Source organism: Saccopteryx bilineata, chromosome 5 (genome assembly GCF_036850765.1).
Source record: "Saccopteryx bilineata isolate mSacBil1 chromosome 5, mSacBil1_pri_phased_curated, whole genome shotgun sequence".
NCBI lineage: Eukaryota > Metazoa > Chordata > Mammalia > Chiroptera > Emballonuridae > Saccopteryx > Saccopteryx bilineata.
The window spans coordinates 212,146,047-212,290,225 of NC_089494.1; the positions used below are offsets into that span (position 1 = coordinate 212,146,047).

The 144,179-nt window shown below is 39.6% G+C and overlaps 2 protein-coding genes, 1 non-coding gene and 1 pseudogene across 4 annotated transcripts; all 4 read right to left on the minus strand.

The window, feature by feature from the left end:
* Positions 1-439: 439 nt before the first annotated feature.
* DCK (deoxycytidine kinase) lies at positions 440-29,324 on the minus strand. 2 transcript variants are annotated; one of them, XM_066232517.1, is made up of 7 exons: positions 28,961-29,324; positions 23,038-23,153; positions 7,540-7,649; positions 6,421-6,568; positions 4,531-4,646; positions 3,949-4,039; positions 440-995 (listed from the first exon to the last, which is right to left on the minus strand). In XM_066232517.1, the coding sequence occupies exons 1-7, from the start codon at positions 29,049-29,051 to the stop codon at positions 969-971; spliced, it is 699 nt and encodes a 232-aa protein (XP_066088614.1). In that variant the 5' UTR covers positions 29,052-29,324; the 3' UTR covers positions 440-968. The 2 variants fall into 2 exon arrangements, with proteins under 2 accessions (XP_066088614.1, XP_066088613.1); XM_066232516.1 differs by having other exon boundaries at positions 7,540-7,733.
* LOC136338048 (pro-neuregulin-4, membrane-bound isoform pseudogene) lies at positions 18,761-19,342 on the minus strand (annotated as a pseudogene).
* Positions 29,325-46,427: 17,103 nt separating the features above from the next.
* Positions 46,428-103,107, minus strand: MOB1B (MOB kinase activator 1B). The gene is made up of 6 exons (XM_066233926.1): positions 102,764-103,107; positions 65,639-65,805; positions 61,408-61,501; positions 59,446-59,579; positions 56,720-56,883; positions 46,428-52,147 (listed from the first exon to the last, which is right to left on the minus strand). The coding sequence occupies exons 1-6, from the start codon at positions 102,775-102,777 to the stop codon at positions 52,070-52,072; spliced, it is 651 nt and encodes a 216-aa protein (XP_066090023.1). The 5' UTR covers positions 102,778-103,107; the 3' UTR covers positions 46,428-52,069.
* Positions 103,108-108,346: 5,239 nt separating this feature from the next.
* On the minus strand, positions 108,347-108,422 carry TRNAT-CGU (transfer RNA threonine (anticodon CGU)). The gene has a single exon. It is a non-coding gene; the product is annotated as a tRNA-Thr (tRNA).
* Between the last annotated feature and the right edge of the window lie 35,757 nt (positions 108,423-144,179).

Below are 144,179 nucleotides of genomic sequence, written 5' to 3' on the forward strand. Positions count from 1 at the left end.
CTTCTTACAAAGTATAAAGGTAATAAAAGATTACTCATTCCCAGTGAAGAGTCAATAAAGAATAAAATGAAAAAACTTATCCCTCAATATGTTCACTAATGTTTTACCTATAAAAATGAGTAGAAGTGTAGGGAAAACTATACTTCTACCTCAAATAATTGTAAAAACTCCATGTTTTAACTATAATAGTAATATTCCATTCTAAAAGAATCGTCTGAAGGAAAGAAAGCAGGTAGCTATCAATATTTTAAGCTCCACAAAATTAAATCATTTACTCATGCAGTCTAACTTACTCCTCTATGTATATGTTATAAACACACAAATAAATATCAATAAATTGATTAAAAACTAAACCTGATCTTATCTTCCACATAAACTGAGGTGAAAGGGTAGGTACTGGATCAAAAGTACTTAAAATAAAACTCTCTTTTTCCAGAGGTTCCTTAAATTTCACTTTCAACTTTTTGCACTAATTTACACAGGACACATTATCATTTTCTATGTAACATAGTTTCCAGCTAAGAAATCCAGTTAAAACGAGTGAGATGGGAAGCTCCAGGAAAAAACCCAAACCGCTGAGGAAGATAACAGAAAAGACAAAGCAGGGTTTAGCCACTATAGTGGCTCCAGGCTTCTTGACAGGAGAGAATTGTTTGATTTTTTTAAACAAAAAAACCCCCAAAAACAAAAAAACAAAAAACAAAGAGAAAAGAAAAGAAACTGGTCTTAAACTTTTACACAGGATTCATTTAAAAATAATTCTTTAGGGCACCTGAAACCTGTATAATTATGTTAACTAGTGTCACCCCAATAAAATCAATTAAAAAATAAAATAAAAATATTTTTCTTGTAACAGAAATGGTTACAAACTTCGGTTTTCTAAACAGACTGGTATGAACATGAAGCTACGAAGATACATCAAGCTGGAGTAGCTGGAATCATGTCACTGCCTGTAGTCTTCAGAAAGATCACAAGGTGCTCAAAAATTCTTTGACCTGAAGGGAGGAAAAATATATTAATATAATTATGTGACTAATTTGAGATATCAAATATTCATCTTCATTTAAAAGTATATAACAATTGAAGAGCCCAACTGTATTAGTAACTATTACAAAGCCATAGCATTTACTTTCAAAAGATATATTAATACTTTACTAGTAAAAGATGAATGACCTAAACTGTAATTACAGAAGTTATTAAATTTAGCCTAAGACTGATATAGTTCTATAACAGCCATAATCTCAAATTTTACCTTGAATTTTATTATCTTTTTATAATACCATAGACCACTGACATGTAGCTTTAACACCAATAACATTAATAATTGCAATGGTTTAAACAAATCTGAACGTTTGGAGACCTAACAGAGCTGTAATTTTTCTTCCTTTTTATTTTTTTGCAATATACTCCACCCCCAGTTAGTTTTCTATAATTTTTCTGAAACACAAATTTGAATCTTGTATATACTCTGTAATGTTAATGTATGAGGAAAGGTCATATAAGCAGTGTCTAAATCTAGCTAAATAACCAGCCTGACCAGGCGGTGGTGCAGTGGACAGAGCGTCAGACTGGGATGTGGAGGACCCAGGTTCAAGACCCCGAGGTTGCCAGCTTGAGCACGGGCTCATCTGGTTTGAGCAAAGCTTACCAGCTTGGACCCAAGGTCGCTGGCTTGAGCAAGGGGTTACTCAGTCTGCTGAAGGCCCACAGTCAAGGCACATATGAGAAAGCAATCAATGAACAACTAAGGTGTTGCAACGAAAAACTGATGATTGATGCTTCTCATCTCTCTCCCTTCCTGTCTGTCCCTATCTATCCCTCTCTCTCTCTGTCTCTGTAAAGAAATAAAAAATAAAAATAAATAACCAACATCACAGCATCAGATTCTGTTCTGTACATATTCTAGACTACACAGTAATTCTCTGGAACAGACAATGATAACTTCTGCGTAAAAATACCTAAAAAAGAAAGCCTAATGCTAAAATTATTAATGAAAATAAAAATAAATAATACAAAATGACGATTCTCTTTTTTTCTTTTTTAAGTAAGAGGAGAGGGGATAGAGAGACAGACTCCCACATGCACCCTGACCAAGATCCACCTGGCAACCCCCATCTGAAGTCGATGCTTGAATCAACTGAGCTATACTCAGCACCCGGGGCCAATGCTCAAACCAATCAAGCCACTGGCTTCAAGAAGGGAAGAAAAAAAGAAGGGGGAGAGGATAGGGGAGGAAAGTAGATGGTCACTTCTCATGCGTGCCCTGACGGATGGAACCCAGGAAGTCGCTCTATTCACTGAACCAACTTGCCAGGGCCAAGATGATGATTCTTTAGTCAAAACATAGAAATGTTAAGAAAAAAAATTTTTTAATGCTTTTACAAATTCATTCAGTTAAAATGATGGTTGGGCAATGGCCAGGTAACTCAGCTTTTTAGAGCATCATCCTGATACACAGGTTTGCAGGTTTGATCCCCCACAGTCAAGGCACATACGAGAATCAACCAATAAATGCATAAATAAGTGGGACAAATTGATGTTTCTCTCCCTGTCCCCCTTTCCTTTCCTCTGTCTCTCTCCCTTCCTCTCTCTCTATAATAAAAAAATTAATCAATCAATATAAAATGATGGTCAGCTGTTAATACTGCAATGGTTGACTTAATTTATTCTAATAATATCATTTAACTGAATTCTATCCTACATCTTAAACATCATTTATAATAAGGAAAAGGAAACATGACCTGTTTAGTGCTTTACACTATGAGAAAAACAATAATATGCGATAGTTATCTATAAATGTTGAGATTTTCAAAATTCCTGAGATATATCCCTTATGAATGTCAAGTAACTATTATAGTAAATAGCAGAATCTTGTGACAGGAGAAAGAAAAAATCAAATTTATCTCAAAACTAAACCAACAAGAAAAGTGTGGCTTCTTTAGATCTTATATCACTAAGTTAATTAACATGAATAAGGAGATATCTGCTATATAATTCCATTGTTCTCTCTCAAGCATTCATCAATAGGTTCTCTCCCCGTCTCTTTTACCAATACAGACACCACTCACTTAACAGAATATACCAAATATCTGGGGGACAGATTAGCTCTGATTAAGACAATGACTTTTTCTTTTTTTGCAGTAAATATCTGTTTAATTTATAAACATCAGTAGTGTAATTGATATTAGTCTGGAGAAAAACAAAGCACACTAAATTATACATGTACACCTAATTTCTTTGTAAAAATTATTTTTGGAAAAGAATATCTGCATCTTTTCAGGGTGACCTGGGATTCTGAGGGAAGAGCACAGTCCACTAAAAACATGGTCAATTCCACATTGACATTCAGCAGCAAACATGCTACCATGGGAACATCAGGGTAATAAGCTTTATTATTTGGGGGGGGGGGGGAATTACAGTTCTTGACATTACAGCCTTCTCCCCCCCCCAAAAAAAAGGTCCAAAAAGGTCAAGAAAATATTAATTTGTAAAAGATCTACTTTCTAGTGTTCATTGATACATACCATTTCTGTTCTGTGAGGACAATGACTCAATGACTAGACAATGACAATTCATCATTGTCAAGGTCCCAAATTTCAAAACTAAACATGTAGTTTATTATTAATATGTCTAAAGATAGGGAAGAGGGAAAGAAGGAGGAAAAGCAGAAAAGCAGGTGAGCAAAAACTTTTGTGATTATTCCCATATCACAGATAAAGGAACAAAAGGATTAAGAAACTCCTCATTTTAGGTAAGGCCACAAAGCTAGAATTTCAAGTTAGGATTAGAATCTAAACATTCTAAATCCCTCTATAGCTCTTAACTGTCCCTTAATGTAACTGTCCCCTTTATGCAATCTTTTGTTAGAAACCTGTTTTCTCACAAGTTAGAACACTTTTCTAGACAAGACAAAATAAATGTCAGTTGATAGTCTTTGTATAAATCTACCTTTTCAACCAGACTATCATGTTTGTCTTTAAAGTCTTCATTAACATCCAATGTTAAGATAGGCACTTCTTGTAGATAATCAAAGTTGGTTCTGTTTAAAGAGAGATGAACAAAATAATTAGAAAAAGCAATAAATAAGAGAAACACTAAAAACTCATTATTTTATCACTGAAAAATCAAAATGTCAGCCATTTTATATTAAAGCTATTCCGCAAGTATGTACTTCATCTGACAGCCCCTTCTTTCTCACCTAGATTTATTTACTTAACACATCTAAAAATCTCTGGTTAAAATATATTTAGGTACTCTCTAAAAGATATATGTTTCCTACTTTATCACTTAATGTGAAATTCTATATATTATGCTGTCAATACCACGAGGGGAGATCAGCTAAAAAACTATCAAAAAAATGAATCTCATTAAAATAAAAAGAATCAAAAATCCACACCTAATTCTGAGAGAGCTTACAGTACTAATAAGTAAAATGGCTGAAAGTTCAAAATTGCACATATTGTACATTTTTAATTAAAACTTAATAAAGGTATTAAAAATTAGTAGTAAATAAGAATAAGAAAGTCTTACTTCAGTGTTCGATGCAGGAGCCAGCTTTCATGCTTGAAGTGAAGCTTCTCTAAATATTCAAGAGGAATACCTTGTTCTTCATTTCTTCCCCGTAAATATATTCTACTCAAGCATTTCTAAAAGCAAATAGTAAGAAAAGAGGGGGGACAATTTTTCTTGTCTGATGCCATTAAAATTTTCTTCTCTAGTGTCTGATTGGCATGCTAACCAAAATCTCTACTCTTTCTCAAAGTTGAAATAGTTCCTTTTCCTTCCCTGTACTTTTCAACCATTTGGTGGCTCTGAAGCAAGTAGTATTTTTTGTGTGTGTAACTGAGACAAAGAGACAGAGAGAGGAACAGATAGGGTCAGACGGACAGGAAGGCAGACTGATGAGAAGCATCAGCTCTTTGCTGCAGCACCCTAGTTGTTCACTGATTGGTTTTTCATATGTGCCTTGACTGGGGTGCTATAGCAGAGCAAATGACCCCTTGCTCAAGCCAGTGACCTTGGGCTCAAGCTGGTGAGCCTGCACTCAAGCCAGATGAGCCCGCGTTCAAGCCAGCGACCTCGGGGATTTCAAGCCCAGGTCCTCTGCATCCCAGTCTGACTCTTTGTCCACTACTGTGCCACCTCCTTGTCCGGCTGAACCAAGTAGTACTTTTAAAGATAAGTCTATAAACTTTTGGCATCCATATTTGAAATATACTGTCTAAAATAAGTTTGGTAAAAAAAGTGAAGCATAAAACAGTGCTTCTAAATCTATTATAACAAATAAATCTATTATAAATTCTCTTTTTAAATATTTAAATTATCCTCTAATCAAAAGATACCACAAACAATATTAATAAAATAGCTTTTTATTAGACTTTAAGATATTGACTATGAATGTTTCTAACAATGAAATCATTAGTATTCTTTATGTTCTTTTTTCCTATACTTGCTTGCATTTACTATTTTTGTAATTAAAAGCAAGAATATTCTTTTCAAAAACAAAAGTAAATTTCAAAATTATTACTGTTTTAAATCCTGGTTTACTTGATATTATAAGAACAAAAAATCATCACTTGGAATTAGAAACCTAGTGTCTTCAAAAATTCAGCTTCAATATAACTCAGGCTATAGAGCAGGCCTTCAGGCTAGAAGTTGTACATTTACATTCATCAGAGCCTTTGATGGGAAGAAGTGGAAATAAAAAAACAGCAAAAAATGAGAAATGTAAGTACCAAAACCAAAGATTTCTTAATAAATGTAAACTCCCATTTAGGTTAGTTTTATGAAAGGCATCCACATGGGTCTTCCTGGATTCATCACATAATTTCCTATGTTGACAATAGCTATGTTACAACCTATCATGAAAGGCACACTTTCAAGTAAGCTCCCTTAATTTAAAATGGCAAGGGTCCGTTAAGTCTCTTCTCAGCTTGAGCTGCTACTACCCACCCATTGCAGCCAAAACCACGAAAGATTTCCTTCATCAATTTTGCCATTCATTCAGCAAACATTTACCAAGCTCCTACTATGTACTGAAGCCTTACTCTGGGCAATGGAAATTCAACAGTAATTAAAATACCCAAAGTTCCACCTCATGAAGCCTATATTCTAGGACTTACTTGAGCAAGTTTCTTTATCTTGCTGTGTTAAGAGACCTTGCAAAAGTTAAATAATAAAGAACAGAACTGAAGAACAGAGAAGGACCTAAAAGAGCAACTCGCCACATGTGGGCTTCTAGTTTGCTGAGAAAATATAATACTTCTATCTACACAGTTCTGAGTTTCTAACTCAGAGGTAGGGAGCTAGAGGGTGGGGAGTAAAATGCAACTAAATTGCCTTCACTGCATAACACTGAAAGGATTTTTAAATATTACTTTAAATTTTCAAAGGAACAAACAAATATTTATTGATTCTCACCTCTGGAGTGGCTCGAAGATAAATGATCCCATCCAGTTCAAGACTTTGGCCAAACTGTTTATTCAACCAGTCATGCCAGTCTTGATAAATCGTCCACTCTGTTTCATTCATACAGTCAGATTCATACAAATTAGATGCAAAAATATACCTGAAAGAGAGTCTACATCAATACATAAATTCTTTCCAAAAAACAGAGAAAAATAGAAAAGAAAAAAATTGATTTACGGATATGGAATACTCTTTTAAAACCTGTGGAAGATAATGCCTTGAACAGCTGAAAAAAACAGAGTGTCTCCAACTATAGGAAATTATGTTCTTGGCCAGTGGTTCTCAAAAATGTGTTGTGAGGATCCCTGGTAGGCCCCAATAAACTTCCAGGGATTCTGTGAGAGGCCAGATTACTTTATATACTATAGTTCAACCAAAAAAATATTTACAATATATTTAATATAGCAGCATAAATGAGAACCCAGTTGTCTTCTATTAAATTAGATATTAAAGAGATTCACAAAAACATAAACTACTGCTCTTCTCACTATTTTTTTTGTTTTGAAAAATACAATTTTTACTATTATATTATTTTTATATGTAATAGATTTATTACTAATTTGAAATAAAATGCTTTCTCAAGCTTAATTTCTAATAATATAAATATGAGTAGGACAAAGTGTTTTGGAAACTCAATAATTATTAAGAATGGAAAGGTAACCTGAGAACCAAAGTTTAGGACTCTCTGTTCTGAGCTAACTCTAGAGGTTAAAGGAGTCCTTTCATAAGCAGGGTTATTCCAAGGCCCTCTGAAAGATTTTTGATATCCTTGTTCAGATTTAACTAGAGCAGATGAGAATTTTAAGAGGAGTGGAAGAAAAAAAATTTCTCTTCAAATTTGAGTAAGATGGCCACCATATTCCCTACAGTTTCCATGGAATCTAGAAATTACAAATGCTACAACTCCCCTAATGCCATTAGTACCAAACTGTTGAAAGTATTAAATGTCATTTTCCATTCTCAAATCTTCAGCTCAGCCTCTCTTATTACTCTGATTCCCAGGAAATGGAAAAAAAAAGAATTCTAGTTCTAAGTCAAGGTTCCAAATAAGTACAAGTCATTTATATATACCTGTCACTATACACAGATCGTTCAAAAAATAATACAGGTTTCTCCACATCTTTGAGCTTGCCATTGAGAGAGGCAAGCTGAGCTCGTATTCGACTGAGGCAGGCATATGACTGGAATGTAAAAGACCATCGTTCAGGTTTCTCATACATCATCTTAAGAACATTCCCACCACTTTCCTGAGATGTTGTCAGTTCCTATTTTGAATATGAAAAAAGAAACAAAAAGCAAAGCTAATGATTAATAGGCCTATTTTAATTTTTTAAAAGCTCAAAAAAAGAAGTTGAATAAATAAATGCATCATGATTAGCAAAACCAAAATGATTAAGTCCGCTTCTTCCTTCTCTTTTCCACTGTATTTTTCAGTGGAAGAATTTGAAAAGCGAGTTTAACTACCAATTCCTCAGACCTTTTACACAAAAAGTCACGAACAGCCTACAAGCAGAAGTTATTTGTTTGGCCCAAAGGGAACTCTAGAAACTTAAATTAGTTGTCAATATCTAAAAGCTAGATTTTACATAATATATCTGGATGTATATCTTTTTCTTAAAAGTGGAAAACCAAGTAATACTGTGTCTGTACTTCCTCTTGGTAAAAACCAGCTGGAGCAAAGTCACACACACTCCACTAGGTGGGACACATGCTCTCCAGTTTATAAACCCAACCATTCTCTGGTGTGACTCACAAAGTCACACACGCTCCACTAGGTGGGACACATGCTCTCCAGTTTATAAACCCAACCACTCTCTGTTGTGACTCACAAAAGGCCCAATTTCTTTGTTTGGATATCTAGCCCCGTTCAGTGTTTGAATCTGTGACCCCAGTCTTCTAAAGAAACAGAATAGATCCTCACCCAAATTTGACTCAATAATCATGTTAAAACCAGTATTTTCAATGTTATTAGAAAAAAAGTAAATGTAAAATAAAAAATCTAGTAAAATCTCTGTACTCATATCTGAACTGGAAATAGCATCAAGAACTCATGAATTATTAGTGTACCAAAAGGCCTGTAGAAACAAACATAAATGCCACCCAGATTATACTTCCTAAATACCACTTTCTACTGAATTAGGGTCACCATATCTGATTTCAAGTCTAGAAGAAAATGTACAAAATGAGCTTCACTCATTGTACAAGATGAGCTTCACACGTCTTGTTTCAGGAAACAAAGAAACTATCAAAGACTACTGAGGTTGTGCCAAGAGCAAAGAAGCTAACAGGAAGGAGTTTCCACTGGCCAAAAATTAGGGCACAAAAGGAATAATAAATGGAAGGCAAAAATCTGTAAGTTCTTAACACTGAAGAAAACCAGAAAGCAAAACCAAACTTTCCAGTCTCATCCCTGGAAGTTGCTAAGGCACCCATTAATTATTCTGGAAATTTGTAAATAAAGGGAAAAAAATTAAACATTTTACTTTGGCTATTTCTGTACAAATTCTATTTCAGGTTATTGAAGTAATGAATAAGGAAAATGTCTGCTTTACTAAAAAATCCCAAGTAATACATTCAGAAGGCTCAAAAATTAGAATATCATGTTTTGCACCATCTAATGATATCTTGGACTGGGGCAATAATTACCAATAGATGCTAAAACTATTTAAAGAAAAGCAGACATTGTAAGGAATTTTATAATATATAAATTAGGCTGACAAAATCTGAATGGACCAGTGAATTTCAATATCACAAAAGACATCCTCCTGATGTAATGTGGATAAAAATACACATCACCATCTACGAAGACTTGCCAAATATGAATTGAGGATAACTATAATCAAGTCTATAAAGCTGTAACTAGAAATTCAAGCTATACAGAGAATTGAGAAATACGTTAAATTATACCACAGAGACCATGCTCAGCCAAAACCAGAATGAGGAAAATTATGTAGACAAGTGAACCAGTTTCTTCAACTAAAATTGCAAAGAAAAAATAGAAGAGGAACCAATAAGTTAAAATTTAAGATATATTATACAAATACAACATATGAAGCTTTTTTGACTCTTCTTACCAAAAAATATTTTTAAAAAAGTTTATGAGACAACAGGGAACTACTAACACAGACTGCACACAACACAAAAGAATTAATAATCTTTTAGATGCTATTTTAAAACAGAATCTTTATTTCTAGGGCTCTTTTTATTAAGCCCTTAATTTTTACAGATAAAGTAATTTATTTTCTAAAACAGAGGTTCTCAAAGTATAGTAGGGGAACCCCTCGAGAATCTTTGAGAGCCTAACAGGAAGTCCACAAGAAAAAACAAACCAATTTTTCTTTTTTTTCCTAAGTGAGAAGCAGGGAGGCAGACAGACAGCATCCCGCATGCTCCTGACCAGGATCTACCTGGCATGCCCACCAGGGGGCGATGCTCTGCCCATCTGGCACGTTGCTCTGTTGTTGTGGGAGCCATTCTAGCACCTGAGGCAGAGGCCATGGAGCCATCCTCAGTGCCCAGGCCAACTTTGCTCCAACGGAGCCTTGGCTGCAGAGGGGGAAAGAGATAAAAGAGCAAGGAGAGGGGGAAGGGTAGAGAAGCAGATGGGCGCTTCTCCAGTGTGCCCTGACCGGGAATTGAACTCGGGACTTCCACACGCCAGACCGACGCTCTACAGCTGAGCCGACCGGCCAGGGCCTCAAAACAAAACTGTTTTTATAGCCCTGGCTGGTTGGCTCCACAATAGAGCATCCACCCTATGTGTGAATGTCCTGGGTTAGATTCCCAGTCAGGGCACTCAGGAAAAGGAACCATCTGCTTCTTCACCCCTCCCCCTTTCCCTTCTCTCTCTCTCTCTTCTGCTCCCACAGCCATGGCTCAGTTGGAATAAGTTGGCCCCTGGCACTGAGGATGGCTCCATGGCCTCGCCTCAGGCGCTAAAATAGCTTGTTTGCTGAGCAACGGAACAATATTCCCAAATGGGCAGAGCATCGCCTAGTAAATGGCTTGCCAGATGGATCCTTGTCAGGGGACATGCAGAAGTTTGTCTCTCTAATGGCTGCTTCTCACTTAAGGAAAAAAGAGTCATATGATTTCACACGTAAGTGGAATATAAAAATGAGACTAATGGACATGGATAAAAGTAAAGTGATTACCAGGGGGATGAGTTGGGGGAGAGAAGTAAAGAAGGACAAATATATAGTGATGGAAAATGATTTGACTTTGGGTTATGGGCACATAACAATCAACAGTTCAAATGCTATAGAAATGCTTCCCTAAAACATATTCTTATGGATCAATTTCATGCCAGATATGTAGGTAGTATCTATTTGCTAATCTCTCTTTAGCCACAGCCTTCACTAATTTTTTTTTTAAGTGAGAGTGGTGGAGAAGCAGATGGTTGCTTCTCCTCTGTGCCCTGACCAGGACTCGGACCCAGCACTTGCACACGCTGCACCAACACTCTACCGCTGAGCCAACTGGCCAGCCCAGGGCCTCACTAACATTTTATATACCTAATTTTTTGTTAGATTTTTATATAATCTGATCAAAGTAGTTTGTGCTGAGGGATATGTGACTTAATACATGGATTTTTTTTTTAAACCGTAGTATTCTAAATGAATTTCTAATTTGTAAAATATACAAAAATAATTTTGAGTATCCAGGCTTTCCAAATCAAAATAAGGGGGCAAAGATACAGAAGCCACTGAAATTTCTTTCTTTGCATGTCATTGTTGTCTTTATTTTAAAATAAAATTGGTTGCACTGTGATATACTATATTAGAATACATTTAATATTAGAGTCGTCAGATTAAGAAAGAAAAAACAAAATCTAGGACCCAGTTAAATTTGAATTTCAGATAAAAAATAATAACTTTAGTATATCTTCCAAATATCATGTGTTTTAACTGGCAACCTTACTTAATATAGAACATCTTACTTTATAAGTCTTTCCAATAGAATGTACTTTCCTTTCCCTTTAATTTTCACACAAGCTTGCTTTATCCTATTATCATTCCCATTTTACTGATAAGGAAAACAAATTTTAGAAAAATTAAGGTGCTTGCTAACTAATTGCATGGCTAACATATAGTAGAAGTAGAGCTTAAAAATACTCAGATTGTATAGAAAAATTTTATTGCTATAGCACATGATGTAACTGAAATTTCACCTACTTCCTTATTAGGTATATGCTTTCCTTCTTTTTCTTTTTAAAGTGAAATATAGAGAGAGACACAGAAAGGGAGAGAGATGAGAAGCATCAACTCATAGTTGCAGTACTTTAGTTGTTCATTGATTGCTTCTAATTCCATGCCCTAGCTAGGGGGCTCCAGCTGAGTCAGTGACCCCTTGCTCAAGCGAGCAGCGAGCAACCACTGGATTATGTCAACAATCGCACAATCAAGCCAGATGATCCCACGCTCAAACTGGGAACTTCGAGCTTTGAACCTTGGGACCTCAATATCCCAGCTCAATGCACTATCCTCTGCACCACTGGCACATATGCTCTCCTTTTTAAACAAAATCCCATTTTAGGAAGAAGAACAAAACCATTTCCCATTTTATCAATACAGAGGACATATCCCCCATGTACCTTTAATAGGTCAGTCACTCTCACTTCCTAATACTCTCTCTCTAAATTCCAAAGACCCAACAGTAATTCCTAAAAGGATTTACACATATCCAATCAAACCTATAAAACTAATGCCTCCATTTACAGGAACACATACCCCATTATTCATAGTTCAGCTTCAACTGCTTTAGCAAAAAGCTCTTTTTTACTCACAGCCCAAAGAAGCAGAAGGTAAAACATCCTAAGAGGTAAGTCCTCCCTTTGTGGTCTAGGAATGATCATTTCCTGGTCTGTCAGAAAACCAAGACCAAGCTCTGCCCTAACAGCTGGCTATTTTGAACTCTATGGTTTTTAGAAGAAAAACAGTTTACCCACCACCTGCATTGTAAGATCAAATATTTGTCTATAATCTTAAAAGAAATAGAGAGCTCTCTTCACAGGTCTCTATGGTGAATAAGGAATGCTTCATCAGCCTTTTCTGTAATGTCAAGCTATATAAAGTTTCCATATAAAGTTATGTAAAGTCCTTGATTTTGTATAGTAACTTTCAAGGAATAAAATATGATGTCTTAATTCTTATTCTCAATCCTAGTCCAAATAAATACCCCTGAATGTCTCCTGGAAATCCATGCTCAAAGTATGTGGTTTTCCTCTGCAAAAAAATCCAGAAGTGTAAATATTACAACTGACCTCAAAGTTTCAGTTAAGAACTAAAAACCACACAAACATATGGCACTTTGAGGCAGAATTTAAATTACATACCACACACCACATAATTAACTGAATCTTCCTTCCAAATTTGAAAAAAAAAAAAAGTATAAAACGGCAAGAGTAATATTAGCATAATCCGCAATAAGTATGTTTAGAAAACACTCTGAACAGCTGAACTGAAATAAGGGTGTAGCTGCCTTCCCAGACTGCCTCAAGAATAATTGACTTGTATGAGCAATTCCATTACAGCCTTTGTCAATTTAATTCAAGTTGACTTTTCTCTCATTCACCATTCTCCGGGGAGAAAATGTTTCATACAAGTGAATTATCCCAGCTAAATGAAAGTTGTTAACTCAACCAAAACTTTATGTAGTTATTTTCATAGGGAGAGGGCACTAGGAATTTGTTTTTCTACCCTAGTAAACATATGAAAATTACTCTTAGTAACAGAGACAACTTAAGAACACTGAATGTTGGGTGTATAAAAGAAATGAGCAATAGAGCACAAGCTTCCATTCTACACACAAAGGTATCAAGCACAAATCATTTAAGTTGCTATTTGATCTTATACTAAATGAGTCCAAACTGGTATTCCTTTTTACTTCTTGTCTGCTTTTTTCAGTGTTTTTATTTTTTTATTTCCTCCTTTGATGTCAGGTTGTCAACATAGTTGCCTCTTTAAAGGCCCTGCCTTGACGGCCCCTTAATCAGAAAATAAGGGGTTTTGTTTGTTTGATGTTGAAAAACACCGGGTTAGAGCATCATCCGGAAACACCAAAGTTGTGGGTTTAATTCCCAGTCAGGGCACATACAGGAAGTGACCAATGAATGCACAACTAGATGGAACAACAAATGAACGGTTCCTTTCTCTCTCCCTCCCTTCCCCTCTCTGTCTCTCTAAAATCAAGAGAAAAAGAAAAAGATACACTTCAATTTTAGTGGTAATTATAATACTTACCGTTTATTGTGTGTTTTACCCCAGGAGCTGTAAGAAAAGTTTTACATCTATTATCTCAACCCTGTGAAACAGTCATTACTGACCCTAAGAAAAAATGGGGCTCAAAAAGAGAGGAAGGGAGAAGGGAGAGGGAGGGAGACACAGAGAGAGAAGCATCAACTTGCCACTTCCACTTAGTTATTCCATTTAGTTGTGCACTCAATGATTGCTTCGCATATGTGTCCAAGGATCAGACCTGCGAAAATGGCATGCTGGGATGATGTTCTATCCACTGAACCACCTAGCCAGGGCCTGATACTTTCAATAAAGTCTATCAGAAGTAAACTTGGTTCATTTGAAAAATACTTGTGATCAATTTGTATTCACTGTGAATACTGAGATAAAATAGGCTTTAAATGGGTTTCTTTATGTAGCTAGTGAAGAGAAGTTCAAAACTTTTTCTGAAGAAACTTGAGGACAGCATACTAAGTGATATAAGCCAGGCACAAAAGGATAAATATGTACGATTCCACATCAATGAGATATCTAACATAGTCAGACTCATAGACATAGAAAGCAGAATGGTGTGTTATAAAGGGCTGGGAGGAAGGGCAAAGAGCCCTTATTGTTTAATAAGCAGTTTCAGTTCTATAAGCTGAAAAAGTTCCAGACATGTTTCACAACATTGTTAAGTATACTCAACACTACTGAACCACACACATAACAATGGTTAAGATGATAAAATTTATGGTTTTTTGCCATAATAAAAAAATTGTGCAAAAAAAGATCATACATTTTTTATTTTCTTTAAAACAAAACTTATTTTTCAGTGACAGTACACCCAGTATTATTTTGTATTGGTTTCAGGTGTACAGCATAGTAGTTAAAACAAGCACATACTTTACAAAGTGGTCCCCCAATATTCAAGTACCCACCTGGGCACCATACATAGTTATTACAATATTATTAACTATATTCCCTATGTTGTACTTTATATACCTGGAACTATTTTGTGACTACCATCTGTAGTTACTAATTCCTTCACTTTCTTCACCTAGTCCCGCAACTCCCCTCCCAGACACCCATCCGTCTGTTCTCTGTATCTATAATATTGTTTATTTTGCTCTTTAGATTTCACATATAAGTAAAATCATATGGTACCTGTCTTTCTCTAACTTATTTCAGACTTAGGATAATCCCCTGCAGGTCCATTCATGCTGTTGCAAATGATAAGGTTTCACTTTTTTTGTTTTTTTAACGGCCAAGTAATAATCCATTGTGTATACATACCACAGCTTTTTATTCACTTGTCTACTGATGGGCACTTAGGTTGCTTCCATTTCTTGGCTATTATAAATAATGCTGTAATGAACATAGTGTGCATATATTCTTTTAAATTAGTGTTTTGGGTTTCTTTGGATATATATGCAGAAGTGGAATTGCTGGGTCATAAGGCAGTTCCATTTTTTAAATTTTTTTGAGGAGACTCCACACTGTTGCCCATAGTGGTTACACCAATTTCCATTCCCATCAACAGTGCACAAAGATTCCCTTTTCTCCACATCCTTGCCAGCACTTGTTGTTTATTGATTTACTGATGACGGCCATTCTGACAAGTGTAAGGTGACAGCTCATTGTGGATTTAATTTGCCTTTCTCTGATTAGTGACGTTGAGCATCTTTTCATATATCTACTGGCCATCTGTATGTCCTCTTTGGAGAAGTGTCTCATACATCTCCTTTAATTTGGATTTCCCAATAAATGTAATCTCTCTTGCCCAAACATACAGGGTGGTAGAATTATGGATAATATTTATTGTTTCTGTAATTCATATGTGTCATTCTGTAATTTACTTCATGATAATACACAGTACTTTACAAAAAACACAGTTTATTGCCAATATAAGTGAAAACCAAAAATATCAAGTAAAAATAAAAAAGTATCTATATTTTAACTCTCCTCTAACAGTTGTATACATTGCAAAAGAACTGAATTAAGTTCAATCAAAAAGACTCAGAGTCCACCAAACAAGATAATAAAATAGCCAACAAAAGTTACCAAATGATTTCAGAAGTGAAAGTACTTTATCAAGCGCTCTTAATTAATTTCCAAAAATGGCTTATCCAAAAATATGCTGATTTTTCACAGGTGAGTATTATTTTATCTCTTCTTTCTCTCAGTTACTAATTTTTCAGTGGCTTCTTAGTGGTAAGAAGTGTTGGATGAAAGTAATCTAGTACTTCATGATTAATAACAAAGATCTCCATTCAGCTCAATGAGAAAACAGGACAGAGCAGGGATATCTCCCTACAGTTAGTATATCTCAAAAATAAGCCAAAAAGAAGCAGTCAAATCAAAGCATTGGGTCTAAAAAATAACCTAAATCACCAATTCAAGCACAATGGTATTTGAAAGAAACCTTCAATATAAAAATTGATAATTATATAGGTGGTATATTTTAAAGACAATCTTTTTTTTTTTTTTTTACAGAGGCAGAGATAGACAGGGACAGACAGACAGGAACCGAGAGAGATTAGAAGCATCAATCATTAGTTTTTCGTTGTGCGTTGTGACTTCTTAGTTGTTCATTGATTGCTTTCTCATATGTGCCTTGACCGCGGGCTTTCAGCAGACCGAGTAATCCCTTGCTGGAGCCAGCAACCTTGGGTCCAAGCTGGTGAGCTTTTTGCTCAAGCCAGATGAGCCCGCGCTCAAGCTGGCGACCTCGGGGTCTCGAACCTGGGTCCTTCTGCATCCCAGTCCAATGCTCTATCCACTGCGCCACCACCTGGTCAGGCTAAAGCCAATCTTATCATGGGATGAGAAGGGGAAGGAGGGGAAATACATCATTTTATGGACTTAGCCTTATTATTTTGCTAGTATCTGTGGCAGCTTACCAATAGTATAGCAACATGACAGCCACTAGGTGGCAGGTTAAAAAAAAAAGCTTAAAAAAAAAAGGCAAGCTAAGCATGCAAATCCAAATTTAGTTATTGATAGGGGAATATAGCCAAAGAACCAACAGCCCAACTCTTTCAATTCTACACCAATTGACAAGAAGTGTGATTATATGAAGAACATCCAAAGTATGACTGGCCTGGCAAGGGCTGGGTCTGAAGACAGTCTGCTTTTCATTACCGAGGACATTCTAAGAAAGCTGCTTTGGACAGTGGTGATCCACACTATAACCCCAAGGATTACATCAGGGATGGGTCTAAAGAAGGAATCTAGGATGAAAAAGAAAATCCCGTTTTTTGAGTTTAGTGGAGGGCCAGAAAAGAAAAAAGGTATCCAGATACAGAAAACCCACCTGCCCACCACCACCTTCATACTCCACAATCCTGAACCCCAAAATACTATCCTCATGAGGCAGGAAAGTTAAAATAGAGACTGAAGTCCTCAAACTTTACGTCTCCCCTTCCCCATGTTGGCTGTAACATCATAGATATGACCTTCACTGACCACCTGCTCCCCTCCCCAATCTCCTGTAACTGGGAGAACAAAAAGAAATCACTACCTTGCCTAACCAAAGGTGGCAGAGTGAATAGAGTAGACCTAGGACGCTGAGGACCGGATTCAAAACCTTGAGGTCGCTGGCTTGAGCGCAAGCTCACCAGCTTTTTTAGTATGAGGTTGCCAGCTTGAGCCCAAAGGTCGCTGGCTTGAAGCCCAAGGTCACTGGTTTGAGCAAGAGGTCACTGGCTCAACTGGAGCCCCCAGTCAAGGCACATATGAGAAACAATCAATGAATGACTAATGTGCCACAACTAAGAGTTGGTGTTTCTCATCTCTCTCCCTGTCTCTCTTGCTAAAAAATAAAAAAAATCACTACCTGAAGAGGAGAGACAGGATGAGCCACGTCAGCAGTTACCCCACTAGCCTCAAAAGCAGAGGACCACCTTACCCCCTCCTTGCCCATGTTTAATAAAACCTTCCACCCAGACTCCATCAGGACATCTCATTCTCCAAGGTTGCCCACTCTCATGTCTCAAGTGTGCACTATTGCTTTAATAAATTTCCTGTTTTGATAAATCCTTCTGTCATGCTCTTGAATCCTTTCTTGTCCCATGACAAGAACCTGGATCAGGCTGAGGCCTCCCTTGGCCTCCCTGGGTGCCACCCAGCATCACTTACAGTCTGAAACTCCATCTGGAAGTACAGAGGACTAACAACATAGTCGCCCTCAATAGACACAAAAAATAAAGCTATCCTCAGAGAATGTGCACCAAAACCCAAAGAAGGTAATCAAATTGGAACAGCATGGAGACATGATTGGATTACAGTGAACTATTAAAAATATGTTAATAATAATAGGAGCATCTCCATGGTAGCTTTAAAGGTCAGTCTGGAATTTTGACTCTACTACACATGAAGAATATACCCCAGCCCATAAAGATGAGCATCAGACCCATGAAGCCAAAAGATTCTCAAAACGAAGGCAGATGCATCAGTGTGTCACTCTGATGACATTAATCATTAAGATAATATAACTAATTCCCTGGTCTCTGATTCTAAACTTAACAGTCAACCTTCTTATTATAAATGGTCTTCCCATGTATATTAAAGCAATGTTTGCAACCTCTCCTTTCCAATATTAACTAAAGGATTTGATATATTCCCAACACTAACAGTGATTTACCAGGGCATTCATTTTTAACCAGGAGGCATCCACATATTTAAATTCCCAAGGAACTGTTTATTTTTAAAAGTACCCCAAATCCTTGAGATTCTTAAGAGTTCCTTTTTTTATTAGTTGGGAATTATGGGCCTACACAGAGAATTGATTGACCTAATTCAGTGAATCTGATCATTACCTTTCTCTCTGTAAATCAAAATTTGGGCATTTTGGGGGTTTTTTGTTTGTTTGTTTGACTTGTGCAGTGATTATTTACTTATTTATTAACTATTCGGTGAGAGTGGAGGAGGCATAGAGACAGACTTCCACATGTGCCCTGACCGGGATCCACCAGCAAGCTCACTAGGGGGCAATACTCTGCCCGTCTGGGGCGTTGCTCCATTGCTCAGCAACCAAGCTCTTCTTAGTGCCCCAGGCAGAGGCCATGGAGCCATCCTTAGCGCCCAGGGCCAACTTGCTCCAGTCGAGCCATGGCGTGGTGGGCACTGGGATGGCTTGTCTCTACAAGGTTGACATCATATTCAACTGAATTGGCCCTCTGAAGGTGGCCCTTCCTGCAAAGGAAGTAGAGGGATCCAACGATAAGTGTTCCTAAAAGAACAGCCAGTGCCACAAAAGCTGCAAACAGGTCAGTTTTAGTTTGGATGCCGGAACTTGGGAGAAAAACCTCTTCACAACGAGCTCCTATATAGTTCTCAATGCATCTACAAAACGGGCTAGGCATTGTAGGTATCACATAACAAATCCCCCCGTTCAGGCAAAAGGATTTGTGACTGGGGCCACAGGGCTCTTCGTGATCTGTTGACATCATTAACTTTTAAATAGTTTCATTCTTGGTCAAAAGGTTAGGGCTGAAAAACAGCACCTCAAAAGGCATTTTGGTGTGGGATATCATGTTAATTGCAGACACATCAGAAGCAGGTATATCCACGTCACGAAGCCGTTGCTACAGGGGACCCACGGCCGCCTAGTCCCCGCCAGGTCCGGGAGGCTGTGGTTTTCTGGACAGCGCCTCAGCCGCACGGCAGGCGGTGGGCCGGGGCGCGCGCTCGCGCGCGCACGGACTCAGAGGCGCCGAGGGCAAGGGGGAGGGAAGTGCGGGGGCGCGCGGGGTAGGAGCACTGGCGCTACCGAGCAGGCGCGGGCCCGGCCGCATTTTGGTTTTTATATATCAATTTCTGGGTTCTTGGTTAATGTAAGGTATTCTGAGAGACAGAAACATTTAATGTGCCCACCAATCAGTCATATGTATTTAATATGAGTTAGAAGCTTATGATACTAAAACTAGAATGGACCTTAAGTGGAGATGACCTAATCCAATCTCCTCTAACACTGCCCCAGTGAAGGAATCTCCTATTTCTGACATTGGTTTAATTTGGCTACTTTCTACCTAACACCTGAGAATAACTGCACGAAGGTAATCCCAGAAATGGGGGAAAATAGGTATTTTTAGAAAACAAGTCTCATTTGTGAAGGTAAGCAAACTTAAGTAGGGTGCTTTAAGAAAAGAGGCCATGAGACATACTTTGGGAGGTAAAAATGCCAGGTGGGCCTGACCTGTGGTGGCACAGTGGATAAAGCATCGACCTGGAATGCTGAGGTTGCCGGTTCAAAACCCTGGGCCTGCCTGGTCAAGGCATATATGGAGGTTGATGCTTCCTGCTCCTCCTCCCCCTTTCTTTCTCTCTCTCTTCTCTAAAATGAATAAAAAAAAAAAAAAAGCCAGGTGGGAGAAGACACAAGACCCAAAGGAAAAATGGCAAAGGACCTGAACAGAGATATCACAAAAGAAACTAAAACAAAAGACAAATAAATTAATTAAAGGAGCAGAATCTCATTAGCAATCAGGGAAATACCAATTAAAAACATAAAAGATATTAAACATTCGACATAATGACAAAAATTAGGAAGCTGAACAAATACTAAATATTGGCAAAGATATGGAGTAATAACAGCTTGAGTACACTGGGGAATGTAAACTGGTAAAAATACTTTGGGAAACATGTATCATACATGTAACCCACCACCCAATAATTTTACTTTATTCCTAGAGAAAATCTTGCGTGCATGCACCAGGATTCTTGTTAACAGCAGAGCTGTTTTCACAGCAACTAAGCTAGAAACCATGGCCCTGGCCGGTTGGCTCAGTGGTAGAGTGTCGGTCTGGCGTGCAGGTGTCCCGGGTTCGATTCCCGGCCAGGGCACACAGGAGAAGCACCTATCTGCTTCTCCACCCCTCCCCCTCTCTTTCCTCTCTGTCTCTCTCTTCCCCTCCCACAGCCAAGGCTCCATTGGAGCAAAGGGGCGCTGAAGATGGCTCTGTGGCCTCTGCCTCAGGTGCTAGAGTGGCTCTGGTTGCAACAGAGCGATGTCCCAGATGGGCAAAGCATTGCCCCCTGGCGGGCATGCTGGGTAGATCCCAGTCGGGCGCATGTGGAAGTCTGTCTGACTGCCTCCCCATTTCCAACTTCAGAAAAATACAAAAAAAAAACACTAAAAAAAAACCCAAAACTTTTTATTTTTACTGTTGACCCAGACATATTTTGTGGCAAGAATAACAAGCCAAGGACCCTTCAGCAAACGTATTAGTTAGCCAGGTTGAATGCTCCTAAACATGCATTTCCTTTGAAAATCTTAATGAGAAGTGATGTGGTAGAACTTGTCATACTGCCATAATTCTGAATTCATTCCACAGTAGTGGGAGGTAGATTTAGTTCTCGTGTTGCCCAGTTTCACGGGGTTCTTACATACAAAAGTCAGAAAGCAGAAAAACAGCATCCTGATTACATTCCAGAGTCAACTGACCTCTCTGGAACTGAAACCACACAAAGGCTGATCACAGGTATAGAATGGACAGACAGTGACATATAAATACAAAGAAACACTATATGGCAATCAAAATGAACAAGCTATAGGGGCATGTAACAATATGAACAATTTTTATAAACTTATCAAGCAGAAAGATATGAGAGGAAAAAGGATGTAAACAGTTTATTTCACTTATATTACATTTAAAAACAGACATTAAGCTATAGTTCTTACAGACATGTTAATGTATGGTCAAATTGTTTTTAAAAAGCCGGAAAATTATTACCACAGAGTTATTTTATGAGTGATTATCGCAGCAGAGGCATTGGGCCTAGGGCAAAGAAATATTGTAACCTGAGAAGGACTTCTAGAATGATAGCGATGTTCTTTCTTGGCCTGGATGATAGTTATAAAGATGTCACCCTTACAATTATTCCTCAAACCTTATTTTTCTATATGCTTTTCTATAGTTACATTATATGCCAATAAAAAGTGTTGAGAGAAGCAAATAAACAAATTTACCCATTTTAAAATTCTACTTTTGGCTAACTGTACCCTTCCCCAACAGAAATATCAATTTCTTAAAATAAATTCCAGCCTGACCAGGCGGTGGAGCAGTGAATAGAATGTCAACTTGCGATGCTGAGGACCCAGGTTCAAAACCACAAGGTCGCCAGCTTGAGCGTGAGCTCTTCTGGCTTGAGCTTGGACTCACCAGCTTGAGCTGTGAGCTTGGAGTCATCAGCTTGAGTGTGGGATCACAGACATGACCCCATGGTCATTGGCTTGAGCCCAAGGTCACTGGCATGAGCAAGGGGTCACTGGCTCAACTGAAGCTCCCAGTTAGGGCACAAATGAGAAAGCACTCAAAGGCATGGCAACTATGAGTTGATGCTTCTCTCTCTCCCTTTCTGTCTGTCTGTCCCTCTCTCTTGCTCTCACTAAAAAAATTAAAAGAAGAAAGAAAGTCCGTATGGAAAAGAAGTCCCTTCAAACTTTAGTCCCAATTATTCCAAGGACTTGGTTGTACTGAGAGGGACCCCAAACCTAAAGTTAACTATGCTTGGCAAATAAGTGTGTGAGAAAATATTTTTGGTTATTCAAACCATATATCCTCAAAGTTTACAGATTATCTTGCTAATGTTCCTCCTTGCATGTATAATTTACATTTTAAGTACTCTATTATTTCCAGATTCCTCACACCAACAGCTAAACTCTAAAACACAGACTTTTCAATCCTGTCTCCCTCAGCTCTAACAAAGTTTCTAGCACACATTTCTATTTGGAGGTTTCTACTATATAGTAATGCTGCTTTCAATCTTAATTCTTATTTCTCCAGGAATGAAAATCTTAGCAATTAGACATCTCCTTCATACACGTATAAAAAATAAATCTGCTATAAAAAATGAAATTCAACTGTTATTCCTTCTTCCTCGTTTGCAACACAGGACAAAAATGATGAGTGATGTCAAACCTGTGTCCAGGATGAAATCTGGCAAAAATGACAGTACTGTACAAAGACAATTGGTTCTAAGACAAAAGGCTTGAAAGATAAACTAATAAAATTCAATTACTGAATAAATGGGTTTTGTTTTAAGTAAAATGTAAAAAGCCACTCAAGAAATTTAACATGCAATTCCATTTTTAAAATGTTTAATTAATTTTTGAAAACTTTAAACATTTTACTTAATTACAATAAAGTACATGCAACTTAGGTGCACATAGTCGGTGTTTATGTAGATAAACATCCCTGTAACTACTGCCCAGATGAACATAAAGATTTAAAGCCAGATTTGAAAGTTTTATTGGAAAAAGAAAAAACAAGCAAACACCCATGAGATTAAATACTTTTGTTCCTCTAAGCCAAAAGTTTTTATTTTATTTAGTTAAATTTTATTTCCATACCTGAAATTCATCCTGAGTACTATGAACATTGCACCATCTGGCAACAGGTTCAGGAACCACTTCCCAGTCTTCACAGACTTGTTTAAGGATATTCACAAACGTTGACTTCCCTGCAGCTATTGTGAAAGAAAAAGTAAAACTGAAGAAGAAAACTTACCAGAAGAAAAAAAAGGCACAATAGTCATCAGCTTTTCAAAATTTATAGTCATGCACAGCATAAACATTTTGGTCTGTGGTGAACCACATATACTAAGGTGGTTTTATAACGAACGTCGTCCTGGAATGCTGAGGCTGCTGGTTCGAGGCCCCAGGCTTGTCGGGTCAGGGCATATATGGGAGAGTTGATGCTTCCCACGCCCCTCACCCCTGCCCTCTCTCTAAAAAAAAATCAATAAATGAAATATATAGAAAGACTACAATGGAGATGGAATATTATTACTATCACCTGGTCATGTAGTTGTCCAGCTGTCTTATCACAATACATTACTCACGTTTGTGGTGATGTTGGTGTAAAACAAAAACTGTTGTGCTGCCAGTGGTATAAAAGTGTAGCACACACAATTATGTACAATGTACAATACTGAATAGTGATAATAAACAACTATTTATTGGTTTACATATTTATTATATATAATTTTTATTGTTAGAGTTTGCTCTTTCTGTTTACTAAAAAAAAAAGTTCACTGTAAAACAGTAAGTCATGTTACTCTGGGAGCAGCCTCACATGTCCTGTGGTTACCATGTCTTTTGATTGCATTGTTTTCTCTTCCGCTTGATTTAATCTTCTGTTGTTTTGCATAGTTAACGGGCTGTATAGGCTGGAGCCTAGGAGCACTAGACTTAACACTATACCGTCTAGCCCAGGTGAGTAGTAGGCTGCACCATCTAGACCTGTGTAACTGCACTCTGTGATACTCTCACCAAGACAAACCTACCTAAAGACACATTTCTCAAAATGCACCTCCATCGTTAAGCAGTGCATGACTGTAAGAGCAAACAATACATAGGCAAAACAAAAACACTTCATTCCCTAAACTTTCTTTTTTGATTTTTAAAAAAGTTTTATTGACTTTACCGGGGTGACATTTGTTAATTTATATAGGTTTCAGGTGTACAATTCTATAATACGTATATCATCTGTACATTGTTCAGACACCCCAAGTCAAGTCTACTTTCATCACCATTTATCATAAATTTAACCTCTTCTTTCCCTCATTGTAGACTTTTTTTTGAGGAAAACTAAAAGGGTCCCTGTCCTCTTGTATTAAACACATTTGTCAATTGTTTTTAGTTTACCAAAAATATGAAAGAAAAGAATTAAAAACCTGGTGAACCTATCTGGGCAGTGGCGCAGTGGATTTTTAGAGAGAGGGCAGGGGTGAGGGGCGTGGGAAGCATCAACTCTCCCATATATGCCCTGACCCGACAAGCCTGGGGCCTCGAACCAGCAGCATCAGACTGGGACTCGGAGGACCCAGGTTCGAAACTCTAAAGTCACCGGCTTGAGTGTGGGCTCCTCTGGCTTGAGTGAGGGTTCACCAGCTTGAGCACAGGGTCACTGGCTTGAAACCCAGGTTGCTGGCTTGAGCCCAAGGTTGCTGGCTTGAGCAAGGGGTCACTTGCTCTGCTGTAACCCCCCCACCCCTGTCAAGGCATGTATGAGAATGCAATCAGTGAACAACTAAGGTGCCGCAACAAATAATTGATGCTTCTCATCTCTCTCCCTTCCTGTTGGAGTCACTCTCCTTAACCAAACAATGAGCAATAACTTTGTGGGAAGTGATTAAGGCTATTTATTCTCCCACTTTATTAGGTATGTGATTTTGGATAAGTCACTGAATCTCTGAGCCAGTTTCCCTGTTAAACAGTGGAGATAATAATACATAATACCCTCTTCATGGAAATTGCTGTGATAAGCAAGTAAACGATCACTACAGTGACAGTCATTCTAGGCTCTCAATTTCCAAAATTTCCCTCTCTATTGGCTCCCTTCTCTCAGTTTGCAAACAAGCTCAGGTCTTTCCTATCTAAAACTAATTCAGTAACAACCAAATAAACTATAAAATCAATATAAAGATGCACCCACTGCCTATAGTTCTAGAATGGAAAATGGTATTATATGACAGTAATTATCATATGGCACTACAGTTACCATAAATTATAAAAATTCTTGCAAAGTATGGTAATTCCTACAAACAATAACCATGTTTTCTCTGCTTCACTTTCAAAGTTCTGTGCAGTATGTACTCTGCCCAATCCTTAAAATATCATCTGATCATTCACTACTTTCTGAGATATTGGAGGGGGAAAGAAAGGGATATTCAGGTGTAATCAGAACATGTAATATTCATTTTCAAAATTACCCCGGAATAAATTCCACTTAATAGTAGGAAAAGTCCTGATCCAGAATTTAACAAGGTATAGCAGTGCTACTAGTGATCACCACACCCGTCCTATCTGAAGTCACCAAATGTGGTTATATTAGACATCTTTAGTCAGCACACTGTGTTTCCCTCTCTCTCTCTCTCTCTCTCTCTCTCTCTATATATATATATATATATATATATACATGTACACATACACAAACAAATATAAAAAGCAATTTCAGTATGCTTTTTTAAAAAAAGCCTCCTCTTCCTTATAAACTGGATCCAAAAAGGGCAAAAAGAACTTACCTTTGACTTACATAACCATATTCAAATACAGGACATTAAATAGGGCAATAGGAAAAAGAAAAAACTGGAAAAACTTTAAAAGATCACACAGAAAAAAAGAAAAAGGAGGGTCAATAAAAAGGTAATACATGGGAGGAAAACTTTCAAGGATAAATTAGATGACTATTAGATCTAATCATGGGAAAACCACTGGTGACCACAAATTTTGTGTGGAGAGGGTAAGCATAGGCACTGTAAGGCATTTAAAAGAATACGTGGAAACACATAAAATGATCACCAGACATTCACTGAGCTAGAGGAAGATGAAAAGGAAAGCATGTTCAGAAAAAACACCAAAGAATACATCTAAAAAAATGAGGCATAAATCAGGTAGAGTCTGAAAGCACTTAGTCTAGAGTTCAGTTTTCTTCCAACACTGCCTACAAACAAAGTTTATGTGGTTATAATTTGAAAGTTTAAGAGCAATAAAAGTTACATTTAATCCAAACATTAATTATTTGTAGTTCCCAACTGTACTAATATACCGTTCATTAACTTTGGTGTGGGGGAGAAGCTAGAAAATAAGCTAATTAATAAATTAATATTCTATGAATGCAAAGAAGAACAAGAACCAAGAACGTTAGCCCTGGCCAGTTGGCTCAGCGGTAGAGCGTCAGCCCAGCATGTGGATGTACTGGGTACAATTCCTGGCCAGGGCACACAGGAGAAACGCCCATCTGTTACTTTACCCTTCCTTCTCCTTTCTCTCTAACCCTCTCTTCCCCTCCCGCATCCAAGACTCCACTGGAGCAAAGTTGGCCCAGGCCCTGAGGATGGCTCCATGGCCTCGGCCTCAGGCATGAGAATGGCTCAGGTTGCAATAACACCCCAGACAGGGCAGAGCATTGCCCCCTAGTGGGCAGGCCGATGGATCCCAGTGGGGCACATGAGGGAGCCTGTTACTCTGCCTCCCCGTTTCCAACTTCAGAAGAAAAAAAAAAGAGAGAGAGAACAACGATGTTAATACTTTATAAATTCATAAGACCAAACATTTACTAATGCCAAGCAGACATTATGATGCCAAAATTCATTCTGTACAGACTATTAAGATAAGAAATAGGTAAGACCTCCATAAATCTAACATAAGGGAGCATTTTAGAAACAGAGAACGTAAGATGGGTGTATGAGTATAAAACTAAAATGCTCAGTTAAATTCCAAATTCTACAAAGAAGAATCACAAAATAAATGGTTTTCTACACACAGATTAGCAATGTGTACATTTATAGCATATTTGCATCTGATAAATTGGAGGGGAAATGAATAACAGTGCAAAAGCAGTAACAAACAGCAACCAGCAAAGCTTCAGTGTCAGAAAAGACAGTAAGTGGGGAGGAACATAGCCGATCTAAACAGCAATTGTAGTCTTACAGAAAGAAACATAGGCTCAGTGTCACCAGATATTCAGATTTTTCAAAAAAAGTTAAGATCTAGAATTTACAGGATATAAAATTTAAGGCTAGCAAGTAATCGAAATTTAATCGAAATTTTTTCAAATTAGTGCAGGCCAATATTGCACAAGTGCTGCAGACCATCAGTTTGCAAATATTTCCAAGTGTAGGTAAAGGGGAAGTCACAGAAGAATTTTAAGGGGGTAACACAATTACAGTAGTTCCCCCTTATCCGCAGGGGATATTTCCAAGACCCTGAGTGGATTCCTGAAGCCTGTGGCATCCTATATATACAGCTGATCCATGAACAACACAGGGGTTAAGGGTGCTCGGCCACCTCCTCAGTCAAAAATCTGCATAAAACTTTTGACTCTCCAAAAACTTAAGTTGCACCTCCTCAGTCAAAAATCTGCATAAAACTTTTGACTCTCCAAAAACTTAAGTTGTCCCTTGGTATCCAGAGGGATCAGTTCCAGGATCCCAAGGATACTATAATCTATAGAAACTCTAGTCCTCTATATAAGATGGTGTATAGATCAATGTATAGTATAGCCTTCAGCATCCACAATCAACAAACCACATATGTAAAACAGTACAGATATTTACTGGGGAGGAGGGGAAATCCATATATAAGTGGAACTGCACAATTCAAATGCACGTTGTTCAAGGAGCCACCTGTATATGGGTCTTTTCTTCTGATGCCTTAATACTGGAGCAATGAAACAAGATGTCCTCATTGAGGGTATGCTCAGGTTTTTTCTATTCCTTGGTATACTGCTAAAGCAGCTCCATATCTTGCTTTTTAAAAGTCCAAGTGCTTTGAATGTGGTATGAATTAAAAAACATTTGCTGTATGCATGAATGGCTAGTACCTAATGTGGAGACAAAAATAATTCTTTCAAAAACAGGAAACATCAGGCAGATATCTTGTGTTAGGAAATGTATAAGAATAGGAAGTTTAGATGCATCTTGCAAAATGCATTAATGGTGTTATCTGTATCCATTTAGAGAAAAACCAGAAACAGTGATGGTTATGTAACCCTGCCTTTACTTGATGTAGGGCAGGCAGTGAGGAAACCTCTTTCCTTGTACTCAAGAGTTTATAGCACTATTATTCATAATCTCTAAAAATAAAAATTAAAAAAAACATCAAATGTCCACAACGAGGAAAGAGATAAACTGGATAGCATGCAAAGGAATACTACTCAGCAATAAAGAACTACCAAAACAAGCCAGGTGAATGAATCTAAAAGCATTATGCTAAATTAAAGACGCAAGACACAAAAGGCTACACACTGTTTCCGTTTCTATGACATTCTGGAAAAGGCAAAACTTACAGGGATAAACATCATCAGATCAGTGGTTGCCCAAGGATAGGAAGAGAGAGAGGGGTTGACTACAAAGGAGCTCAAGGTAACTTTTGAGGTGATGGAAATGTTCTTAATCTTGCTCCTGGTGGAAGTAAAATGGCATCATGTTTGGCAAGCCTCCTAGAAGAGGACACCTAAGAAGGGGTCATTTAACGTATGTGAATGACACCCCCAAGAACTGACATTCCTCTTCCCCCTAAAAAGACCCAACAAAGAGGATGAAACTGGCCCCCAGCGCCCCTCCCTGGCACGCGGGTTTCGGCGCAGCCTGGCGCCCGGGAGGCCGCCGCCACCCGGGGACAGGGAGGCTGGGGAGGCCGAGGAGGCCGAGCAGAGGCTGCGGGCGGCGCCGCGACCGCACAGCCAGACCCGGGGCACGTCCTCGGGGAGGAGCAGCCCAGATGCAGCACAGGGCGCTCCGCCCCGCCGCGACTCCCGCGGGCTCCTTACCGATGTTCCCCTCGATGGAAATCTTCTTGATGCGGGTTCCCTCAGAGCTGGTGGCGGGTGACGGGAAGCTCCTCTTGGGTGGGGTGGCCATTCCCCGTGTGATGTCGTCCCCGAGCGCGTCGCGCAAAGACGGCTGGACAGTGGCCACAGGTGCTCGCGCCGCCGCCGCCGCGCAGACTGGACTCGGGCTCGGCGGAGGCTCTCCCGCCGGCGGGTGTCCGGTTTGATTTTGGCGCGCGGAGGCGGGCCCGCAGCCGAGCCACCCGCCCAGCGGGGAAGCCACGCCCCTCCCTGCCGCCGTCCGCGATACCCCCTCGGGCCCCTTGGCTTTCGCCCCGCCAAGGCAGGGGCCGCTGCGTGCGCGCTCCGCACGTCGGGTCACGCGGAAGCAGCGGCGGGGCCGCGCGCGCGATGACATGCCTCTTCCGGGGCCGCTAGGGGCGGGCAAGGTGGTTCCCGGGTGGCGTGGGAACCCCCGGCAGACGCCCTAGGTCGGAGGGCGCCTGAGGGCAGAGGGTGTCGCCCGCTGTCGTCACCTGCAGTGGGCTGGGTTTTGGAGAACTCGCCTGTCCGGTGGCGCTTGTGGAGATAAACAGACCGCCTGGACAGAATTGGTTAGACTTGAGACTTTGAGCTTGTCCGGGGAGAAGCAAGTGTAATAGAAACATCAGATTACCCTGTTCTCTGCCTGGTGGCCAACACTGTTTCAAGCTCTCTCCGTGAATTAACTAGCAATCCAGTGCTAAAATCTCACAGTTAGTCCCATTTATCAGTGAGGGAAACAGGCACTGAGAGGCTGTTGTTCAAAGTCTGTAAAGGAACTGCGGTAGGAATTTAGGTAGTAAGATGCCGCTCCACAGAAAGCCTTTCCTGATGTCTCATACCCCTCTTCATTGGATTTGTTTACCGGGTTATGCTGAAGGGGAGCAAAGTGTATGCCAACACAAAATATACACTTTGTATATTGATGATTTTGAAATTAAAGGTATTTGGAAGACGACTATTGCAAGGACACTGTCCCGCCTTTGTCCTTCACTGAAAGGAGATAAATTTCCCACGTGAAATGTACCCTCCCTGCACCAGGAGGGTAGAAGGCATTCTTATAACCAGAGATAGAAAATTTAGGGCAAAGCAGGCTGCATAAACAAACTTTGTTATTTCTTCATCAATTTACTATCCAAAGCCCAAATTCTTTGCCTTGTCAATTCTTCACAAATGTATTCATCTAAAAGATATGAGAGCTTCCTGCACTGTTCACATCGAGTCTCATATTTTAATGGGGCTCCTGTACAAATGAAGTAAAATAGTTTTTCTCTTGTTAATGTCTTATGTCAATTTTATTAGACCAGCCAAAGAACCTAGAAGGGAATAAGGAAAAAATTTCTATCCCTACAATGCTATGTGGAAGTTAACATACTGAGTGTATTTTTGTTCAGCATGACTATAACTTATTTAACTTTGCATGCCCTATACCTAGTACATAGTCAACAAATATATGTTGAATTTGTTAAACAGAGTACTTATGTGCCATTTACTCTGCTAGAACGCTCAGCTAGCTGGGTACAAATACAGTGTAAAGATGCCCAGAGGAGCTCATTTATTTATTTATTTTTTTTTTAGGTTTTTTTATGTAGTTTTTTTTTTTTTAATCATTAAAAATTTAATAAATTTTTTATTAATGGTAATGGGATGACATTAATAAATCAGGGTACATATATTCAAAGAAAACATGTCTAGGTTATTTTGTCATCAAATTATGTTGCAAACCCCTCGCCCAAAGTCAGATTGTCCTCCGTCACCCTCTATCTAGTTCTCTGTGCCCCTCCCCCTCCCCCTAACTCTCTCCCTCCCTCCCTCCCATGTCCTCCCTCCCCCCCCACCCTTGGTAACCACCACACTCTTGTCCATGTCTCTTAGTCTCATTTTTATGTTCCACCAATGTATGAAATCATGTAGTTCTTGTTTTTTTCTGATTTGCTTATTTCACTCCTTATAATGTTATCAAGATCCCACCATTTTGCTGTAAATGATCTGATGTCATCATTTCTTATGGCTGAGTAGTATTCCATAGTGTATATGTGCCACACCTTCTTTATCCAGTCTTCTATTGAAGGGCTTTTTGGTTGTTTCCATGTCTTGGCCACTGTGAACAGTGCTGCAATGAACATGGGGCTACATGTGTCTTCACGTATCAATGTTTCTGAGGTTTTGGTATATACCCAGTAGAGGGATTGCTGGGTCATAAGGTAGTTCTATTTGCAGTTTTTGGAGGAACCACCAAACTTTCCTCCATAATGGTTGTACTACTTTGCAGTCCCACCAACAGTGAATGAGGGTTCCTTTTTCTCCACAGCCTCTCCAACAGTTGCTATTACCCGTCTTGTTGATAATAGCTAATCTAACAGGAGTGAGGTGGTATCTCATTGTAGTTTTGATTTGCATTTCTCTAATAACTAATGAAGCTGAGCATCTTTTCATATATCTGTTGGCCATTTGTATCTCTTCCTGGGAGAAGTGTCTGTTCATGTCCTCTTCCCATTTTTTTATTGGATTGCTTGTTTGTTTGTTGTTGAGTTTTATGAGTTCTTTGTAAATTTTGGATATTAGGCCCTTATCTGAGCTGTCGTTTGAAAATATCAGTTCCCATATAGTTGGCTGTCTGTTTATTTTGATATCAGTTTCTCTTGCTGAGCAAAAACTTTTAATTCTGATGTAGTCCCATTCATTTATCTTTGCCTTCACTTCTCTTGCCATTGGAGTCAAGTTCATAAAATGTTCTTTAAAACCCAGGTCCATGATTTTAGTACCTATGTCTTCTTCTATGTACTTTATTGTTTCAGGTCTTATATTCAGGTCTTTGATCCATTTTGAATTAATTTTAGTACACGGGGACAGGCTGTAGTCGAGTTTCATTCTTTTGCATGTGGCTTTCCAGTTTTCCCAACACCATTTGTTGAAGAGGCTTTCTTTTCTCCATTGTGTGTTGTTGGCCCCTTTATCAAAGATTATTTGACCATATATATGTGGTTTTATTTCTGGGCTTTCTATTCTGTTCCATTGGTCTGAGTGTCTATTTTTTTGCCAATACCATGCTGTTTTGATTATTGTGGCCCTATAATGTAGTTTAAAGTCAGGTATTGTAATGCCCCCAGCTTCATTCTTTTTCCTTAGGATTGTTTTGGCTATTCGGGGTTTTTTATAGTTCCATATAAATCTGATGATTTTTTGTTCCATTTCTTTAAGAAATCTCATAGGGATTTTGATGGGAATTGCATTAAATTTGTATATTGTTTTGGGTAATATGGCCATTTTGATTATATTTATTCTTCCTATCCAAGAACAAGGAATATTTTTCCATCTCATTGTATCTTTTTCGATTTCCCTTAACAATGCTTTGTAATTTTCATTATATAGGTCCTTTACGTTCTTTGTTATGTTTATTCCTAGGTATTTTATTTTTTTTGTTGCAATCGTGAAGGGGATTATTTTTTTGAGTTCGTTTTCTAATATTTCATTGTTGGCATATAGAAAGGCTATGGACTTTTGTATGTTAATTTTGTATCCTGCGACCTTACTGTATTGGTTTATTGTTTCTAATAATCTTTTTGTGGAGTCCTTCGGGTTTTCGATGTATAGGATCATATCATCAGCAAAAAGTGATAGCTTTACTTCTTCTTTTCCGATATGGATGCCTTTTATTTCTTTGTCTTGTCTGATTGCTCTGGCCAGAACTTCTAGCACCACGTTGAATAAGAGTGGAGAGAGTGGACAACCCTGTCTTGTTCCTGATTTAAGGTAGAAAGTCTTCAGTTTTATGCCGTTTAATAGGATGTTGGCTGATGGTTTATCATATATGGCCTTTATCATGTTGAGATATTTTCCTTCTATACCCATTTTGTTGAGAGTCTTAAACATAAATTTGTGTTGTATTTTATCAAAAGCCTTTTCTGCATCTATTGATAAGATCATGTGGTTTTTGTTCTTTGTTTTGTTGATATGGTGTATTACGTTAACCGTTTTACGTATGTTGAACCATCCTTGAGATTCTGGGATGAATCCCACTTGATCATGATGTATTATTTTTTTAATATGCTGTTGTATTCGGTTTGCCAGTATTTTGTTTAGTATTTTAGCATCTGTATTCATTAGAGATATTGGTCTGTAGTTTTCTTTCTTTGTGCCATCCTTGCCTGGTTTTGGTATGAGGGTTATGTTGGCCTCATAAAATGTGTTTGGAAGTATTGCTTCTTCTTCAATTTTTTGGAAGACTTTGAGTAGAATAGGAACCAAGTCTTCTTTGAATGTTTGATAGAATTCACTAGTATAACCATCTGGGCCTGGACTTTTATTTTTGGGGAGATTTTTAATAGTTTTTTCTATTTCCTCCCTGCTGATTGGTCTGTTTAGGCTTTCTGCTTCTTCATGACTCAGTCTAGGAAGGTTGTATTGTTCTAGGAATTTATCCATTTCTTCTAGGTTGTTGTATTTGGTGGCATATAATTTTTCATAGTATTCTACAATAATTCTTTGTATTTCTATGATGTCTGTGGTGATCTCTCCTCTTTCATTTTGGATTTTATTTATTTGAGTCCTGTGTCTTTTTTCCTTGGTGAGTCTTGCCAAGGGTTTGTCAATTTTGTTGATCTTTTCAAAGAACCAGCTCCTTGTTTTATTGATTTTTTTCTATAGTTTTTCTGTTCTCTATTTCATTTATTTCTGCTCTGATTTTTATTATCTCCTTTCTTCGGCTGGTTTTGGGTTGTCTTTGTTCTTCTTTTTCTAGTTCCTTAAGGTGTGAAGTTAAGTGGTTTACTTCGGCTCTCTCTTGTTTGTTCATATAGGCCTGAAGTGATATGAACTTTCCTCTTATTACTGCTTTTGCTGCATCCCAGAGATTCTGATATGTCATATTTTCATTTTCATTTGTCTGTATATATCTTTTGATTTCTGCGCTTATTTCTTCTTTGACCCATTCATTTTTTAGAAGTATGTTGTTTAGTTTCCACATTTTTGTGGGTTTTTCCCCCTCTTTTTTGCAGTTGAATTCTAGTTTCAAGGCTTTATGATCAGAAAATATGCTTGGTACAATTTCAATTTTTCTAAATTTGCTGATATTGTCTTTGTGGCCCAACATATGGTCAATTCTTGAGAATGTTCCATGTACACTAGAGAAAAATGTATACTCTGTCGCTTTGGGATGAAGTGTCCTGTAGATGTCTATCATATCCAGGTGTTCTAGTATTTCGTTTAAGGCCACTATATCTTTATTGATTCTCTGTTTGGATGACCGATCTAGAGCCGTCAGCGGTGTATTGAGGTCTCCAAGTATGATTGTATTTTTGTTAGTTTTTGTTTTAAGGTCAATAAGTAGCTGTCTTATATATTTTGGTGCTCCTTGGTTTGGTGCATATATATTAAGGATTGTTATGTCTTCTTGATTCAACTTCCCCTTAATCATTATGAAATGACCATTTTTGTCTCTGAGTACTTTTTCTGTCTTGTAGTCAGCATTATTACATATGAGTATTGCTACACCTGCTTTTTTTTGGGTGTTGTTTGCTTGGAGTATTGTTTTCCAGCCTTTCACTTTGAATTTGTTTTTATCCTTGTTGCTTAGATGTGTTTCTTGTAGGCAGCATATAGTTGGATTTTCTTTTTTAATCCATTCTGCTACTCTGTGTCTTTTTATTGGTAAGTTTAATCCATTTACATTTAGTGTAATTATTGACACTTGTGGGTTCCCTACTGCCATTTTATAAATTGCTTTCTGTTAGTTTTGTATATAGTTTGATTTTTCTCTTTTGTTTTTCTATCATTTGTTTTTGTTTGTTTGTGTTCCATACTTCTTTCCTCTGTTGCTACCTTTTTTAAGTCAAGTGTTTTTGTGGTGGTTTTTTTAAGGGTGGTTACCATTAAGTAATGAAAAGGGTACCTACCATATTCATTGTAGTACCCTATCTTATAAGTATTTCTGCACTTCATCATCCTTTGCTACTGTTAATCTCCATCCTCTCCCCCCTTTTTTTCCTTTGTTGTCACAGTTTAAGTTTGGTTTTATTGTGTTCTTGGTGGAGCTGTTACTTGTGGTGTTGTTTTCTTTTGTTCTTTGAATCTGGTTGGAAAACCCCCCTTAGTATTTCCTGGAGTGGGGGCTTTCTGTTGATAAATTCTCTCATCTTTTCTGTATTTGTGAATGTTTTTATATCTCCTTCATACTTGAAGGATAGCTTTGATGGGTATAGTATTCTTGGCTGAAAGTTCCTCTCTTTCAGGGCTTTAAATATTGGGGTCCACTCTCTTCTAGCTTGTAGAGTTTCTGCTGAGAAATCTGATGATAATCTAATAGGCCTTCCTTTATATGTTGTACTCTTCTTTTCCCTGGCTGCCTTGAGAATTTTTTCTTTGTCATTGGTTTGTGTCATCTTTATTATGATGTGCCTTGGAGTGGGTTTGTTGGGGTTAAGAAAACTCAGTGTTCTGTTTGCTTCTTGAATTTGAGACTTTAGTTCTTTCCACAGGCTTGGGAAGTTCTTGTCTATTATTTGTTTGAGTATATTCTCCATTCCATTTTCTTTCTCTTCTCCCTCTGATATACCTATTATTCTTATGTTATTCTTTCTGATGGAGTCAGACAATTCCTGTAGGGCTTTCTCATTTTTTATTATTTTTGAGTCTCTTTCTTCTTCTCTCTGTTGTGCCTCAAGTTGTTTGTCTTCTATTTCACTAATCCTATCTTCAATCTGGGCTGTTCTGTTAGCTAAGCTTGCTACCTCGTTTTTCAGCTCGTGAATTGAGTTTTTCATTTCTGTTTGATTTGTTTTTATAGTTTCAATTTCCTTGGTAATATATTCTTTGTGTTCATTGAGTTGTTTTCTGATCTCCCTATATTGCCTTTCTGTGTTTTCTTGTATATCTCTGAGTATTTTTAAGATTTCTATTTTAAATTCTCTGTCATTTAGCTCCAAGGCTTCCAATATGTTAAGTCTTTTCTCCATAGATTTTTCCACATCTATTTGTGTTACCTCTCTTTCTTTTGTATCCATAATATTCGATTTCCTCTTTCTTATTGGCATCTGAGGGTGGTCTTATTGATAGCACTAATTAGAATTAATAAAGAGTAAAAAGAAAAAAAAAAAAAGGGTAAAACACCCCACAAAAAAAAACAGTAATAATTTATTATTTCCCCCTTTTTTTCTCTCTTCTCTTTCCCTCCTCTCCCCTCCTCAGGGAAATATCGTGCCTATAATGGAGGGCCTGATTTGGGGTGAAGAGTTCAAGGGGCAAAAAAAGGGAGTAGGGACCTACTAAATGCAAAAAAAAAAAAAAAAAGGAAGAAAATCTTAGACAAGCATAAGATGATTTGCTTGTAAGTGATGGTCAACTAAGAGATATAATGAGAGGGATAAGAGGGAATCAGAAAAAAGAACCAAAAAAGAATAATAAAGAAGAAAAAATAAAAATAATAAGTAAAAATCTGTTGTATTAAGTGGAGCGAAGACTAAATACAATGGAGACCTTGAGTTGGGAGGACCCAAAATGCCACAAAAATAAACAAACAAGAGAAAAAAAAATAAAAACAAAAGCAAAAAAGAGAAATAAAGCCAAAAAAAAGCCTTGAGTCCCAAATTAACTAATTTGTTCGTGATTGAGGATTATATGGGAGGAAAGTAAAATGAGAAAAGAAAAAACGAATAGAAAGGAAAAAATAAGAAAAAGAGAAAAACGAAGGAAGAAATAAAATAGGAGGAGAAAAAAACAAAATAAAGCAAGACAAAAAAAAAAACAAAAGAGGAGAGAGTGAGAGTTAAGTGTTTTGTAGTATAACCTTAAAGGAGGGTGAGGATGAAGAAGAAAAATAAAATGCAACACTCATGGGTAGTGTAGTTCAAGAAAGGGGAAGCATAAGATGGGCAGAGAATAGAAGGACCGAGGTGGACGAAATAAAGGCAAAAAGATAGAAGAAACAAACAACAACAACAACAACAAAAAAAAATTAGTGGATCAAGTTGTAAAGTCTGTGGGTTTTTCTTGATTTTGAGAGGTTAACTTCTTCCTTTTTCTTTTCTCTCCCTCTTCCTAGTCGGTGACTCTGTACCCCAGGCTCTGCCCCTGTGTCACTCTTAGGTAGGGATTTGCAGTTGATGGGATTCTATGGCAATGTCATATAATTGGCTTTAGTCTTGCTGGAAGTAAAGGCTTGTTGGCGTTTGCAGGGTCCAACGATGAGAGAGTTTGCTTTCCTGGATTCTCTCTCCTAGTCCCCCCTTTCTGAATTAGCAGCCTGGTGATCCAGCTATAAGGCTGCAACTGCTTCTGCCTGGGGAGTAAGAGGCTCAAAGAGCTGGGAAATCCCCACTCTATCCCCACTCAGTGCAAGGCTTTGGGAAAGGCTCTGAGAGTCAGGGCCTCCAGTGTAATCAGGCGGGGGTGGGAGTCAATTGTTGTCAAGGTGACTGTTCAGCGCCTATCATTTAGTTGGACCTCTCAACCCAGGCTTTCCACACTTTGTAACCTGTTTTTGCAGGGAAGAAGAGGCACTAGTCTCTGCTTACGACTAGTGTAGTATAGACCTTATTATCTGCCAAGTCCTTCTTGTTAGCGTTTATCCCTGAATATGGAGGCTCTATCAATCAGAAGTTGCCCCCGCCCCTTTAGCGAGAGGCACTAAAAAATATCACGCCTCTTGTCTTGGATCGCTGAACTGAGAGAGATCTTATCAATTAGAACCGAGGGTGCGCAGATTTTATGGGTTAAGCTAATTTCAGTGATTGGGTCGCAGCTGTGTTTCCGAAGGTATTTTAGGCTGCCTGCGAGCGCCCCTCCCCCAACGCTTGATTGTTAGCTTGAATGGCTGGGTGAGGTGCCCCGCCCACGGAGAGAATCTCCCAAGCCTCTCCCGCTCGCCCCGCCGCTGGCGGCTGGACCGCACCAGGCGCAGGATAATGGAGCCCCCTAGGTGTGCGGGCCAGTAGGGCGCCCTGGGCGCGTGGAATGCCCAAGGCGCGTGCGCGAATGGGGCGCTCAGGGCACTGGTGGCCGGCGACCCCCACTCGCAGTGTGCGGGCCGCTGGGAACGTCAGCGGTGCTCAACCGGACCGGGCGCGCACATGGCGGCTCGTGGCGGCCGCTCGCAGTGGCGGTTCGCGGGGGCTCGCGGCAGCTCGCGGTGGCAGTTGGCGGGGGTTCGCGGCGGCTCGCGGGGGGCTCGCGGCGGCTCGCGTTCAGCCGCTCGCGGCGGCTTGCGGTTCCCAAGTATATGGGCTGACTCACCGCGGGCGCACTCCCTGGCGGCTTGAATGAGCGTCGCTGCGGTAGCTTCCTCCACACCCTCGTCTCTCAGATTCAAGTGATAACAGTCCTTTCGCTTTCAGTTTGTGTGCAACTACGGAATGCTCCGAGGATAAATTTTTCTGTTTCTAGTTGATAAATTTGTTGTGATTTAGGGGAGAGCTGTCGGACGCACTTCTCACGGCGCCATTTCCGTGACGTCACTCCGAGGAGCTCATTTATAATCATGGCAAAATAACTAGGAAACCAGACACTACTCAGTCTAGAAGTTCCTGAGTTCAAACTATTCACAGAAACCAAAGGTCCTGTTATTCTTTTATACTTTGCAACTATCATCACATCTTAAATGCACCTACAGATGTTCAGAAGGTAGGAAAATGGTGAACTATTCTCAGAAATTAAGGGCAGAAATCAAAATATGATTCCATAGGGGACTCTAGAATAAAAAACAGCAAAAAATTTCTAGTTTCCCTGTTATTTTGTTATACTATTATTTTATATTACTTTTGTTTATCCCCATAGTGATTAGCAGCAAGATAGTTGAAATGAAAAAGGCCTGAATGCTTATCATCAAGGATGGCAAGGAAGCTGGGGACGCTACTAGGTGTTCTATTCCACACCTAAGGTTAGGGGGAAACCTAGGAAATGATAAGGGTACTGGCAGCTACTGAGTAAGGAGTAAGGCAGCGTGAATCTCTTGAGACCTTCAAACAGGAGGAAAGTACGATCCCATGCAGATTTGTTAAATATGTTTGGGGTTGAGGAATAGAAACCCCCAAATGTGATTTCCACACAACACAAAAAAACCCCACACATACATACATACACAAAAGAAGTGTAGTAACAGTTTAAGAGTTGAAAAATTAAAGACTGCTTTCAAATCCCAGCTCTGCCAGTTTCTGTTTGTGAGAATTTAAGCTCTTCCAAGCTTAAGAGTATATACCTCAAAAAAGGGAAGAAAGAAAGGAAGGGAGGGAGGGAAAGAAGGAAAGAGGGAGGGAGGAAGGAAAAGGAGAAAGGAGAAAGGAGGGAGGGAGGGAGGGAGGGAGGGAAAAAAAGGGTGTGGGGGGGACTCACAGAAAACCTAGCTCTCTTGGCACCAAGTGCAGCATAATTTTCCATTTTCCTACAAAACTTGTGGATAACACAAGGAAGAGACCAGAGAAGAGCACTCTTAAAAGTGTGTTCATGATTATTGTCCACAATCCGTTATCTGAAGCAATGTAGCCAGATGTTTTAAAATTCAAAGATTTTTGGACTTTAGAAAATATAGTTATCTACTATACATGTCACCTTCCCTAACCCTCACACAAAGGTGTTAAATACACTAATATTTGGCAGTGAACTTGAGGTTTCACAATAATTGAAATACAGATCATTAACCTCAGATTAGGTTAAGTTTGTACTGAATCAAAATACTGTACTTTTCTCATCTTTTCAGACTTTGGAATTACAGATAAAAGACAAGGGATTGGAGCATCCAGGCTGTCCCCTGAGCATGCTACTATCTTAACATTTCCTTGACAGAAATTTTACTAGTCCTTCAATTTCAGAATTCCTTTTCTCCTGTGGTAATGCTGGTGAATGAGACAGGGTCCTGACTAATGACATAGATATTTATTAAGAAAACTCGAAGCCAGCTGAAGGAATGAGAACAAAGGCATCCTGAACATTGATAGGTAGTGATTACACAGCCCATGAATTCATGTATACCAACCTAACTATGTAAAATGATGTTTATCATCTGACCTGTGGTGGCGCAGTGGATAAAAAGCATCGACCTGGAACGCTGAGGTCGCCAGTTCGAAACCCTGCACTTGCCTGGTCAAGGCACATATGGGAGTTGATGCTTCCTGCTCCTCCCCCCTTCTCTCTCTCTCTCTCTCTCTCTCCCCTCTCTAAAATGAATAAAAAGAAAAAAATTTTAAAAATAAAATAAAATGATGTTTATCAACTTAATACACTTGGTTATAAGTTTCTCCTTGCAATCTTCATTATGGCCTAGAAAACAGAAGGATGTAGAAGCCATCATAAAAGCAAGAGTGAACAGCCAGGGTACTTCCAGGAAATCTGAAGTGTGATGGCAAAATTACATACTAGAAGGGCAAAGAAGGCCTATATAGCTCATTAGAAAAGGAAGTTAGATCATCAAAAAATGTGACATTGTGATCAATGTCACCCTCTTAAATTTAATTTTCTAAATAATAAAAATGTGACACTGTATTCATTATGTTGCTTAAAACAAGAGAGTATAAAACATCTATTAAACATGGTTCAGTCTTGTTTTTTTTATAATAATTTTATTTTTTTTAATGGGGCGACATCAATAAATCAGGATACATATATTCAAAGATAACATGTCCAGGTTATCTTGTCTTTCAATTATGTTGCATACCCATCACCCAAAGTCAGATTGTCCTCTGTCACCTTCTATCTAGTTTTCTTTGTGCCCCTCCCCCTCCCCCTTTCCCTCTCCCTCTCCCCCCTCCCCCCGTAACCACCACACTCTTATCAATGTCTCTTAGTCTCACTTTTTTTTTTTTTAATTTTATTTATTCATTTTTAGAGAAGGGAGAGAGAGAGACAGAGAGAGAGAAGGGGGGAGAGGCTGGAAGCATCAACTCCCATATGTGCTTTGACCAGGCAAGCCCAGGGTTTCGAACCGGCGACCTCAGCATTTCCAGGTTGATGCTTTATCCACTGCGCCACCACAGGTCAGGCTCTTAGTCTCACTTTTATGTCCCACCTACGTATGGAATAATGCAGTTCCTGTTTTTTTCTGATTTACTTATTTCACTTCGTATAATATTATCAAGATCCCACCATTTTGCTGTAAATAATCCGATGTCATCATTTCTTATGGCTGAGTAGTATTCCATAGTATATATGTGCTACATCTTCTTTATCCAGTCATTGATTGACGGGCTTTTTGGTTGTTTCCATGTCCTGGCCACTGTGAACAATGCTGCAATGAACATGGGGCTGCATGTGTCTTTACGTATCAATGTTTCTGAGTTTTGGGGGTATATACCCAGTAGAGGGATTGCTGGGTCATAAGGTAGTTCTATTTTCAGTTTTTTAAGGAACCACCATACTTTCTTCCATAATGGTTGTACTACTTTACATTCCCACCAACAGTGGATGAGGGTTCCTTTTTCTCCACAGCCTCTCCAACATTTGCTATTACCTGTCTTGTTAAGAATAGCTAATCTAACAGGTGTGAGGTGGTATCTCATTGCAGTTTTGATTTGCATTTCTCTAATAACTAATGAAGATGAGCATCTTTTCATATATCTCTTGGCCATTTGTACTTCCTCCTGGGAGAAGTGTCTGTTCATGTCCTCTTTCCATTTTTGTATTGGATTGTTTGTTGTTGAGTTTTATGAGTTCTTTGTATATTTTGGATATTAGGCCCTTATCTGAGCTGTTGTTTGAAAATATTTCCCATTTAGTTGGCTTTCTGTTTATTTTGTTATCAGTTTCTCTTGCTGAGCAAAAACTTCTTAGTCTGATGTAGTCCCATTCATTAATTTTTGCCTTCACTTCTCTTGCCTGTGGAGTCAAATTCATAAAATGCTCTTTAAAACCCAGGTCCATGAGTTGAGTACCTATGTCTTCTTCTATGTACTTAATTGTTTCAGGCCTTATGTTTAGATCTTTGATCCATTTTGAGTTAATTTTTGTACAGGGGGAGAGACTGTAGTCCAGTTTCATTCTTTTGCATGTGGCTTTCCAGTTTTCCCAGCACCATTTATTGAAGAGGCTTTCTTTTCTCCATTGTGTGTTGTTGGCCCCTTTATCAAAAATTATTTGACCGTATATATGTGGTTTTATTTCTGGACTTCCTGTTCTGTTCCATTGGTCTGAGTGTCTACTTTTCTGCCAATACCATGCTGTTTTGATTGTCGTGGCCCTATAATAGAGTTTGAAGTCAGGTATTGTAATGCCCCCAGCTTCATTCTTTTTCTTTAGGATTGCTTTGGCTATTCGGGGTTTTTCTATAGTTCCATATAAATCTGATGATTTTTTGCTCTATTTCTTTAAAAAATGTCATTGGAAGTTTGATGGGAATTGCATTTAATTTGTATATTGCTTTGGGTAATATGGCCATCTTGATTATATTTATTCTTCCTAACCAAGAACAAGGAATATTCTTCCATCTCATTATATCTTTTTCGATTTCTCTTAACAGTGGTTTATAGTTTTCATTATATAAGTCCTTTACATTCTTTGTTATGTTTATTCCTAAGTATTTTATTTTTTTGTTGCAATTGTGAAGGGGATTATTCTTTTGAGTTCGTTCTCAGTTGTTTCATTGTTGGCATATAGAAAGGCTATTGACTTCTGTATAAACATGGTTCAGTCTTAAAGATTTAGAAACTGTTATCAAAATGCATCATTCCAGACAATATTATATAATTATTTAAATTACTGAGACAAATAAAATTATCAAAATAGTTAATTTTCTTAAGTATTTTTTTATTAAAACATGGAAGACAGGCAGTCAGACAGACTCCTGCATGCGCCTGACTGGGATCCACCTGGCATGCCTACCGGGGGAAATGCTCTGCCCATCTGGGATGTTGCTCTGTTGCAACCGGAGCGATTCTAGCGACTGGGGCGGGGGCCATGGGGCCATCCTTAGTGCCCAGGGTGGATTTGCTCCGGTGGAGCCTTGGCTGCGGGCGGGAGGAGGGGGGCCGGGAGGAAGGAGAGGGGAGGGAGTGGAGAGGTAGATGGGCGCTTCTCCTGTGTGCTCTGGCCGGGAATCGAACCCAGGAATCCTGCACACCAGGCCAATGACTCCGACGGGTCTACCATATCATGCTTTTTACTTTAAAAAAAAAAAAATTTACATTTCTTTTGAATGCTGATGAACAGGAGACACCAAATCTTTTTCGCCTGCAAACTACTACCTTCTTTATTAGATCTAGCTAATAACACTGTTCTGTCTTTTTTCCAAATAGCTCCAGATATATGGAAAAGATTTATATAGGCGGATGGGGATCCTCAAACCCCTCAGCGAGATCTTCTGAGAATGGCTCTTAAGGTACCTAGAGGCAGAAAAAGCCCAATAGAGATCAGGGGGAACTACCAGCTTTTAGGATACACCCTTAAAGGCTCCAACACCCCAAAGGGGTCTCATAGGATGCCATCTGGGTCCTGCTTCAATAGTGGAAAGGAAGGTCATTGAGCTAAAGCCTGCCAGGCTTACACGCCTCTGCTGTGAGGAAACAGGGACACTGGAAGGTGGGCTTCCCCCTCGCTCCTCTAAGGGAGGGTTCAGTCTCTTCCAGCCCTGCTCCAGCCACCTATGACCTAACTTTGCCCAGAAAGCTGGGGTTTGCCACTGAAGGCTGAAGGTGCCCAGGGCCGTCAGCCCCATCTACAACACTGTGGACAAGCCTAGGGTATTTCTTCCAAGAAGCAGGTAAACTGATCTCATTTGCACAAGGGCCACTTAACTATGTCTTGCCTGAATAGTCAGGTTTTTTATTCTTCCCTCAAAGATCTCTGTTGTGGGTGTTGATAGTCCTATTTTCTGCTGCTTTGCTTAATATATAGTGTTTCCTTTATCCCTCCTACCTCAATGCCCCACTCATATTTCAGGCTGGGACCTACTCTTAATTTAGAGCTCTCTTTCCTCCTTTTGCCAACTTATATTATGAATTTACCTTTGCCACCCAGCTTAGTGTATCCCAAGGTTCTCTTTACCAGGCCACAGCCACAGAGCTCCAGGGAAAAGCAACCTGGTCTCAACTCTCCAGGCAGAGGAGAACAGGAGCTCCATATCCACGCATGCTGCAAATGGCTTTTTCCAGTCTACCTGAATCATTACCAGCTAGAAGCAGCGGTCATTGGGACTTGGACATGAGCTGCAAAGTATAGAATGGTGACAACAATTCCAGTGCCATGCGGACTTTTCCTGTGGGGAACTTTCCTGGACTCCTGCTCCCTGTGACAGCTCCTAACAGACTGAACTGTGGTTGGGTTGCATTTTTCAGGGATTTGGCATGGTGATGGAGTCAACTTGGACTTGGGGAACATGTTAAGGACACTACTCATTTATGGATTCTTGCTGTATTCGCCAAGAGTTTGCTTAAAGGCTCTTAATCACTGTAAAAAAAAATAGAGGACTGGATGAAGAAGATGGGGCACATATACACCATGGTATATTCAGCTAGGAGAAATGGTGACATCGGATCACTTATAGCGGAATGGTGGAGTCTTGGTAGCATTGTGCGGGGTGAAATAATCGAATCAGAAAAAAACAGGAACTGCAGGATTCCATACATTGGTGGGACATAAAAGCGAGACTAAGAGGCATGAACAGGAGTGTGGTGGCTATGGGGGGTGGGGGGAGGGAAGGAGGGAGAGGGGGAGGGGGAGGGGTACAGAGAGAACTGGATGGAGGGTGGCGGAGGACGATCTCTCTTCGGGTGATGGGTATGCAACATAACTAAATGACAAGATAACCTGGAAATGTTTTCTTTGAATGTATGTACCCTGATTTATTGATGTCACCCCATTAAAATAAAAATTTATTTATAAAAAAAACAAAACAAAACATGGAAGACAGTCCACATCAGTATGGATTAATATTTCTACTTCGTCTTTTGCACAAATACCAATTAGTGACATTGGGCAACTATGGCTACTACCATCAAAATATTTTCAACCTGACGGCCCAAGCACAAATGCCTCTAAAATAATGATACTCTGAAATTACTCTAAAATACACACTTCTTGCCTGACTAGGCGATGGCACAGTGGATATTGCATCGAACTGGGATGCAGAGGACCAGGTTTGAGACCCTGAGGTCGCCAGCTTGAGCACAGGCTCATCTGGTTTGAGCAAAGCTCACCAGCTTGGACCCAAGGTCGCTGACTCTAGCAAGGGGTTACTCGGTCTGCTGAGGCCCACGGTCAAGGCACATATGAGAATGCAATCAATGAGCAACTAAGGTGTCACAACATGCAATGAAAAACTAATAATTGATGCTTCTCATCTCTCTGTTTCTGTCTGTCCCTGTCTATCCCTCTCTTTGACTCTTTTTCTGACTGTTAAAAAAAAAAAAAGTTTAAAATACACAATTCTTTTTGGAAATGGGTAAAATTAAATTCTTCTAATACTATTCATTTTAAAATGGTCTATAATGAAGACAAAATTTGATAAAATCTTAGTTTGATAGAAAGGTCAAAAATAATTAAATATTTTGCTAACTGTTCTCATAGTAATAGTACAAAATAGTACAGGAGTCCTACCTTATCCTCAGGGAGTATGTTCCAAAACCCCCAGTCGATGCCTGAAACCTTGCATTATACCTAACCCTATATATGCTATATTTTTTCCTATGCGTACACGTTATAGCTTCTCTGGTATTTCTGAACAGCCAGCATCACTACTTTCACACTTTGGGACCATTATTAAGTAAAATAAGGGTTAGCTGAACACAAGTACTGCCATACCTCCACAGTTGATTAAATAACTGACATATTTATTGACTAACAGGTGGGAAGCATATACAGCATGGATACATTGGACAAAGGAATGATTCACGTCCTGGGCAGCAGGGGGCAGGATGAAGCAGATGGCACAAGATTTCATCATGCTACACAGAATGGTGTGCAATTTAAAACTTATGAATTGTGTATCTCTGGAATTGTGTATCTCTGAATAATATTTTCAGACACAGTTGACCATGGATAGCTGGGGATAAAAGAGGACTACTGTATATTTAAAGAAAACAAACAAAAGTATAGGCTTCAAAGTCAAAGCAAATTTGAGTTTTTAAACCCTACTCCTAATCAGTGACTTATACAATTTCTGAGCTTTCGTTTTCTAGTATGTATGATTAAGATACTATCTTCCAGGGTTGTAAATACATAACAAATTTTAAATGTTCAACATCTTCCAAATATCTTCAATATTTCTCTAAAAATGTGTTCAGTGTGAAAATATCTATAGCAAAAATAAACAGTAATATAAAGTCAAGATTCATGGCCAAACATAACTATTTATTTATTTTTGTAATAAACATTCAATTTCTTCCTTTAAAAAACCTAGAATTTAAATACTTCTTCTCATCCCATCACATACAAGTCTGTATACATTATTTACATCTCTCAATTAAAACACAGATTTGCTGACATTCAGTATCCTCTTTTAAAATAAAAATGATGAAGCAACTAAACTTTGATCAGTAACTACAATTTGAGTCATCTTGGCACAGTTTACAGTATAGTGCCTGTGTTACATTCCATATTTTAGACCATTTTCCCCTTTCCAGCTTCTTTGCTGGAGAGAGAAACTGTCTATCCCTAATAGCAGCACCCCTGTCTTGACACATTCTCTGCAATACTTGTACAATGTGAATGCTGCCCCTATGCTTCCATTATATGGCACTGGCTGTATTTTTCTGCTTTTGTCCCCACAAATGACTTTTAAGGGTTTCCATGTGTACTGTATTCTCTCTCAACCTAGATTTCATGACACTGTTTCTAAATCATTTTAAGTAATAATGCATAATAGAAGTTCAACTAGAACAAAACTTAAGTGTTCCCCTACAAGATTAGTGCCCTTTAGCACTCTACTTATGCATGTACAAAAATAACAAATACATTTTAGTGGCTTTAAAAAACTATTTCCCCTAAAAATAGTTATCTCAGCAGAACAGTTTAAGGAGAAGAGTGTTCTTACAATGAAAATGTACTAATTTATTTTACAACCTTCAGATTGAGTATTACAGAAACAAAGTAAAAAGAAAAACATGTGCAAACAAGTAACACCCACAGATAAAAATATATAAAAGAGAAGTTAAATATTCACAAAATGTTTAATTTATATCGCTAATGATCTCAGCTTCAGTGACATATTTAAAGAAAGCTGTCAACCAAAAACAAAACAAACAAAAAACCAAAAATGCCTATGTATGTAGTATCTTTCAACACTTCAGCTGAAAGCTATGTATTGACAGCAAGTACTTCAAAAGCACTAACAACGAGTACCTGCACAAACTATCCGTTTTGTTTTCGAAGTTTGGGTGTTTGGGCGGGTGAGAGGTATGGATGGTCAATAACAGTAAGGAAGTAATTTACCTCCAAAGAGAAGGGGATGCTGGGTAAACCATACAGCTGAAAAAACGCCAGTGATTTCACTACCTATCTTTGAGAACTATAATCCAGAATTACCTGTTGTATAATACTATATGTAGAAAAAGAAATCTGCATCACACTAGCAAAACTGAGAGTACTCAGTATTTTAATTTGTATCTTTTGTCAAAATTTATGTATCGGTTCAGCTACAAGTAGCAGACATGGAGCAGTTTTATACCTTCAAAATGAGTTGGCTCATTAGGAAAGCCATAAAAATTCAAATTGTCTGCAGTCAGAATTGTTATTGTGTCTCAAAATTAAACTTTTCCATTAAATCTTGAGATACCTTTACCATTAAATATTTATCTCATGTACCATTAAACTGACAGCTGAACAACAGGAATTCTGATGGTGAATCTTTATGACAAAATTCTTAATATTTAAATTATTTTAGGCATGGTCCTTAAAATATAGATCTAGAATAGCATTTCTAAGAATTGATATATTCTTTAATATCCCAGATAAATTTCAAAATAAGTAAAGTTTTCCTCTTGTTATGCAGACACATTTTTGAATTACAAATAGACTTCTGGTCCCCTATTTTTAAAAAAGACATGCACAATTTTTAAAGTTATAAGTGATATATGAAACGGTTACACAATTTTAAATATATTATCTGTGGTATGTAGGTTTAAAACTTTGCCTAATTTGTATATAAAATTTATCCCAATTTCTCTGTAAAATAATCTCGTCTTTAAATTCAAATTGTTCAATGAGTGAAAAAAAAATTTTTTAAGGGATGGAGGTAAAGGCTGTTGTTTTCTTAAGCTACTTCTCTCTTAAATATTGGATCCATTTTTTTTTCCTTACTGTCCCTTCAATCAAAACCATCTTACAGTAGTCAAGATTGAATTCAAGACTTATCAGGGAAAGAAATAAAGAATAGAAAACAAAATAAAGACTTTGATTTTTTTTATTATTATATATAACTGTAAGATAAACTAAATTTTAAAAAAGCTGTACATCCAAATGATACTGTCTACTTCAAAGCAGTGACAACAGGAAACTATTATTTTATTGAATGATGCTACGTATGCTCAAAACATCCTCTTCTGCAAATTCAGAACCTATGGCACATTCTTTTGAACTTCCTTAATGGTTTAGTCCTAAAAAAACAGCATAGCAGAGTTGGTTTGGTGAATGAGATAGGTCATATTAAGTTGCCAAATACACTTTTTGGTGTGCAACTAAAATGATAAAATAGATTTTCTTGCATAGTCATAAACTGATTCTTAAAGGCATCTCTGAAAGATTTCAAAAACTTTTACCTTTGCAGCATAGCTGGAATACATAGTGCTCCCAAAGGAACCACCCTGAAGATCAACTCTCATTTGGATGTTTAAGTTATAACATATTTATTTTAAAAGAAAGTCCTACAACTCAGTAATTGCATCTCACATATTTTACCATTTCAGTGGTTATCAAAACCTCTCTCAGAGAGGGTATTGACAAAGGTATAAAAGAAATCTGTCATTTGCTATTTTCCCATGAGCGAGGAAAATGCTAAATACATAAAATGGAGTCTGGTGATTACATGTAAAATATAAATATCCACATCATCTGTTCTTCCTGAATATAAGCGATTGTAGTCTTTATCTTTCCTGACAAAATAGGCAGTAACTCAGTCTGAGATATATTACACACTAAACATGTCTTCTCCTACCAAATACATTTTATTCTGACCTTTTAGAATTTACAAATGACAAAGGTAAAAAGCGATAGCAATCTGAAATCTTTCAACTGAAGGTAAACTGACCTCCAAAACTTCTACCACCTAACTAACACATGCTTACTGTTTTAGTGCAGTTTAATGCAATGGGTTTTATGGGACACAATAATCAAGTCCGCAAATGAAAGCCAGAAGCACCATCTACTGCTAACTAGAAAGATTTTCACCCTTTCTAATATATATTATCTCCAACACCATTACTCCATCATTTAAAATAATTCCTAAAACTTGCTTCACATCATTTAACCAAGCATTGTGAAAATAACACTGTAACTTACTACATTATATTTTATGCCTTTATCAGCAGATGAGAACAACAATTTCTGTTTTGCATCTCTGTCTAAAGAACAAGGATGAAAATCTTTATCTTGGTTATTTATAAATGTAATAAAGTGAGCTGGAAAGAATCCAACAGACATTCATAAGCAAGATCTGCAGCAAAGCCAAGATTTGAACCTTATTTATAAAGGGCATCTCACTAATGCTCATGGGAACCAACCAAATAAAGGCAATTTTTAATCAAATCACGTATTTCCACATGCTCTGGTGAATGTTTCCCTACCTGTAGCTATGTTACACACCATGTACAATGCTGGCCTCTCCCTGGGAGGACTTCTCTACTTTGTTACCACCTACAGACCTATATGACTCTCTATTTCCCAGTAACTCTATTTTAAGGAATACTCAGAAGCAGGCACCTGAGATTCTGGCACAGTGACTGACAACTAACTGCTATATACATACAGTGGGAAAGTAGGTCCTACTACTAAATATTAATTTATAAACATTTCCCATTTTTTACAGTATACTACTGTATAAGGCTTAAAAAGAGCAAGAATAATTTTTCACTATTCTCTCTACACTTGGCTATTGCAACCCCTTTGTTACTAGGTTGCTACGAAGTCAAGTGCAGTACGGAAGACTAGAGTGACCATGTGCTTCATTTTCCTAAATAGATAGGGCCCTCAAATCACTTGATGCTGAATTTTATTTCTGAATCAACACAAAATGGCTGATATTACATATTTGGATACCAAAAGATTTAAGGAAATCAGTTCTTGCTGCAGTTTATAACTAAGCATTACCAATGAATGTCTAATATATACTGCTCACAAAAATTAGGGGATATTTTATAGCTTCATATTCATTTTGAAATATCCCCTAATTTTTGTGAGCAGTATATTTGTCTCTGACAGGCTCTCCTGGGACTTCTACTGTGTGTACTTGGAGAATGATTGCTCTAAATAAAATGGAGGTAAAGGCAGTTCCTAGTGATCATAATTGTCATGGCATTAAACTGTATCACTGCTCTACTTGTTAATAGCAAAAACAAATAGTTATTTTTAGAGTCTTTTCTAAGCATTTTTAGTCTATACAATTTCAGAGCAAGATTTCTATTCTACAAGGAAAAGGGTAACTGAAGAAAGAGTATATATTTCTAACTGCAGAAACAGATTTACCATAAATGACAAAATTAAATTCTGAAAAGTATATCTCAAGAATAAAACTGAAGTGAAAAAGTTAATATTTATTTTAAAAACTTATTTTCAGAACTTATTATGAAAGTAATTCACTAGAAAGTCATAAAAATTAAAATGTAAAAGTTAGTAACTACTGAATTAGCACTTTCATTATTTGATATAACCCCAAAGAAAAATATTTCACAGTGGAAAATCAGAAGTCAGAATGCTTCAAATTGGGCCTATAATAAGCAAAGAATGTACTGTATCATTTAAAAATGACAGGCAAACACCAGCTCCATTCACTGAATGAAAATGCTGGAAAGTGGTCAATTTCCCTAAACAGTCTTTGAATTCCTTATTTAACATCTATACCTAAAATTAATAACTTATTTTTAACTTCCTAAAGAAGTTGATTCCTAAAAAGAAGTCTCTAAGACTCTGCTTATAAGAAATTGATTAAAATCATGCCATTCTATTCAAGGGTTTTAAGACAGGACCTTCTTGACCTTTACTCCTCATACTTAATTTCATCCCTAACTCCCTATACAAACTAACCCCTCACCACAAAACACACGCTCCTATTACCACTTCTTCAAAGTAGAAGGGGACTCTGCTGACTTATGGCTCGTTTGGCAATTGCTAAAAAACCTCTCAGTTCAGCATCACTTCTGAAGATGGCAAACCTGTCTATAACCTGAATATTCATACCTACAGTGCAGTCAGCATGTAGAAAAAAGCCTAAATGCAAGAGGTACTGCATTTCAACATCCTCAAGTTTCAGTATCACAAATATCAAGAGATGGAAAAAGATCTGGTTGTAGAACTTTAAGCATTTGTTGAACAGAATTACCATCAATATAAAAAATAATTAGGAAATACTAATTTTCTATGTTCTACATGCACACCTTTACAAATTGTTTCTTCAATGTAGTAAAAGCTGGATATCATCAATTTAGGTGAACTATGGCTTTTATCATAGATATCTTAAAACATGCATCAGTAAGTGCCCTGGGTAATCATCCTAATATTGTTTCAAGCTCTGTTTGGTTCTGTGTCTGTGCTTTGCACCTAAGAAGTGAGCCTGCCAAGGCACTTAAAAACATAAGTCTTCTGGGGACTTCAAAAATTGGCCACAATTTACACAACACAGAACCCCATCCATCAGCAGTCCAATCAATAAGCACTTTCTTTCAATACACAATATTATCAAAAATTCTACAAGTAACCAAAAACAAGTTAAAAAAATACCATATACCACTAAGACAAAAGTTATGCCTATCAAATGTATAGAGAATGGTTCTTGGCTTCCTCTAGCAATAGAATATGGTTTCATTTATTCAGAATAAAGGAAAAAGAACCCAAATGAGCCCCTCAAACCAAAGACAAAAACAACTGAGATAAAAATAAAATACAATATCAAAATACACTCCACAAAACTTCACTTCAGGAACAATTGACACAGTTCTGCATCCTTTATCTGTCCTTTGAGGTGAGTTTTTCAATCAGTTCTTGGAGTGGTGCAAGTTCTCTTCTATCAACCAGGTTGAATTCCTATGCATGGTAAAAAAATGCAGAATAGCAAAACTTATTATTTACATCTCACTCCAAAGCAGATTTCCATTAATACTTACTTGTTGAAAATTAGCTTTTTTTGTTTTGTTTTGTTTTTTTGTTTGTATTTTTCTGAAATTGGAAACGGGGAGGCAGACTCCCGCATGCACCTGACCAGGATCCACCCGGCACGCCCACCAGGGGGCAATGCTCTGCCCATCTGGGGCGTCACTCTGTTGCAACCAGAGCCATTCTAGCGCCTGAGGCAGAGGCCACAGAGCCATCCTCAGTGCCTGGGCCAACTTTTTTGCTCCAATGGAGCCTTGGCTGTGGGAGGGAAAGAGAGAGACAGAGAGGAAGGAGAGGGGGTGGGGTGGAAAAGCAGATGGGCGCTTCTCCTGTGTGCCCTGGCCGGGAATCGAACACAGGACTCCTGTATGCCAGGCCGACGCTCTACCACTGAGCCAACCAGCCAGGGCCTGAAAATTAGCTTCTAAAGTAAATAAAAGTCACCTGGCCTGTGGTGATGCTGTGTATAAAGCACCAACCTGGAATGCTGAGGTCACAAACGGAAAACCCTGGGCTTGCTAGGTCAAGGCACGCATAACAAACAATCAATAAACAACGAAAGTGAAATGACTATGAGTTGATACTTCTCACTCCACCCCCCATAACATCAATAAATAAAATCCTTTTGAAAAATTAATTAGCCTGACCGGTGTGGCACAGTGGATAGAGCATCGTCCTGGGAAACTGAGATCCCAGGTTAGAAACCCTGAGGTCACCAGCTTGAGTGCAGGCTCACAGGCTTGAGTCCAAAGGTCACACTGGCTTGAAGCCCAAGGTCTCTGTCTTAAGCAAGGGGTCACTGGCTCAGGTGGAGCTTCCCCCTTCCCTGGTCGAGGCACGTATGAGAAGCATCAATGAACAACTAAAGTGCTACAACTATGAGTTGTTGCTTCGCCTTCCTCTCCCTTCCTCCCTCTCTCCCTCTCTCCCTCCCTCCCTCCTTCCCTCTCTCTCTCTCTCTCTCTCTGTGTGTCTCTCTCTCTCGGGAAAAAAAAATGTTTCAAAAATTAATTGAAGAAAAAGTAAAATGAAAACCAAGTCAATTTTATTTTATTTTTATTTTTTTTATTTATTCATTTTAGAGAGGAAAGAAAGAGAGAAAGGGGGGAGGAGCAGGAAGCATCAACTCCCATATGTGCCTTGACCAGACAAGTGCAGGTTTTGAACCGGCAACCTCAGCGTTCCAGGTCAACGCTTTATCCACTGCGCCACCACAGGTCAGGCAAAACCAAGTCAATTTTAAAAAGTTTCTATTCTCTAGCTGTCTTAGGCAAGTCACTTACCACTTCTGATATTGTTCTGATATATGAGGCATATTTCAGAATAAAAGGATTAGTTTATGGTATAAACTAATATCTGCAAGCTATCATGAGATGCTGAAGTTCAAGTCTGAATAGATTTCCCCTAAACCATAATAAATAGAAGTTGTCTATACTTCTGATCTTCTACCATGGTGGAGCATTCTGAACTGCCAATTTGATTCATTTATTAGCATCTGTCATGTGCCAAGCACCACGGTAAGTACTGAGGGGAATAATTAGGGGACATTTAATAACAAGCCTACCATTAAGATTTGTGGAGTCTGCCCTGACAAGTCGGTGGCACAGTGGATAGAGCGTCGGACTGGGATGTGGAAAGACCCAGGTTCGAGACCCTGAGGTCACCAGCTTGAGCACAGGCTCATCTGGCTTGAGCAAAAAAAGCTCACCAGCTTGGACCCCAGGTCGCTGGCTCGAGCAAGGGATTACTCGGTCTGCTGAAGGCCGCGGTCAAGGCACATATGAGAAAGCAATCAATTAACAACTAAGGTGTCACAACGAAAAACTGATGATCGATGCTTGTCATCTCTCTCCATTCCTGTCTGTCTGTCCCTATCTATCCCTCTCTCTGACTCTCCCTCTGTCCCTGTAAAAAAAAAAAAAAAAAGATTTGTGGAGTCTGAACCAAGAACACATATGGATGTATACTGTATGACTAAATTATTAAATTTTACATTAAGCTAATATTGTTAAATAAAACATATTCTGTTCTCCAGCTCTGACAAATATATAGCTTCACAGTTACCATTAGAGTGAATTCATATTTAGAATTCTAAGACTCCTCATAATTCTGCACTTGAAAGTAGTGACACGAGGAGAGCTGGTGCCTGACACTCAGCAAACCTGCTCTTCAAGCGGCTTCACGTGCATGAGTGCAGACACCCTGTCTGGCTTACACAGGCAACGTCCCACACCCTCACCAACAGCTGCCATCTGGTTGCCCCTTAAATCTAGAGGTATACATATCAGAGATACGACCTTCCCTCAAAAGAACAGACTCAAGGAAAAGATCCATGCAGACCCTGGAAATACACTTAGAACCATGTGGGCAGGGAATTCTGAGGTAGAAGCACACCCCAGAAGGGATCTGGGTAGGTATACCACTGGCCCTGTGGCTTCCTCACTCTGTGGGGAGGCGTGCAGCTGGACATGGGCCAGAGCGGGATTTTCTAAATTGTATTGGCCAAAGGCTTACTCAATCAAGGGCTGGTATATATATAACTGATTCACTTACCTTTAAGGTCACAGTGTCCTGAGATGTAAACAGGCTCGGATATGCTAAATGCCATGCATCTATCCCTTACAATTTGCTAAGAGCTGGGAGATTTAGTGTATTTTAAGATCATACAGTAAGGTAAAACTAACTCTTCTGGTGGGAGAATATCCTCTCCTAAACTATTAAAACCTGAACTTCAGCAACCACATCTGCCTAAACCAAAGCACAGATACAAACTTTGGGATAACATTTTTGTTTCTATGGGAATCTGTACATGGAATACCATAGTAATTACCCCTGGCCGGCTGGCTCAGCAGTAGAGCATTGGCCTGGCATGTGGAAGTCCTGAGTTCAATTCTTGGTCAGGGCACACAGGAGAGGAGACCATCTGCTTCTTCACCCCTCCCCCTTCTCTCTCTCTCTTCTTCTTCCACAGCATGGCTCAAATAGTTTGAGCAAGTTGGCCCTGGGCGCTGAGGATGGCTCAGTGGCCTTGCCTCAGGCAGTAAAATAACTCAGTCGCCAAGCAACAGAACAGCGGCCCCAGATGGGCAGAACTTGGCCCAGTAGGGGGCTCTGCAGGTGGGTCCTGGTTGGGGCACATGAGGGAATCTGTCTCTGCCTCCTTGCCTCTCACTTAAATAAAAAAAAACAAAACAGTTTTGGCATGTCACTGTCTCCTAAAATGTGTTTACATAGGTGAAATTGAGACACAAAATATGTGCCTTCAGTGTGAGGAGTGTGTATAGAAGGAAAACAGACGCATTTTACGTTTCTTTTTTCTTTTTGAGAGAAAGGGAGAGAAAGGGAGAGAAAGGGTGAGAAGCATCAATTCGGGTTGCTTTCACCTGAGTTGTGCATTGACCGCTTCTCGCATATGCCTTGACTGGGGTGCGCCAGAGTCCCCTTATTCAAGCCAGCAACCTTGGCTCTTGAGGCCAGCAACTTTTGGTCTTAAGCTGGCAAGCTTTTGGGATTGTGTGGACAATTTCCCTGCTCAAGCCAGCGATGCCATGCTGACAAGCCTGTACTCAAAGCCAGAACAGAGACCTCCACACTCTGAGTCAACAACACTTTCTCCACTGCACCACCACCGGACAGGCCACACTTTTCTCTTTTCTTTAGTGTAAACTGGGTAATGGGAAAAGCATTTATAAGTGTATGCACAAAGATACACAAAAATAGCACAAATTCAAGCCTTCCTCTCATGCACCAAAAAAAAAAAAAAAAAAAAAAAAAAAAAAAAAAAGCTGATCAGTTTATCTTTCCCACCTATTTTTCACTCCTGGCTGTTAGTTCTCTAATTGTTATAGCAGGGTGAGATTATCTTCATTTCTCTTAATCTCATCCCTAAAGCCAGCTCTCTGACAAATAAAAAGAGAAAGAAAAAGAGGTCAACTAAGGAGTCAGATCAAAGACTAACGGACCTCCTGGAATCGTAACACTCTGAGACATTGTCCCCTCTTTTGACATAATGGACAGAAATTAGCTTTAAAATTATTCAGAATGCTTTTTTAAAAAGGGAGTAAAATGGTGTGATATTCAAAACCCATTTCCAGGACAGAGTATGCTAAAAAAGTTTCAAGGTAACAAGGAATTGAGAGTTAAGAGGAATAGGAGAAGTGCTAAAAAAACTCAAGAGCTCAAGTTCATCTATAGCTCTGCCAAACGACCCAGGTTCCTTATGCAGTGCTGCCATATTAGCCCATTAACTGAAACAAATCCAAGGCAGGAATTCTCAAGAGCCATCTCATTTAGACTTGCATGCCACCCGTCTGGAGATGGATGGAATTCAGAAACAAAAAGCCAGTCTTTATCATCATGGAAAGTACAGGAGAGGAGGAAGACTAGACAGATAGAGCAAATTTTATCCTTAACAGTGTGAATGCAGTCTTCACCTCAGAACTCTGTAGATAACTGCTTTTACTTGGGGGAGGGCGGGGAGGAAGGCCGCCTAATACAACTTACCTGGACAAAAAAGATAAAGTGCTTGAAAGATGTATTCAGATGTGCTTCCTCCTGAAGCTGGATCACAGGGTCGAAATGCTGATGGTAAATGTGAGCATAAACCCTAAAGAGGCGCTTGAGTATAGTTTTTGCCACAGACATGAAGTTCTTCGGGAATGGGACACCTAGTAATCAGATAAACAACCCCATCTATTAATAAGAGACAGGAACAAGACCATATGAGTTCGTCAACAAATGGCAACATAAATTACCAAGACAAGGCTGCAAAAAGTCTTTATGAATTACCACTTAATATACCCACTGTACTTTTCAGGAGTTTTCAACATATCATAATGAAAATAAATTTCAAAGCTTCTATGGAATAAGAACTAATCTTCAGTATAGCCCTTTAAGCTTCTAATATCCCAACATTTTACTAAAATGAAACAAATGAATGCCTAAGATGGTAATGGAGCTAAAACTCACACTCATACCCTCAGATTCCGTAACATCATGTCTTAATACAAATATATGCTGAACACAAATAATGTATTAATCATGCTCATTTTTAAAAAATGCTTGCAATATATTTTGTTTTCTATGAGAAATACTTTATTACCACCCCAGTCTACATTTATCCTAAAAAAAAAAGCTGCAATCTCCGCTCAATGAGGTTCACTGTAATGAATTATAGCACTTTTACAGCATTCAACAAATAGAAAATTAGAATGATACAAATTCCATAAACTCTGTCACCCTAGCTAAATAATCCAGATTGGTAAAACACAAGCCAGCCTGCCTTGTGGGTCCCAGGAGATAAAGCATCGACCTGGAATGCTGAGGTTGCCAGTTCAAAACCCCAAACTTGCCCGGTCAAGGCACATACAAGAAGCAGCTACTGCGAGCTGATGCTTCCCACTCCTGCCCCCTTTCCCTATCTCCTCTCTCTAAAATCGATAAAATCTTCACACACACAGACACACACACACACACACACACACACACACACACGAGACAAACAATGATACTACTAGGTTCAATGTCATCATATTTCTTACCGCTCATTTAAAAATATTATATAGGTCACAAGGAAACAGCACAAGTCAAAATAAAGGGACATTAAATAAAATAGTATGCTTATACTCTTCAAAAATATCAGTGTCATAAAGTCCACAAAAGGCTGATGTATACAGATTCGACATTAAAGAAGGCTAATGAGACATGACAACTGAATGAAAAAATGTTTAAAATTTTCTTTTGCTATAAAGGATATTATTGGAAAAATTGGAAAAATCTAAATACTACCTATAAATTAGACAACTGTATACTGTTAATTCCCTGATTTTGATAGTTATACTGTGATTATCTAAGGAAATATACATTGAAGCACATATGGAAAATAGAACATCATAGCGTAACTTAAACTCAAAAAGCTCAAAAGAAAGAAAATGTTGGGGGTTGGGCAAGAGAGAGAAAGCAAATGTGGTAAAACAGCAACTAAAGAACCTGGAAGAAGGTATATAAGGATTCTTTGCATTATTTCTTGCAGATTTTCTAAAAGTCTAAAATTGGGTCAAAATTAAAAGTTAAAAAATATATTATGCAGGACCTGGCCAGTAGCACAGTAGCTAGAGCACCATCCAGAGTGCCAATGTCACTGGTTTGAGCCTGGCGTCACTGGCTCGATCCCAAGGGTGTCGGCTTGAGTCCCTATCAGGACTTGACCCTGAAGGTACCAGCTGGACCCCAAGGTCACTGGTTGGAGCCCTGGTCAGGGCACATATGAAAAGCAATCAATGGATGCACAAGTATGGGGAACAATGAGTTGATGCTCTACCCCCCCACTACCTCTCTCTCTCTCTCTCAAAAAAAGAAATACATATATGATAAAGTGAGGGCATTTATCAAAAATCATTACAATGTATGTGAATAAAGCAGCCTTGAAAAATAGGACTTTAATTACAAATTCTCCACAGTAGTGAAAGCATTCAATAAATGTGTTTAAAACAATCCATAATAACAACTATTAACATTACTATCCCCTCCACCATACCCACCTTCCAAAAACTAAAAGCATAAAATACAGTCAAAAAGTCATTTATTGTTAGAAGAGCAAATTCTTAATTTTTTCAGAAAACATAGCTGTAAGAAGCTAGAAAAGGTAAATCTCATGAACTGTCAAGATGTGAACAATTTCCACCTGAAAGGCCAGCCCTTAAAAATAAATATGAAAAAGCAAATATGAAAAATAAATATGAAAAAGTCACTTAGCTGATAACAGGTCAACCCTTCAAATCTTGTTTTCTTTTCACCTAGCTTATTTTACAGTCTGTAAAATTCACAAGTGAGTCACAAGTTCAAACGCCCTATTTGTCACAAATATAATGTAAAACTGGATATAGTCATATCAACTCCTTCCCTAAAAAAGATATGGATATGACTGTTGAAGATGATACTGACTATCTACCCAATACCCAGTCTCTTTTTTTTCCATAACACAGGCCAGATGTTGTTACTATCTGAGATATGCTGATCTTCTCATTGTTTTAAGTATAGTGAGGTTTACCTTAAGGATCATGATAAACTGGTATGAAAAAGACAGGATACTTTTAAATGTGTAAGATTAGAAATATTTTGATAAATAAGGTAATCTAGTATGGTTCCTGGAATAGGGAGAAAATAAGCGATAGAAACATATAAAATTAAGATAAATCATGATGGATTCCAATTATACAAAACAATTATACCTATTTTGGAGGGAAATAATGTCTCATCATCCAACTGGTCCTGAACCCAAGTCATTAAGTAATCAATATACTTTGGTGCAGAGCACTTAATAGGCTTCTTTATGTTTGTTCCATCTGCCCAATGATACTCATATCTGTATTGGAAAAATAAAAAGCACACAGAATATTAGCATATACCTATACGCAGTGTGTACATCTTTTATATTCTACATGTATGTGTATCATGAATATATACAAGACATGTTTTAAACAATCTGTTCCTCCAAATAAAGATTTTTGCATTTGGAATTTAAATTTAATGTTTTTAAATGGCTTCTGCACTATTTTGCATTTATCACAATCCTAACTAAGCAGATGCCACCAAAGTCATTTTCTGTGATTGATTCTGTGCTCTCCTCACATGTTTTATTTCACAGCTTTCCTTCATATACAGAATTTATATTTTAGAATCATATGTTACCACAGCAGAAAACCTCGCTTATTTCCCACTTCTATGATGACCATCCTCAATTTTTATGGTTGTTTTTCCTTGAAAAATATTTCTCTTCATGTACTACAATTCTCTACAACTTGGGACTTTAAATTTTGGGTCAAGGATGAGGGGGAGGAAGGGAGGGAGGGAAAAAAACCATTTTTCATTCCTGTAGTTTCTTTATAGAGAGCCTGTGCCTGTTATGTTTTAAGAATTAACATACACTTTTCCTATACCAGGTATTTACATAAGGTTTCTGAGGGAAAAGTGATCAGAGCAGTATTCTAAGTGGCAGTAATTCTCCCTCATTCACAGGAACAGAGTATCAGTGTAATATCAGAAAATCTCCCAATTAAATGCCAGTTTCAAAATTTATTAATCTAAGCAACATTTACTGAGTGTTAATTAGATGGCAAGCACTGTTCTTATACCAAAAGGAATTTAAAAGAATAAATCTAACAGGTTAAATAAGATGTATAAGCAACATAATTATTGTTGGAATCCATGGGAGTCCAAAAAGACCAGAGTAACAGGCTTTATTCAAAGGAAGGAAGGAACCCTGCCGGGCACTCCTCCGGGGAGAAGGGCACCGGTTAGGTTACACTCGCAGGGGTCCCCAAACTTTTTACACAGAGGGCCAGTTCACTGTCCCTCAGACAGTTGGAGGCCACCACATACCGCACTCCTCTCACTGACCTCCAGTGAAAGAGGTGCCCCTTCCGGAAGTGCGGCGGGGGGTAGGGGGGTGGATAAATGGCCTCAGGAGGCCGCATGCGGCCCACGGCCCATAGCTTGGGGACACCTGGTCACAGACTAGGGGCAAATTTTATAGCGTTTGGGAGAGCCTGCGGGGGTACTGAGTCAAAAGTTCTGGTATGTTCCCTTTTATGGTTTTAAGATTTCAGCTTTCTGGAACGCTCCCTCTTGGGGCAGGTTGATCAGCTTCCTGGAACTCTTCTGCCTCAAGGGCGATTGTCCAGTAAGTAAGGGTGAGGTCAGGCAGCCAGGTGGGACAACCAAAGGGCAGTTGGGATTTCTGGTAAATTCATATATCTATCAATTATAATGTTATAGTATTATATCATCATAAAGACAAAAAAATTAAATAGAAAGATCACAGCTAGTCTAAAGAAATCAGGTGCATTTGATGTGGGTCTTGAAGAAGGGTAAGATTTTTGGAAATATTAGATGGTAAGAGAGAGATGAGAAGAACAGAATAAGCAAGTTTTCAGAGTATAAGTAATGGAGAGAATAGCAAGCAAGACATTCCCATTAACCTGGTTTGGACAGACCAGAGGAAAGGTAAAACAGAGGAAAATACAGGAAGGGTCAGAAAGCTCAGGCTAATGAATCTGAACTTTATATATTACTAATTGGTAAACCAGTGAAGAAAATGCTAAGTACAGAAATTATATGTTCGGAAACTTTCTTCTTATTTAAGAACTGTAAAATAAAATAAAAATGAGAACTGATCATGAACCATGTCTTACTTCGGACCAGCTGACATCACTGGACAGCTTTCCTCTGTACAGAAATCTGTGATTGTTCCATAAAGCATGTTGATCTGATTGAAAAAATCCACAGCTGCAAAGCAAATATCAGTTATAAGTAAAATATTACATTTTAATTTTATTCAAGCAGAACCTAGATTTATCAGTGTTCATTCCAAACATACACAGATGTCCTAGTTTTTTGTTACTGATTTCTAGCTAAATTCCACTATTATATTGTATAACAAATTCCACTATGATATATGATTTCTCACTTCAATTTTTGAGTGTATGTGTATAATCTGAGGTGCTTAGGCCAGGTGGCCCTCAAGTCAAGTCTATTAATCATGTTGCTCAAATTTTTCTAATTCCTTGTTGCTATTTTTCCTCTGCACTCCATCCATTAATAAAAGATGAGTGTTTAAATTTCCCATTGGGACCGTGGATTTCTCTATTTCTCCTGTTAGTTCAGTCAATTGATTTTATTTTTGAGCTTTTATTAAAGACAAATTCAGAACGTCATATATTCTTTGTGCACTGAACCACTTATCATTTAAATCTTCCTCTTTACATTTTTGCCCTGAAGAGTCTAAGTTATCTGATATTAACATAATATATCAGCTTTCTTTAGATTAGTGTTCAACTTTTTAGTTCCACTACGTTTGCCCCACCCACCATTTAAGGACAAACACTACCTAAGGTGACTTTGAGCTCAACCCCTGTTCCCTCATTATTTATAATCCTAAAATCCCTTTTTATCTGTTAATTACCCATGACCAGCACTCTGCTTTAATTCAGACTTTCTAGAACAAAGGAAAAAAATTAACTTTAAAAGGACTCATAACTGCTGATGAAAGTAGAACAGTAATAAGCATTATACTAAATTTAATTGCACACATTTTCTTCTGCCCTCTTCACAAAGAGCCAAGATTAACTAAGTAGTTGTTAGAGTTAAATTGGCTCCTATAAAACTCAAATTCCCCTCACCCAACTTCCACTAAGACAACTTTTTCAGTAAATATTTCCCTGGCCCTACCTCCCCATCCCCTTAAGCAACTCCCCCCCTCACTCCCAAAGGTTCTGAAAACTATCTGAGACAGCCATCATGCGGGACCTGAAGGTTGGGAAAAGGAGACAGTCTGTAACCAAGGCAACAAACCCCGATATGCCAATCTTAACGTGTCCAAGTGCCTACAGTAACCCCTGTGTCTATGCTCTCTCTCCTGCAGCTATTTCGGCTGACACCCTTTTCTGGTCTCAGTCCGCTTGTATCCAGGATCCAGGAGCTTGTGAAATAAACTTTCCTTTTGGAACACAGTAGCCTTGTGTTTTCAATTCATCCCGTTCATCCTGCAGTTTCTGCCTTTCAGTAATGACTCTGCAACTTCATAATTCTTAAATTGTCCTCCACAAGAGCAGAGGACAGCTTATGGCTTCAAAATAAGACAAGTCTGAATCCCAACTCCTAGATTTACCAGGTGAGTTACTTAATCTCCCTGAACCTCAGTTTCCTACCTATAAAATTGGGTTTAGTATGGAGTAACAAAAAATATGTCTATCATTATGTGGGCATTTAATAAATATTTGTTTCCTTCAACTAACCAAGATATGGCCTCAGGATTCAGATATGGCCACATAAATTATTTATAAGGCATCCATCCAGTTTTTTTCAAAACCCTGAACCTTCTTTCTATCTTCTTTTTGTTTTTAAGTGAGAGGAGGGGAGATAGACTCCCACATACACCTTGACCAGAATCCACTCAGTAACCTGTCTGGGGCCAATGCTCAAATCAATCAAGAGCTATCCTCAGCGCCCAAGGCCACACTCAAACCAACTGAGCCTCTGGTTGTGGAAGAGAACAGGGAGAGAAGGGGGAAAGAGAAGAGGAAAGAGGCAGATGGTCCCTTTTCCTGTGTGCCCTGACCAGGAATCAACCTGGACATCCACACCACGGCTGACACTCTATCCACTGAGCCAACCAGCCAGGGCCTCTACCTTCTTCATGTTATCACTCTTTCTAGCAGCAGAACGTTCAAAACCAGGTCTGGTTTCTGGCTGTGAGACTAGTTGTTGAGTTTGTAAAGATTTCCCACCTTTTACCATTTATCTTCATCTGGCAAGTGAACTAAAGCCAAAAAGCCATTAAAATGCCAATCTTACCAACAAATTCCCTCCCTCTTTTATGTGCCCAAAACGTTTATTTAATCACAATGTCAGTGAGTGGAAATATCTATTCTCAAACCCTATGCACCTCATCAAGTGTCATTTGGGAAGATTACTGTAAGTAAGGAAAATCTTAGAATCCAATACTTCAGTCAAATGCTTTAATTTCAAGGCAGAATTATCTGTTCCAAGGACATGTTCTGATGCTCCAATTCAAAGTAATTTTTGTCTAGCTATAATTGCTAAATGCCTGTAAAATTTCAGAAGTTCCTTAAGTTCTAGGCATTTCAGTAGTACAGACACTTTGTTGTGGCAGTTGAGACAATGAGAATAAAAACAGAAAATGATAATCAGCTTTTATACATACAAGTAAGAATCTCATGTAATATAGAAACCCTATGCTGCCTTCCTTAGATTTTTTAAATTAGTGAGTTCTCAAGTAAATGGTACAAAAAAGGCAAATTGGAAACTTATTCTGAATATTGTCTTTGAAGTGTCACAGAACCATCTTATTATATATAGGTAAGATGTGTCTCACCAATAAAACAAAAATCACTTTATTTCTTTAGCAACTAAACTCTCAGGACCCAGGAATATAACCACATTATAATAAATACTGACTGGATGCAAATGCCGTAACAGTAAGGTTTTCAGGCATATCAGTAAAATCCTTTAGGTTCCTAAACGTTATTAGCGGGAGGCAGCTCAATTTATAAATCCCATGATATATTTCAAATTATAATAAGATACCATCAAATATTACAAGAAAAATATTGTTTTGTTTTTCCTTAATCAAAGACTTGACATATACTGTATATTTTCAATTAAATTTCATTTTCTTTTTATTAGATTCATATAAAATTCTTCCAATTATAAAATTATACTAGTTTCTTCACTAATGCTGAAAACCCCCGAATATTAAAAGTACAACTTTTATTCCCCAACTTTCTCTGGTTTACTTCCCAAGACTATATTTACGTTTTACTTATTTGTTTTTCTTCCTAGGTGCTAAAAATATCCCATAAACATTTTATTAATTTCATAAATTACTAATGAATTATCTTTTTTAAAAAATAGTAAGATTTAGCCTGACCAGGTGGTGGCACAGTGAAGAGGGCACTGACCTGGGATGCTGAGGACCTAGGTTCGAAACCCGAGGACACTGCTTGAGCACGGGGTCCCTGGCTTCAGCAAGGGATCACTGGCTTGGCTGGAGCATCCCATCCCCCACACCACACTCCCATCAAGGCACAGACATGTATGAGAAGCAATCAATAAATAACTAAAGTACCACAATTACAAGTTCATGCTTCTTGTCTCTCTCTCTCTGGGGATGATGGGGGGGGGCATAATTTAGACAACTGAGTATACTAATGAAAGAGGCAATTTAGCATAGTGATTAAAGTACAGTCCCTAAAATTTTATAGCTCCATATTAGAGCCCAAGCTATGACCTAGGCAAAAATCATTTTAGTAAAATCATTTTGTCTCACCTTCCTTATCTGTCTTAAACTGGGATAATAATAGTACCTACATCATGAGGTTGTAAATATGAAATAAAATAATTCATGTAGAAAGGATTAGCAGAAGCCCAGGCCAAGTAGCTCAGTTGGTTAGAGCATCATCCAATATGCCAAGGTTGCAGGTTCGATCCCTGCTCAGGGCACATACAAGAATCAACCAATGAATGCATAAATAAGTAGAAAAATAATTCAATCTATTTTCCTTCCTCACTTTCTCTCTCTCTCAAACTCAAAAACAAAACAAAACAAAAAACCAAAAAAAATAAAAGGATAGCCGAGTTCCAGACACATAACTAGTGTTCCATAAATATTAACTGCTGTATTATCTGCCCACTAAAGATGGTAAATCTATGCTTTGTATGTCATTATAACAGGAGACAAGAACTGCACAAAACTGCATATTCAGAAATAAAAAGTGGATTGGGTATCACTTTATTGTGATATTTGGTTGCTAACTAGATCTTAGAATAGACAGCACTACAAAATTCACCTACAGCAATGCTACTCACCTAATTTAGAATCTGAGAAACAGAAAGGCTACTTACTGTTCACTGCAACCCACTCATTCAGATCTTCTCCCTCAGGAAGCATGACAGCCATGCGGAGGTTGCCACTGCCGAGGGTGGCTTCTGCATGCTTTAGGAGCTCATACTGGTGAGAGCCCTCGGGAATGTTCTTCTTCGGTTTGAACGTTTTAGAGGAACGACTACCACTGCGAATAGATAAGAAAAAAAAAGCATTTCAATATTTAAGATATGACTTTTCAACAGAGTCAACTACACTGTATTACTGGATAAAATAACACACAGGTAATCCTGTGTCCATAAATAAACAGCCCTAAATTGTACTGGCAATATTAAATCCCAGCAATGTAATTGCTGTAACTACTGTGTTTGATACCCAAAAACTCCTACAAACCTACTGTATCCTCCCTACTGCAACTTCCTGGGAGAAAAAAAATTCTTTGACCCTGGCTGGGTAGCTCAGTTGGTTAGAGCATCATCCCGATATACCAAGGTTGTGAATTCAATCCCCGGTCGGGGCAAATACAAGAATCAACTAATGAATGCATAATAAGTGGAACAACAAATTGATGTTTCTCTCTCTAAAAATCAATTTAAAAATTTTTTAATTGTAACTATCCAGTTCTTCACAGTAAACTAATGACTCAAAATTACAGATTATAATCTATAAAAAAGTACTTCTTTGATAACCTACTTGTTTTATTCCTTTTTATCCCTACTCTAAAATCTCTCATCTTATATAAATATTTTTTTCCTTCATATAAAAATCATAAAGATACAATTTAATATCAATAAAACCAAAAATCCTACAGCAAGAAGGAAAAGCAACATGTTCAGTGCTCTTCCTCCAAAGAGCATGCCCAGGCTTTCCCCTTCATCCTCTCGTTTCCCCTTCCGTTTTTCCCTTCTCTTCTCCCTCTCCCCCAGGTGTGTATTTCCTAATCTTATGCAGATAAGTAGCTAAACAGTAATATGATTGATCTGTTCAAATTTCATGTATTTTTAAAAAACAGATTAAATGAAACTAGTCTTAGAAATGATTTTTTTTTCCTTTTTTTTTTTTTTTTTTTTGTATTTTTCCGAAGCTGGAAACAGGAGGCAGTCAGACAGACTCCCGCATGCGCCCGACCGGGATCCACCCGGCATGCCCACCAGGGGGCGATGCTCTGCCCATCTGGGGCATTGCTCTGTTGCAACCAGAGCCATTCTAGCACCTGAGGCAGAGGCCACAGAGCCATCCTCGGCGCCTGGGCAAACTTTGCTCCAGTGGAGCCTTGGCTGTGGGAGGGGAAGAGAGAGACAGAGAGGAAGGAGAGGGGGAGGGGTGGAGAAGCAGATGGGCGCTTCTCCTGTGTGCCCTGGCCGGGAATCGAACCCGGGACTCCTGCACGCCAGGCCGACGCTCTACCACTGAGCCAACCAGCCAGGGCCCTGAGTTTTTAAGATATGGATTCTTCTGTTAATGTTGGCAAATTCTTATCAAATTGTAAAATATTCTAGTCATCCTTCCTCAATATTCCCTTTTCTTTCTTCAAATGAAAAGGATCAGAAAGGAAAGAATAAATTGATGAGAACTCCATAAACTTTAATGTCACTGAGCCGTGCAGTGGATAGAGTATCAGACTGGGACACAAAGGACCCAGGTTTGAAACCCTGAGGTTGCTAGCTTGAGCACAGGCTCATCTGGCTTGAGCACAGGCTCACCAGCTTGAGCACAGGGTCGCAGACATGACCCTATGGTCGCTGGTTTGAGTCCAAAGGTTGCTGGCTTGAACCCAAGGTCACTGGCTTGAGCAAGGGGTCACTCTGCTGTACCCCCTGGGTCAAGGCACATATGAGAAAGCAATCAATGAACAACTAAGTTGCTGCAAAAAATAATTGATGCTTCTCATCTCTCTCCTTCCTGTTTGTCCCTCTCTCTGTCTCTTCTCGCTAAATAATAATTAAAAAAAAGTTAATGTTACTAAATTCATACCACCAAAACATTAGGCATTTGGACATAATGAAAGGGGAATTTCAAAAAGGACAATAGTTAGAACTTTCCAAGCTCTCTACATAGCATTTCACTTACTTTCTTCTCTCAAACTTTATCCCAAGCTCTCTCCCTTATTCCCCAACATAAAGTGGTAGGTCAGCCCTGGCTATATATTACAATCACCTGAGGAAAAGCTGTTAGAAAGTTTTGAGGATCTGAAATAAACTAAGAATATACCAGTCAATCCAAGTATCTAATTCAAATGACAAGTATTTTTCACTCAAGGTAGCAATGTTCAACCTCTTTCATGTCATGGCATGCATAAATTACTAAAATTCTGTGGCACACCCAAAAATATACTTTTGTCAATCAGACAAAAAAATAGGCATAATTTTGATTTAAACTATATATATAAATATATATATTAGTAACAATCTACCCTTTTTGCTCCAATGCAGCTTTTTGAAAAATCAAGTGCCTATACTTTTATACATGAGGATTTCTGGTACCAAGAATTGGTTTTTTTTTGGGGGGGGGTCAGAGACAGTCAGAGAGAGGAACACATAAGGAGAGACAGAGAGAGAGATGAGAAGCATCAATTCTTCACTGCAGCACCTTAGTTGTTCACTAATTGCTTTCTCTTATGTGCCTTGACGGGGGGGGGGGGCTCTACAGCAAAGCAAGTGACCCCTTGCTCAAGCCAGTGACCCTGGGCTTACACCAGAGACCTTGGGCTTACTCCAGCGACCTTTGGGCTCAAGCCAGCGACCATAGGGTCAAGTCTATGATTCCATGCTCACACCAGCAACCCTGCACTCAAGCCAGTGAGCCTGCGCTCAAGCCAGCAACCTCAGGGTTTTGAACCTCGGTCCTCCGCGTTCCAGTCCACACTCTATCCACTGCAGCACTGCCTGGTCAGTCTTTTATTTTATTTTATTTTTAAGAGTTAACCAATCAGATGTAATTTTATTGTGTGATGCCACTCTTTTATACGACCTATATATTTATGGTTCAAATCAGGGCATTCATACCCGAGAGCTATTGTTCTGTTGGCTGTTGTCATTTTTTTATTTGACAACCTAAAGGAAAAGAGGCCAATCAATTTCTAGAGCAAGATCGGGTAGTTTGACAGGTAAATAACTGAGCCTTACCGGAAAACTCTGAACACACATCCCTTATAATTAGCCATCCAATGTAATCTACTTTGTAAATTTCAACAGCAGTGATTATTTCCTTTTTAAAATCCTACAGAATAAGCCCCATGGTGACATCTGGGTTAACTCCCATAAACTGGTTCTTAATATCTCAACACTGTCACATCCGTCATTACCCTTACTTTTAACCCTTATTGTCAAACTACCAACAAAGTTGGGATTTTCTAAGGTGGACTAGGAAATCTCAAGGTTGAAAGAATTAGGGTGGGGGAGATTTATAGAGAACTCAAAAAGGGGCACTTCTAAGGGTTAGTAGAATAGATATTACTCTGATCACACAACTAGTTAAAGGGCAGAAGAGGAATTCAACAAACAGTCCATTATCTTGAACAGTTACTTAATGTTACCAAGTCTCAGCTTCCTCGTTTATAAAATAGGAATAATAGCAGCTACCTTACTACTAAACCTGGGGCAAGAACTCAACTTGTACTAGTTGTCTTTGCTCCACTTCTAGGTATCACCCTGTTATTCAAATCAGTAGCTCCCCTTCCATAGGTCTGAAGTACAATACTAGAGATCAGGTATTTGATAACTATTTATTAATTGACAGTTTCTGTCAACTTGAAGCTGAGAATTCCTAATCAGGAGAGTAATGATAATGATTAACTAATATTTACTATAGGGTTTGTGCTCAGAAGTATTTTACACGCACTATCTCATTTAGTCCTCATAACTCTACAATGTACATGCTATTATTTTATGAATAATAAAAATAAGACTTAAAGTACTTATATAATTTGCTCAAGATTAGAAAAGTGGTAAATTAAGAAGCCAGAATTTAAATGTAGAATTTAAATCTTATCCACTCCCCAACATTACACGATGTTTATCTTTACCTTCTATTCAATTATTTGTAATAATTTTCTTTCTATATCATCACAGTGCTATCTAATTCAAATAAAAGATTATTTTTCACACTATGACAGCACAATTTTCAACATTTTTCATCCCATAGCACACATAAACTAATTATGAAAATTCTGTGGCACAACAAATATATATAGTTTTTTGCCAATCTGACAAAAAAATAGGTATAATTTTTTTTTTTTTATTAAGTGAGAGCAGGGAGGCAGAGAGACAGACTTCCACATGTGCCCTGACCAGGATCCACCTGGCAAGCACACTAGGGGGCGATGCTCTGCCCATCTGGGTCATTGCTCTGTTGCTCAGCAACCAAGAATGAGGTGGAGGCCAGGAGCCATCCTCAGCGCCTGGGAGCAACTCACTGGAACTGATAGGGTACCAGGGGTCGGGAACCTATGGCTCACGAGCCAGATGTGGCTCTTTTGATGGCTGCATCTGGCTTGCAGACAAATCTTTAATAAAAAAATAATATTAAAAATATAAAACATTCTCATGTATTACAATCCATTCATTTCCTACTGCTCATGTTCATGGTTGCGGGTAGCTGGAGCCAATCACAGCTGTCCTCTGGGACAACACCAAATTTTTATTGGATAATGCGTAATATACACAGGTTGTTGTATGGCTCTCATGGAATTACATTTTAAAATATGTGGCCTTCATGGCTCTCTCAGCCAAACAGGTTCCCAACTCCTGGTAGCCCAAAAGTGAGAAATTTGGCTTCAGTAATAAGTGGCCTTTTAGTTGTAATGAATAGGAGATATGTAAGGGTTAGGAAATAGTTAATCTGTTTGCTTACTCTGGTCTTACTTTGAAATGTAGCAAAAAGTTTACTTTTGCAGGAATGTCAAGGAAAGCTTATATTAGGGAGGGACCTGACAGTTAGGGGTTTAAATAACACTAGTTGTTTGCAAAAGCCTAGCCACAGGATTCACTGTGAAAAGTTAAGTCCTATAAATTAATTAAAACTTAGTTCACCAATCTTAAATCTTTACTTTGTATCCTAAGAAAACAGGGAGTCCCGTGGCAAATCGTTCCAGATCCCAACTGTTCCTGGGAGACACCTGACACCCCCCCACACACACACACCCCCTCACTGTCTTGAAGATTAACCAAGGACACCAGATAGGAGCCACCAGATAAGACCATGCTGATTAATGCCTGTGCTATGAGAACTTGCAGAGGAGATGTTTCTGCAGCTGAACTCCCACCTCCTTCACATTGTTACATGACTAGCTGCATGGGCTTTTTACTTTTTTTCTTTTTCCCTGAACCCTATAAAAACTGCCAGTACCAGGAGAGTGTTAAGGCTGCTTTGTGGACAGGACTCCCCTGCCTTCCAGGGTACTGGTATTTCTGAATTCAAGACACTCTTATATACTCAGTCCGGCTTGTCTCTTTTGATTAGCTGAATGCGATAAGCTACCCCAAACAGCTCATTCCAGTAACAACCAATTGAGCCATGGCTGCGGGAGGGGAAGAGAGAAAGAAGGGGGAGAGGGGGTGAAGAAGCAGATGGTTGCTTCTCCTGAGTGCCCTGACTGGGAATCCCCCAGGACATGCACACATGGGGCTGATGCTCTAACACTGGGCCAACCAGGTAGGGTCTAGGTATAATTTTGATTCATTCACACTGGACAGCTATTGTTGAATTTGCTCCTGTCATTTTTTTTTCTTTTCCAAGTGAAAGGAGGGGAGATAGAGAGACAGACTCTCGCATACACCCCAAGTGGGATCCACCAAACAACCCCCGTCTGGGGCCAATGCTCTGCCCATCTGGGGCCATGCTTGCAACCAAGCTATTTTTAACACCTGAGGTAGAGGCTCTATGGAGCCATCCTCAGCACCCAGGGTATTGAGCTCAAACCAATTGAACCATGGCTGCAAGAGAAGAGGAGGAGAGAGAGAGAAAGAGAGAAAGAAAGGGTAGGGGTAGAGAACCAGATGGTCACTTCTCCTGTGTGCCCTGACTGGGAATCGAACCCAGGACATCCACACACTCTACCACTGTGCCAGCCAGACAGGGCTTGTTGTCACTTTTTATATTTGACATCCTAAGGATAAAGAGGTCAGTGCCCTTGACTAAATATGGTAGGTACTGCATGTTTTAAAAATTCTTGCGGCACACCAGTTGAAAACTGCTGCTCTAGAACATCAAACTGCTAACTGCGATGCCTCTCAATTTACAGTCTGTTCATAACACTTCAATGTTATAAAGTGTAACTCAGTGACTTTACACAAGAACAAGTAGAGGGTTAGCCAATTCCCTATTTATTTAATAACTCATAAAATTTTATAATACAGTCCTTAGAAAATAATGAAGCACTTCACATGCAAAGGCCAATCAGTTTTTACTTCTGTGAAGTTATCTGAAGTATTATCTCAGCTATAGATAAAGGCAATAAAGTTTAATCAATCATCTACAATCACCCCTTAAGCTTTTGAGTCATGTATAGGCTGCAGTTTACTTTGCCCACTAAATCCATTATTCTAGTAAATAAGTAATAAGTAAATAAGAACTGAAAGCTTAGGAGATTTTAGGAAGTGCCCAGAGTCAAATGTTTGGGTGATTTCCATGCAACAGCAACAACTTCATTTTCAAAATCCTATCAATGTGCTAGCAGTGGTCGGCAAACTCATTAGTCAACAGAGCCAAATATCAACAGTACAACGATTGAAATTTCTTTTGAGAGCCAAATTTTTTAAACTTAAACTATATAGGTAGGTACATTCCTTATCGAGGTAGCGCCCGCATGTGGTATTTTGTGGAAGAGCCACAGTCAAGGGGCCAAAGAGCCGCATGTGGCTCACAAGCCGCAGTTTGCTGACCAGGGTGCTAGAGTGTTAAAAGGAGGAACCCAAAATTTCCATATGCAGGGCTCAGAATGAACATGAACCTAGCAATTGAACTAGTGTAGTTCCAAATATACTAACATTATAACCAATGAATGAATGACTACACATATATGTACTTTTACATGCATATATATGTATAAATAAAGCAACAATCCTCACTTTATCCCTGTCTTCATTCATTCAAACTGCTATAACAAAAATATTACAGCCCAGGTGGCTTATAAACAATAGAAATTTATTTTTGCCTAACCAGTGGTGGCACAGTGGCGTAGAACATCGACCTGGGATGCTGAGGTCCCAGATTCGAAAACCTGAGGTCACTGGCTTGCACACAAGTTCATCCACCTGAGCGCCAGCTTGCCAGCTTGAGTGAGGGGTGGCTGGCTTGAGCCCAAAGGTCGCTGGCTTGAAGCCCAAGGTCACTGGCTTGAACAAGGGGTCACTGCCTCGCTAGAGCTCCCCCTGACCCCCAGCCTAGGTCAAGGCACCTATGAGAAGAAATCAATGAACAACTCAAGTGATGCAACTACAAGTTGATGCTTCTCATCCCTCTCCCTTTCTGTCTCTCTTGCTTAGAAGGAGGAGGAGGAGGAGGAGGAGGAGGAGGAGGAGGAGGAGGAGGAGGAGAAGAGGAAGGAAGAAGGAAGGAAGAAAAGAAGAAGAAGGAAGAAAGAAGAAGGAGAAGAGAAGGAGAAGGAGAAGGAGAAGAAGAAGAGGAAGAGGAAGAGGAAGAGGAAGAGGAAGAGGAAGAGGAAGAGGAAGAGGAAGAAGAAGAAGGCAGACTGCTCTGGGAGGGTGGGAGGACCTCAGAAACTTCTCTCATCACCTGTGTCCCTTCACTGTCCCAGTGAATCAAGTATCGACCTGGAATGCTGAGGTTGCTGGTTCAAGACCCCAGGCTCGCCAGGTCAAGGCACATACAGGGAAACTACTAAGAGTTGATGCTTCCTACTCATCTCCCCCTTCTTTCTTTCCTTCCTCTTCTCTCTCTCTCTCTCTCCCCCTCCCTCCCGTCTCCAAATTAAATAAACATCTTTAAAGATATATCAAAAAGTTAAAAATAGAAAAATAAAATCAATTTAAAAATCAAAAAAAGAAAAAAATAATTTACTTCTCAGAGTTTGGGGGATAGAAGTCTAAGATCAGAGTGCCTGCACTATTGGGTACTAATGAAGACCTTCATCCAGGTTATTGGCTGCCCTCTCCTCACTGTATCCTCATATGATGGAAGGGGTTATGAATCTGTGAAACTCTGTGGGGTCTTTTTTTATATAAAGACACTAACCCCAATCGTGAAGGTAAAGCCCTCATGACATAATCACCTCCTAAAAGCCCCACATCCTAATACCATCACGGGTATTAGGATTTCAACATATGAATTTGGGGGGCCACATTCACCACAAATCCTCCCACTATCCTTCTACTAATTCATAAAGGATTAATTTAAAACATTATATCTTCATGCTTATTTGCTTATATTTTACCTTCTCACTAGATTGTGAGTTACTCAAGAATATGGATGATGTCTTAGTCCTGGGACCTAACAGATACCTAATAAGTGTTTACTCTTTTAAATGGTATTGAAAGAGGAGAAAAATCTTGTTCTTTTTTTTTTTTTTTTTTTGTATTTCTTTGAAGCTGGAAACGGGGAGAGACAGCCAGACAGACTCCCGCATGCGCCCGACCGGGATCCACCTGGCACGCCCACCAGGGGCGACGCTCTGCCCACCAGGGGGCGACACTGTGCCCCTCCGGGGCTGTCGCCCCGCCGCAACCAGAGCCACTCCAGCGCCTGAAGCAGAGGCCAAGGAGCCATCCCCAGCGCCCAGGCCATCTCCGCTCCAATGGAGCCTTGGCTGCGGGAGGGGAAGAGAGAGACAGAGAGGAAGGGGGGGGGGTGGAGAAGCAAATGGGCGCTCTCCCATGTACCCTGGCTGGGAACCGAACCCGGGTCCCCCACACGCCAGGCCAACGCTCCACCGTTGAGCCAACCGGCCAGGGCCAAAAATCTTGTTCTTATTGCAAGGAGAAATTGTTCTCAATATTAAAGGAAGGAACTGATCCATCAGCTTTGTTTGATGTAACAAATGTAAAAGATTTTAACTGCAGAAAGAGAAGTAAAAGATAATTTGGGGATATTTCCTAATCCTGACACCAAAATATCAGTTTCCATTTTAGGTCCCTTAAAGTCCTGCCCTACTTAAACCTTCACTGAAAGAAAAAAATCTAAGCAAGACATCTCAGCAATTCTAAGCAAGCCTACTCCTCCCAATATGGGAGGGAAGAGAAAGAAAAGAGGCAGTGTTTTTATTATAACTAATACGCACTTCCTTGTTAACAGAATTACTTTTTTTTTCAAAGAGCAGAATTTCTCCTAGCATTAAATCTAAAACCATAGCCTATTATAAAGTGTGCAATGAAAGATCAAGTCTGCAGCCTTGACTGTAACTGGAAAAATTTTTACATCAGATACAGATGTCAATACTTGGTTAAAGATTTCACCTACGATTCCTATAATCCATTACTTGCCTACAAATTTGAAGCGGTAACACAATAGGCATTCAATGCAATCAGTGACATAGCAGTTATGTGGTCTAAATACTTTGAAATTAAATTTTTTTAAATTTTTCATTTATTCATTTTAGAGAGAGGAGAGAGAAAAAAGAGAGACAGAAAGGGAGATGGGAGGAGCAGGAAGCATCAACTTGTAGTTGCTTCCCCTTATGTGCCTTGACTGGGCAAGTTTGGGGTTTCAAACTGACAACCTCAGCGTTCCAGATCAACAAATTTACCAATGCGCCGCCACAGGTCAGGCTGAAATTAAAATTTTATAATAAAGCAAGCTTGACTAGAAAAAAAAACACACACAAAGTTAAAATGGTCCTTTTCTCTCTCTCTCTCTTTTTTTTTTTTTTTTTTTTTTTTTGTATTTTTCTGAAGCTGGAAACAGGGAGGCAGTCAGACAGACTCCCGCATGCGCCCAACCGGGATCCATCCGGCATGCCCACCAGGGGGCAATGCTCTGCCTATCTAGGGCGATGCTCTGTTGCAACCAGAACCATTCTAGCGCCCGAGGCATCTCATATTTGTTTTAACAAGAGAGGACAGACAGGAAGGGAGAGAGATGAGAAGCAACAACTTGTAGTTGTTTATCAAGCATCAACCTTGGTTGTTTATTACTTTTTCATATGTGCTTCACTGGGGGGTGGGCACCTCTCCAGCAACCTTGGGCTCAAGCCAGCAACCATAGGATCATGTCTATGTGCCCACACTCTATCCATGCTCAAATTGGTGAGCCTGTGTTCAAGCCGGTGACCTCGGATTTCAAACCTGGGTACCTAGCGTCCTAGGCCGATGCTCTATCCACTGCACCACTGCCTGGTCAGGCGTCTCATATACTTTTAACTAGATTTTCTTTTTTCACTTTATGTCTAGTCATCCCTAGAGAATTAATTCAGGGATCATTTTCCTCAGACAGCTTCCTGATACCAATGGGTTTACCAATGCGCCACCACAGGTCAGGCTGAAATTAAAATTTTATAATAAAGCAAGCTTGACTAGGAAAAAAAAACACACAAAGTTAAAATGGTCCTTTTCTCTCTCTCTCTCTCTCTCTCTCTCTCTCTCTCTCTCTCTCTCTGTATTTTTCTGAAGCTGGAAACAGGGAGGCAGTCAGACAGACTCCTGCATGCGCCCAACCGGGATCCACCTGGCATGCCCACCAGGGGGCGATGCTCTGCCTAAGCTGGGTTAAGGACACCTTCTCTGTGTTCATACACAGCACTATCATGTGTCTCTATTTCATAATGCACCATGATGAGTCTCTCAAAAGCAAGGGCTGTTTCTAAGTCATTGCTGCTTTATCTGAGCCTAGCGGAAGGCCTAGGTCAGAACAGAGCTTTAATAACTGTTTGTTGAGCTAAATTGATAATAAAGGACTCAAGAGCAAAACTGATAAAGGACTCCAGGTCAAAGTGGTAGGTAAAGCAAATATCCTGGCAACATTTACTAAATTTATACTTTCAGTTTATACAAATAGGCTCAGTTATAGTAAATACAAGAGCACAGTACATACTACACATGCATAGCACTATACATCTTTAGTAGTACAAGTGAACAAATGGAATTCTCCAAACACAAAATTACAGTACAAGACTGTAGAACTGGATTCGGCATGACATGACGCCAACATTATAAACTTCAGGGATCCTCAATGGCAGCACCCTTCCAAGGAGCTAGCAGGAATACTAACAACATGTTTCCATGGTCATAAAAATTGCAAAAGTGCCTGACGCGCAGTGGATAGAGCATCGGACTGGGATGCAAAAGACCCAGGTTCGAGACCCCGAGGTCGCCAGCTTGAGCGCAGGCTCATCTGCTTTGAGCAAAAGCTCATCAGCTTGAGCCCAAGGTCACTGGCTCAAGCAAGGGGTTATTCAGTCTGCTGAAGGCCTGCGGTCAAGGCACATATGAGAAAGCAATCAATGAACAATTAAGGTGTTGCAACGCACAAAGAAAAACTAATGATTAATGCTTCTCATCTCTCCATTCCTGTCTGTCCCTGTCTATCCCTCTCTCTAACTCTCTCTCTGTCTCTGTAAAAAAAAAAAAAAATTGCAAAAGTAATCTGACTGCAATTAGGACTGCTGTCTCTTGACTCCTCCCACCATCATACTTCCTCCTTTGTTAATGTGGTATTTTGAGTATTTGGCTAAAGGAAAGTTGAGTAGGGGATATATTTACTTTAGGTTTTATATATGTATGTAGTTCATAATCATGTCCATATATGATTAGATTATTGCTCATCTAAATATAGGGATGACTTCCAAGAACTTTCCCACCACCCAAGCACTGCCTTATCTGGTATCATTACACTAATGTGCTGGACCAGAGTCATCTGGATGTGAGTGCCATAGGCTACTGGCACAGTTATGAGAACACTGTACAATACTTTACACTTGGCAGAGATTTCCTCATCTTAAAATATTACATGACATGGCCCTGGCCGGTTGGCTCAGCGGTAGAGCGTCGGCCTAGCGTGCGGAGGACCCGGGTTCGATTCCCGGCCAGGGCACATAGGAGAAGCGCCCATTTGCTTCTCCACCCCTCCGCCGCACCTTCCTCTCTGTCTCTCTCTTCCCCTCCCGCAGCCAAGGCTCCATTGGAGCAAAAGATGGCCCGGGCGCTGGGGATGGCTCTGTGGCCTCTGCCCCAGGTGCTAGAGTGGCTCTGGTCGCAACATGGTGACACCCAGGAGGGTCGCAACATGGCGACGCCCAGGATGGGCAGAGCATCGCCCCCTGGTGGGCGTGCCGGGTGGATCCCGGTCGGGCGCATGCGGGAGTCTGTCTGACTGTCTCTCCCTGTTTCCAGCTAAAGAAAAATAAAAAAATAAAAAAATAATAAAAAAAAAATATTACATGACATTACCAATAAAGTGAATTGTGAATCTGAAACCTAAGTTATCGATAATAAACACATTTTGATCACCCATATCAGAGGGAAAAGTAAGTAATCTTTCTACTCTCTCTACAGAATACAGTAACGCTGTTTTCTTACAAATATTGGTATAAGAAGTTATCAAAAAGTATGCAGACAAAAATGTAAGAAAGTACTAAGGTCTATCAGGCAGTTAATAAAAATGTTACTTTTCTAATTTTGTAATATTGACTTTGTCTGCTTTATTAAATTTGTAAATTGTGATTTTTTTCTGTCTAAATATTTATTTTGCTAATTTTGTATTCATAATTTTTTTTTATCAAGGAGGGTCCCAAAATCTGGATTAGACTCTACCCATCTGAAGGCTCACTAAAAGTACTAAAACTGAAAAATTAGGAATTACAGCCTGATATAACTGACTCTCTCAATTATCCGCCTACAAATCTATTTAAGTCTAACCTCAGAGAAACTGCTCTTTGACCAACCCCTAAAGAATTACCCAAGCCTTTCTCCACGTACCACCGGACTCCAGTCTTCTATTACTTACTGCATTTACCAAACTGAAAATTGTGCTGACTTGTCTGAACCCCCTCTTACCATGTGCAATTTAGAAGCCGGTATCTCACTTATTCATGTGGGTATTTTTTCAGAAGCTACTTTGCAATGCAATAACTGATTGATAATTGTTGATCTTTTTAAAAGTGTTACTCCTTGCCCTGGCTGAGTAGCTCAGTTGATTCTAACATCATCCCTACATGCCAATATTGTGATCAGATCCCTGGTCAGGGTACATACAAGAATCAAACAATAAATGCAAGACTATGTGGAACAACAAATCAATGTTTCTCTTACTCTCCCCTCTCTTTGTCCCCCTTCCTCTCTCTCTAAAAGCAATCAATAAATAAAAAATTTTTAAATGATTTTTAAAAATGGTTGTTATTCCTTGAACTACTATGTTTAGAAAAGTTTATTAAGCTCTTTAACTTGTATCAGATGTTGATTCACCACTGTGGATAAGTGAGAAATAGGATTAACTATAAGACCTGACATGAGCTAATTTCTTTAAGGACCTAGGAGTTGTAGTACTATTATCCCAGTGCAGGGGTCCCCAAACTACAGCCTATGGGCCACATACGGCCCCCTGAGGCCATTTATTCAGCCCCCCGCCGCACTTCCGGAAGGGGCACCTCTTTCATTGGTGGTCAGTGAGAGGAGCATAGTTCCCATTGAAATACTGGTCAGTTTGTTGATTTAAATTTACTTGTTCTTTATTTTAAATATTGTATTTGTTCCCATTTTGTTTTTTTACTTTAAAATAAGATATGTGCACTGTGCATAGGGATTTGTTCATAGTTTTTTTTATAGTCCAGCCCTCCAACTGTCTGAGGGACAGTGAACTGGCCCCCTGTGTAAAAAGTTTGGGGACCCCTGTCCTAGTGCCTTGCTCACCTAAAGGATCATCATAGTTTAAAAAGCTGTACTGTCTAGGGCCCTGTCTGGTTGGCTCAGTGTTAAAGCGTCCGCCCAGTGTATGGATGTCCTGGGTTTAACTCCTGGCCATGGCACACAGGAGAAGTACCCATCTGCTTCTCCCCTCCCTCCTCCTCTCACTTTTCTCTCTCTCTTTCTTCTCCTCCCCTCTTGTAGCTCTCCTCCTGCAGCCATGGCTTGATTGGAGCGAGTTGGCCCTGGGCACTGAGGATGGCTCGATGGCCTCTGTCTCAGATGTTAAAAAATGGCTCCAGTTCTATCAGAGCACTAGTGGGCTTGCTGGGTGGATCCTGGTCAGGGTGCATGCAGAAGTCTGTCTCTGTCTCCCCTCCTCTCACTAAAATTTGAAAGAAAAAAGCTGTGTTGTCTAATACGTAAAAATTAGAAGCTTGTACAAACAGTAGGCAATAGTAGCCTCTTTGTTCCTCCTCCGTAAAGGCCAAGCTTTTCATTTAGCTACTGCAATCTCTAGAACTATGTGAAGTGGAAGTATGTACTTATATCAAAGACCCACAAACAGTAGTATTTGATTTTACTTTAAAAAGTTATAGTAGCTTCTGTGATGATGAAAATGTTTTGGGTGTTGAAAGGAGTGTGGATTACTCAAGTATGTGCACATTTGTCTAAAATAATTTAACTATATACTTACAATCTGGGCATTTCACTGTTTGCAGATCAAACTTCAATAAAACAAGAACAAAAATAAAGCAATTAAGCCTACTAAGCTTTATCTCTGAGCTATATAGTATGGAAATACCTCCCATGAAGTTCTTAAACATTTATACAATTTTTTTTTAACTTTTTGCCTCTAGTTCTTAATCTATTTTGAGCCTCTAATAACCTTCTGTTTAGAGACATGATATTTTACATACAGAAATTCAGGTAGGTGTTGTAACCTGTTCATAAATCCAGATAAAGAGCTCCTGCCCCCTCATGGCAACATTCCCTTTCTAAAATCTTCCGAGCCCCACATTTACTTTCTAATCCTACAGATGTATTCTTCTGGATAAAACCACACAGACATTTAAGATGAATAAGTACAGGTCTTTTATTCAATTAAAAAAGATCTACTGACTACACTCCATGGTTTATTCTTTTCTATTAAACAGTGCCTCTAAGAGAAAGCTTTGATCGTATTTGTAGAATACTTTACACTAAAGTTCAAAACCATGACATTTGTAAGAAAGTCAATGAATTAAATTAATATTCTTTAAGAAAATAAAAATGTCCATGTTGATGCCTATAAAATGTCCTGGAAAATGAGAAAGCCTTAATGTCTTTAACTAGAATCAGATAAAAAGATTAGAAACATAAATATAAAAGTTAATCTTTTTCTCCTACAAATCTAATTTCAAATGTACCTTTTTTCTTAATAAAACAAAAATAATTCTTGATTTAGAGGAATTTTACTAATACTAATTAAGGTCAAAGACATTAAAGATTTAAATGAGATCTGCTAAAGTATCAGAATCATAAACTGAATAATCTGGAATATCAGTGAAAACTCATAATAAACAACGAATAAAAGAGTTCCTGCAGCTTAAATTTGGATTAATCTGTTTCCTTGTAAAAATGAGTTATTGAACTCACTGGAAAAGAACTTTTGGACTCACTATATACTAACATGTAGCAGTAACAAAAACAACTCAAAAAACATAAAGTACCGTATTTCCCCTTGTAAAAGACACATGCTTTTTCGAAAAATTTGGGGTCTAAAAACTAGGTACATCTAATACAGTGGCTGTAGGTTTTTTTTTTTTGTTTTTTTTTTTATTTTTTTTTTAAATCTTTTTTTTTAATTTTATTTATTCATTTTTAGAGAGGAGAGAGAGAGGGAGAGAGAGAAACAGAGAGGGAGAGAGAGAGGAGGGGGGAGGAGCTGGAAAGCATCAACTCCCATATGTGCCTTGACCAGGCAAGCCCAGGGTTTCGAACCGGCGACCTCAGCATTTCCAGGTCGACGCTTTATCCACTGCGCCACCACAGGTCAGGCACAGTGGCTGTAGGTTTTTTTACTTGCATTTCCCGCTTTTTTTCACACGATGAGGAGTTGTATGAATTTTATGATGAACAAAACTTGAGTTCAATAACTTTATGTAATATTTATTTTAAGGTACGTCTTATACAGGAGAGCATCTTATACATGGGAAATAGGGTAGCTTAACCAGTAACATCATTTCCTTTCACTAAGAGCACTACACAACTGTGGATGTTTAAGAGAAAGGCAATAAAATAGATTAGTACTTACAAGACTATTTTAAAGAGTGGTAATTGAGATGGTGAGCTGAAAATGCACATTAGCTTTCACTTCCTACTCAAGGTGAACTTAAAAAAAAATAATCTCAAAAGGACAAAGAGAATGAAGAGGAGACAATAACAAAATTTTGAAAATTAGGAAGTAAATAAATAACTGAATTAACATACCTACAGAAACCCCATTTACACCACAGATCACACAGAGGTTCAGGATTAATCGAAGTAGCATACTATGGAGGGGGGGTGAACACAGAACTTTCCTAGTGTATTTAAGGAGATATACACCCCAACAAAGGGCTCCTGTAGTAGTCCAGCCTAAGAAAAGATTAGAAGGTGAAGGTTTATTCTACGAAGAGAGCAAAACAGAAAGGGTGGCTAATCGGCAGATCCAGGCACAGTTGCAAACAGATTACTTACTTAACACTTTAGATTAAATGACTTTGAGACTCCTCGCCTTTTCCCCCCAGCAGGATCCCAAAAACCCTGCAGTCAGAAAAATATCTCCAAGCAAAATCCAGAACAGTTTTTTCAGGCACATCTGACAACACCATATTTAAAGACCTAGAAAGATACTTATTCCAGGAGTTCTTCAAGTAAACAGCCTAGTCATAATCACCCTTCAGCAAAACCACGGGTGACATGCCCTCCACACATATGCACAGAGATTACAATTAGCTTTTCAGCTGTCCTTTGTAAATAAAAGCAGAAAGCAAAGGATCATCAGGCACATGAGGAAAGCCTCTAACATGAAAGAAAACACTAAAACTGGAGAAAAAAAAACATAGAGGATAAAGAATGCAAAACTATTAATGTTTTCAGTGATGGGGAAAAATATTGTTTCATGAAATAAGAACAAGACACTACATAAAAAGTAAACTAAACAGGACTCTTAAAATAAATTTAAATTTTAAATTTAAAAATAAAAATTTTAAAATTTCCCAGAAATGAAAAACATAGTAGAAAGAATAGAAAATAAAACAGAAGTAATCTCTTAGAACACAAAGCATAAAAAAACAAAGAGATGGACAAGGACAAAAAGAAAGTTAAGGACTAATCCATATCCAGGTTAGCTAAGGTCCAATATCCAAGTAAGAGGAATTCCAAAAAGATACAACAGACAATAGAAAAATATGGACATTTTCCCAGAATCAAAATCTTTTTAGAAACAGAGACCACCAACTCAGTGAATGAAAACAGGCCCACACCAAAAGCTGTCATTAAGGAATTCCAGAACAATACACACAAATAGTCTGGGGAGGGGGAAGAACAGGTTTCATTCAAAGAATTAGGAATCAGAAAGACACTGGGACTTCACAACTAGAGCTTGGAACCCCTATAAACTGAAATTAAAATTCTGTGGGAAGTTATTTACAACCTAGAACTCTAACATAACAACAATCAAGATGAAGACAATATATTTCAAGATACATAAGCTCTCAAAATCTTTACACTCCTTATATTGTTTCTTGGGATCATTTAGAGAATCTCTGCCCCACCAAAATAAGGAACTAAACCAAGAGAAAAACATGAGATCCCAGAAACAAGAAATCCAACCCAAGAGCCATGCAAAGGGAATCCCCTAGAATGAAGGTGAAGGGAGATTCCAAAAATGACACCAATGTAGACACTTATTCAAAAAGGTGAAGTGAAAGAATCTGAATGTATTTGAAGTTAACCGGGGGAGTGTTTGGGGATAAAAGAATAATGAGTACATAGAAAATGCTGTCCAGAGACAGCATAAAGTTGTTCAGGAAAAGAAATATAAAACTATAGTATGTATTTGGCTCAACTGTCAACCGTGTTTAAGTAATATTAACTATACTCAGAAGTTGGAGGGATGCTAAGCACGAGGAGAGGACGTGATATCCTCTTCTTCCATAACAAGAACTCAATAGTTCATGCCTAGCAATGAAAAAAATTAATGAGTAACAATAAAAAATTAGAGATAAGAAATTAAAAATCAAAACAATCAGGTAAGAGTTCAAGTAGCTGTATTTAAAAACAGGAAAGGAAGTATTTTTGTTTTTTTTTATGGCAAGCCTTATAGAACTATTAGACTCTAAACCATGCACATGCATAAATCTGACAAAAAAAAAAACTAAGTTTAAAAGCTTGAAAACTTAATAAAAATACAGTTTGAATGCTTATCAAAACATGGTAATAAAATGGATTATTTACAGAAATGTTAATAAACTGCTCTATCTTTAAAATTTAACCATGTTGTACAATACACTTATGACCCAGCATATTTATAGTACCACCATAGATAAGCCAAAATCAACTAAATATACAAGGTAGGGCAAAAGTAGGTTTACAATTATGAGCACATGAAACAGTTTATTCTTCTATTATTTTTTATTAATTATTGCATTATTTTCCATACAACAGCTGTGAACCTACTTTTGTCCCACCCTGTATAGGAAGACTTCTTATCCTAATGGTTTATTACCTGGTAGCTTGTACTGCTATCTTCATATCTCTATTATCAAATCTGTTCCATCTGACCAGATGATGACGCAGTATAGAGCGTCAACCTGGAACGCTGAGGACTTGAGCAAGAGGTCACTGACTCAGCTGTATCCTCTGGGTCAAGGCACATATTAGAAAGCAATCACCTGACCAGGCGGTGGCGCAGTGGATAGAGCATCAGACTGGGATGCGGAAGACCAGGTTTGAGACCCCGAGGTCGCCAGCTTGAGTGTGGGCTCATCTGGTTTGAGCAAAAAGCTCATTAGCTTGGACCCAAGGTCACTCGCTTGAGCAAGGGGTTACTTGGTCTGCTGTAGCCCCCCAGTTAAGGCACTTATGAGAAAGCAATCAATGAACAACTAAAGTGCCACAACGAAAAACTGATGACTGATGCTTCTCATCTCTCTCCGTTCCTGTGTATCTGTCCCTGTCTATCCCTCTCTCTGACTGTTTTTGTAAAAAAAAAAAAAGAGAGAAAGAAATCAATCAATGAACTAAGGTTGATTGATGCTTTTCATCTCTCTCCCTTCCTATCTCTCTCTTATAAAAAGAAAAAACCTGTTTCAAAAACATTCATCTAGCAACTGTCAGATTCAACCAATCTGATATACCTATAGCTCCCAAGGAAAACAGAAGATATCAATTAAATATACACCAAATTGAAATTTGTAAAAGCAATATGCAGTAGTGGGGAAATGCTGACTGCTGCTGACCAATCCTATGGCCCTGGATTCACACTGCACCTCCGTTACTTAGAGACCTTGACTTAGTTCCTTAGCCTCTCTAGAGCCTTATTTACCTCAGGTACAAAATGGGGAAAGCAGTATGCTACAGAGTAGCTTCAAGGATTAGAAACTAAAAAGTAAAATACTAATGCAATGGCTGGCACAACAACCAACGAAAGCCAGTTACTGTTATTATTTAACTCAGGCTTTATCTGCTTCATATGAAATGAAAACTTGGTTTTTGCAGTGGGGTATTCTGGGCTGGAATCCCTGATTTGCGCTCTATAAATTATGTAATTTCAGGCAAGCTACTTAATCATTCTGATAGCAAAAAAATACACACACACACACACACACACACACACACAGCCTCACCAGGCCAGGTGATGGCGCAGTGGATAGTGTGACAAGATGGGATGCAGAGGACCCAGGTTCGAAACCCCAGGTCGCCTTGAGTGTAGGGTCTCTGGCTTGAGCATGGGATCCAAGACATGACCCCATGGTCGCTGGCTTGAGCAAGGGGTCACCCGCCCAGCTGAAGTCCCCCCACCACAGTCAAGGCACACATGAGAAAGCAATCAATGAACAACTAAGGTGCTGCAACAAGAATTGATGCTTCTCATCTCTTTCCCTTCCTGACTGTCTGTCCCTACCTATCCCCCTGTTTCTCTAACTTAAAAAACAAACAAACACACATACACACACAAACCTGCTCCATGTAGAATGGTTCTGAAAGCCAAATGATATGTACAGAAATATAAAGCACCACTTCGTGCAGAGTCAGTACTCAATAATTGATACCAGTTAAATATATGTGTACCATCTCTCTATCCTTTGTAATGAAGGCCTGTCCATAGACATAAGCTGAGTTATACATACATATTGTACATTTAAATAAGCAACTTTATAAAAAGAATGGAACATGTACTGTCCAAAAATACAACTAAAATAATAAGACACTTGGAATTCTTGGTATAATCAAGATTTGTCTCATTAGAATTTGTTTATATAACTGACGAAGTGTAAGAGTCTCAACTGGTTCACCTAAAAATAAGTTTTGACTAAAATCTTTTTCAATCCTAAAAAAAAAAAATCTCTAAATGTAAATTATTTATCCAGAGACTTGGTTTCATTGTTACCAATTCCACAAGTCACCATAAATCTTCTCAAACTCCATTAAAAGAAAGACATGCTGTCAAATACCAAACTGCTCTTACATATGAAAAAGAGGCACAAACATATAATTTTACCCGATTTACCTAAGTTCTGTACAATCACCACTGAAATTCGAAGTCCCACCTCTTTAAGCCTGACTTCCAGGGGCCAAAATATGTTACAGACTTACTCTTTTAGAGGACAACTGCAAATCACAAGAACAACTGAATTCTTCTATAGAGAAATTAAGACAAAATACTTCTTTGATTCAAGTTTGCTTCCTTTCCCCATTCTCCCTTTCTGTTTAGAAACAAAGGTTCTCTCAGTTCACCAATGGTTTAATCTAACCAAAAGCCTATGCTACCCAAGCAAAGGACTATCATCATTCCTGCAAATGAAGGGCTAACAAGAACAGCTTGTGGTTATCAGTGTGATGTCATCAAAGACCCTGTGAAAATACAGAGATGAAGTCAAACCTGAGAATACAAGGCAGTGGAAGGGATACATAAAACTCCAGGAGAGGTACAGTTAAAAGATAAAAATAAAGCCCCTTTAATTCTAATACAATCAACTACAATGAATTGCAAAAGTGACATTTCACATTACCTGGGATTCAGCAATACTCCCCAATACCTGGAACAAACCATTTAAAACTAAGAATGAGTAGCTTTTCCATTCAAGATGGCAGCATAGATAAATGGGGTACTAGCCTCTTCCCACAACCACATCAAAAATTACAACTAGCCTGACCAGGCAGTGTCACAGTGGATAGAGAAGCAGCCTGGGAAACTGAGGACCCAGGTTTGAAACCCCAAGGTCATGGGTTTGAGCATGAGCTCATCCAGCTTAAGTGCAGGGTCACCACCTTGAGCATGGGATCACAGACATTACCCTATGGTAGCTGGCTTGAGCCCAAAGGTCACTGGCTTGAGCCCAAGATCACTGCCTTGAGCCCAACGGTTGCTGGCTTGAAGCCCAAGGTTGCTGGCTTGAAGCCCAAGGTCACCTGCTTACACAAGGAGTCACTGGCTCAGCTGGAGCTCCCCCTGGTCAAGGCACATATGGGAAAAACAATCAGTGAACAACTAAGGTGCTGCAACTATGAGTTGATGCTTCTCATCTCTCTCCCTTCTTGTCTGTCTATCCCTGTCTGTGACTCTGTCTCTCTCTCTCTCTCTCTCTAAAAAAAATACATTACAGGTAGCAAAGTAGACGAAGCAAAAAATCAAATCAGAGATTTGGAAGATAGGAAGCAAAAAACACCCAATCAGTACAGCAAAAATAAAAAAGAATCCAAAAAAATTTGGATAGTGTAAGTGGCATCAAGCATACTATAATTCACAACATGGAAGTGCCAGAAGAAGAAAAGAGAGCAATAAATTGAAAACTTACTTGAAAAAATGACAAGAAACTTCCCTAATTTAGTGAAGGAAATAAGACATACAAGTCCAGGAAGTATAAAGAGTCCCAAACAAGGTGAACCCAAAAAGGCCTACACCAAGACATATCATAATTAAAAGGCAAAAGGTTCAAGACAAAGAGAATCTTAAAAGCAGCAGGAGAAAAGCAGTTAGTTACCTCAACGGGAGCTCCCATAAAATTGTCATCTGAATTCTCAACAGAAACTTTGAATGGCAAGACATATTCAAAGTGATAAAAAGCAAGGGCCCACAACCAAGATCACGTTACCTAGGCAAAGCTATCATTTAGAAGTAAAAGACAGATCAAGAGCTTCCCAGACAAGAAAAAGCTAAAGAAGTTCATCATCACCAAACCAGCATTGTATGAAACGGTCTTCAAGAAGAAAAAAAAAAGATAAAAAATATGAAAAATAAAATGGCAATAAATACTCTGAAAAACAAAATGAACAAACAAGCAGAACAGAAATAGACTCAGATACAGAGAACATTTGACAGTTGCCAAATGGGAGGGGGATTAGGGGATGAAAGAAAAATGCAAAGGGATTAAGAAGTACAAATTGGTAGTTACAGAGTAGTCATGGGGATATAAAATACAGCATAGGGGATATAGTCAATAATATTCTGATAACTCTGTATGTTGTCAGATGGGTACAAGACTTATTGGGAAGATCACTTAGTAAGTTATGTAATGTCTAATCACTGTATTGTACACCTGAAATATATAATAATGTATGTCAACTCTAATTGAAAAATAAGGCCTTGGGTGGTTTGCTTAGTTGGTTAGAGTGTCGTCCCTATACACGCAGGTTCAATCACTGATCAGGATACATGTGAGAACCAACCCAATGAATGCAACAACTACGTGAAACAACAAATCAGTGTTTCTCTCTCTATATTTTTTTTTCTTACCAAGAGAGACGGAGACATACAGGAAGGGAGAGAGATGAGAAGCATCAACTCGTAGTTGCAGCACTCTTAGTTGTTCACCGATTCCTTCTCATATGTGCCTTGACCTGGGGGCTCCAGCCGAGCTAGTAACCACTTGCTCAAGCCAGTGACCTCTGGGCTCAAGAAAGCAACCATAGGGTCAAGTCTATGATTCCACGCTCAAGCCAGATGAGCCCATGCTCAAGCTGGCGATCTCAGGGTTTCGAACCTGAGCGTCCTCAGCATCTCAGGTTGATGCTCTATCCACTGCGCCCACCATCTGGTCAGGCAATATTTCTCTCTCTTTTCTTCCTCTCTCAATTCAATAAATAAAAACAATTTTGTTCAAATAAAAGGAAATTTTAAAATAGTAATAAAAAATAAAAATCTGCAAAAAACTAAGAGTAACACAAATGAGTGAAAAACATCAAAGAGAAGAAATAAAAGAAAAATGCATATATTAATGCAAAAATCCTCCCCTTCTCACCCCACTTTCTTTTTAAACAAAGTGAAATGTAAATATCAGAAATGCCATTAAAAAAAAGGGAATACAGTCATTAAGGTTAGCAGGGCTTCTCACACATACAATTATACAAAGTAGTCACTGATAAAATGATAAAGAATGTTCTGCATTACAGTAGCATATACCTTAGTCATGCTTACAACAGTTTGACCTATAAATGCTCAAAAACAATGACTATATCATAAAGGCATATTCTTCAGATTCACTAGCATTTGTACTCTACTATTGACACTTACTTTGGGAAAAACTCTCCACCTTGAAATAATCCAGAAAGAAAAACCCCTTTCTGAGCCCTGGCTGGTCCGCTCAGTTAGTTAGCATGTCATCCCAAAACACCAAGGTTGTGGGTTCAATCCCTAGTCACGGCACACGTGAGAAGAGACCAATGAACGCACAACTAAGTGGAACAACAAATGAATGCTTCTCTCTCCCTCTCTCTCTCCTTCCGTTCTGTCTCTCTAAAATCAATCAATAAAAATAGGATTAAAACAAGAAAAAACCCTTTCTACATAGTTCTCAATCTTCATGAGAAAAGCAATAAATTCATTAAGAGTAATAAGTAAAATGCAGCTTTAAATCTACCTTCAGAATCTATACGTCATCTTGACAGCTCCATGTGTGCCAGATGCTTCCCAAATACTGTGTTTTATTATTTGCATTAATTTACCACATTGATATCTGAATTAAAATTCAGACAGATAACTAAGAAACAAAAATTTTGATTGGAGTTACAAATCTCATTTTGTAAAATCCCCCTTTACTGACTACAATCTGTTCTCATCTTGCAGAAAAATATTTTCCTAGTAAGTTATTAGTATTTTAAAACTGTAACTGTAAACATATTTATTCCCAAAGAATTTTTAAATTATATTCTACCATTACTTATCAGCTGTTAATTTTTAAATTTAATTTATTAACAAAAAGCACCATTCTAGAGTTTAACATTAGAGAAAAAAGGGTTGATGGCAACGGAAGCGAGCAGCCTAACTATGCCAAAGGACAGAAATTTTCTGGAAGAATTCTTATTGTTGACTGTTTAATTGGTGTTAATACCAAAAGTCCAAGAAGCCAAGAAGCTTTCATGATTGTTATTCTTAGTAGTACTGGGGGGGGGGGGCAGGGAAATGTCACTCTCCTTTACTGCTACTGGTATACAGTTCACAATGACAGGCAGAAACGAACACATGCCAGGCACGTGGCATCCTTGAAAGAAGGGTAAACGAGGTTTCTACAAAATCGTGAAATAGAGATGCAATAAACAGGTGTCCCAAACCTTTCTGCACACAGAACCGCCCATTTATACTTCCCCAGATGTCTTTGGAAAAGGAAAATTAGACCAGGATAAAAAGAATCTCTCAGACCTCTACCTATCACTGTGAAAACACTTGAAAATCTCATTGATTTGTTTTTTTAAAAATTGTGTGTAATATATACTAGGCACTATACTAGGTGGTAGAGATTTTAAAACCGTTTTTGAAACAGCTGCATCTTCAAAGAGGTGACAGACTCTGATGAGGAAGAAAGGCCTGAAAACTGACCAATACAGTATCTCTCAGTAAGGGCTATAAAGATTACAGAGGACACTGAAATGATATATAACAAACCGGAAAGAGGGCACCAGTCAGGGAAGGAGTTGGCTCCAGAACTAAAGAAACGGGGGTGGGGAAGAGAATGGCAGTCCAGCCAGAATAACAAGAACAGCATTTACAAAAGGAGACATGTGGGTGAAATCCATGTTGAAAGAAATACAGATAAAATGGCTGAGCTCTGTTGGGGAAGACAAGGCAGGAGGGGTAGATGAGGTTGGAATGGTAAGCAAATACCCTATCATGGAGGCTTCCTATGTCTTAGGACTTTGCCATCCACTTCCAACACATTCCAATCTGTACCTAAAAAGCCAAAGTGCACTGCAGGAAGAAAATGGACCAAAGGATTCCAGCTGCTTCCTTTCCCTATTTAAAAATGCAGAGCTGGCCTGACCTGTGGTGGTGCAGTGGATAAAGCGTCAACCTGGAAACACTGAGGTTGCTGGTTCAAAACCCTGGCTTGCCTGGTCAAGGCACATATGGGAGTTGATGCTTCCTGCTCCTCCCCCTTCTCTCTCTCTTCCCCCCCCCGAAATGAATAAATTTTAAAAAATTAAAAGAAATTAAAGTTTAAAAAAAAACAACGCAGAGCTAAGTGGAGAGATAGTGGTAAGTAGTGCCAAAACCAAGCACGGCAGGCCCACAAATCCATCCAATAGAAGCAGCCCCTGCAGAAAAAGACAGAGGCACACATCTGCAAAATTCCTGCTGTTTCGAATACATGAACATACTAGGTATGCTTTATAACTTCTATAAATGCCAAATGAGACTATTTCATACCTACACCCAAAGTAGTTTGTATATAATACAACAAAATAATCTTCATTAGCCCAAACTAATGAATTAAAAGCAATTATTAAGGAGCATATTCATGTCACACACTAGTCTCTAATTTTAACAGTCTTGAAGGCAGGACCACGTCTTATTTCTTTTTTCTTATTTCTTTTTTAATATATTGTGTTGACATGGTTTAAGCATCCCTCTCAATATAACACCATCGACACTCTGCATTGTGACCCACCTGCCCCTCATTCAGTCTCTTTCCACTCCCATTTCTCCCTCCACCTACTGCCATCCCTCCTTTCCCTCTGGCTCTTGCTATCCTGCTGTCTGTATATATCATCACATCTTATTTATTTCCAAACCCCACTTTTCTCCTCCCACCACCAGCACCTAACACTTTATACATAGGAGAGATAAGTATTTATTGCATTATTCATTAATATCATGTATTTATAAGACAACTAAGCACAATATGGAATGTAGAAAGAGTTTATATACTGGGCTTGAAATCATATGTGGAAAGACCATAACAGTGTTTGCACAGACCTGTCTGGTTCATGAAAATTTCCATAGCCATTTGGTCCTTCAATTCATAAACGGACCCAATGAAAGAGGCATTCCTTTCCCCCAGGAGGCAAAGAAAACAGAAGCTAAGAAATTAAGTATGTGCCCAACTAAGGTCACATGGTTGTGACAGGAAAGACTGAAATCCAGGTCTCCTCACTCATAGGCCACTGTCATTTCTATAATAACCTTCAAACAAAAATATATCTAGGCCTGGCTGGTTGACTCACTGGCAGAGAATCAGCCAGGCCTGTGGATGTCCCGGGTACGGTTCCTGACCAGTCAGGGCCCAAAGGAGAAGCGCCCATCTGCTTCTCCACCCCTCCTCCTCTCACTTTTCTCTCTCTTTCTTCCCCTCCTGCAGTTATGGTTCGACTGGAGCAAGTTGGCCACGTGAGTTGGCCCCAGGCGCTGAGGATGGCTCCATGGCCTCCGCCTCAGAAGCTAAGAGCTTGGTTGCTGAGCAACAGAGCAGCCCCCAGATGGGTAGAGCATCACCCCACAGGGGGTTTGCTGGGTGGATCCGGTCAAGATGCACACAGGAGACTGTCTCTCTGCCTCCCCTTCTCTCACTGAATTAAAAAATACACACATACACTGAGGACATACTTGCCCAACAATATACTAACATGCTAGTAAATAAAATTGTGAACAAAATCTATGAAATTTACAGTCCAGAAAGGGAGCGAATAATAAATAATAATTATAAATAATTACAAGTATGCAAAGACAATCAGGTCACCTAACCTCCTTCAGGGCTGTTAACAAAATATATTCACTGCCATATGGTTATAAATGGCAAAGGTACACTTTATTCAGGAACAATTAAGACAGCTATAGGTACCACTGCAGTGGCATTTTACAGTGAAGGGGAGAGAAACTGGGGTCAACTCAAAAACATCAGGGGAAAGTGGGGATTCACAGCCAAGGAGAAGAGTGAGGGGGTGAGTGATTAAAATTCTCTAAGAGGAAACAATGAGGATAAGGGGGATTCTGGCTAAACTGGCCTAACAGGATTCTCACTGAAGACAGGCCAGGGTGATCAGACATCGGTCACCTGAGGGGAGGGTGGAGGAAGAGGACGCTGCTCAGATATTAAGGGTGGGAGACTTCTGGACAAACTGACTTAACATGGTTCTTGCTAAAACTAGACTTTACAAGGAAGTGCACAGGTAGGCCTACAAGGTCCAAAGAGCCTGCCTTAAGTTTGGTAAAGCAAAGAATCTTAGGGCCTCCCAGAGTTTCTTAAGGACAAAGGTAGTATTATGCTGAATTCCAAGGATTTTTCTTTTTTATCTTATTTTTAATCATTTAACTCAACATGCAGACATCTTCTGCTTACTATTGTCTAAAGTTTCTCAGACTTGGAGGTGCTTTTCACATAGGGGTGTGAAATGCATTCTAATCCAAAGATTGAGGCTTGACATGCTCCTAGGTGAGGACGAAATTCTACACTTTAAGGTGCTAAAGCGGACTTCTCAAAAGTTATGGTCATGTGCCTGACCAGGCGGTAGTGCAGTGGATAGAGCATTGGACTAGGATGTGGAGGACCTGGTTTGAGCAAGGCTCAAGGTCCAAGGTCGCTGGCTCAAGCAAGGGATCATTTGGTCTGCTGTAGCCCCCCTCCCGTCAAGGCACATATGAGAAATCAATCAATGAATAACTAAGGAACCCCAACGAAGAGTTAATGTTTCTCATCTCTCTCCCTTCCTGTCTGTTCCTATCTGTCCCTCTCTTTGACTCCGTCTGTGCCACACACACAAAAAAAAAAAAAAAAAAAAAAAAGTTATGGTCATGTACAGATATTGACTTTCTCTCAGTCCTAAGGTTGGCCTTCACCAGAGGACCATGAGTGGCCTTCTTTCCCAATGGTGCTAGATAAAATGCTAGTGGTACTTTTTTTTTTTGACAGAGACAGAGAGAGAGTCAGAGAGAGGGAGAGAAAGGGACAGACAGGACGGGAGATGAGAAGCATCAAATCTTCCTTGCAGCACCTTAGTTGTTTATTGATTGCTTTCTCATATGTGCCTTGATGGGGGAGGGGGTGTTTACAGCAAAGCGAGTGACCCCTTGCTCAAGCCAGTGACCCTGGACTCAAGCCAGCGACCTTGGGCTTCAAGCCAGTGACCTTGGGCTTCAAGCCAGCTACTTTTGGGCTCAAGCCAGCGACCACAGGGTCATTTCTGTGATCCCACACTCAAGCCAGCGACCCCACACTCAAACCAGATGAGCACACACACAAGCCGGCAACCTTGGGGTTTAGAACCTGGGTCCTCCACGTCTCAGTCCGACTCTCTATCCACTGCGCTACTGCCTGGTCAGGCAGTGGTACTTTTTCCTAAATGTTGAGTGACAAAAAAATAGTGAAAGGTAAAGATACCTCTAGAACCTATAGTTATCACTAGACAATACAGTTCTGACACCTTACAAATATCTTCCTACTTGAGCAAAAGATATAATAAATACTCTTCAACTGAGGCAAATTTTGGTTCCCATATGTCTAACCACTTAGAACTAGACAATTTGGCATACTTTGGCTCTAACTATAATTTGAAAAAGTTTATTTTGATTCTTGATAACTTGCCATTTCCCAAATTAAAAACTGACAATGATGACAAAGGATTAAAGGGTCTGACTAATAACACTTCCTTGGGAGTCTTTAACAAGAGTGTGGAGACATCCATCCTCAAAATGATTCTGTGCTCTGGTTAGGAGACTTTATAATGGACAAAATGGTTTGTCGTTCACCTGACTCAAAAGTGCAAATTTTTAAGAGTTAAAGATAAGAAAGCCAGTTGAATACTTGGCAGGGTGCGGGAAACGTTAGGGAGATTGGAATCAGGTTTATGGGAGTAAAAGTCTTACCCACAGGGAGTATTTAAACAAAGAGCTACTTCAGTAGTTAAATCTAATGCTGCAGGGTGCTAGCAAAGGATTCTCTGAAGAGCAGGAAAGTCATACTGTGGCTCTGTGTCTGGAACATGATCTGGGCACCAAGATACCAGAAAAGTTGCCACCGAAGACTTTCACCCCCAGTGCTTCTACTTCATTATTCTATGTTTACACTGACTACTAAGAAAGTATTTAAATCGTACTATTATCTCTTTCTACAAAAAAAAACACAAAAAATATTCTAATACTCAGTACAACTATTGAACTATTCTCATCAAATTTTATTTTGAGAATAAAAGGACTTAGGCAGAAAAATACAACAATAGTAGCAATAAGAATAAAATTCAACCTTCCATTACAAATAAAAATAGCAGGCTACTTGGCTATGAGGTTCTTAAACTACTACCCAAATAATATTTGCTTAACTTCAAACTCCTGCTTGTTTGGGGCATTTTTGCTTCAAAATCTCATAGAATCAAAGTAGCCCTGATACATGATAATCAACGCACAGAAATTGTCTTTGATTAACCCTTTGAGTAGTACGAACGTTCATGTACCTCCTGACCATCCAGAGTACAACTGTACATGTGTAAGGCAACATTTAAAAAAGGCAAATGCATGTTCTTCTTGTTTCCATAAATTGGTTATCAAACAAACATGATTTTAAGTTAATAAAACTGAAACTGGAATTAATTTCATTTTTTGAAAAAAATACTCCCAGGGGTCAACGAGCATGAAAAGAACTTACTACTCAAAGGGTTAAGTAATCAGAAATGATGAATGTTTATAAAAATTAACAGCTACAATCAATCATCACACTGTTGAGATATTGACCATGAACTAGATAGATACCACCACTGCTACACATAATTACAATGTACTGAATTAAGTCTTTTATATTCCCTATCTCTAATTCTCTCAATATCTCTGAATTAATAGAATAGGAAAACAATTAGATTAGTGTCACGCATAACTTCATACCCAGTGAAGTTACAGGCTGTTTCATCCTTACTATGGCGGAAGCAGGGGCCCAGACAAGTTCTGCAGGATAACAGTGGTTGCTGTTCTAGAGCCGCTAGGAGGGTAGCCAAGTAGGTTAGAACAATGGCTGTATACAAAGGTCTGGGCTAATTAAGTATCTTGAGGATAATAGAAACCAGGTGTCTCATTGACAAAGAAGGAAGTAAAAAATATGCACAGGAAGAAGGCTAGAATGACTCCTGTGCTGCTACTGGTTCAGAAGTGCAGTTTGGTGACACACACAGTATACACGATATATAATATATGTGGATATGCATTTTCTAGCACTGTCCAGTGAGAGGGCCCAGAAGCAACAACACATCTAGGTACTGAGCACATCTACCACCTGCATTGTTTCCAGATACTCTTCTTCACCGAACAGATCCAAAGCACTTAAAGAAATGGTTAGTTCCAGGACTGAGGCAGAGAAAGTATAAGATAAACCTGGAACATCTGGTTGTGTCAGTAAGTACTCAAAGACAGGAACAAGTCAAAGGGACACAGAAGCCAAACTGAATAGTACTCCCACTAGCCAAAACAGACAATTTGAGCACCAAAATAACTAATGGTAGGTATAGATGATAATTCATTAAATAAAATAGAAATACATGTGCCCACATTGATATAAATTATAAACAAATAAATAGGAAGAGGAAGTTTTTCCATTCAAAACGTCAAATGACAAATGCGAAAGCAATGACAGAATCGGGGCACTGGCAACCACCACATAATTTAAACAAAAAACATCAATGGGCACTAAAACCAGTGGGTAAAAATGACAAGAGCCTGACCAGGCGGTGGCACAGTGGATAGGGCTTCGGACTGGGATGCGGAGGACCCAGGTTCGAAATCCTGAGGCCGCCAGCTTGAACGCGCTCATCTGGTTTGAGCCAAGCTCACCATCTTGGACCCAAGGTCACTGGCTTGAGCAAGGGGGTTACTCGGTCTGCTATAGTCCCCCAGTCAAGGCACATATGAGAAAGCAATCAATGAACAACTAAGGTGCTGCAACAAAGAACTGATGCTTCTCATCACTCACCCTTCTTGTCTGTCTGCCCCTATCTCTCTCTCTCTCTCTCACACACACACACACACACACACACAAAATGACATGAGAAATGAGACAGTAATGTAGGTCCAAAATACCTCCCCACAAAATATTAATTACAAAAAAAAAAAGATATAACTTTACACTGGGGAATCTTGGTAGATACTTTAATCAAAGGACAACCTCCAGTAATAAGAAGCATACATTATATGCACCTTAATAATATAATATAAGAAAAGCATACATCACCTCTGTGAGATTTCTACTGCAAATATATAATCAGGTCTAACCACAAGGAAATGTCACACAAACTCAAACTGAAGGATAATCTACAAAATGACTGGCCTATAATTCTCAAAAATGTAAAGGTCCTGAAACACTAGAAATATAAATATTTCAGTTTGAAGAAAGCTACAGGCACAAAACTGGTTACATGCTATACATGATTCATGATTGGATCCTTTTGCTGATGTGACATCATTGGAGTAACTAATAAAACTAAATGGGGCCTCTGGATAAAGAATAAGTAGTAGTTCTTTGTACTATTCTCTGCAAATTTCTAAGTATTTGAAAATGTTTAAAATAAAATTTGAGTATCATTCTACAAATGAAGTTTCACAGCTACACTTAAAATTTAATCAAATATGCTGTAAAATATGGCCTTGTTTTGATACAAAACACAAAAATGAATAAGTTATACACCTAAAACTAATACAATGCTACACGAATTACATCTAAAAAATTTTAAAAATAGAAGCCCTGGCCAGTTAGCTCAGTGGATAGAGCGTCGGACTGGAGCACGGACGTCCCAGGTTCCATCTCTGGTCAGGGCACACAGGAGAAGCGACCATCTGCTTCATCTGCCTCTTCCCCCTCCCTCTCCTGCTTCTCTCTCTCTTCCCCTCATTCACCCAGTGGCTCAACTGGTTCATGTGTCAGCCCCAGACACTAAGGATAGCTGGTTGATTCAAGCATCAGTCTGAGATGGGGGTTGCTGGGTGGATCCCAGTAGGGTCACATGCAGGAGACCGTCCCTCTATCTCCCCTCCTCTGACTTAAAAAAAAATGTGTGTGTGTGTGTGTGTGTGTAAAATATATTTACATATATATAAATTAATTTAAAAATAGAAATGTGAGAAAAGGAAAGTTTAAAAAAATTCTGTAGGATTTAATTTAACATTCCTAACAGATATCATTTTTCATATTTTTCAAGAAGTAACACATAGATGGATATCTTGCCTCCATACTCCTAATCAAATATACAATTGAAGAGAAGTACTACATGTGCTTTCATGTATCAGAAACCTCAAAGTACAAAAACTCTGCAACTAAATCAAGGAAAAAAAAGTCAATAAAGATAAAAGTAATCACGTACCAATTGTTTTGCACTCATTAACATAAAACAAAAGCAATCCTATACCAGATGGAAAAAGAAAAACTAAGGGCAGCCAAGAATCTGCAATTGCCAAAACTATAGTTCAGAAAAGATGACCACACTTACTTCCATCCACCCTTTCCACAAAAAGCGTAATATATTAAGTCAGGCTATCAGATAAAAAAACTATTAAGATAATACTTGGTCAACAGTCATTCAAAATAATGTGGCAAAAGTTTATCTACTGACATAAAAAATTTACAAGTGAAAAACCTTACCTATGTACAATAAGGGTCCATTTTATATTTTTAAATACTGTATATACAAACAAAAATACAACAGAAAAGATTAGGAAGTCATATCAAAAAAACACAACAGCCTGACCAAGTGGTAGCACAGTGGTAGAGTGTTGACCTGGGACATTGAGGACCCAGGTTCAAAACCCCAAGGTCGCTGGCTTGAGCGCCAGCTCACCACATGAGTGCAGCATCACTGGCTTGAGGATAGGGTCATAGACAGGACCCCGTGGTTGCTGGCTTGAGCTCAAGGTCCCTGATCTGAAGCCCAAGGTCACTGACTTGAGCCCATGGTCACTGGCTCACTGGCTTGAGCAAGGGGTCACTGGCTCAGCTGGACTCCCCTGGACAAGGCACATACGAGAAGCAATCAATGAACAACTCAATTGCTACAACTATGAGTTGATTCTCATCTCTTCCATTCCTATCTATCTCCCTCACGCCAAAAAAAAAAAAAAAAAAAAAGTTATCTCTGAAAGTTTATGAGTGATTTTTTATTTTCTTCATTTTTTATCAGTATTTCATTTCTCCAACATGTGTATCACTTTTACACTAAAAATGGAAGTGAAAAATAATTTTAAAGTATTATTTAAATTTAAAGGTTTCTATTTTCTCTTCTACATTATATTCTTGGTGACTCTTATAAAATGGTCCCAGCAGGCTGAGAATTAATACCTAGTAACATAAGACTTCTGTCAAAAATAAGACCTGAGTATCACCTTTTTATATAATTTTACCAATTATAGAAGAGGCAGTATGAGGCAAGATCTGTGGCTTTAGATTGCCAGGATTTAAATCCCAGCTATACCACTGACTAGCTACATAATTTTGGGCAAACTATTTAACCTTTCTTTGCCAGTTTCTTCATCTGTAAAATGAGGTATCCTCTGTGCCTGGCATATAGTACTTAGCTCACTATTTAGTATCATCATCATCATCCTCTTTTATAGGTGAAGATGCTGAAGTCCTAAAATCGTTTGCCAAAAAACAAAGATGCTGAGAAGGGGTGGGGTGGGGAATAGGATGGGGGTAATAAGATATAGGAAGGAGAGAAAAAGAGAGGTAGAAGGGGGAGCAGACAGAAACATAAGAGACAGACACATACAGACAACAAAATCCTGGATCTCCTTTCCTCAACTGCTATTCTGTGGAAAAGACAAATGGAAATTATACAGCATAATGCTCAATATTCCTTCTTTTCTCAGCCTACCTCTTTGTTTCTTCCAATACAGAAATAGACCTGGTTTATATTCATTCACATCTCTAAACCACGTTTCCTACAGACTTGCATTTTAACTTAATATACAGTATTTGTTTTAACTCTGTTCCAAGTTAAGTGCTTCTGTAGAATTCCATCAGTCAGAAGAGTCTTACAATTTTAAAATTCCTCCATGTTGCCTTTGACGGAAACCTCCAGTACCCTCTCCCCTTTTAGAGAACTCTTGTTACACCTTCCATTAAATATCCATCACTTCTTTCCCGAAACCTTCCCCCCAGGCCAAACAGAACAAATTCCTTCACATTCTTTGGAGCCCTCATGACTGTACTGCATCTATTACAGATGACTACTGATAAACTATCATCTCTGGAGTCTCGTATCTTACACAATGCCTAGCACATGATGAGGCTGCGTTTAAAATTTTGAGTTTACAAAGTTAAATTAGATTCCTATGAAGTTTCCCTATGCACCATCTGGTAGTTTAGCTTAATTTGAAGATACATAGAGGCCAATCTGCAACACAACCAAAGCTTTGTCCCAGTCAGATCCACATATGCAGTGCCAATTTATTCTAAGCATTTGTACAAAAGCTACAAAAAGGCACCACTGCTGCAGATTATCTGAACACCCTCTGGGGATTACCCAATCTACCTCACCTCCCTATCCAAAAAAACCTCTTCACCCTGCTCTATTTTGTTCCGTGGCATTTAAGACCTCCTACCATACTATCTACTTTACTAATGTTTTATGGTTGCTTAACAAAAACTCCACTAATGAAGGAATTTTTACCCATTTTGTTCATGAATGATCCCCCAATGCCTACATCAATGCCTGGCATAATGATGTTCTTTCTTTAACTAAAAATCTCTGCTCCCATCTTAAAACCCTCGTGAGTTATGAGTCACCACCTTTATCGAATCACCCTTATTTTCTTGGTCCATCCACTTACAGTTAGTTGCCTTACAAAGAAGCTTCTAAGAACTGGAGGTAAATATCTGTTATTTAAACCCTAAATTGCAACTCATTTTCTCTCCTCACCTACTGGTACAGAAATAATATTCAGGGAATTCTACCAAATAACAAACAGATGAAATGACCAAAACCTTATTCTTTCCCTTCTGATAATTACTTCTATCCACAAGGTCTTCACTTCAGATTTTAAACTAATGATGAATAAAAAGCAAAACCAAAAATGTTGGATTACTTTTTTGGATTGTTAAGCACACAGGCTAAAGATGTTGAGGATATTTAAACTTAGAAAATTGTGCACCAAATAGTATAAACCCTCTAATATGCCATATATATACACACACACACACACACATACACATATATATTAGTTATGGCAGGATTTTGTTCGGTAGGTAATATGCTTCAGGAGAAATTAACTTATCCATTGCATTTCTGTAACTATTAAATACTGAATCATGTAAAAATGATTTGTATTTGTATTCAGAAAGTACCACCAAATCTTGTCCATTCCCTAGTTTCCACCAAATATGGTTCTTCCCTGCTTCAACCAGTTTAACAGTGAGTTCTAAGGTACTCAAATCCATCAGCAGTAGTCATGGACATCATCTACATTACTGTTTTAAAGATAGCTTTTAAGTTCTTAAATCAAACATTAGTTCAGCTGGTTAGAGCGTCGTTCAGAAACAACAAAGTTGTGAGCTTGATCCTGGGTCAGGGCAAAAATGGAAAGCAACTAATGAATACACAACTAAGTGGGACAATAAATTAATGTCTCTCTCTCTCTCTCTCTCTCTCTCTAAGCAATCAGTAAAAAAACAGACTCAAAGATGAGAAGCTTCAAACTGAGATGCTTCCATATGTTGACTCAAACTAAAATAGAAAACATATAAAATTATACTTTTCATGAAGTTTCTATCACCACCTATCTGACAAACTCAACGTCTAGGATGAGCCTTAAAAAAAAGGCTTCACAACCTCAAATGTGTTAGGCAGGATGACAAAAGCCAGGCCCCCTATGCATATTAGAAATATTAGCAAGTCTACCCACAGGTTAGCCTTCTGTTGATCCCTCAGTTTTTCTTAAACACTGTAAAATGGATTAATACACTCCGTAAGTGTATGTGAAAATAAGAGTTAAATTCTCAGGATTCAGGTATCAGGGTCACTAAAAATTATGTGAGGTGGGGTAAAACAAGCACCAGAACAGAAAATTATTATATGCATAGGTGAATCACAACGAAGCCCTCAAAAGACTAATTCTGCAGGGTGCAAGATCTTCCTTTCCCAGGACGTGAGGCTTGTCTGCTGCCTCCATACACCCATTTGGCTACCCCATCTTTCTGCCCATACTACACACACACCCTCAACACGTCTGCAATGAACGATAAGTAGGGGAAATGACAAGAAGCCCTAAGCCTGACGTTGTCATTTCAACTCCCCAGTGGACCTAATCAACCCAGGGTTGTCTGAAAAGATAAAGCCCATATTCCCCAAGAAATCATGCCCGAGAGAAGCAAGGAGCTGTTTCAGGCTGTCAACAGGGAATCCTGACCCATAAACAGCCTCGTTAATTGTGTTACAAGCACAGGACTTGTCAACACAAATGCCCACTCCTAAAACCTAAGAGGAAAGTTAAAAGGGTCCTGGGGTGACTGGGAGGGAAAGTGAGACGCTCTACCATCCGTGCTTGGGAGCCCCCCTAAAAAATCAAAGAAGCGGAGAGCCTGAGCTGGGCGACCGACTAAAGCGTCGGACGAGGGTCACGCGGAGAGTGGGAGGTATTTATCCCGAGCGTGCAAACAAACCCGAGAGCAGCGTGAAGGGAGAGGCCGGGGCGACGGAAACGCGAAGGCAGGCACCGGAGTGTGCTGGGACTGGGGTCTGGGGACAGAGCTCCCGGGGGCTGGCGGGTGCCACGCGTGCCGGGGCGGCGGCGGCGCTCGGGCAGCGCCAGTGCCGGGGGCAGGTCCCGGAGACCTGCGCGATCCGGGCGTGCGGCGCGGGGCGAGGCGGGCGGGGGCCCGCGGCCCAGGTCGCCCGAACAAAGCCGGCGCGCGCGGGGGCCTGGCTACTCACAACAAGAAGCTCATGTCGGCCACGGCGTGGGCTGCGGGCTCGGCGGGCTCAGCAGTCGTGAGGCCTCGGGGCGGCGGCAGCGGCGGCCGGGGAAGGAGAGGAAGGAAGAGAAGGACGAGGAGAGCTGGAGCAGAGCAGGACCGGCTGTTCGGCAGCCGCAACTTGCTCGGCTTCGCTAGTTCCTACGGCAGGCAGAGGGGGCGGAAGTGGGAAGCGCACGGCTTGACTCCCTCAATAGGAGGGGAAGGAAAGGGAGGCGGGGAAAGGGCCGCCCGCCTGTCCCTGGAGAACAGCCACTGCGACCGCTGAAGTGCCACCCCTGGCCTCCGCCTACCCGGCCCCTAGTTGCTCCCACCCTTTGAACTCTCGCGAGAGCGACGCGCGCCCACTCCAGCCCGCGGGCAGCGTGCGGTCTGGGTCCTTCCTGTTCTGGACCCCCCACCCCCCCTTTGCTGGCTCGCAGCGTGGCCGGCCAGGCAGGTCGAGGCCTGTCTACTGCGTTAGTGGGTTGTGGCAGAGTGCCCCGAGAGGCTTCGGTGCGTTTCATCCGTCAGGAAGAATGGGCTTGGACTCCGAGGATATCAGGGTTCTGCAGTGAGGGATGGAATTGCCGCCTGAATTTTGCCCACTGGGAGTGCTTAGCAAACGATAATGAAAGGTTATGGCGTCTACCTGCTACTACATAAACACAGGTGGAAATTTCATCTGGTTGGAATGGTTTGGGTGTGGTTCTGCCAGAAGAGAGGAAAGGGTCGAAATGGGTTTTCAAGGTCCCTGTTGTTTTATGAGTATATATTTTAAAACCCTGAACTAGGAGATGGTCAAGATCCATCACTGTCTGAACTGGCTAGCTAGGCTGTCAGCAGCATCTGGGGAAAGGTGGAAACTGCTGTGGTGACACAATGAGGTATGTGGAGCATTCTTGAACAGATAAAGACTTTTGGCCCTGGCCGGTTGGCTCAGCGGTAGAGCGTCGGCCTGGCGTGCGGGGGACCCAGGTTTGATTCCCTGTCAGAGCAAATAGGAGAGATGCCCATTTGCTTCTCCACCCCCCCCCCTTCCTCTCTGTCTCTCTCTTCCCCTCCCGCAGCCAAGGCTCCATTGGATGGCCCGGGCGCTGGGGATGGCTCCTTGGCCTCTGCCCCAGGTGCTAGAGTGGCTCTGGTTGCAGCAGAGCGACGCCCCTTGGTGGGCAGAGCGTAGCCCCTGGTGAGCGTGCCGGGTGGATCCCGTTCGGGCGCATGCGGGAGTCTGTCGAACTGTCTCTCCCCGTTTTCAGCTTCAGAAAAAAAATAAAAATTAAAAATAAATAAATTTAAAAAAATTTTAAAAAAGACTTCTCCTGGTCCCGTAAACTGTGTGAAATGCAGATGCCTCTATAAGAGGAGCTGAATCCTTTCTAGATTCTAGAATGATTGGTGCATCAGAGTGCCTAGTGGTTAAATTCTTCAGTCATTGAGCCACTGATGACCAGACTATCACAGCATTATCAATTTGGGTACCCATTTATTTTATATGAGATGTCCATATTCTCTGCTCATCACCCTTCAAACTCACAAGTAAGTTTTCAAAGAATCTGAATTTGTGGGGCAGATAGTTCCCATCTGTTCCCTGATTTGGTATGGTGGCTTATGTAGCCTTGCTTTTTGTTCTAACAATTTAGATCAGGGGTAGTCAACCTTTTTATACCCACTTTTGTATCTCTATTAGTAGTAAGATTTTCTAACTGCCCACTGGTTCCACAGTAATGGTGATTTATAAAGTAGGGAAGTAACTTTACTTTATAAAATTTATAAAGCAGAGTTACAGCAAGTTAAAGCATATAATAATAATTACTTACCAAGTACTTTATGTTGGATTTCCACTAAGTTTGGCAGTATATCTTTATAAAACAACTTACTATAGTTAAATCTATCCTTTTATTTATACTTTGGTTGCTCCGCTACCGCCCACCATGAAAGCTGCAATGCCCACTAGTGGGTGATAGGGGCCAGGTTGACTACCACTGATTTAGATGAATCCTATGACACTATATTGTTAACAATTGGCAGAGGACCCTGACCAGGCAGTGGCGCAGTGGATAGAGCATCCAACTGGGATGCGGAGAACCCAGGTTCGAGATCCCGAGGTCGCCAGCTTGAGAGCGGCTTGAGAAGATAAAAAACAAAACTCACCAGCTTGGACCCAAGGTCACTGGCCCCAGCAAGCGGTTACCCAGTCTGCTGAAGACCCGCGTGGTCAAGGCACATATGAGAAAGCAATGAATGAACAACTAAGGTGTCACAACAAAAAACTGATGATTGATGCTTCTCATCTCTCTCCGCTCCTGTCTGTCCATATCTATCCCTCTCTCTGACTCTCTCTCTGTCCCTGTAGTAAAAAAAAAAACAACAATTGGCAGAAGAGAAAATCTGCAAAAATGCCTGATGAGCTCTTCAATTAGGAGAGTTTGCCTAAGGTTAACAGCAGATAAGCGTAAATATAGTGACCTTAAAAATGAGAGCGGTATCATGTTAATAATACATAATATAATTCCAGAAATTAGTCACTTAAACAACAGCTGTCATTTAAAATTATTTAGCATTTCAAAAACATTGTGATATCTAGAATCAGAGAGTATATTTAAATACACATTTCTAATTCCAATTTCTCCTTTACCACTTTATACAAGGTAGGGCAAAAGTAGGTTGACAGTTCATATGAAGAGTAATACAATAATAAATGGTACAAGAATAAGCTCGTTTCATTTACAAATGTAAACCTACTTTTGCCCCACCCTGTATTTCATACCACTCCCTAAAATTTCAATATTAGAAATTAATCTTAAGATAAAAATATTTTTGTTTATAAATCTTTACGAAGCAGGATTCCTCTGTGTGTGTGTGTGTGTGTGTGTGTGTGTGTATCAGAGGGGGAGGCAGATAGGGGCAGACAGACAGGAAGGGAGTGATGAGAAGCATCAGTCCTTCCTTGCAGCACCTTAGTTGTTGTTATTGACTGCTTTCTCATATGTGCCTTGGGTGGGGGAGGAGGGCTGCAACAGAGCAAGTGACCCCTTGCTCAAGCCAATGACCTTGGGCTCAAGCCAGCGACCATAGGGTCATGTGTATCATCCCACGCTCAACCCAGCGCGCCCACACTCAAGCTGGTGAGCCCATGCTCAAACCGCAACCTCAGGGTTTCTAATCTGGGCCCTCCATGTCCCAGTCCGATGCTCTATCCATTGCACCACTGCCTGGTTAGACTGGATTCTTAAAATTTGTATTCTATCCACCAATTTTTCAAAGAATTGGAATTATACATGAATAGACTATAATAAAATATGAGTAAGTATATGTTCTCAAGTATCTATAAATATTTATTTGACTTTTTTGTCATAACAAGTAGGTATGTTTGTATAAATGTAAAAAAAAAAAGATAATTATAAGTTGTGATAAGATACAAAACAGAATAATGTGATAGAGAGTAATGGTGACGGAAGAGGATCTAATTTATTTATTTTTATTTTAATATTTCTTTGCCCTTTAAGGGGCATCTTTGTGGCTCGTGTCCTCAAGAGGATCTAATCTAGATTGGTTAAGAAAGGCCTTTCTGCCTGACCAGGCAGTGGCACAGTGGATGGAGCGTCGGACTGGGATGCAGAAGGACCCAGGTTGGAGACCCCGAGGTCGTCAGCTTGAGCACAGGGCCCACGGTCAGGGCACATATGAGAAAGCAATCAATGAACAACTAGGGTGTAGCAACGAAAGGCTGATGATTGATGCTTCTCATCTCTCTCTGACTCTATCTCTGTAAAAAAAAAAAAAAAGAAGAAGAAAGGCCTTTCTAAGGAGGTAAAACTTTTGCTGAGACCTGTAGGAAGAACCAGCCTTGCAGAGTGCTAGGGAACGAGCACTTTCTGGTAGAGAGAATAACAAGTACAGATGCTGTAAGGTAAAAGAGAGCTTACAGTGTTCGTAGAACCAACAGGTTATGACCTGGGCAGAGTGAGCAAGAAGAGTAACATCAGATGAGGATGGACATGTAGCCAGAGGACATGTAGGGACTCACCAGCCTAGACAGTACATTTGATTTTTATTTTACGAACACTGACCCCTGGCCAAGTAATTCAAGACCATCATCCCACTACACCACAGTTGCTGGTTCAATTCCTAGAGAAGCACATACAAGAGGCAACCAATGAATGCACAACTAAGTGAAACAAAAAATGGATTTCTCTTTCTCTCAAATCAATAATTTTTTTTTTTTTAAACAGGGACAGAGAGAGAGAGTCAGAGAGAGGGATAGATAGGGACAGGGACAGACAGACAGGAACGGAGAGAGATGAGAAGCATCAATCATCAGTTTTTCGTTGCGACACCTTAGTTGTTCATTGATTGCTTTCTCATATGTGCCTTGACCGTGGGCCTTCAGCAGACCGAGTAACCCCTTGCTCGAGCCAGCAACCTTGGGTCCAAGCTGGTGAGCTTTTTTTTTTTGCTCAAGCCAGATGAGCCTGCGCTCAAGCTGGCGACCTTGGGGTCTCGAACCTGGATCCTTCCTCATCCCAGTCTGACGCTCTATCCACTGCACCACCGCCTGGTCAGGCTCAAATCAATAATTTTTTTAAAAAACAAAGAACATTGAAAAGTTAGAGAAGTGGAATAAGAGGATAAGATAAAATAATTGGAATAACATTTTTTTTAATTTGGGAAATTCAAATATACAAAGGGAAAGAAATGAATTAAATGAATCCATCACAGTTTCCATGATTATCAGCTCATGAATCCACATTAACATTATAGAAAGATCACTTTTCTTCTTAGTGGAGAATGGACTAGAGGGGACCAACATGTCAGAAGGTAAGCCAGAAGATTATTGTAATCACCCAGTGTTTCTCAACAGTTGTGATTTGGTTTGGGGTAATGTCATAAATAATAGAAAAAAATAATAATACTAAGGGAAAAAAATCAATGGTACTTGGTGATTGATTACTCCTGGTTTATTTGTTTGATTGTTTTTTGGGAGGCTTTAGCAACTGGTGGATAGTGCTGCCATTTTATTGAAACAGGGAAGATAGGAGTCACAATTTGGGGGTAAAAATAAAAGTTCCGTTTTAGTGATGTTAACTTTGAGATGTTTTTTAAACATCAAAATAGTGATGTCAGGTAGAGTTTTGATACTGTGAAGAGCATGGGGAGAGATCTGAACTTGTATGAATGCAGGAGTCCTCGGTAAGTACATAGTATTTGGAGCCATAAGATGGGCTTCCATATTGGAATTTTTTTATTTTTTATTTTTGTATTTTTCTGAAGCTGGAAACGGGGAGAGTCAGACAGACTCCCGCATGCGCCCGACTGGGATCCACCCGGCACGCCCACCAGGGGGCAACGCTCTGCCCACCAGAGGGTGATGCTCTGCCCCTCCGGGGCGTTGCTCTGTTGCGACCAGAGCCACTCCAGCGCCTGGGGCAGAAGCCAAGGAGCCATCCTCAGCGCCCGGGCCATCCTTGCTCCAATGGAGCCTCGCTGCGGGAGGGGAAGAGAGAGACAGAGAGGAAAGAGAGGGGGAGGGGTGGAGAAGCAGATGGGCGCTTCTCCTGTGTGCCCTGGCGGGGAATCGAACCCGGGACTTCTGGACACGAGGCCGACGCTCTACCACTGAGCCAACTGGCCAGGGCCATATTGGAATTTTTATGCCAAATAAGAATAGACTTAGCAAAGTGTTACCTTCATGCATCTGTGTTTCTTCTTCCTTTATTTCTCTTCCCAGATAGCATAGGTTTCTGGTCACCATTTACCACCTCTCCCTCAGTTGTGTTTATATTCTCAAGGTGAGGGTTTCTACAACCTTAAAGAAAATCATCATACCTTTTTATCAGATAAATTAATCACTTCCAACCTGTTAATTAATATATTCCCCTCCCAGATAAAATAACACCATCTAAAGCCAAGTTTCCAAATTGTAGATGAGAGAAATTTTTTTTTACTGAGTATTTTAGTTAATAAATGAAGTAGGGCCCTGGCCAGGTGGCTCAGTTGGTTAGAGCTTCATCCTGAAGTTCAGATGTTACTGGTTCGATCCCTGGTCAGGGCACATACAGGAACAGATTGATGTTCCGGTCTCTGTCTTGCTCTTCCCTTCCTCTCTCTAAAAATATTAATAATTTTTTAATGAAGTAGGAATGGTTGAACTATTATTAGAAATCTCACCATGTTTGCAACTCCTAATAGATTGATACAGCTGGGCACTGATCACCAGTGGCTGCTAGTATCACAGCAAGAGATGCAATCAGGGGAAACTATGCAGAACCCAATTTCTTCAAGAAACGAATTGCAAAGAAGAACTGGATCTGAAGGGAAAATCTAGAGGTGAAAAGAAACATAAGGGACATATCAAACAATTGTAATGTGTGCACGCATTTGCATCTGGTTCAAACAAGCAATCTGAAAAAGAACAATAACAGGTGTTTATGTCCTTCATAGACAACTGAAAACTTTGAACACTGGAGTTGATGATTCTACAGACCAATTATTAGTTGAGATGATGATGTCACGATTACATTTTTTTTAAAAGCTTTTGTTTTTTAAAAAATATTAAGTGAATTATTTACAGATAAAATAATATGCCTGGGATTTGCCTCAGAATAATGTGGAAGGGAGGAGGAGTGCCGACGAAACAAGATTGGCCATGAGTTGATAATTGTTGAAGGCAGGTGATGAGTACATGAGGATCATTATATCATGCTATCTAGCTTTGAAATATTCCATAATACAAAGAAAAACAAGCAAATAGCAGATCTCCTTTTGAAAAGGCCTATAAGTGTTATTAATGAAGAGAACTGAAAATCTGCTGATAAAGAAGATGATTTTTTTGGACTAGAGAGTTCTTCCCTTGCCTTCACATTAGCCAGCTAGCTTTTTCTGTCTACGTATAAAAATGTTCTTGTACCTATAAAACTAAAAGCAAATGCTATTAATGCCAGCAAGGTAAATGCTGAATTAAAACTCTGTGGCTAACTCTATGCCTCAGAATTTCTTGAGTAGTTTCTCTCTTCTGATTTAGAAATGTAATCTAACTCTGAATAACAAATGCTAGAAAAAAAGTATACCAGGGCAACAAATCCTTAGTAACCTGATAAAATGCATTCTGCTGTGCAGGGTGTTTTGGTTATATAATACCTAGACTGATATACTTATTCCACCCAATTAGTTTGTTACATAAGATTATTTTTATAGCTACTATTTATTGGGTATTTCTGATGGGAGTCTGTAGAGCCAGTAGTAGCAGCCATCACAGCCGCCTGGCTCAAGCAGTTTTAAATTAGATTCCGATAGACAGTAATGAAACAGTGGAGCCAAAAACTGGTGAGCCATCTTTTATTCTAGCCTCACACCGGCAGGCAAGTAAGTACACACAGCAGGAAAACACTTCCCTTTCCATTCAGGGCTCCCAAAGCCACTGACTTTCTTCCAGTTTTCCTAGAATCAAAGGCCTCCACCAGTCTTATTCACCTCTCTCCCCCATCTCCTTCTCTCTGCACAAACTGGCTTCACCTTCAGCACCCCGCCATCTTGGCTGCCTGCCTTCTTTGCAACAACGTGGTCCACTCTGCAAAAATTGCTTCCTCTCTCCTCCTTCTTCACAAACTTTTTAAAAACTGCCCGGGCCCACACAGACCTCTCCTCCAGCACACAGTAGTAGCATAACCAATTCCCTTCCCAAGCATGAAAGGTAATTGGCCGTATCACCTGGGCAACACAATCACGTGGTCAGCAGCCATATTTTAACAATAAAAGTGAGCAAAAGCAGAAAATATAAATTTTACAAACTCATTTACCCAACAGAGTCACTTTGGTAAGTTGTTCATATATTTTATTTCTATTTCATTTATTCCTTACACTGCCCCATGGGGTTGATATTAGATGTTGTTTTTGTCCCTTTCATAGATAAGGAAGCTAATGCTGAAAAGTTATAGATGTAATTTGTTCAAGATCACATAGCTAGTAAATACAGTCTAAATTCAGTAAAGTCCATTTCCCTTCCCCACTTCCTGGGATGACCTAAGTTAGAATGAATATATTCTAAATGAATTTTGGCATACTATACAATCCTACTTAATATAGCTAGCAATTCAATCTGACCTTGTTGATGCTCTTTAGATTTGAATTCTACCCCTTACTTCATTAAAAACAAGCCTATGTATGGTTATAAGTGCTTCTCAAGAACATATTATTTTGACACAATAGAAAACAATAGAAGTGTAATAAAAGGTTAATTCATGAAGCTTGTCTCTCAATGCTGTCATTTATCACTAAAGTGGTAAAGCATCAATACACAAAGCTTCTTTTTTAACATATTACAATGGAAGAAGTAATCTTCCATTGGTCCCAAACCTAACCCAGTACCCTCCCTTCAAGCTGTTCATTCTTTTGAAGGCAAGGTTCATTTAATAGAATACTAAATTTAAGGGAATGAGGTGCAAATTGTTCATTTATATATTCACTCAAGTATTATCTACTGTGAGTCTCTGTGATCAAAATACAAGGATATAGTCCCTGCCATAATAAATCCTATAGGTTATTGGGAAATATAGGCAACCAAACAAAAGCAAAATTAGAAATTGTATCAGAGTCAGTGTCCGTGAGTGTATATTACAGGAAACTCACTGAATTTGGGGGTCAGAGAATTGGATACTGTGTGTTCAGAAGTAAATAATATATAATTATTCCTTGCATTTAAATTTCTGTTATACAGTGTGTCCGTAAAGTCATGGTGCACTTTTGACCAGTCACAGGAAAGCAACAAAAGGCGGTAGAAATGTGAAATCTGCACCAAATAAAAGGAAAACTCTCCCAGTTTCATACCTATTTAGTGCAGTTCAATGTGGGCTCACGCACAGATTTTTTAGGCCTCCTTAGGTAGCTATCCCGTATAGCCTCTACAGACTCATCACCGACTGATGGCCTACCAGAACGGCTTTTCTCCATCAAACTGCCGGTTTCCTTCAACTCTTTATCCCACCGAGTAATGTTATTCCTATGTGGTGGCGCTTCGTTATAAACGCGCCAATATTCACATTGCACTTTGGTCACGGATTCGAATTTAGCGAGCCACAGAACACACTGAACTTTCCTCTGTACCGTCCACATCTCGACTGGCATGGCCTGGGGCTGCTCTGCTGTATACGCGGTGTTACGTCATCATCTGCGCATGCGCACATGCTGCTACATTATCCTACAGAAACTGGGAGGGTTTTCCTTTTATTTGGTGCAGATTTCACATTTCTGTCTTCTTTTGTTGCTTTCCTGTGACCGGTCAAAAGTGCACCATGACTTTACAGACACACTGTATTTATATACTGCATAACTTAATAAAACTTCTACTTCCCCAGACATCATACCAACCCACTTTCGGTGTTTTGAAGCACTATGTCATAGTGATTTTTTTTGTTTGTGAGAATCCAGTTTTCTAGAACTTTTAAGAAGGTGCTACTTGAAATGTAATTTTGAGGCTTTTAGTCCATAGGACAAAAATCATAAAATATTTCTTGCATGGCCTTTTAACTTGCTCAGTAAATGTTAAATTTCTTGATCTATGAAGTTTACCATTGCCCACAATTATTTGTTTTTCCCAAAAAACTTAAATCATGTAGCCACTTTTCCAGTCAGCTGCCTGGGGAAGAGGAGGAGGAGGCGGGGTCCTTTTGGAACCTATTCAAAGCTGCTTTTCTCAAATTGATAGGACACTGCCAAGGTCGGCAAGCCTAAAATTAACTCCACCAGCTGTGTTTTGGTTTGCTTCATATAGCCTGGCTCACGGGGCTTAATCTACCAGGCTTGCTTGCTGCTTCAGTCTGCTGTGTTCTTGAAAGTTTGTTTGCCTGGAGTGCAGGTTATGCATAAAGACGTGGTAACTAAGCAGCTTGAAAGTACATGGGGACTAAATAAAGTCTCCATTAATCTCAAGAAAGCCTGGCAACAATGTGGAGAGTGGGTTGGAGGATGGAGGAGTGACTGATTATGTCAGATGAGCAGCTTGACTTTTAACCTTGCTGCTGATGTGCTGTCAAAGACCAAGAGATGAGGATGTAGTTTCAAGGATTCTGTTTTTAGCCCAATCCTCTCCTGGGAGGTCCTTTAGCGTGAAGGACCATATATAGACATAAAGAGCATCCCAACTGGCAGCACCTTAAAAATATCCTAAGACTCAGCAGCTGTTACTTTCACCCACACAAAATCACAGTTGGCTTAATTAAACAGTGCTTGTTCTCAAGAGCTGTAGCCCTTGGGCTGTGCCCTAAGTACTCCTGCTGCTTTCCCCATTCCCTTCCTCAGAGTAACCTAAAGCAGATTGCATAAATGAAAGAGAGCAGGTTTGAGCAGTTGGGGGTTTGTTTCAATGTCAGTAATGAAATGTGGAAGTCATATCTTCTAATATGGTCTTGAATCTCTGTCTATACAGTCCTGGACGGCAGGGACCCTAGGCAGTCCCTAATCTTGGCCATTTGTTCTTTCTTGCTCATGACCATTACCCCACCCTCTTCTTGGCTTCTTCTCATGTTTTCCATAGTTGTCATAGTCACAGTCATAGCAACCTAAGCAGGCTACAATCCTCTTATAGCTGGAGACATGAGATACAGCTTTACACGGTATAATTCCCCTGTCCTGTACCAACTGGAATCTGGTTCCAGATAGTCAAACCATTTGTTTTCCCTCTGGAGAACTATTCCAACCCTCCCAAAATATCACTTGTCCTTAAGGCCTGCATGCCATCAAGGCAACCAGGGAGCATTATAGACACAACCAAGATAATCAGTTCTTCCTTGAAATTTTACTAGCTATTTCCAAATCCCTTATTTATAGACTGAATTTTGTATTTCCATACTAGTCATTCCATTTGAGTATAGGATAAAGGGATATAGTAAAATAAAACCATGGTGTGCAGGAAGAATTCCTATCCAAAATGGAGCTTTTAAAGGCAGTGATCTTTAATGCACTCCTTGTAAGGTATCTGAGACCTTTTTGGAACCCTGCAAGATAAAGGACCACTTGCAAAATTCAGTTAGTAACATTTATGAAAGATCTACCACAAACCAGTTATCGCACTAAAAGTGAGGATACAAAAGACATTCAACATCACAGCCCTCAAGGAGCTCATTTCTAGTGGCAGAGACAGACATATAAACCAATAATTACAGTATAAAATGCTTCCTCTTATAATAGATTATATGCAGAGGGCTACAGGAGCTCAGCAGCTGAAAGAATGTCACTTAATTTGAGGAACAAAAAAAAAAGACAAAGAGTTTTATCCAAAAAGTGAGTATTAAAGGGTTAGAAGTTAGGATGGAAGAGGAAGAGAGAAGGCACTGCAGAAAGTATTAAAGGGTTATTAGCAGTTAGAGTAGAAGAGTAAGAGGCAGAGAGAAGGCATTGCAGAAAGTATCATATTAAAGGGCTATTAGCAGGGTAGAAGAGTAAGAGGCAGAGAGAAGGCATTGCAGATAGATGGTGAAGCATGTGAGAAAGCCCAGAGGCATGGCAAAAATACATGTATAGGCAAAGGAAAGGTTCAAAGCAGACACAGTTGTGGACCCCAAGAAGTTTACATTCTAGTAGGGAGAAGATATTCTGAGTTTAAGTCAGTGTATTAATTCTGTGGTTGTATTTGCATTTTAATTATCCCTAATTATGGCATGAAATCTCAAACCTATTAAAGGGCTATTTTAAAATAACAGAAGTATCAAGTAGGGAGGAAATTCTGGAACCACAGAATAAAGACTAAAGGTCTTCTGACAGGCAATAGTTGCAATGCTCATTTGTGAATCCACTTCAGTTGATACCACAGAATCATAAATTCAAAATATAGGAGGTTCTTTGGACATTTAAAATACAGCCTTTAGCCATGAACTCAAACACTGCATGGCCAAATGGCAGGTCTAAAATTGAAGCAAGTATATGTGCGTGTGTAAAGAAATTAAGATGGATCCACAACTCTGTAGGAAGAAAGCCTTCCCTTTCTCCCCTGCCTTTTCCTCCCTCTGGCAAGCTCCAGGGACCTGCTTCATCTATCAGTGTCACTGTCACAAGGCTGTTAGCTTGCAATTTCCATAAATCTTCCCTGGATCATCAAAAAACCTCACAGGGAGTGCGGGCGGGGGAGGTGGCTACACAGCATGGCTCCAAAGGCCAGTTCCTCCCAGGAGGCCTCAGTGGTTTCTCTGGACAGGACTAAAAGCAGCTCTTTGTTCCCTGTGATACTCTGTTGCCAACTCTGGCTGCCTGTTCTGCCATGGCTCTGAGAGCACTTGTATTATCATGAAAGCACATGAGAAGTTAAGCCAGTGTTGGAAAGAGACAACAGAATCTTCAGGAAATGAGGAGAACTAATATTTATTTTCTGCTGTGTAATTTTCTGCCAGGAATGTTGCAAGACTCTTTATGTCTTATATAGTAATTCTCACCACAGCCCTATGAGGCAGATGTTATTGTCCCAGTGCTATTGATGTGGATATTAAATCACATCTAATGTAACACTAGTTAGATCCTGGATCTGAACGCAGGTCTATCTAATTCATGTAGAAGCAGGCTCATCCCAGGGTTATGTATTATGGAACAGTTGGGATTTTAACAAACACAGCATTATATCATAATAATAAATCACATGTTAGTAAAGTTATTTCCTTTTAAATTCACTCTCATTTCTGATTATTTCAAGGAGAAAGTCTTCGTTGGATGCTGATGTGTCTTTAGCACCTCTTTAACGCAACCCCCGTTTTAAAGAGAGAGAACAGACTTTAGACTCAGAGACTTCAGCAGGCAACAATAGATGAGCTTACTATCATTTTTCTCTTATTGACATAGGCATGTGTTATTGGTTTTCATTTATAATAGTGATACAAAGTCAAGCCTCTTGGTTAAGCTCAAGATCTCTAGCATGATATTATCCAGATTTAGCTACTTACTAGCTGTATGATCTTGGGTGAGTTAACCGTCAGTTTCCTCAATTGTAAAATAGGTTTAATGGTAGTATCTACCACAAACGTTGATGTGTGGATTCAGTGAGATGTTGCATGTCAAGCATGTAGGACAATATTTATAATACACCGTTGCTCAATAAATTTTAGTTATTATGAAGTTTAAAAGAAAATGAGCTGGTTTAAATCAGGATTTCTTATCTCTGGCACTACTGACACTGTGGGCCAGATAATTCTTTGTTGTGGGAGGTTGTGCTGTATAGTGTAGGATGTTTGCCAGTATCTCTGCCTCTATCCACTAGATGCCAGTAGTACCCATTTATGACAAACAAAAATGTCTCCAGACATTGACAAATGTCCTCCCGGGGGAAATTACCCCTAGTTGAGAATCACTGATTTAAAGGAAAGTATTAGGTAAAAACCATGCTTAGAGATGACAAACATCTAAACATGTTATGAAGAAAAACTAAAGTTTGGGAAATAACTGTCCTAAAATAGTGCTATTTGAAATCTAATTCTAAAAATCAGAAATTACTATTTTAATTTGCAATTTATGACTATGTTCTAAGTTCCCTATCAATGCTAAAACTATTCAAACAACTTAGTAGAGGCTGAGTTAGTAAGTACAAGAAATTTATCATGCCTTCTCTTCCAATCAGTTAGCCACCCAGCACTCTCCTCTGCACACATACCCATAAACTGACTGGGCAACGTCCCTTGTCCAGACTTCTCAGACCCCTCTCTCACCAATCAGGGTGCACTCCTCTTCCCCAAGGCCCCATTCCCTACTCTTTTGAATGCATATAAAAATATAAACGATGCTTTATTAGTTCATATATGTATATTTTTAGTAATAGCAGAAAACCACACTCTTCAGAGGTTGAAATAACGAGGAAATTTAATGGTTCACAGAAATGAAGTTCAGAGTTTGTGAAGGTGTCAGGTTGGTGTTTATTCAGTGGCTTCATCACCTTTTCCCTACAGTTCCCTCGACTCTGCCTTTCTCCGTGTGCCAGCCTCATCCTCCCCTTGGTGGTGAAGTGGCCACAGCAGTTCAGGACCTGACATTTACATCTGATCATGTTCAGAAGACACTGAAAGAAATTTGTCTCTGAAATGCCTTTAATGAAAATTTAGCCTCAGGTTGTTATTCAGTCTTGTAAGTTATTTGCTTTTAATGATTAGATGCCTGAAAAACTCAACTCTGAAGTTCATTAGTTTACTGGGTTGTTGATGTTGATAGATTAAATGGAAATATTAATGACAGTACTTTGCAAACTGAAATGTAATTGTAAGATAGCTTTTCTGGGTAGGCTCTTTTTTCTAAAGAGTGCTAGGTCTACTCAATTAGTTTGTTCATAAAAGAGTTTATTGTACAAACACACATAGAACAATGAGGAGTGAATGTCAAAGGAACCCCCAACTGGTACCTTAATAGGGCCAAATAGGTCTCTAGGAGACCTGATGAGTGATCCTAGACTCAAGACAGCACTAGAGTGCATAGCAGTACAATTCATGGACTTTTATAGTATTCTGCAGTGATATGGCCTGACTATAAAAAATGTTTCCACTTTCTTTTGTCCTGTCCCCAACTGGCAAATGATTTCTGCATTTGTAATTCAGATTGCCAGGATGGGGATGCTGATTGAGCCAATAACTCAATTTTTTGGACTAAACCTTTTACCCATGCCACTGACCAGCTTGTGGAAAGAAGGCTCTTAGTTTCATGATTAATAATGTCTTTGAAAGCCTAAATGAATGTCATTTCACACTAAATAATGTGTTCTTGCACAAATTAAGAAGTTGACTTAAGGCTCTGGCCGGTTGGCTCAGTGGTAGAGCATCGGCCTGGTGTGCAGGAGTCCCGGGTTCGATTCCTGGCCAGGGCACACAGGAGAAGCGCCCACCTGCTTCCCACCCCTCCCCCTCTCCTTCCTCTCTGTCTCTTCCCCTCCCGCCATGGAGGCTCCATTGGAGCAAAGTTTGCCCGGGCGCTGAGGATGGCTCTATGGCCTCTGCCTCAGGCGCTAGAATGGCTCTGGTTGCAACAGAGCGACGCCCCAGAGGGGCAGAGCATCGCCCCCTGGTGGGCATGCCGGGTGGATCCCGGTCGGGCGCATGCGGGAGTCTGTTTGCCTCCCCGTTTCCAACTTCAGGAAAAAAATCCAAAAAAAAAGAAGTTGACTTAAATAAATGGCAAGATACCACTATTTATGAAAACATCAGTGCTCCCTAATGAAACTATAAATTTAATTTTACTGGGTAATTCTCTACCCAGTAAAATTACCCATAGGATAGAAATTTCAAAATAAGACAGACTTTTCACGGAAGCTGAAATGTAGTGAATGGGAAATAGCCCACTTGATGGTAAAACATTATAAAGTTACAAGGTTTAAAAGCTTGAAAAGAAAGCTAGATTAATGGAAGAGAATAGAAAGAACAGATATAGATAAAAAATATCTAAAGAAAGTCAATGCAAGGAAAACATATTTAGGAAATGAAGATGGGACAACTGGATAGCTATCTGAAAAATCTAGAATTCCCACCTTAGTTTCTTATACCAAATTAAATGCCAGGTGTATCAAAGATCTAAACGTGAAAATTGAATTTAGAAAAAACATTGAAGAATTTTTTTCAGAATCTTATCAGGGACAAAGCCTTTCGAAACATGACATAACTCCAGAATCCAAATCCATACAGATATGCATAGCAGATTTTGATAAATTTGATAAATAAAAAACATTGCCAATAATGAAAAATATTAATAATAAAATTTAAAAATTGACAAATTGAAAGAAATATTTAGAACATATTACAGATGTAGTGCTTATTTTTTTGGTTTATAAATAGCTCTTGTAAGTCACTAAACCCATAGCACGCTTTTGTTAAAAAGGAAAAAAATGTACATGAGCAGAATTTTCTTTTTTTATTTTTTTAAATATTTTTTTAAGACTTTATTTTATGGGGGGCTGGAGGAACTGGAAGCATCAACTCCCATGTGTGCCTTGACCAGGCAAGCCTGGGGTTTCAAACCAGTGACCTCAGCATTCCATCCAGAACAATGCTTTAGCCACTACGCCACCATGGGTCAGGCCATAAACAGAATTTTCTACAGCTGTTAAAGCAGATCTGTAGGAAATGATTTTAAATAATCTTTCAGCTATATTAGAGATAAAAGCAAAGATACAAAAAAAACAATATATAACTTGGTAAAAAAAATAAGAGGGGAGGGAAAGACTAGATTATTAATTTTTAATTGTTGCTATTAAGAAATTAACACAAATTTATTACTTTACAGTTCTGGAGTTCAGAAGTTCAAAATGGATTTCTCTGGGCTAAAGTCAAGGTGTTTCCAGGGCTTCATTCCTTTCTAAGGCTGTAGGGGAGAATTCATTTCCTGGCCTTTCCAGCTTCTCGGGGCTACTCACAGTCCTTGGCTAGTGGCCCTGTATCACACCCACTTTAGCTTCTATCATCACATCTCATTCTCTGACTTTTCTACCTCTCTCTTCCATCTTTTAAGGATCTTTGTGATTACATTGGCCCACCCAGATAATCCAGGATAATCTTCCTTTCTCAAGATCCTTAATTTGCCTGACCAGGCGGTGGCGCAGTGGATAGAGCATCGGACTGGGATGCGGAGGACCCAGGTTCCAGACCCCCGAGATCGCCAGCTTGGGCACGGGCTCATCTGGTTTGAGCAAAGCTCACCAGCTTGAACTCAAGGTTGCTAGCTCGAGCAAGGGGTTACTCGGTCTGCTGTAGCCCATGGCAAAGGCACATATGAGAAAGCAATCAATGAATAACTAAGGTGTTGGTTGCAGTGAAAAACTGATAATTGATGCTTCTCATCTCTCTCCATTCTTGTCTGTCTGTCCCTCTCTCTGACTCTCTCTCTGTAAAAAAAAAAAAAAAAAAAAAAATCCTTAATTTAATAATATCTGCAAAATCCTTTTTTGCCATGTAAAGTAACAACATAGTTTCAAAGATAAACCAGAGCTGTGTTGAAGAGGTAAAATCAGATTTTACTCAGGACTGTTGCAAGAGAGGAAAAGAGGCCTCAGTAAAAAGCTGGACTCACTTCTGACTACAACATGGACAATGGGGATTTACAGCCAAGGAGCAGGATGGAGGCCAGTGGATGGAAAATTACTAATAGGAAAGAAACATCAAGCGTAAAAGGGGATTTCTGGCTAAACTGACTTGACAAGATTCTTGCTCAAGACAGGCCAGGGCGATCAGATATCACCTGGGGAATAGTGGAGGTTGAGGAATTTGATCAGATATTAAGAGTAATTAGATATCAAGGGTGGGGTTTGTGGCTACACTGACTTAGCAGGATTGTTGCTGGAACTGGGCAGTGCAAAGACAAACATGGAAGCCCAAAGGTCAAAGGCTAGTTGATAAGATGGCTTAGAGGGACCTGGCTAAAGTTTGGTCAATATCACAGGTTCCAGGGGTGATATAGGGTCATGTGTGGGGAGCCATTAGTCTTCCTACCATACCAGGCAAACGGATGATCAACTAAAGAGAGTCAACAGAAAAATATAAGCATTAAAAGAATAGTAGGTGCGTATAAAATTAATACATAAAAAGCAATATCCCATCCATCTAGTAACTGAAATGATAAAATAAATAGAAATATATCTGTTCTTGATGATTCAAGAAAAGACCAGAAACGTCACTGGGAAGGGAAAACAGCAACCTGGGGATCAGAAGTAAGAAGAATTATTTTTCGATGCATCATGCAAGTCATTTCTATAGCCATATTCTATTGAACATGTGAATCTGAACTTGTGACAGCCTATTTAATATCCTCTATTTGTGTGTGTGTGTGTGTGTTTTGCTGCTGCTGCTGCTTAAAAATTTGTTTTTTGGTGTCCTTTTGTTCTTATTTTTGCTTTTTCCCCCCTGTCTGACTCTCTTTTCCTATTTTGAGAGAATCTGTTACTGCGTTTAGTTTTGGTAGGCTCCAGAGCCCCATCTTTTACTATGGAAACTGAAGCGAGGAGAAATGAAATCCTCCCGGCCAGGGTACTGCCTCGGGAGGTGGTTACACCAAAGCCATGGACACTTCGATCTGGCCCCGGAGGAACCAGCAGAAACGTGCCGCAGGGGTGGAGGCGGCCTCCCAGCTAGTCTGCTCTGATTAAAAAACAGATACTGTACTTTGTGTTTTTAGACCTGCAGGAGCTCCTTGTGGTTGTTTTTTTGTTTTCTTTTTTTTTCCAGATCTTGTCTTCAGCCTCCTGCTGATTTTGTGAGTCCCACAAACTGTGTAATAATAATGAGTTTTTTTCTTATTTCTTGCAACAAAAAAATCCCTGATTCCAAATATTAGACAGTCACACAGGGTCCCGCCTTTTTTTTTGTAGGCTTCTCTGTTGTTCACTTAATCCCCAACACGTGGTTGGAGTGTTCACAGTATCCCAGATCTGACATGCCTAGTTACCCCTCCAATCACATCTAGAATGCTTTCTTCCCCATCTAGAGAGGCAATGCCTCCAAGCTTTTAACATCCACTTAATTCAACTATAATTTCTCTGATTCATCTCCTCAAAGTACTTTCTTTCCTACTTCCATGGTCTATTAGACTATGTTTGAAGTATTTGAACTATTTTGTATCAGACAGAGAAGTCCTAGGGAATATCAGATCTTCTTTATAAATATTAGTTGACTAAATTAATAAAATTAGTTAAATGCATTTTTAATGATTCAAGATTATTAAAACCACCATCAACTTTTTTTTTTGTCTATTTCACTACAACTCTTTGAGGTTACAAAAGGGAATAGGATGATTTGTTCCTGTAAAAATATAATTAATATTTGGCAGCTTAAAGTAGCCTCTACAGGCCTGACCTGTGGTGGTACAGTGGATAGAGTTGACCAGGAACGCTGGGGTTGCCAGTTCGAAACCTGGAGCTTGCCTGGTCAAGGCAGATATAGAAAGCAACTATGAGTCCATGCTTCCTGCTCCTCCCCCACCCTTTCGTTCTCTCCCTCCCTCTTTCTCTGTCTCTTCTCTCTAAAATGAATTAATAAAATATTTTTTAAAATAGCTTCTACAACTCTGGCCAGAGAGCATGGTTGGTTAGAGTGTCATCCTAATATGCAAGGTTCAATATCTAGTCAAAGCCCATACAAGAACAGATTGATATTTCTGTCTGTCTCTCTCCCCTATCCTCTCTCTCTAAAATTAATAAATACATTACTTATAAATGGTAATAATAATAAATTTAATAAAAGAACTAATATTTATTATATCCAAGCAATAGTTTTTTTAATTTAGCTAATTTAAAATTTCTTATTAATTTTAATTTATTGTGTTAACATGGATTCAAGTGTCCCACTCAATATAACTCCCTCACCCCCCCACCCCCGTGTCCCTCGTTATACTCCCTTTACCCCGCTCCTCATAACTCTCTTCCCCCTACCCCGAGATTTGCTGTCCTGTTATCTGTATCTCTGTGTTATGTATATATAATTTCACTAATCCCTTCACCTTCTCTGATCCCATCCCCTCATCCCCCTTCCCTCTGACAGCTGTCCCTCTGCTCCCTGTGGCCCAACCTCTGCCTCTATTCTGTTCCTCAGTTCACTTTGTTCATTAGATTCCACAGATAAGTGAGATAATATGATATTTGTCTTTCTCTGCCTGGCTTATTTCACTTAGAATAATCATCTCCAGGTCCATCCATGCCATCACAAAAGGTAAGAGTTTCTTCTTTTTCATGGCCGTGTAGTATTCCATTGTGTATATGTATCACAGCTTTTTAATCCAACTCATCCACTGACAGACACTTGGGCTGTTTCCAGATCTTGGCTATTGTAAACAATGCTGCAATAAACATGGGGGTGCATTTCTTCTTTTGAATCAGTGATTTGGTATTCTTAGGATGTATTCCTAAAAGTGAGATAGTTTAGTCAAAAGGCACTTCCACTTTTACTTTTTTGAGGAAACTCTATACTGTTTTACACAGTGACTGCACCAGTCTGCATTCCCACCAGCAGTGCAGGAAGGTTCCCTTTTCTCTACACCCTCGCCAACACTTATTCTGTATTGATTTGTTAATGAGCCCCATTCTGATAGGTGTGAGGTGGTATTTCATTGTGGTTTTAATTTGAATTTTTCTGATGATTAGTGACGTTGAACATTTTTTCATATGCCTATTGGCTATCTGTATGTCCTCTTTGGAGAACTGTCTATTCAGTTCTTTTGCCCGTTTTTTTTTTGTTTGTTTGTTTGTTTTGGGGTTTTTTTTTTATTGTTTATCTTCCTGGTGTGGAGTTTTAGAAGTTCTTTATAAATTTTGGTTATTAACCCCTTATCAGACATATTGGTGAATATGTTCTTTTATTGTGTAGGTTGTCTTTTTTTTAAATTTATTTATTTATTTATCATTTTAGAGAGGAGAGGGAGAGACAGAGGGAGAGAGAGGAGAGACAGAGAGAGAGAAGGGGGGGAGGAGCTGGAAGCATCAACTCCCATATGTGCCTTGACCAGGCAAGCCCAGGGTTTCGAACCGGCGACCTCAGCATTTCCAGGTCGACGTTTTATCCACTGCGCCACCACAGGTCAGGCTAGGTTGTCTTTTTGTTAGTGGTGTCTTCTACTGTGTAAAAGCTTTTTAGTTTGATATAGTCCCATTTGTTTATTTTGTCCTTTAATTCACTTGCCTGTAGAGATAAATTGGCAATAATATCAAGCATGCTTTTTTTTAAATTTTGTCTTACTTGCTTTATCTAATTTGATCCTTTCCACTATGTGATAAGTACTATTCTCTCCCTTGTGTCAGTGGGGAAACAGATCACCGTTTAGTAAGGCTGAAGCTGATATTTGAACCAGTTTATTGAAATGGACTCGGTGTTCCAATGAAAGAACAAACCCTTCAAAAGGGCAATTGTTATGCTACACTGGTAATTTCATTGTAACCTGCTGGTTCTAACGGCCATGCTTTATGGTGCTTATAGCCTTTTTGTGTGTGCTGTTTTTCTTGTTAGCATGCAGTGCCACCTTGCTACTACTAATTTACTACTTCTTGTCTATGCTGGGTATTAGGTAAATTAACTTAGAGTTATTGTGTCTAGAATTAGGAGGAAATGAATGAATATCCATGAATCCTGTAACATTTTTTATTGGAAAAATTTCTTTTTTCCTTTACTTCTTGATTTGTCATCATATTCTATTTAATAGTGGTCCAGAAAAGTACCTCTTCTCAAATAGCTTTATTTGAGGTAACTCATGCAATTGACCTGAAAATGAGGTTCTCTAGGCAGTCAGGGAGGCATTGGAGTGCAATAATCTGAAAGCCATATCTGCTTTTCAGCACTGGAGCTCATCCACCTGAAGGAGGGAGACGCTGCCCCCTCAGTAAACCCTCCACGGCAGGTCCGTACAATACACTGCTTCAACAGTGTTCAGTGGCTAAATCGATATACCTTGCCAAAAGAATGGAACTCACAGCTTTAGTAAAGCTGCTGAGCTCTTGAATACTTGTTTGTAGTTGCTTTTTTGAAGGGTTTATTCTTTCATTCATGTATATCTTTTATTTTTTTTACTACAACTTTTATTTCTTTCTTTTTTTTTCTTTTGCAAGAGAGAAAGAGACAGAGGAAGGGAGAGAGTTGAGAAGCATCAACTCGTAGTTGCATCACTTTAGTTGTTCACTGACTGCTTCTCATCCATGCCTTGACGGGGGCAGGGAGAGGGGCCTTCAGCCGAACCAGTGACCCCTTGCTCAAACCAGCAACCTTGGGCTCAAGCCAGAGACCTTGGGATCATCTTGATGATCCCATGCTCAAGCTGGTGACCCCATTCTCAAGCTGGATTGAGCCTGTGACACTATATCCACTCTCTCACCACTGATCAGGCTTTACTACAACTTCTTTATCACTTATTCTAGTGAATGTGTGTATCACAAAAAGGGCTAGAGAGCTTGACTCTGCCTATATCTTTGGCACTACAGAAAAGCTTACTTTTATCAAGTGTACTAATCAAAAGAGCACAATAATTACCTGTGCATGGGTAGTTATATATTTTCTTTCAAAAGACTGTTTAAGAATCTGATTTCATTTATTCCAAGCATATTTATGGACCACTACTCCATAGGTCCTAGATATACAGTAATGAACCAAATCAATATGGTTCCTATCCTTATTAAGATCATGTCTTTTGATATACAACCTCATTATATAATCAGCTTTTATTTTTCATTTAAAATCCAAGATTATCATAAAATACTGCCTATAAAATTTTTCCCAAATATACTCCCACACACAAAAAAATATGAGGCCAAATATAATCATTGCATTTTAGAGCTGAAATAAATTTTAAAATAAGCATGTATTATACTTTTCTGCCGTGCCTTAAATTTCATAAATTATTGGCCCTGGCAGGCTGGCTCAGTGGTAGAGCGTTGGCCTGGCATGCAAGGGGTCCCGGGTTCGATTCCCGGCCAGGCCAGGGCACACAGGAAAAGCGCCCATCTGCTTCTCCACCCCTCCCCCTCTCCTTCCTCTCTGTCTCTCTCTTCCCCTCCCGCAGCCGAGGCTCCATTGGAGCAAAGATGGCCCGGGCGCTGAGGATGGCTCCTTGGCCTCTGCCCCAGGCGCTAGAGTGGCTCTGGTCATAACAGAGTGATGCCCCGGAGGGGCAGAGCATCGCCCCCTGGTGGTCAGAACGTCGCCCCCTGGTAGGCGTGCCGGGTGGATCCCGGTCAGGCGCATGCGGGAGTCTGTCTGACTGTCTCTCCCTGTTTCCAGCTTCGGAAAAATACAAAAAAAAAATAAATTCATAAAGTATTATATTAGTTTCCTATTGCTGCTGTAAAAATTGCCACAAATAATTTTTTAAAGTTGCCACAAACTTGGTGGCTTGAGGGAACACACCACACATTTCTTATTTTACAGTCGGAGAGTCAGAAGTCCAAAATGGGTCTGACTGAACTAAAGTCAAGGTGTTATCAGGGCTGTGTTTCTTCTGGAGCCTCTAGTGGAGAATCCATTTTCTTGTACAGCTAGTGCTCGACTTATAACCACAATTGGTTCCGACAGACTGGTTGTAACTTGATTTGGTCGTAAATTGAGTAGGCTATATGTACTGTTAAGCCTAATTCGGAGGGACCCGAAACATTGAAGACAGGAACAAGGTCCGTTGTTTATACATCAAAGCTTTATTATCTAGCTTGGCCAAGCAGCCGCAAACTCCGACAGTTGTCTGAGGGAGAGCGTGCGCTGGCCCTTTGTTCTACTTAGTTTTTATAGTTTTGTAAGTGGGAAGTACAGAAGCAAAAATTGCAATTAGGAGCCCCTTACCACTATTGGTTATAGTCATATGTCCTTTAACATGATAGGACCACGTTCAATTTGCAAGCCATACATCCTTTTGGGGAAAACAAAATTTACAAGCCAACACAATGGTAGAAAGATGTCTCTTTACATATTAAAAGGCATTCCTATATTATCTAGTGTTCATCTGCTATCTCTCTGTCCAGAGTCACACGTGTTAACCACACGCGTTTACATAGGAGAGGTAGTTTCGGTGGGGACAAATGCCTGCAAATGGCTCATTGCTATGAGAAAAGGTTTATTTTGGCTTTTCTCTCCCTGTACCTGGCTAGCCATTCACCCCTTTCCCCACAGGTGTGGTGGAATGTCTGGGAATCCATGTTTTCCTCCCTTTTGCATTTACAATACAATGCCAAGGGCCATCCTGACTATGCCAATCACACAGTACAGAGACTATTCTCACAATTTCTCTGCATACCTTAACCCAAATCAACAAAATGTTTCTCAAGCCTCCCAAAATATTAATATTAATTCTGTAGCTTTTGGTACTTTACAACACCTGTGGGTGAAGTGGCTCAGTGGCTCCTCAGTACACTACTGTGAAATGATGTTATAAAAATCTTTAAGTCATATTTTATCATAATTTTCTTTCATTATTGTTATATATCATAATTTTCTTTGTTCATTTTATGCCATTTGTATCATCTCTACACCATTTTGTTTCTTATTGTTACATTTGTCAGGTTTAAGTAAAACACTGCATTACCAGTACAACTGGTTTAATATTTGCAAAACATACAGAATTACAAAATACAGGTGCACACAAAAATACAAAATACAGGTGTAAAAAATACCATAGGAAACATTTTCCCAATTGCAAAACATATCAAAATATATAAACGTGTACGAAACATTTTATTGGCCGCTGGTGCTTGGCTGTGGATCATTGATGTCGTTATCTGAGGCAGTAGTTGGGGTTACTGGAGTTGGTTTTTTCATAAACATGTGCGATCACATTCACTTTCTTTCCTCCTTCGGACTTGTTCATTGATTGCTTTCTCATATGTGCCTTGACCAGGGGGTTACAGCAGAGTGAGTGGCCCCTTGCTCAAGCCAGTGACCTTGGGCTCAAACCAGCGACCATGGGGTCATGTCTGTGATCCCATGCTCAAGCCAGTGCCCCTGCACTCAAGCTGGTGAACCCATGCTCAAGTCGGATGAGCCCACGCTCATTTTCCTGTTAAGATCGATGGCCTTTCTTTCCTTCTTGGCAGGCTGAGGTGTAGACAAAGACAATTTCCTCTTGGTAGACATCTTGGGAGGGGTTTGATGAAAAATATCCAAGACACAAAACACAGATTGCTGTACCGAGTCTGGGATAACAGTTGAAATGGTGCACGCAGAGATGGAGTGCTGCCGGAAGCTGGTCTGCACTGTCGTACACCCAGCTGGGCAACACTTGAGTAGTCCTGGCTAGCGATTGTGGTCGTAAAGTCAAACGGTTGTAAGTTGCATAGGTCATAAGTCGATCAATATCTGTATTTTCTAACTTCTTGAGGCTGCCGACATTTTATGGCTTGTGGCTGCATTTCCATATTTTCAAGGTAAAACACTACTTTAACTGTGGTGAGATTATGAAAATTATTTAAATTTTTGTTATTTAAGCATTTTCTGACAGATTGTGTTTTTCTTTTATAATATGAAAAGAAGATCCCTGGCCGGAGAGCTCAGTTGGTTAGACTCAAGCATCGTCCCGATATACAGAGGTTGGCAGTTCAGTCCCTGTGTCTGTTAAGAAAACAGTTTAAAGTTCTGTGCAGCTGGAGCATATAAGTTCATAGAACAGATCAGTAGGGACTGAAGCTATTCAGATCTGTTTGGAACCAAACCAAGTTAATTTTGTGGCCTGAGTAATCTAAACTTAATCTGATCAGCAGTGGGGGATCAGGGAGGATTTTTAAGCAGATGATTAAGAATCAGATTTATAATTTAAAAACCTGTGATGATAGAGTTTATTAAAATAAGATAAACTTTACTATTTTGTGTCTTCCCATTTATATTTACAAAGTATAATTTTGTTATCTCTATTGCTAAGTTAGCCCATTTCTTCATACCATCAGGTTGGTTAAAATGTCATCTCTATACACCAAGATTATAGGTTTGATCCCTGGGCAGGGCAAATTGAAAAAACAACCAATCAGCCTGGCCAGGCGGTGGCGCAGTGTGTCAGACTAGGACGCAGAGGACCCAGGTTCTAAACCACAAGGTCACAAGCTTGAGCACGGCATTGTTGGCTTGAGTGTGGGGACATAGACATGACCCCATGGTCTCTGTCTTGAGCCCAAAGGTCGCTGGCTTTAAGCCCAAGGTAACTGGCTTAAACCTAAGGTCACTTGCTCTGCTGTAGTCCTCTCCCGACCCCCACCCCCATCAAGCCAGATATGAGAAAGCAATCAATGAACAACTAAGGTGCCACAATGAACAGTTGATGCTTCTCATCTCTCTCCCTTCCTGTCTGTCTGTCCTTCTCTTTGACTCTCTTTCTGTCTCTGTTAAAAAAATATCAACCAATCAATGTATAAATGTGGCACAACAAATCAATGTTTTTATTTTTCTCCTCTGTCTCTCTCCTCTCTCAAATCAATAAATAAAAAATTTAATATCCAGTATACTTTCTTGAATGTAAATAATAAAATACAAGCAAAACAAAAATTTAATTTTTTTTTTTTTTGTATTTTTCTGAAGCTGGAAACGGGGAGAGACAGTCAGACAGACTCCTGCATGCGCCCGACCGGGATCCACCTGGCACACCCACCAGGGGCGACGCTCTGCCCACCAGGGGGCGATGCTCTGCCCCTCCGGGGTGTCGCTCTGCCGTGACCAGAGCCACTCTAGCGCCTGGGGCAGAGGCCAAGAAGCCATCCCCAGTGCCCGGGCCATCTTTGCTCCAATGGAGCCTTGGCTGCGGGAGGGGAAAAGAGAGACAGAGAGGAAGGAGGGGAGGGGGTGGAGAAGCAAATGGGCGCTTCTTCCATGTGCCCTGGCCGGGAATCGAACCCGGGTCCCCTGCACGCCAGGCCGACGCTCTACCGCTGAGCCAACCGGCCAGGGCCTAATTTGTTTTCTTTTCTTTTCTTTTTTTTTTTTTTTTAATTTTATTTTATTTTTTCTTCATTTTTCATTTTTCTGAAGCTGGAAACAGGGAGAGATAGTCAGACAGACTCCCGCATGCGCCCGACCGGGATCCACCCAGCACGCCCACCATGGGGCGACGCTCTTGCCCACCAGGGGGCGATGCTCTGTCCATCCTGGGCGTCGCCATGTTGCGACCAGAGCCACTCTAGCGCCTGGGGCAGAGGCCAAGGAGCCATCCCCAGCGCCCGGGCCATCTTTGCTCCAATGGAGCCTTGGCTGCGGGAGGGGAAGAGAGAGACAGAGAGGAAGGTGCTGCGGAGGGGTGGAGAAGCAAATGGGCGCTTCTCCTGTGTGCCCTGGCCGGGAATCGAACCCGGGTCCTCCGCACGCTAGGCCAACGCTCTACCGCTGAGCCAACCGGCCAGGGCCCTAATTTGTTTTCTGACACAAGTAAACAAGTCATCTTATCAAACTGTAAACCAAAAGGAGAAAACAGATTTACTTTACAATATGTTAATAGAATTCTATTCTTTTGCTGATGAGTACAGTTTCTAATATCTACTATGTTAGTTATGCTTTTTTTAAAAAAATCGACCAGTAATGGTCAAATAATAATTAAGTTCTATTTAGAATTAACCCTCCTGGCCCTAGCCAGTTGGCTTAGTGATAGAGTATCGGCCTGGCCTGTAGAAATCCTGGACTCAATTCGCAATCAGAGCACACAGGAGAAGTGACCATATGCTTCTCTACTCACGCCCTTCTCTTCCCCTCCTGCAGCCATGGCTTTAATAAGCAAGTTAGCCCTAGGTGCTGAGAATGGCTCCATGGCCTAGCTTTAGGCCCTATAATAGTTTGGTTGCCAAGCAACAGAACAGCGGCCCCATATGGGCAGAACATCAGCCCCAGACAGGTGTTACCTGGTGGATACCCAGCAGGATATATGCAGGAGTCTGTCTCTCTGCCTCTCTGCCTCTCACTTGATTAAAAAGAAAAAGAAAGAACCCTCCTAAAATTTGATCTCAACTTTACTTTCCTAAAACAGCCCAGTAAGTAAATGAAAAGTCAGGCCAACAGTTAATATTAAATATGAAACTGTCTTTAAGTTCGTAGTTAGCTGTATAAAATAAATACCACTTTGCTTTTTATAAAATAGAATGGCATTATTGTTAGTTAATATCAATATTGCTTTCACAAAATCACAAATTGTATTGATAGATTACAGCAACATTACTGCCACTCAGACTTTACCTTTTATTCAGGTTAAGGCAAAGGAAACTAAATTTCAAATAGAAAATTTCACATTTCTAAAAATGCCAACTCACCTGGCCAGGTAGCTCAGTTTATTCTAGTGTCATCCTGATATGCCAAGGATGTGGGTTAGATCTCTGGTCAGGGCACATACAAGAATCAACAAATGAATGCAGAAATAAGTGGAACAACAAATCAGTGTTTCTCTTTTCTCTAAAATCAATTTAAAAAAATTTTTAATGCTGACTCATAGCCGTCAGATGACAGAGGCAAGCAAGGTGAGGCATTGGAACTGAATAGACACTCATATTTTCTATTCTTTTGTCACGCTCAAGCCAGCAACTCCATGCTCAAGCTGGTGAGCCCACGCTCAAGCCGGCAACCTTGGGGTTTTGAACCTGGGACCTCAGCATCCCAGGTCCACACTCTAGCCACTGCACCACCACCTGCTCAAGACCACTCTTAAAAATAATAAAACTATCTAGGAATTTGGGAAGAAGTGGGTATATTTAAAATATGAAACAAGATTGATCATGATTTGTTAATTGTTGAAACTTTATGTTTCAACTTTTCCATATTATAAAATTTTAATAGTTAATAGATAATAATTGCTAATATCCATGTAGGGAGCTGCAGACTTTCATACCCTTTTCATAGGTTTTATTCTCATTAGAATTGATTAAATTTCACAATTATGATTATTCTCTTCAATTTACCTTGAAGAATGGAAAAATATGAGTGGTAAACACTACAAAAGTTTTTATAAAATTTAAAGTGCTTGGAAAATATTTTAATTTTTACTATTTTCATTATCTTCCTCCTTAAATCCTTTTTAAAAATAAAATTATGTCATGCAGTACCAAAGCCATATGGGAAGAGAATAAGAAACAATCCCATGTGTTAAGATGAGGTTTAGTATGAAGAGAATAAGCTTTGGAGTGAGAAATCCGGCTTAAGTCCTTGTTACACTCTACCAGCTGTAGGACTTAGGCTATGTCACTTAATTTCTTTTTTTTTTTAACATTTTATTTATTGATTTTAGAAAGGAGAGAGAGAAATGGGGAGGGAATGGGAAGCATCAACTTGTAGTAGTTGCTTCTCCTATATGCCTTGACCAGGCAAGACTGGGGTTTTGAACTGGAAACCTCCACATTCCAGGCCGATGCTTTATACAATGTACCACCACAGGTCAGGCCTTAATCTTTCTTTCTTTCTTTCTTTCTTTCTTTCTTTCTTTCTTTCTTTCTTTCTTTCTTTCTTTCTTTCTTTTCTTTCTTTTCTTTCTTTCTTTTCTTTCTTTCTTTCTTTTCTTTCTTTTCTTTCTTTCTTTCTTTCTTCCTTTCTTTCTTTCTTTCTTTCTTTCTCTCTTTTCTTTCTTTCTTTCTTTCCTTTCTTTCTTTCTCTCTCTCTTTCTTCCTTTCTTTCTTTCCTTTCTTTCTTTCCTTTCTTCTTTCTTTCTTTTCTTTCTTTCTTTCTTTCTTTCTTTCTTCCTTTCTTTCTTTCCTTTCTTTCTTTCCTTTCTTCCTTTTCTTTCTTTCTTTCTTTCTTTCTTTCTTTCTTTCTTTCTTCCTTTCTTTCTTCTTTTCTTTCTTCTTTTCTTTCTTTCTTTCTTCTTTCTTTCTTTCTTTCTCTTTCTTTCTTTCTTCCTTTCTTTCTTTTTCTTTTCTTTCTTTCTTTTTTTCTTTCCTTTCTTTCTTTCTCTCTCTCTCTTTCTTTCTTTCTTTCTTTCTTTTTCAGAGATAGAGAGAGAAAGACATTAAGAGAGAGAGATGGAAGCATCAACTTGTAGTTGTGGCACTTTAGTTGTTCATTTACTGTTTCTCAATATGTACCTTGACTGGGAGGCTCCAGCCTAGCTAGTGACCCCTTGCACAAGCCAGTGTATGTCACTTAATTTCACTGCATCTCAATTTTCCAATTTAACAAAAAGAATTGATATTTAACTTGTAGGGTTATTGTGAGGATAGATGCACAATAAATAGTAGCTGCTATTATTATTAAATTCATGAAAGTGTTTTGTGGGGTTTTTTTTAATGGCTGAGATTCCCAAAGTAGTGCTTTGAAGAAAAATACTCTCTTATTTTCCTATTTGTCTTCCAGTTTTGGTAGAATTCTGAAGTGTCCGACTCTAAAAACATGCCTAGCGTATCATTTTTTAGAAAAAGAAGAAACAATCCCACCTCTAAAGTATTATCTGTTGACCAGGAAAAATGACCTAATTTCACTTCCAGGGCAACAGACTTATTACTGAATCCAAGAAAGAGTGCTCATAGTTGTATTTCCATGTCTCTGTATAAACAAAAGATATACAAATATGTAAAAATAAATAAACATTGAAAAATATGTAAAAATAAGGAAGTGAAAAATGCATTCCAATAAGAAAAAAATATGCCCATTTCCATGCTCTATAAACTCCAGGCAGACTGCTGAAGTCTTAGGTTCCTATGAACTCTGAAGGGATTATCACTTTTCATTCTCATAAAAATATAGATGAGGCAACTTAGCACTAATTAAGCATAATTTGGACAATGATCAACTTTTATTTGAGCCTACTGGCTTGCACTGGTTTCCTCAAAAGGAAACTACAGACCTCTTTATTTTGTATTATCTAAACTCACTTTTTGTTGCAATATCTGTAAGGTACAAAATAATTTTTTTTTTCTATTTTTCTGAAGCTGGAAATGGGGAGAGACAGTCAGACAGACTCCCGCATGCGCCCGACCGGGATCCATCCAGCACGCCCACCAGAGGCGACACTCTGCCCACCAGGGGGCGATGCTCTGCCCCTCCGGGGCGTCGCTCTGCCGCGACCAGAGCCACTCTAGCGCCTGGGGCAGAGGCCAAGGAGCTATCCCCAGCGCCCGGGCCATCTTTGCTCCAATGGAGCCTTGGCTGCGGGAGGGGAAGAGAGAGACAGAGAGGAAGGAGGGGGGGGGGCTGGAGAAGCAAATGGGCGCGTCTCCTATATGCCCTGGCCGGGAATCGAACCCAGGTCCCCCACACGCCAGGCCGATGCTCTACCACTGAGCCAACTGGCCAGGGCCCAAAATAATTTTATGTTGATAAAATTATAACCTTAATAACTAGCATTATGATTGTATAACAATGAAAATTGAGAAGATGAGTGGTATGTTGAAATTAGTTGTGTTCCCTTTCTAGGGTTTACAGTTTCAATATTGATAATGTCAGAGAGAGAAGAAAGTGTGGCCCTATGGAACACTAAATGATATTTATTTATTTATTTATTTATTTATTTATTTATTTTTGTGACAGAGACAGAGAGAGGAACAGATAGGAACAGACAGACAGGAAGGGACAGAGATGAGAAGCTTCAATTCTTCGCTGAGGCACTTTAGTTGTTCATTGATTGCTTTCTCATATGTGCCTTGACCCTGGGGGTGGGGGGAGGTTCCAGCAGAGCGAATGACCCCATGCTCAAGCTGGTGAGCCTGCACTCAAACCAGTGAACTCGGGGTTTTGAACCTGGGTCCTCTGCATCCCAATCCAATGTTTTATTCACTGTGCCACCACCTTGTCAGGCCTAAATGATTCTTTTTTATTTTATTTTTTTAAGTTTATTGTGTTTACATAGATTCTAATATCACCCGTGTTCCCCAGTACATCCCCCCATCTCCCTCCCCATAACACCTTCCCCCCTTCCCCCCAGGATTTGCTTTTCTGCTCTCATCCCATTTTATCACCCTATCATCCCTTTTCCCTCTGTCCACTTTCCTTCTGTATCCTTTGATCCCGCCTCTGTCTCTATTCCGCTACTCAGTTCATATTGTTAGTTGGATTCCTCATATGAGTGAAGTCATATGATATTTTTCTTTCTCTGCCTGGCTTATTTCACTTAATATAATAGTTTCCAGTTCCATCCATGTTGTTGCAAAAAATAATATTTCCTTCTTTTTCATGGCCCCATAGTATTCCATTGTGTATATGTACCATAGCTTTTTAATCCACTCGTCCACTGACGGACACTTAGGCCTAAATGATTCTTAATTACTTACCTCTGATTGATTTATTATATAACCTTGAATGTAAATTTAATTATCTGTATTCTAGATAATACTACCTTTATACAAATATAAATATAGATATGTATATGTATATATGGAAATAATAAAGCTACCTTGTTTTTTAAAAAGTTTTTTCTTGAGTTTGTGATTTATAATACATGACTGAAAAGTTGTAAAATATGCAAAAATTGGCATTAATTTATCTTATTTATTTGTCATCAGTTATTGGGCCTCCTTTTTTAAAAATCAAAATTTGACCCAATTAATATCACTGGCTTAGTTTCACAAAACCATAAAGAAACATCTTGTAATTCTTTTTCCTTTAAATTTCTCTTTTTCTTTTTATAATTTTTTATTATTCATTTTAGAGAGGGGAAGAGAGAAAGAAAGAGAGAAAGTGGAGGGAGGAGCAGGAAGCATTAAGTCCCATATGCGCCTTCACCAGGCAAGCCCAGGGTTTCAAATTGGTGACCTCAGCATTCCAGGTCGACGCTTTATCCACTGCACCACCACAGCTCAGGCGAGTCCTCATTTTCTTTTTTTTTTTTTTTTTTTTTTTTTAAATATGAGTTTTTTGCACAAGTGCTTCTTAAAGCAATTCTTTTTTTTTTTTTTAATTTTATTTATTCATTTTTTTTTTAGAGATGAGAGAGAGAGACAGAGAGAGAGAGAGAGAGAGAGAAGGGGGGAGGAGCTGGAAGCATCAACTCCCATATGTGCCTTGACCAAGCAAGCCCAGGGTTTTGAACCGGCGACCTCAGCATTTCCAGGTCGACACTTTATCCACTGCGCCACCACAGGTCAGGCCGAGTCCTCATTTTCAATGCTGAGCTATTTTAAAGTGAATTACAATACAGCTAGTGCTCGACTTACGACCACGATGGGTTCCAACAGACCGGTCGTAACACAATTTGGTCGTAAGTTGAGTAGGCTGTATGTACAGTACTGTGAAATGATATTATAAAAATCTTTAAGTCATATTTTATCATAATTTTCTTTCATTATTGTTATATATCATAATTTTCTTTGTTCATTTTATGCCATTTATCTCATCTCTACACCATTTTGTTTCTTATTTTTACATTCGTCAGGTTTAAGTAAAACACTGCATTATCAATACAACTGGTTTAATATTTGCAAAGACAATTTCCTGTTGGTAGACATCTTGGGAGGGGTTTGATGAAAAATATCCAAGACACAAAACACAGATTGCTGTACCAAGTCTGGGATAACAGTTGAAATCGTGCACGCGGAGATGGTAGTGCTGCCAGAAGCTGGTCCGCACTGTCGTTCGCCCAGCTGGGCAACGCTTGCACTGCCAGACACAGAGCAGTCGTGGCTAGCGATTGTGGTCGTAAAGTAGAATGGTTGTAAGTTGCATAGGTTGTAAGTCGATCAATATTTGTATATCATTTGACTGCTAAGTACTTCAGTACATATCCCTAAAAAATTATTTATCAAAAATAATGATCACATCTGAAAGATGAATAATTCTTTAGTATCATCTAAAATCCAGCATATATACAAAATTTTCCAATTATATCCCAAAATGTTCTTAAAGCTGGTATGTCTAAATCAGGGCCACATATTGCACCTAGTTGTTGTGTTCCTTATGTCTCCTTGTTTTGGTGAGAAAGCAGAGCCTGGAGACAAGTTTATATGCTACAACTTCATAAGAGAGTACAATCTCAGGGCAGCAGGAGTGAGGGAGAGGGAAGTGAGGCAGGGAAACTGAGAGGGCAAATTTGAGGATGCCTTACCAAACCAACTACCAGTTTTATCAAGAATGACTGACTGCCGCTCTGGCTAGGTGCTCAGTCAATTAGAGCATTGTTCTGAAACACCAAGGTTGTGGGTTTGATTCCCAGTCAGGGCACATATGAGAAGTGATCAATGAATGAAACATTAAGTGGAACAACGAATGCTTCCCTATCTCTCTCTCTCTCTCTCTCTCAACTCAATAAAGGGGAAAAAAAAGAAAAAGACTGAGTTTTCTTGAGTTTGTGATTTATAATATATGACTGAAAAGTTGTAAAATATGCAAAAATTAGCATTGATTTATCTTATTTATTTGTCATCAGTTATTGGGCCTCCTTTTTTTTGTTTGTTTGTTTTTTTGTTTGTTTGTTTTTTTAGAGTGGAGAGGGAGAGACAGAGAGAGAGAGAGAGAGGAGAGACAGAGAGATAGAAGTGGGGGAGGAGCTGGAAGCATCAACTCCCATATGTGCCTTGACCAGGCAAGCCCAGGGTTTCGAACCGGTGACCTCAGCATTTCCAGGTCGACGCTTTATCCACTGTGCCACCACAGGTCAGGCGGGCCTCCTTTTTTTAAAATCAAAATTTGACCCAATTAATATCACTGGCTTAGTGATATTAGTAACACAACCAAATCGTGTTACGACCAGTCTTTTGGAACCAATCGTGGTCGTAAGTCGAGCACTAGCTGTACTGTAATTCACTTTAAAATAGCTCAGCATTGAAAATGAGGACTCGCCTGAGCTGTGGTGGTGCAGTGGATAAAGCGTCGACCTGGAATGCTGAGGTCACCAATATGTGCCCTGGCTGGGTAGCTCAGTTGGTTAGAGCATCATCCTGATACACCAAGGCTCAAGTTCAATCCCCAGTCAGAGCATATACAAGAATCAATCAATGAATGCATAAATAAGTAGAACCACAAATGGATGTTTTTTTCCTCTCTCTTTCTCCCCTTCCTCTCCAAAATCAATAAATTTTAAAAAGGTAGAGTTAAGAAAAAGAATGACATTGCTTATACCTGTGGGACCATCTTCTGGGAGGTTAAACAACTGTGTTTTAGGAAAAGCCAATGGGGGAATAGGGATGGTTTATCTGCCAGTTCTTGTGCCCTATTGCTCAAAGATTTTGCCCCATGGAACACTACCTCCCCTTATTTCTGGGTTACAAATGGTTGGGCACCCAGCAGGCCAAAGCATATCGTGCCTCATCATCAGAGGAAAACTCTGGGCAAGAGACAAGAGGTGAGAAATGGCAACAAAGGTCAAGTGATATAGGCTGCTACCCATGTGAGATGGTTCTGATGTAGGTGCTCATATAGAGCTGCTTTCTACAGCTCTCTACAGATGCTATTCTGGACCAGAAAAGGTGGCCAAAGGCCATTTTGAAAGAGTGCAGAGACCTGTGGTGGCGCAGTGGATAAAGCATCGACCTGGAAATGCTGAGGTCGCCGGTTCGAAACCCTGGGCTTGCCTGGTCAAAGCACATATGGGAGTTGATGCTTCCAGCTACTCCCCCCTGTCTCTCTCTGCTCTCTGTCTCTCTCTGTCTCTTTCTCTCTCCTCTCTAAAATGAATAAATAAAAAGAAAAAAAAAATTAAAAAAAAAAAAAAAAAAAGGCCTGACCTGTGGTGGTGCAGTGGATCAAGCTTCGACCTGGAACGCTGAGGTCACCGGTTCAAAACCCTGGCCTTGCTCGGTCAAGGCACATATGGGAGTTGATGCTTCCTGCTCACCCCCCCTCCTCTCTCTCTCTTTCTCTCTCTCTCTGTCTCTCTGTCTCCTTTAAAATGAATAAATAAATAAAAAATAATTAAAAAAAAAAAAGAAAGAGTGCAGAAGTGGTGTTTGACACAGTCTTTAAATCTGGAACTATCATGCCCTTTTTTTGTTCTTCATGACACTGACTTGCTAAAATGATCAGCTGTCTTATGGAGTGCTCCACTTTCTGGATTTATTCAATAGCTTCCTCTTGAAGTCTTTTAGCTTATTCCTCTACCCCTATATTTCCTGTAAAGTGGAAGTTCAATATAAAGGCTTACATAGATTCAAGGTAAACATATTTTGTTAGCATATAAGTAATGTTGTATATTTCATTTTGTAACACATTAGCAAACACATTGTATCTCATTGTCCCACTAATGGTGATACTAAAATGGACCACTGGATTAATATAATATTTATAATCTTAATAATGAACATTAATTTGTTTTAATACAAGTATGAAAATAAAGTTAACATTTTAAATAAGATGCAAAGAGAAATTACAGATAAAGAAATGTATAGTTTACATTGAAAAGCTAGACTCACTAACCTAGTAGAATTTGAGTGATACTATGGAGTAATTGGCTAGTTTGGATCTAGTGGAAATGCAATGATAATATGATGTATAATAACTTTCTGAGAGGAGGCCAACTGAAAGCCTCTAGAACTACCTTTATCTATGACAGGGGTCTCCAAACTTTTTACACAGGGGGCCAGTTCACTGTCCCTCAGACCATTGGAGGGCCGGACTATAAAAAAAACCTATGAACAAATCCCTATGCACACTGCACATATTTTATTTTAAAGTAAAAAAACAAAACAGGAACAAATACAATATTTAAAATAAAGAACAAGTAAATTTAAATCAACAAACTGACCAGTATTTCAATGGGAACTATGGGCCTGCTTTTGGCTAATGAGATGGTGGTGCCCCTTCTGGAAGTGCGGCAGGCCGGATAAATGGCCTCGGGGCCACATGTGGCCCGCGGGCCGTAGTTTGGGGACCCCTGATCTATGATTATAGTAAACTGCATTCCTGGAGAGAGTGAGGTGATTTGTGCCACCACCAAGGATTTAAAGATGCAGGGGTGGTGATTCCTACCACATCCTTGCTCAAATTGGCCTCTAGAAGACAGATCTTGGAGAATGACAGCGATTATTACAAACAATCAGATAGTGATTCCAGCTGTAGCTGCTGCTCCAGATGTGATTTTGTTGCTGGGGCAAACCAGAACCGAGCCTCCTGTATATAGAGTCATTCCCTAAGGGGAAAGTGTCCCCTACTGGCAGGGGGTAGGCTGCTCGTTTATTATGTTGAACCACTTCCTTCATAGGAGGGGTAGCACTTTGTTCTCACTGAAATAGACACTTTCTCTAGATATTTTCTTTCACTGCACATAAAGTTTATGCCCAAACCACCATCCGTAGATTTATAGAATGGCTTATCCTCTGCTGTGGTAATACACACTACAGCATCATTTCTGCTGAAGGAAGTTTTTGTATAGAAATGAGTTAAGGTAATGGGACCATACTCATCGAATTCACCAGTCTTACCCTGTCCATCCCTCCTCATTCTAAAGCCACCATTTGATAAAATGGTGAAATAGCCATTTAAAGATTCATTTATGGCACCAGCCAAGTGGCATATGGCATACCTTGTACAGCTGAAGCAATGTTCCAGGATTCAGTATACACTCTAACTCAGACCATATTATAGATGGTGCTCTTTCTCCTATAGCCAGGATTCAGAGAGCTAGGAATTAAGATGATAAAAATGGAAGTGGCTTTCATTATTATCGCTAGAGATTTGCTAGCAAATTTTTACTACATGTGCCCAGGAGTAAAAAAAATGTAAAAATTTATTAAAATTTCTGAATTAATATACTGAGTTTACTAGAATTATTTAGAAAACAAAAACCAATGTAAATGTTCTGCTTGATAGCTGGATTTAAACAAACAAACAAAATTGGAGCCCTGGCCAAATAGCTCAATTAGTTAGAGCATTATCCCAAAGTGCAGAAGTTGTTGGTTTGATCCCTGGTCAGGGCACGTACAGAAACAGCCTGATGTTTCTGTCTCTCTCTATTGTCCCCATCTTCTCTAGCTAAAATCAGTAAAGAAAAATTTAAAAAACAAAAACAAAAACTTGGCCCTGGCCGGTTGGCTGAGTGGTAGAGTGTCGGCCTGGTGTGCAGAAGTCCCGGGTTCGATTCTGGCCAGGGCACACAGGAGAAGCGCCCATCTGCTTCTCCACCCCTCCCCCTCTCCTTCCTCTCTGTCTCTCTCTTCCCCTCCCACAGCCGAGGCGCCAATGGAGTGAAGATGGCCCGGGCGCTGGGGATGGCTCCTCAGCCTCTGCCCCAGGCGCTAGAGTGGCTCTGGTCGCAACAGAGCGTCGCCCCTTGGTGGACAGAGCGTTGCCCCCTGGTGGGCGAGCCAGGTGGATCCCGGTCGGGCGCATGCGGGAGTCTGACTGTCTCTCCCCGTTTCCAGCTTCAGAAAAGAAAAAAACAACAACAAAAAAAAAACACTTGGAGGTAGGGAGAGGGCAACAATGAGGGGGAAATGGAGACGGAAAGAAACTTTCCTTGGGATGCGGGTGGGGGGGGATGATGAGGCATATAAATGATGTTATAATGAGTTGTATGCACTTGAATTCTGTATGGTTTGGTGAACCATGTCATACCAATAAATTAAAAAAAAAACACCTTGGAATACTCTTATAAATCTTGGGAAAATTCTTAAAACTTTGAGCCTTGTCTTCATCTATAAAACTGGTATCATAGTACCTATCCTACCTTTAGTACAGGACTGTTATAAGAATCAAATATGTGCCCTGGCCAGTTGGCTCAGTGGTACAGCGTTGGCCCAGTATATGCATATCTGAGTTCTATTCTTGGTCAAGGCACACAGAGAAGTAACCATCTGCTTCTCTACTCCTCCTTCTCCCCTCTCTTTCACTTTCTCTCTCTTCTCCTCCTGTAGCCATGGCTCAGTTGAAGTAGGTTGGCTTGGGCACTGAGGATGGCTTCATGGTCTTGATTCAGGCACTAAAAATAGCCCAGTTGCCAAGCAATGGAGCTGCAGCTGCAGTTGGGCAGAGAGTTGCACTGTAGGGAGCGTGCCAGCTGGATCCCTGTTGGGGCATATGAGGGAATTTGTCTCTCTGCCTCCCTGCTTCTCACTTAATAAAAAAAGGAGGGGAAGAATCAAATATGCAAATGTGTTTTATAAACTAAAATGCTAAGGAAATGTTAATTATTGTTTTTATATCTTTGCCCTGAGAGCTTCCACTATAATGTGAGATAATTTTTGTTACTGCACTACTATAACAAGGCATTTTTAGCTCCTTGTCCATTTTTTTCTTTCTTTTTTAATTTAGTGAAAGGATGGAGAGGCAGAGACAGATTCCCACATGTACCCCCACCAGGATCCACCCAGCAAGCCCACTAGGGGGCAATGTTCTGTCCATCTGGGGCTCTTGCTCCATTGCAACTGGAGCCATTTTTTTTCAGTGCCTGAGGCAGAGGCCACGGAGCCATCCTCAGTACCCAGGGCCAACTCACTCCAATCGAGCCATGGCTGCAGGAAGGGAGGAGAAGAGAGAGAAAGAGAAAGTGAGAGAAGCAATGGAGGGGGGGAGGATGGAGAAGCAGATGGGCACTTCTCCTGTGTGCCTGGCTGGGAATTGAACTGGGGACATCCACAAACCAGGCTGATGCTCTACCACTGAGCCAACCAGCCAGAGCCTTCTTGTCTATTTTCAAAATAAAAATCAGAGTCAAAGCTTGCCACTTAATTCACAAACCTATTATAATGACCAAAGACTGAATGCTACAAATTCATAAAACTCTCATCCTAAAAGACAGATATTGCAACTGCCCAAAGAAGTTTTAAAGGCGAAGTGTTAATCATCCTGTACTCATCAACTAAATAACTATGTTATTTAATCCTGCTCATCTAACGCTTTTAGTTCTAGAAACTTAGAAAGTCAGTGAAACATTTCACCAGATACCTAACGTGCCATTGACTCTCCTCATAACCTTCACACAGTAAGAGAATTTTAGAGCAAGAGCTCTGTATGAACAAACCAATATGGCCCTAGGCAGAATAGGGACATTGAGTTTGTGTGCTCTTATGAGATGGGGGTCATGTTTTTTATTTTTCTTTTTTAACAAAGACAGAGAGAGAGTCAGAGAGGGGACAGACAGACAGGAAGGGAGAGAGATGAGAAGCATCAATTCTTTGTTGTAGTACCTTAGTTATTCATTGATTGCTTTCTCATATGTGCCTTGACTGGGGTGCTATAGCAGACTGAGTGGCCCCTTGCTCAAGCCAGCGACCTTGGGCTTCAAGCCAGTGACCTTTGGGCTCAAGCCAGAGACCATGTGTAATGTCTACAATCTCACATTCAAGCCGGCAACTCTGCACTCAAGCTGGTGAGCCTGTGCTCAAGCTGGATGAGCCAGCGCTCAAGCTGGCAACCTTGGGGTTTTGAACCTGGGTACTCCATGTCCCAGGATGACTGATGTGCTATCCACTGCGCCACTACCTGGTCAGACTGTTTTTGCTTTAAAAAATTCTTTTTTTTTTTGTATTTTTCTGAAGTGAGAAGTGGTGATCCTCTGCCCATCTGGGGCATTGCAACTGGAACCATTCTAGCACCTGAGGCAGAGGCCATGGAGCCATCTCAGTCCCAGGCCAACTTTGCTCCAATGGGGCCTTGGCTGAGGGAGGGGAAGAGAGAGACAGAGAGGAAGGAGAGGGGGAGGGGTGGAGAAGCAGATGGGCGCTTCTCCTGTGTACTCTGGCCGGGAGTTGAACCCAGGACTTCCACATGCCGAGCTGACGCTCCACTGCTGAGCCAACTGGCCAGCAGTTTTTTTTGAATGTGGCTTCACAGCTAACAGTTCCTAAATTTAGCTGCATATCACAATTGCTCAGGAATCCACCCCAGAACTATTGAGACACACATAATACAGGGAGTCCTAGAAACGGTATTTTAATAAATTCTAGATCCTTCTTATGCAATCAACCAAACATTTCTGAATGTGGACCCCTGGGAACCTCTGGCTCATCTTGCCTTAGTGTTGCTTTTCTCTTCTTCACTTTTAGTGCTCTTTCCTTTGCTAGTGGTTCTGTACTTCCAAGGGTCCTCAATGTCAGGATGAAATGTATCTGATATGTCATTAACACCCTAGTGTGACTTCATTTAATGTGCCATTTCTTCAGAAATGCTAATGGTGGTATTTGAGACTCTATGATAGCTTGGGGTGGGGGTGGTTGAGGAAGAAAACGCTTTGCTTCTTGGCCCCCCAAATGACATTACGTAGGAAATAGCTCCCTTTTACTACCCTCCTGTCAAGTCAGTCCTACATATAAATTATGCATCATTATACAGAGATGAATTTCAGGAAGTGAAGTCAATGGAAATTCTGGATAACACCTGGAATCTTGACTTGTAAGTTCCTACACAGTTTCCTGTTTTTTGTTTTTCCTTTTCAAGTTAGAGAAAATGTTTGAGATCTTGCTTAGGGAATAGCGAATTCTTCTTATTGGAGTTAGTTAACCTGGACTGAATCTCCATTTGGCAGTCATGAGGTAAAACAAATTTAAACACTGGATTAGAATCTCTCAGTAACCTTTAAATTCTTTTCTATCCCAAAGAGTTTATGATCAATTGACAGTAAAAAAAGTTTTGGTGTGCGTGTGTGGGGGGGTATGATATTTCCCAGTTTATGACAAGATCAAAGCCTTTACTTTTAATGTACGTCTGTTAGCTCCTTCAGTTTGACCTTCACCTGCTAGCCCTTGCCCAGGTCTGCCATATGGCTTATAGACGATACTTGCACAACAGTAAGTCCAAATAGGCAGTCCAAATAGCTCTGAAAATTGCTCATGGTCTAAGTACTCCTCTTTTCTCCTGTGAACTATTTATTGCATCAGCCCCCATACTACCCCTAAATAACAGGTCTCTTGTCCTGCTACAATTCCTCCTCCAAATAATTGCCAAAGTCCAATTTCTAAATGTAAATCTGCTTATATCACTTTCTATTTCAGTGGGCACCCAAATATCTTCCAGATAAAGTTCAAGTTTCTTACCATGCATGTATGAGGCTTTTCAATGATCTTCTTCTATTAGTCCTTTCAAAATTCTCATTATGCTAGTATTCCTGACACAGACCATTTCCAATTTCTTGAATTTTCTAGGTCCTATTATGCCTCTGGGGTCTTCTAAAAACTTTCCTTTCTG

Coding starts and splice junctions, on each gene's coding strand:
- MOB1B (XM_066233926.1), bottom strand. Junction 59,580..61,407: donor GTGATGTCAGCTGGTCCGAA/GTAAGACATGGT, acceptor TTTCCAATACAG/ATATGAGTATCATTGGGCAG. Junction 56,884..59,445: donor ATTATTTCCCTCCAAAATAG/GTATAATTGTTT, acceptor TCTGATTACTAG/GTGTCCCATTCCCGAAGAAC.
- DCK (XM_066232516.1), bottom strand. CDS start 29,051: ATGGCCACCCCACCCAAGAGGAGCTTCCCGTCACCCGCCACCAGCTCT. Junction 23,154..28,960: donor TTCCATCGAGGGGAACATCG/GTAAGGAGCCCG, acceptor CTTTCACAATAG/CTGCAGGGAAGTCAACGTTT. Junction 6,569..7,539: donor CGATCTGTGTATAGTGACAG/GTATATATAAAT, acceptor ACTCTCTTTCAG/GTATATTTTTGCATCTAATT.